The 144,179-nt window shown below is 29.1% G+C and overlaps 3 protein-coding genes across 5 annotated transcripts; 2 read left to right on the top strand and 1 right to left on the bottom strand.

Annotated features, from left to right (window-relative positions):
* Window positions 1-47,574: 47,574 nt before the first annotated feature.
* Window positions 47,575-61,726, top strand: LOC142329992 (uncharacterized). The gene is made up of 7 exons (XM_075374991.1): window positions 47,575-47,671; window positions 55,695-55,785; window positions 56,658-56,846; window positions 57,934-58,209; window positions 59,043-59,183; window positions 59,867-60,121; window positions 61,085-61,726. Exons 1-7 carry the CDS (start codon window positions 47,642-47,644, stop codon window positions 61,471-61,473), a joined length of 1,371 nt encoding a protein of 456 aa, XP_075231106.1. The 5' UTR covers window positions 47,575-47,641; the 3' UTR covers window positions 61,474-61,726.
* A 12,999-nt stretch (window positions 61,727-74,725) lies between these two features.
* On the bottom strand, window positions 74,726-91,687 carry Syngr (synaptogyrin). Of its 2 annotated transcripts, none has more exons than XM_075375005.1 (6): window positions 91,450-91,687; window positions 89,233-89,470; window positions 86,841-86,980; window positions 83,363-83,480; window positions 77,104-77,163; window positions 74,726-75,185 (listed from the first exon to the last, which is right to left on the bottom strand). In XM_075375005.1, exons 1-6 carry the CDS (start codon window positions 91,549-91,551, stop codon window positions 75,154-75,156), a joined length of 690 nt encoding a protein of 229 aa, XP_075231120.1. In that variant the 5' UTR covers window positions 91,552-91,687; the 3' UTR covers window positions 74,726-75,153. The 2 variants fall into 2 exon arrangements, with proteins under 2 accessions (XP_075231120.1, XP_075231121.1); XM_075375006.1 differs by having other exon boundaries at window positions 77,104-77,160.
* Window positions 91,688-91,978: 291 nt separating this feature from the next.
* Window positions 91,979-136,894, top strand: LOC142329980 (transmembrane protein 104 homolog). Of its 2 annotated transcripts, none has more exons than XM_075374970.1 (11): window positions 91,979-92,133; window positions 95,946-96,067; window positions 108,239-108,305; window positions 112,160-112,232; window positions 115,805-115,869; window positions 120,648-120,778; window positions 122,288-122,381; window positions 123,692-123,785; window positions 129,202-129,617; window positions 131,905-132,015; window positions 136,539-136,894. In XM_075374970.1, the coding sequence occupies exons 1-11, from the start codon at window positions 92,110-92,112 to the stop codon at window positions 136,770-136,772; spliced, it is 1,431 nt and encodes a 476-aa protein (XP_075231085.1). In that variant the 5' UTR covers window positions 91,979-92,109; the 3' UTR covers window positions 136,773-136,894. The 2 variants fall into 2 exon arrangements, with proteins under 2 accessions (XP_075231085.1, XP_075231084.1); XM_075374969.1 differs by having other exon boundaries at window positions 108,239-108,347.
* Window positions 136,895-144,179: the final 7,285 nt, after the last annotated feature.

Below are 144,179 nucleotides of genomic sequence, written 5' to 3'. Positions count from 1 at the left end.
TATCAGTACAAATACACATAATAATTTGACATAATAATTTTTACAAAAAGATTTCGTAATTACTTTCACTAAATGTATGTGTGAAAGAATTATTTTCAAATAAGTTTTCAATTTTTTATATTAGTAGATAATTAATTGAATGCAATTTTAGTTTCTAACTGAAGATTCATTAACACCTATCATGAATATCTGTCTTTAGGAAAAGATTTACCTAAACACAATTATGCGGAAGTATTTAAATAAGCTTTTATTTTTTATTTTTTCTATTAAGATAAAATTTCAACGAAATTATTAATATTATTATTATTAATCATAATTGTGGGTGGCCACACACGTATAGTCATCGATAGCAAATGTTTCATAAATCAATGTCAAATATAAGAAAAGACAACTCAAATTGTTTGAAATGTTCGCGAAGAAAGTTAATACATAATTGAAGAAGACGAGTCTGCGTCTAGTCGTCCAATCAATACATTATTTATACACATACATACACACATAACACACCCAGAGAAATAAAAGCTAGAGAAATTTCACTTGGTGTCACACGGTACGTGATACGTTTCTGTTTGTCAGATGTTGTAATAAATAGTGTTTACTGAACTTAAGATGTTAGTCATCACAATATTATCTAAAATTTACATTCATAAATATAAACTATTCTTATTGAAATTTCTTTTTATTTCCGAAATAAGAATGAAATGTAGCCTATATAAACTGAATTATTCAATAAAGTAATAACTTTGTTCATTTAATGCAAAATGTTTTTCTCACAAAGAATTCATAAAAATCTCTCTCATTGTAAAGACCTAAGGATTATAAAGTTTACTACACTGAAACAATTTGTTGAACATAATTTTATGCGTTTTATAGAATCCAATTTTTTTATATTAAAAAAGTGCACTTATTTCATGGGATAATAAAATTTTACTTTCCTGATTTACAAAACAATTTTTTTTTAGGATGTATAGCTTTATAATTTGTTTTTACTTTTTTATTTCTTTTCTAAATTCTTTGACTAGCATAAATTAGAAACTTAATGATTTGTTTCCTTTGAGATCGTAGGAATGATGAAATAGGAAAAATTAGTCATGGAATTTATGATGTAACGTGTAGGCCTATTTCTGTTTATAATTTTGGAAAACAACGCAAGTAATCATCATCATTAGAAAACATAAAGCTTACACATAAAGCCTCACAATTATATTTACTCTAACATAATAGAAGTTGTACAAAAGTGTGTCGTGTAAACAGTTTACTAATTATTTATTTTCCTAATGTGTACGAATCAATCTGTTCAACTAGTGAACAATAAGCAACCCCCCTCGTGATCCAATGGATGAGAATGATATGTATGACGTGTAATAAGATGTAATCTTGTACAGACTCAGGCCTACCACTCCTGAGAAATGTGGTTAACTGAACCCCAACCATGTGACAACGTTGATGAAAACTCATGTGTATACTGCGGGTATTGTGATGACGTAGAACACGCGGTCATTTATTGCCCGAGATGGGAGATACAAAGGAATACCTTACACCACCTGGGTGCATTAACACCAGATAATGTCATGCCGATGATGCTGCGGGACGAGAGGACCTGCGACTCAATTTCCACCGTAGTCTACAGCATTATTCGTACCAAGGAAGCTGAAGCGAGGATTGTAGAAAGACCATGTGAAGACCTAGATATCAAGAACTGTCGCCTCTAACCTAGGTAAAGAGCAGACCGGCGAGCGAGGAGGGGATGGACAGCCCGCTGCGGAGCTCTGGTTTGTCTGCTCTTGTGCGGATAGACCACGGTGATGATGCACGGGGGACTCCTGATCCCCTGAGCTCAACGGCATCCCCCGGGACTGAGTAAGCTTAATTGCGGGTCCAGCCCCGGGGAGGAGAATCGTGAGATGGAGGTTTAGTCGTTAAGGCGCAGGCACACATACGCACACTTATAATATCTTTCGAAACCTGTTGCGAGCCCGACACCAGTGAGTAAATTGCATTCCTCAACTCACGTTAATAATAAAAAAAACCATCAAAGTAAACCGGTAACTAACTAACCTTTACTAGGATTTGAATCTCAGAATCCTTGATTCCAAAAGTCATCTGTCAAACAATTGATTTGCGACGATGAGTTAACCACTAGACCAGCCCGGTAGACTGCAGTGCAATAATTGCATTTTTTCAACTTAGGAATATAAAGTTCTACTAACAGATATTTTCTAAATATTAACCTTTCCCAGACAAGTTAAATATATAACTTGTCCTAACTTACTAAAGGGCATTTGTATGTGTGTCCATCCCCCTTAGCTTAACACCGGATTGTATCGATCACTAGCGGAAAATCCCGATTCGTAAGTACACGTCTCGTGGTGGTCAGATGTATACTTGTTATATTTTTATTTATTGATATGCATGCGAAATATATATTAATAATATATTTTGTTATTTATATGATGGTTTTTCTTCATAAAATAATGAACTAAAACTAAAAAGTAGACACCGGAATATACCGATCGCTAGCGGAAAATCCCGATTCGTTAGTATCAATTTCTAGAGTTAAATTTCTAATTTAACTTTCGTTATATCAATTTAAAAAAAATATATATTTTTATACAAGAGGTAATCAATTTTTAACTCCTAATTATCCCATCCGAGACCCCTCCCACCATGGCAACCCACCCGGAGGATCGTAGGCCGTGCCTACGGCACGCCTCCGCAGCTAGTATACATATGTAAAACTTTTCTATGAAATTTAATTTTTTTGTCAGTTATCAGTTTTTATTTATTTTGAACAAGTCGTCGGTTAGTGGCAAAAGTATCATAATATCTTTCTTTATCAATCCAGTGACTGTTTGTCTGTCACATCATCAATAAATTTCGTTAGGATGGATTCTACTTCCTACAGTACGTCACAACTTGTTACCAAATCAATTACACTCTTTTTTTGTAGTTTTTTTTTTCCAATAAATATATTACCTTTATTTTGACCACGAGAGAGCTATTTTTCCTCTTAGAATTTTTATCTAGAGTCAGTATCGTCTACTCTTGTCAATTCTACTAAGTTATACTCTGATATTTTTTCAGTCTAATTTATATTCCGACATATAAATTAATTCTCACGTAGTTGGTTTCCCTCAAAAAAACATATTTTTAGAAATAAATGGCGTTATTTTATTAGATATTATGTTAATAAACTAACATTTACATTTATTTTTAATTTATATCAAGAAGTTAGTTACAACTTCGCCGGTAAGAGTCCGCAGAACTGGACGGCACGGCAAAGTCGACAAACTATGTTTACAGTTCTAAACATGACCTAACCTAAAAGTGAAATGACAATGAGAAAAAAGTAAAAAAATAGACACAAAAACATTATATTTCAGTTCAATTAGATTTGTAATAAAGAATACTTTTAAAAAATACCTCGAATTTTGTTTGACAACGTTTTTTCTTCCATTTGATGAATCGCGGGACTCGAATAAGTCACTTTTCTTCAAAAAGGTGGGTTTACGAATCGCGCCGCTAGGTAGCAGTACTTAACGACGCCTTTGAATTTACAAATGATCTCGTACAGAAACTTGATAATGTACTTGAAGTAATACAAGTTAAAAGAAAATATAGTACAGCTTGTTTTAATAGTAAATGTTCTTATGTAAATGAAACTACTGAAGATGAAACAATTTTTTTAATTCCCATCACTTCACTAAAAGAAAATAAAAGTATTAGTTTACAAGAGATTATAGCTGATAATAAAACACAAAATCACGAACATCAGGAAGTGTCGCAAATGTGGCAACAAAGATTTGTTACATAATATATAAAATAAATTCGATCGGTAAAATTTTTATTATACAATTAGAACTATTTGAACTAATTGATGGAGAATTAAAAAAAAAGTTCATTTAATAATAATAATATAAAAAGTGTGTCGAAGAATACGATAAAAATCTAGGGTTACACTTACAAAGTAATAATTGCAATATTACATCACTGATCTTCGATTCGTGAAAGTCTAGTTTTATTAAAAAAGATAAAAATATGTATGAAGTGACTGATATGACTATCAACAACAAAAAAATTGCCGAGAAATTAAAAAAATGTGTATTTGTTCGTTCTAGAAAGGCAATAAATTTTAATAATAAAACCGTAGTATAATAATCGGTAATTCATAAAAGAATAATCTAACAAAAAAAAATTATAATGAAATTATAAAACCGTATGGTAAGAGTCTCGCAGATATCCTTTCTTCCCCCCAAGAAACAAAAATTTCTGTAGTGAGCATTCCACTACTGAGCAAACGCACAGACTTATTAACGTAATCAGCAGGAGCTTAGAGAAGAAGTGTTACTGTTCGGCAGCCTTCTTCGATGTCCAGCAGGCCTTTCACAAGGTTTGGTTGCTTGGGCTTTTATATAAGTTGAAAAAGAGCCTTCCTCAAACTGATTGCCTTGTTCTTCGTAACTAACTGGATGAGTGTCTCTCCCAAATAAAATGTAATCAAGCAATATCTGCGTTTTTCGATACTAAGCCTCAGTTTTGGGATTTGTCTTATACTATATCTTCACCACCGATTTTCCGGTTGAGAATGAAGTCACTATTGCTACTTTTGCCGATGACGTGTCTTTTTTGGTTGTTGATGACGACCCAATTGTGGCCTCAACTAATCTATAATGTGATGTAATCAGCAGGTACATGTAAGATCAAGAATTAATCTCCGCCGATCTCCGTGGCGGAGTGGTAGCATCTTGGCCTTTCAACCGGAGGTCCCGGTCAGGCATGGAATTTTTCATACGCTAAAAAATTCCATTTCCATATATCACGCACAAGCTTCAAACTTATGTCGCGGTATCATCATCAAGCCAAAAAAAAATCAAAGTAAGTCAAACCACGTGACAATCGCAGTGTGGATAGAAAACATCCCACGGGTCCACCTTGATGGCATTTTAATCCCACATAATGAAAGTGTAAGACACCTGGGTCTTCCACAGGATCGTCGTTTGACGTGGAAGATTCATGTGAGGGAGAAGAGAAAGCAACTTAACATGAAGTTCAAGGAAATTGATTGGTTGCTGGGCAGAAGGTCTGAGTTATCTTTGTCGAATAAGCTACTTTATACTCAGCTATTTTGAAACCGATATGGACATATTGCCTCCAGCTATGGAAATAATACAGCGATTTCAAAACTATTCATCAGAATAATACAGCAGTTTAGAATATGATAACTTTAGCTAAATCACCACGTTAACCACTTTGCCGTAAACCTTCTGGACAACGGTTTAGGATGTTAGAAGACCTAAGCGGCTACACGTTCTGAAACTAATTCTACAGTAAAATTACGACCGCTGAATATTGTGAATTATTTTATCAGTCCTTTATTCTCTTCCTCTGTGTTTCTGTCTTCACATTCATTTTTAACTACTTTTTTCTATTTTGGTTTTAGTTTTTCTTTTCTAACTATTTCATATCTGCAATTTTTGTGATTATTATTATTACTTTCAACTATACCTGTAAAAATACAGTTTTTTCAAAAATTCATTGTGTAATCTGTAACTTTTAATTAAAAATGTAATCACTAATTTTGTTAGGATTCTAAATGGGTATTCCTTTTTAATGTGATATAACTTACTTAGATTCCAACAAAGATGTAACCGATTGTATACTAAAATTTTAAGAAACGTTTTATTTTTTTTTTTACAAAAGAAATACTTTCTTTCAATCCCCTTGTTGTATTATACCGGGATATATAAAGAAGACTTTTTTGATGTAGTATAAACTCTTATTTTGAAACCTATCTTGAATGAAATGGGAAAAGTTTGGAATCAACCGGTATTTATAATTGTAAGAATTAAAAATTATATTCTGAAAACTAATTGCATATCGAATAATTTACAGATGTTAAAAATATAAACATTCTGTTTATATTTCCATTTTGGGAACCGTATTTCAATTATAAAATATCCTTTCTAAATTAAAGGAAAATTAATAGAATCAACTAAGAAATCATAAATTATAACTGAAATTTTTTTTTATATACTTTTTATCGTTTATAAATAACAGAATAATGTATTTCTTATAATTTTATTTGTTATTTAATGTTAATGGTTGATTATATAAAAAATAAAGGGTAATTTATTAGAAGATCCGTAATATAACATGTTATATTCATAGAATATAATAAAATATACTCGTGTTATAATAAATATTGAAGTACCATCCACTTTCGTGTATTTATATATTATGATTGTGAATACGCTGTTTATTATATAATATTTTATTTCATGTATATACTATTGAATTAATTTAACTTGTCAAATTTTTTTTACAAACAATAATTTTTAATATTTAAACATCTGCTGAACCTTGGAACAAGTGATATGATGTCAATTGAATGATAGCGTGTGGGAAGTGATTCTTTTAATAACGTAATTGGGAACAATAAACTTTATAGTTAATAACAAGTCACACACATGTTTAAATTAAAATGCAATAAGTACATTTTACGTGATTTGTCTATTGTAGACACACACACACACACACACACACACACACACACATACACAGCATTTGCGTGTATCTTCTGATACATCCTACGCGTGTAAAATTAAACGGGTATAATCCAATAGCATTTCAAGTACAAACCTTTCCTTGTCCTTCATTTATACTTTAATCAATTCCTTATTAATGGATAAGATTTTTTTTTATTGGAATTCCCTATTTATACACGAAAACTACTCCGTGTGATTTTCTTTGTTATTTTTATCTTTACTTATTTCATTATGTCATGAACATATTTAACATGAATTAAATAAATTATTTTAAATTCTTAAAAATTAACAGGATTTTATATCAGAAATTAATTATTAAAATTTTAAAGTAATAAACCAACTTAAACCTAATAAAAAAATTAACTTTTTTGCATTATAAGTCGACCACTAATTTACAAAATTTCAAAAAATAAATTTCATTAAAATTTTTCGAATGCTTTTGATATAATATTAGTATATTTATTTTTTGTATAGAATTATTCTTAAAAAAAAGCTGACAAAAAAGTTGTAATACTTTTCTGGCATTGGTTAATTATTCTTATATAGTGGAAAAATAAACCAAAAAAAGTTTTAAAAATGATCGGCATCCTCAACTCCAATTTTGCCCCCAAAGTATTTATTTATTTAATTCTTTTCGGTTCACTTTTACTAATACTATGCTCACGAAGATATAAAAAAACCGGTTAAAATATATATATTAAAGAAGATTTATTTCAATTTTTGGGTAAGGGGGAAATTTTTTAAAAAATTCTAAGATAAGCATGCACGCATGTACAGAGGTTAAAATTAAGTGAAGTTACGTTGGCAAATTTTGTAAAAATTGACCCCAAAAATAGTTTTTTGAGGTCTAATCCACCGGTGGAGATACCGACCCCAAAATTTTATCAGCAAATTTTACTCCATACACATGAGTCTCTGTACAGAATTTCATCAGAATCGGTTTATCCAATCAAATGTAATTAAGCTTTAAACATGCCAACCACGAATATACGTACATTCCTGCTAGCCCGTAACGTGCTAGTACCGAAAGGACTTCAGAGAACAGACTGAAGGGGAATGACGCCGGGAGAACAAGGCTCAAAAGCTCAGTCTCCCATGGTCAGACCCAATAAATAATATTCACGCTGGTCTATACGGATAGGAACGAAAATCACCAAATCCGTCCATAAATAAAACTTAAAATTAATAACAGACACTAAATAACACCCAATAACCCGACCCATAATAGAAAAATAGAGCAGCAAGGGACATTGTCCAGGCTATGCAGTCAGTAGGGTGAAATAATGAAACTCCCGCCATTCTTGCGTTCCATAAGTTTTTTTTGTGTTTTTATTCTTGTACGAAGTAAAGGAAGTATTGCGATCGTGAAATATTTCGGTTTTCAGATTTCAAGGTTTTATCCATTCTGACCATCCCTAAATCCATTTTGACTAGTTTCGGTATGACGTCTGTATGTATGTATGTACGTACATATGTATGTATCTCGCATAACTCAAAAACTATTAGCCGTAGAATGTTGAAATTTTTAATTTAGGACTGTTGTAACACCTAGTTGTGCACCTCCCTTTTTGATTGCAATCAATTGAACCAAAAGTATCCAAAATCTCAAAAAAATTGGATTTTGGACTTCTACAGTAATAAGCCCTCATAGAGACCTTTTCATCGATATATTGTAAGTGGTACTTATTTTCATTGGTTCCAGAGTTATAGCCAAATAAAATCTTACAAGGGAAGGTATATCGGTTCCGACTTCATTTTTTTTGTTTTTTTACTTTTTTTTTAATTTAAATATATTGATTTATTAATAATTATTAACCTCTGATTGTAAAAAAAAAAACTTTACAATAAATAATAATTCAATAATAACAATAAAGAAAAAAGTATGAAAAATATCAGAAGTTATTAATGAAACAAATTTTTATGCACTTATCATTTAAAAAAAAAAGTGTATATGTAATTTAATACGCATACAAAGAAGTTATGAGGTGTCCACATCAGATTTTTTAATTTTAAAACGCTGTAAATTAGGTTCTGCCATCTTAAAAATATTGGTTAATTATTTACCACTAAATTTTATTGAATGTGTAATCTTTTGTTAAAATGAATAGTTACTAATTCTAAAAAAAAATCAACCTCAATTTCTGTCAAACCAGACAATAAAATTGTTTTCATGTCGTAATTCAACATAATCCTTTGACTTATGTTGATTTTCTTATTATACTTATTATGCTAATTCGATGCTTCGACCTGATTATGCTTCCATTGCAATTTTTAATAAAAATTTTCCCACCAATTTACTTAAAATATAAGTAAAAATATTTTTCTTTTACAGAAATAATATTATCTGAAATAATATTATATTTCCGTTGAAATCTGAAATTTTTCGCGATCACAATACTTCCTTTACTTCGTACAAGGAAATAAAAAAAAAATAAATTCAAGTTAATTACAGAGTTGCAACTCGTTAAAAGAGGATGACGTCACTTTCTCTAATACATATTGATAACGACATGCAAGTTAATGTAGATCGCATTATCGATCGGTATGCTAAGTTGCGTGATCACCGTGATTAATTTATTTTGTAAATAAATTATTTTATTACTATTATTGTATGAAATAAAATATGTAAAATTTTCTATTGTAATGGATTAATTACAAATATTGAAATGAATGAACAAATAAGAAACAGCTTAATTTAAATCTTCATCTTATTATTTTTTATCCCATCTTATTATATAATTCTGATTGTTTGCATGGAAGTTTTGATTAAAGCTGTTAGGACTGTACATTTTGAGCTTAAATTTAACTTAGCTTCTGGAATCCTTATGAGGTTAACTTCGAATTAACTTACAGTTTAATTTTTATAAATCAAAATAAAGAATTTTTATAAATCGAAGTTGAGGAAACTTAAGCATTTTATTGGTTTTGGTAAAAACGGTCCTTTTTTGTCTCTTTTACAGTAATACTAATTATTGGTTAAACGATTTTTCGTGTTTAAAAAATAGTTCAGAATGTAGTATGTATCCAATAAAAGTGTAAAATATTATATATCCAACCCAATTACAACGGAGAAAGTTAACCCCTTACCGCCAATGGTCCTCCTTAATTTAGTTGCTGAATCCGCTCCTGTTGGTATCTGCCCTAAGAATTTTTTTAAACTCCAAGGAAAAATTGTGTTCAAAATAATAAATTAACGATGGTTGTATTTCAACTGAAGCTGTTCTCTACAGTGGGCGTCCCCCCTTTCTGTATTATAATTACCATAGATTATATGATTTAATAATCCTTTTCTCTATTTATTGATAATATTGTCCATAAAAGGTCAATTTTTTTTAACTTTCTGAATACAAATATTGATGAAGAAAGTAAAATTTGAATCAAATTCTTCTCACAGGTTTATTATTCAGATTCTACTTTCCTTAAAGTCCATCATCTGCAAATTGACTTGCCGTGACCTTTTTAACCGTACTTTCTTTTTTCATTTTCTTACATATTTCGGAACATTCGTATACAATAAATATCATTTAGATAAATTTTTATGAATATTTTACGTAAGATAATGTTTGTTTAGTTATTTGTATAATTTATCTCTAAAATATTAGGTTACCTTAATGACGATTGTTCACGATTTTAACATAATAGTCTATTAGTTTCGTAAGTATATATATATTATATACACACACACATACACACACACACACACACACACACACACACACACACAACCTAAATATTTTAAGCGTGTAAGGTTAATAATAATAGAACATAAAAAGTATTATTCTCTAATATATTACCGTTAATCAATCTATACATTTTGTTAATAAAGAAATACGACATATTTTATAATATCATCCCTTAAAGACATTTAAATTAATTTTTTGAAACAAAAGTAATATAGGAAGCCTTGGACAAAGTTTCATCGCATGTTTTTAACGTGAAAGGATATGCACGAATAACCTGATTTTATTGAATAGAGTCCTTGATATCTATTTGTATATATATATATATATATATGGGCTATAGATAAATTTGTATTTATGTGTAACTAAACTCATCATTGGCGGCACCTGTTGCATGCTTTACATCCTCGTAATTTTTATAACACATAAGTGCCGCTACATGACTTTTTTATCATAATTATATGAAAGAAACTGTAAATATTAAATTATATAATAGTTATAAATTATTATGACACTTCAAATATGAGTATGTTAATAACTTTATCGATAAATAAATCAAATAGGTTAAATCTCTTATAATTTTTTTAATATATACTGAAACATTATATAAAAAGCATTTTTAATCTTTATAGAACTAAACGTATAAATTATATACATCATTAATAATTTATTTTAATATATTTATTTAATGACATAAAGGAAAAAGAACATACCTACGAGGTACGGCTATTAAATAACGAGACTAATGCTGTAAAATAGTTTATTTTAAATTTATACATATTTAGTTATTATCCCCTTCAATATACAACCATCCTCTACCCCTACAACGCTCCATGCGAATTTTCCATTGTTTGAAACAGTGCTGGAAGTCTTCTTCTGTGAGCTCTTTCATGACGCGTGCCGCTTTTTCTTTTACAGATTCAACGGTCTGAAATCTTGTTCCTTCTAATGTAGATTTGACCTTGGGGAACAGATAAAAGTCACATGGTGCCAGTTCAGGCGAATAAGGTGGACGGTCTAACACAGGGATGTTACACTTTGTTAGAAACTTCTTGACAGACAATGCAGTGCGAGCCGTTGCGTTGTCCTGATGAAGAACCCATGACTTGTTCTTCCACGTTTTTTTCATATTTTTTCACGGAGTTCAGCAAGGACCTTGAATAAAAACAAGAATAGTTAACTGACGGTCAGATCGGATCAAATTGTCAATTTTTTCAATATTTTTATCCGTTTTTGACGTGGAAGGGCGACCCGGGCGAATATCATCTTCAACGTCTTCTCGGCCATCTTGGAAACGCTTAAACCAATCGAAAACCCGCGCACTTGATAAACATTCATTGCCATAACTTTTTTTAATAAAAGATAAATTTCAGGAGCGGTTTTTCCAAGTTTCATATGAAATTTCACGACAATTCTTTGCTCTATGATTTTTTTCGCAAAACAAAAAAACAGATGTTATCCAAATGAAAACCACGACCAGACATATGTTTACAGAAACTGGAGTAGTAACAATCGAGAGAGAAGGCTTCACGCTACACAGCTGTCGGTTGTATGAATTTAGCGCATGCGCAGTTCTTCTGTTATTTAATAGCCACACCTCGTACGCGGTTGCCTAAAAGTCAGGGGGTGGTGTGGCGAACGGCAACGTCACAAGGGGCGTGTCTTCCTCCTACGGGGTTGGGATGCCTAAAAGTCAGTTTTCTATGCATGCCGTTTTAAATTTTGTAACAATTGGGAAATATTGGTTTTGCAGTTGGTAAAAATTAATTGAAATAATTATTGTTTAGTTAAATTTTATATCTGTATTGAAAATAATAACGTTTAAGTACCGAAAGGAAGAAATTTTGTTAATATTTCAATGTTGTTGGGAAAATAATTAGTTTATTGCTGTCAACCATGAAGAATTCCATTCGATATTTCTTAATTCTACCACCTGTCAACATTTCCATAAACTGAGCGTAAAATTTTAAAATAGTTGAGGCCTTAGAGATGATCCACGATCAGTTCGTTTAATTTGGAATCACAATAAAAAAGGATGTTAGAACCTTATTTCTTCAACAGAACTTATGTCTTTTCGTTAATCAGACAATTCATATCTTAAAATACAATGAGATGTCGTTATCCCCGAGCAGTTAAATTCTCCTATGTTGGACGTTCACCGACCTTAATTTTAGGAGTAAGATGGGGCACTTTTTTATTATGCTTTTCAAAGTAGAGACTACCTCGATTAAACTGTTTCTGAACAGATATGATGCCGAGGAATTGTGATTTGACCTCTTGCAATTCTTCTTTCGTAAAATCGTGAAAGACATAGTACTTTTATGAAATTCATGTGACCTGAACTGCCTCAATTTTTCGATTGAAAATCCGCTGATTTTGTAAACCAAAACATAATTTATTAAAAAAATATATATATATAATTCAGTGATTAAACGCTGCTACTATTGCATAAGAACAGAAGAACAACACTTTGAATACTTTCACTAATATCTATTAAATATATAATTTATGTACTTGTATTTTTATGTACTTTGTATTTTTTACTTAACTTTTTTCTTATTAATAGTTGAGGAAATTGACTTTTAGTCTATCCAACATAAAGATGTTAAGCGACGTCAAGACCAGCCTTTAACCGACGTCAAGACGTTAACCGAAAACTGCAGGTTTCACAGTAACTTATAAAAAAAAACTGATGTAGACACTACATGACTTCCTTGTACGCCTATTAAATTACATATACACATTTTTTTTTAAATGAAAAGTGCATAAAATTTTATTTCATTAATAACTTCTGATATTTTTTCATATTTTTTGTGTTATTATCGAATTATTATTTATTGTAACTTTTTTTTAGAATCAGAGGTTAATAATTATTTATAAATTAATATATTTAAATTAAAAAGAAAAATTTATAAAAAAAAAGGAGATGAAGTCGGATTCGAACCTATGTTCCTTCGCCTTGTAAGATCCAAATATTTCATTAGTAAAACTTTTATTTGGCTATAACTCTGGACCTAATGAAAGTAAGAAAGTAAGTATGATATATCATTGAAAAGCTCTCAATAAGGGCTTATTTCTGCAGTTAATAAAATGTCTAAAGTCCAAAAAATTTGGATTTTGGGTTTTTTTTGACACTTTTGGTTCAGTCGATTCCAGTCAAATGGGAGGTACACAACTAGATGTTACAGCAGTCCTAAATTCAAAATTTCAACTTCCTTCGGCTTATCATTTTTGAGTTATGCGAGATACATACGAACGTACAGACGTCACACCGAAACTAATCAAAATGGATTCAGGGATGGTCAAAATGATATTTCCGTTGAAATTTGAAAACCGAAATTTTCGCGACCACAATACTTCCTTTTCTTCATACAAGGAAGCAAAAAAGATCTCAAAACACTTTAACAATATGAAATTTATTAACATAGTAGATTTGACAAAAAAAAAATACATCTTCAGTGACTGATACTGCTGTATTAACACTGACAATAGATAACTTTTTTCTCGGCGTTTTTTTATGTTTCTCGACGTTACATGACCCAAAAATCAAAATATGTGGTAATATTCGTACTATGTACTTAAGTACATACGTATGTACGTGTGTTGGCGTGTTTGAAGCTTAATAACTTTTCACTAGATTTTGAACCGATTTTTGATGATTTTTCTACCGATTTTGATGAAATGTGAGACATATATATGTGGAGCAATTTTTTGGTAAAATTATGGGGTCAATATCTCCAGAAGGTGGGTAGATAGTGTTTTGGGGTTAATTTTTTCAAAAATTTGCAAAAATAACCTCACTTTATATTAAGCTCACTATGTGCGTGCATGCTTATCTTACGATTAAAAAAATGTTTACTAAAATTCCTCTCTTCCCTAAAAATCGAAAAGAGCTATCTTTTTATTTATTGTATATTTTTTAGATTTAGATACACGAGTCCATATTTCTGTGCCTTTAGACACAACAAATTCTAAATAAAAGATTACCTAATTAAGCAAAAAAGCCAGCAATAATAGCACAAAACCAGAGCGAAAACAACACCACTTCACCGTGGGTGAATACAAAGACGATTGAATACGTTTAATAATAAAATTTCGTTCGGTCTATCAGAGAAAATTTTTATATTTTTAAATTAATATCATTCCGGTAATCATGAATAAAATTAAAAAAAAGAAATCTAATTATATAAATCATCAATTTTTGTTTATTTTTATTTATGTTCTTGAGTAAAACAAATCGACTATAGATGAACTTCCTATGAATTTTATAAATACTTAAGTAGGATAGAGTGTATAATAGTTGTATTGTATATTAGGATATACTGCACGGGAGAATGACCTGTAGACTTTGAGAAAACAGTTGTGATATCAATTCAGAAGAAAGCTGACACCAGAGAATGTACAGAACAATAAGTTTAATAGCCCATGCCGTGAGATATTTTTAAGCTGGAGGTTGGATAAAATAATTGAAGAGAATGCTGGAAAGGAATATTTTGGCTTCAGGAAAGAGAAATGAACTATTGGGCTACTACGGTTTTTTGTGAGAGAAATTTAGAAAGAGAAAAAGGAATGAGTCTGTGTTTCATAATTTTAAAGAAGGCGGAGTTCAAAGGAAGAAAATGATGGAAATTGTTAAAAGAAAAAAAGTAAAATGGAAAGACTGAAGATTAATTAAAGAACTATGCATGAGAAAACAGTAGCAATAAAAGCAAGTAAGAATACCCCTGACTGGGTGTGTCTAGGTCGAGGTATCAACCAAGGATCTTGTTTCTCATTGACATTGTTAAACATTTACATTGAAAATATGATGAGGAATATATTAAAAGAAAGAAAAGAAGGAATAAATATAGGAGGAAGAAAAATAAGAAGCATAGGATTTACTGATAATATAGTAGTCCTAGCTGATGACACAAGTTGTTCAAGGATTATTAATAACCATGGAGGATGGAAAGAAAATAAATATAGAAAAACTAAAGTAATGGAAGTAAATAACAAAGGGGATTTGGTAGACAACAAATGAAGGAAGAACAGAAAAAGTAAACATTTGTAGATATTTGGGGATTATGGTGGCAGAGGAGGGCAGGAAGACGTAATAGAAATAAAATTAAGGATAGAAACGGAAAGAGAATTATGTAGTAAAGGTCTGGACTCTTAGAATTAAGGAAGACATTAGCGAAGTGAAGCATGGACGATAAGGAAAAGGTAGAAAACTAGATTGAAGTTTTTGAGATACAGACACGATAAGATGGACCGATAAAGTGAGGAATGAGGAACAGGATTAAAGAAGAAAAAGGACTTATGCGGAATGTACATAAAATAAAAAACGAAACTGATTAATATATGTGGTTAGACGAAGTGGAATCTTGATAACAGAAATTGATGGATAAGGAGAGGGAGAAAAAAGCGAAATAAATATTAAAAAATACGACTGCCGAAAAAAAAACATTGCTGACAAACGTTGCCCTTTTTGTTCTAGTTTGGTTCTATCGTGTTTTTGTATTATTCTAGCAAATACCACGTTGAATTTTGAAAAGCGGAAGATTTTTTGCAGAGATAAGAGCACCAACGAAGATCAGCGCTATTATAAGATAAGAGGCGCTCCCAGATCAGCGCCTCAGGGGTACCCCGTTTGTTACCAGTTAATGGTGATGATTGGTCTAGCTTCGCACGAATTGGTCGCATCACATCACCATTCTAGCCTCACATACAGTCCCCACGGGAAGCCCCATTATTATTAAACAGAAATTTTTATTAGACAAAAATATTTTAAATCTATTTAATATTATTTTATTTATTATTTTCGTAATATAATTTTATCGATTAATTCAAATCATTCAATTCAACCCTAGTTCACAAAGTGATAGAAGCTCACAGTTCATTTATTCAATTCATTAAAGTTTATGCTTCAACCTGAAAATCTCCCTCCTCTACTATATATATACATACATACATATTTATATAGCCTATGACAGTTCCGGTAACGTATGGATTCCAACGCGAGGTCATACATCTAAATCGGTTCGGCCGTTGAACTGTTACGGTAGAACAAGCATACATACATCCTAAATACATTACGCTACTTTTTGAGCAGTCGTGTAAAAAGAAGAATAATAAAATTAATAGATGAGGTGAAGTTTGGAAACTATAACAGGACGAAAGTAAGGCTTGGGACAAAAATGGATGGAGACAACAGTGGCGTGCCCTCACGCCACTGTTACCTCACGCCACCTGCCGTAAGGCAGAATACCAGATTATGATGATGAGTAAACATTTTAATTTGGTTTGATTTGATAATTGTATTTAATTAATTAATTTTCTTTTTTATTTAAAAATAAATAAGGAAAGAATAAAATTATGTAATGATAATCTTACGTGCTTCTACACGTGGTAAGACTTCTTAGGAACTTTTTATGTATTTAAAATAAAATAGTATTGTAAATTATTTATACTTTTGTTTAAAAAAAAAACTTATTGAGAAAAAAGTATTTAAATATTGTAGTTTTTTGTATGTAATTTTTGACTGAATAACAAATGAAGTGACACGTAATCGTCTGCATCAGTAAAGAATACATAATGAGAATTTTGTAACAACTGTAATAAAATTTTATTTTGTACATTATAGTACAATACATAAAATAAATGCATATTGTAATTTATTACGCATAAAAGATAAATATATGTAATGGTGAATAACTTTATTTTATGATCTTCTCAACCCTATTTCGTGATATTATTATTATTTATTTTTTAATAATATTAATAACCAACACAAATTATTAAAAAAAATTCTTATTTACCGCAATAGCTATTGGTTTCATTTTCTCAATTTTAAGATGACGTATTTACATTATGTTACTCATAAATAATATTTAATCTAATTTTAAAAGTTTATATTGTAACGAAAGACGAACTAAATTATTGCTAATAAGTTATTATTATTATTATTATCATAATATTACTAAAACCTTTAATTTTTTTCTTAAATTTAGTCTAAAATTAAAATATAAAAAAAAAAGGTTAATATAACTTTAATGACTATAATTATTTTAACCTTTCAGTGTACATAACAATTTAATATTAGTGTAATTTAATGATATAAAAAAAAATTATATATATATATATGAAAATTTTGAAATAAAAAGATTTCTTAATTTTTGTTTGGGTCATTTTGTTTTTATTTAAATCCATTATCCGTAGCATAGATTGTACAACAAATTATTTAATTTGACAATATCTCCGTGGCGGAATGGTATCTTTATCCTGAGGTCCCGGGTTCGAATCCCGGTCAAGTATGGCATTTACATACGCTACAAAATTCATCTATCATAAAAAAAAAGACTCAAATTAAGCATAAAACGTTGTTGGTTTGAAATAAATTAATATCTTTTTGAAGTGAATTTAATTAATTATTTATCGTTCAATTATGGACAGGATAGGTGTGTCTCCAGTGGTAGTTGGGATAAACAATTGAATCGTATGTACACCAGCAATGTAGTATTATTCATTTAGATGAATTAGATTAGGTCTACTCTTGTTCCTCTATGTACAATTAATCTCAATGTACATATCTTATAACACTTGTTGTTTTTTAACGAATTTTCGAAGAAAAGTACGGTATTACTTTCGGTCGGCACGGTGGGATTGGGGAGTGAAATTGAATTTTCGTTACAATTTGAGGTGTGTGAGTACGAGTAAAATGTAATTTCCTTATAATAGGCCTACAAGTATAATTCTGTGGCTCAAAAATCTCCAAAACTACTAAATCAATTCACTGAAATTTAGATACGTTGTAGTAATGAACCTCTTCATATACACAATCTTTCACGGTACATAACAATAATAGTATTTAGGAACCTATGTTTTAGGAACGGGTATGTCAGTTGTGTACAGGTATGTGTGTATGTTGTGTGGAACTTGCGAAGAGGCAGGGAGGCCGAGGTATTTGGGATGCGGTTTCGGGCCGGTTCTGTACCGGAGCGGATCGGTGATCTCAATGCACCGGTTCTAAATTTCGAATAGTTGCCCATCTCCCGCCTACTGAGGAGGCTTTACAGCCTCGCGATGGAAGCATGGCAGCAAGAATGGTACGCCACGACTAAGGGAAGGTCCTTGTATAGATTTATGTAGGATCTGGGGGATGATATGCCTCTCCTTAGTTATTAAGGGCAACGGGAGCCCGAGTGCTCTCAACCATGTAAATTTAAACTAATATCTGTTTCGGTCTGACCTGGCAGCTGATGAGCTGTGCGTCTGCGGGGAGGTCCAGTCGAACATCCTGGAACTTAGAGCTCAAGGGGAAAATTGGCCATTCACAAGCGGCGAGTCAATGTGGCGAGAGCTACATTGTCGGACCGTGTGGGAGTTCCTTGATGCGGTTGCTTTGTTCAACCGATCAGTAGTTTACCTAAGGGAAAAGACTCCTACCGCGCTGCTATAGGAAGCTAACCGAGAGATATGGTTGGCTACCAACCAGATTAAAGCTCCAAGCGTTTTAATGGTGAACAGGTACTTGCCTGTTCACCATTAAAACGTTTCAGCTGCCTAGGCGTGGTACCGAATTGCTGTCTTTGACGAAATAAATTTAATTATTGATAGACATATATATTTTAGTAGTTGACGAGGTGCGCATACCCATTTTAATGATAAGTGACAAGTGGGTGATGGGACATGCAAGCGAGTGGTGTACGGTACCACGCTTATTCCTTTATTCGTGGTGTTCGGTTCACGCTTTTAGGTTAGCTCTAGGAGCTAGTTAAGACACTGTTCGCCAAACTGTTTCTTGCACAGTAGCCGTTTGTGGCACAAACATTCGATCTTATGCTTTAGGGCGACCGAATGGAATGGTGGCGGGAGAGATGCCAAGCAAACCGATGTCAGTTGTGCATATGAAAATGTAATGAAGATTGGTTGAGTCGTTCCTGAGTTACGCTCAATTTAAGGACGAAAACAGATAATATAACCTCAATTTAAGGTTATGTTTACTTTGGATTAGTGTATTACTTACTTCCTTGTACGAAATACAAGAAACTATTGTAATCGCGAAAAGTTTCGGTTTTCAAATTTCAACGGAAATATCCATTTTGACCGTCCCTCAATTCATTTTGACTAGTTTCGGCTTGATTTCACTATGTATATATCTCGCATAACTTAAAAACGATTTGCCATAGTATGTTAAAATTATGGATTTAGGACTTTTGTAACATCTAGTTGTACCTTCTGATTGCAATCGAATGAACCAAAAGTGTCCAAAAAAAGAAAAAATCAAAAACAATTTGGATTTTTGACTTTTTCTTTACTGCAATAATAAGCCCTCATTAAAAGCTATTCAACGATGTATCATAAGTGGTACTTATTTTCATTGGTTCCACAGTTATAGACAAATGAAATTTTAATTAAATATTTGGATCTTGTAAAGGGAAGGCACATCGATTCGAATCAGACTTTTTTTAACTTTTTTTTAATTTAAATAAATTGATTTATTAATAATTATTAACCTCTGATTGTAAAAATATTATTACGATTAATAATAACAAAAAAATATCAGAAGTTATTAATTAAACTTTTATGTACTTTTCATTTAAAAAAAATTGTATATGTAATTTAATAGGCGTTCAAGGAAGTCATGTGGTGTCCACATCAGATTTTTATGTGTTAAACTTAGGAATTATATATATATATATATATTTAAAATCTGGAAGAAGTGACCTAAGGAAAGGAAATCTATTAGTTTTTCTCAAACCTCTCATCACTCCTTCCCTCTCACTCATTCTTCCTCTCTTCCCCTATTCTTTTTGAGAATCGCATAAGACATACAACGAGCTTGAATTTCTAAAAATAAAAGAAAAAGATGGCAAATGAATAAGTGTATTATGTTTCTTATAAATAAATTATTAGTTATAATTTCGTGTAATAATTAAGAAACAATACACAAAATATAGTTGTCTAATGATTAGGAAACGAACATTTTGCATAATTATTATATCTATAATAAATGATTTTCTGTAAGTAAAACTAATAAAAATTGTAATAACTACTAAGTAATTAAATTAAGAATAGTTTGAATAGGGATGCCGACATCGGAAAGCTGAATTTTTTTTTTTTTTTTTTTTTAGCAACCATTTTTCCCCACTTACTTCTTACAAATAAAAACAATAAAACAAACCTATAGCACATATTTCTCCATTTAAGACGTAAAATACTGAAAATATTCAATAATATTTACTCCACGTTTAGTGCTTAAAATCACTCAAAAAGAGGATTAAACGGGATTAAATTATACTTTCATAATCGTTGTAAATCTCCTGAACCTTTTCTTTTATAAGCTTAAATATCAGAAAAAAAATTCATTTAAATAATTATTTTTAAGAAAGATTTTATAATTCATCTTTATTTTTATATAAAGTTGATATAAAAGCTAAAATAACCGAAATTAATGAACTAACACTTTATATTAAAGAAAGAAGGAAAATTGCGTCTATTTCTCTTTGAACTCTTTTCCCAGTAAGCTCATCTTGATTATTAATACCTATGCATGCATAATTACTACTGAACTACCTTCTCATCCACTCCCATAGTCCAGTATTATCGTTAATGTATTTTATTCCAAATTCATCAAATACTTTTCAACTTTTAGAACGCTCAGACGATGCGCAGAATGAGGATAAATGTTGGATAGGCAACCGGATTCTTGCTATTTATCTGTCGCAGTACATTATTTCCTCCACTGTATTATTAACAATGCTGCCACTACTTCAAACACCCCAAGTAGAACTGTTGTCTATTTAAATGTTTATGCTTTCTAAACTTTGACGATTAATTTTCCTAAGAACAAATTAACTCTGAAAAATTACTTGTAATAGAATAAATAGGAAGAATATATAGAAAGGGAATAAGTAAATAGGTGGGCAACATTATGACGTTGGCAGCATCATCATCGGAAAAATAATAATACGGACAAATGGTAGGTATGAACGGTCTTAACAGTTCATTGGGTATAGGTTCTTTAATATCCGCTCTCTAAAATATGAATTTGAACATAATTCCAACAATATCTGAAAAAAGAATGGGGGGTTTCCTATGATAATGAACCAGAATAAAAATTAATTCCTTAATTTATGTAAATGTTTTTAACAAATTATGTAGAAACTAGAAATTCGAGAAAGATTTAAAAATTGGGTATTTGCTCGTCCGAAAAGCATGAGCTTTGGAATAAGTAAAAATTAATTTGAAATAAGTAAAATAAAGAAAATTGTATGTATCCTCTAGAAAAAGAATGTCATATTTTTCTTTTAACTCAAAATACATCTAACTCGTGTGCACTTAAAACAATGTAATTCTTTCATACGTGATCACACATAATGTTATAGATTGGAGATGTAATAGCCAATGATTAGTCACGTATTGAGTTTTTTTTGTCCATCCATCTACTAAACATAGATGATCGCAGGGAGAGGGAAGAACACCTTATCGCGGTCAGCTGATTATGATTGGTTAGATAAAGAAACTAGAGAAGACTTTCAGTTTCTTCTCATTTGACCTTCACTTACTTTAAAGTTAGACAACAAACTGTAACATTACTATCTCTACAGACGCTTTTCAGTTTCAAACTGGTAATCCATATTACCCATATCTTCCATAATTTTATCTTCCTTATCCTTAAGACACTTGCGTTCGCGCGCGCGCGCTTGTGTGTGTGTTTTCAAAGTAACAATTACATTTTAGAATATTAAGTATGTAATTTTTTATCTATTTTTTAATTTAAGAACGTATCTTACGTAATTATTTGAATTATGAACCTAGGAATTATGGTTTGGAACTGAGTGTTATAAATTTTTTGAAAAAGCAATAAAAAAGATTTTTTTTTATTGTATACTAAATACAATTGCCCTCTACAATTTTACACGGTTAGTTACTGCAATTATTGAACCTTTCTTCTGTTCTTTTCAATATATTTTTTATTAACAATATATGTAAACAAAAAACATTGTTTATATTTACAGAAAAACACTTTAATTATTAATTTTAATCTGATATTATTTTTTTTTAATCTGATGTTTTCAATAATCTCAATTAAACAAACTTACAAAGTTATTTAATTAACATTAATGTGTCCTTACTTATCTTTACCCTATAAATTAAAAAAAGTCTTATAAATTAATTTGAAATGAAAGCATTTTTAAAGAAAAACGTATATATTCTTCCCTATGCTGGTATTAAAACGAATTTCCTAAAATAATAAACCAGTTTTACAACAGAAATCGCAACAAAATCGCAAAAACAGAAATTGCAACAGAAATCGCAGAAACAGAAAAAAATGCAAAATCGCAGTTTTACAGCAGAAATCGCATAATAATTGTAAAATTAGATTATTTTTTACTTTCTTGTCTAGATAGCGATATAGCAGTGCTATAGCTCTACAAGAGAAAATATAGTAATCAGTCTAATTTGGGCATATGCGGTTTTCACCGGATGTTGACGTCTAAGGAATCCAAAAAGCCAAATGGAATTTTTCCGGGTATTAATGTTCGTATGTACGTGTGAATGTTCGATGTTGGCCTATAAATCACCTTATATCTCCAGAACTACTGGACCGATTTTAACCAAACTTGGTCAGATTACTTCGACATATAAGGCATTGATGCCATTAAATTTTCAATTTAATGGCATCAATGGGTGAGGCTGTAGACAAAGGTCACACTCAGTATCTCGAGATTTCGCCTTATTAAGGTTATGCTTTTCTTAGGCACTTTGTTAACAGTTAAAAAATAACAATATTTGCAAAATAAATGTTTTTGCAAAATCACATCCCTACCCCAAAAAATCCTCTAAACTTTGACGCTTTGTTGTGATCGCTATGGTGGTTGATTTTCATTGCAGTTTTTCAATTGTCGTCTAATTACGCATGTAAATTAATGTTTACTAAACTGGGAGCGCCAAATCTCACCAAGCGGCCGGACCCAACTAAAAGAATTGCAAGAATCATACTTGCAATTGTTATTTTTACTCACATTTCCTATATTTTACTCTAAATTTTCTAATTTTATTCTCAACCTTCTTGATGTTTTATTTATACCTACAAATAACTACTTCTTTATTTGTTATTTTTTCATCATGATTTTTACATAGTAAAATAGGCGCAAGCTAGAAATCTCGATCCATTTTCCTAATCTTCCTTGACATCAAGATTTAAATGAAAACTTACTTTTTTTAAAGGTCATCAGTTATTAATTTGACCTTATCTTGGTTTGAAATTAACTTTTTTTTTTTACTATGACACAATGTATTCATTTCCTTTGGAATGCACTTTCTAAAATTTATGGCTTAAAACCTTCCCTGGGATAACACGAATGAAAATTTGAAAATAATCGGTCTGTTGGTTCTCAAATGATGCTGTTGCAAACATACCCACAAACTTTCGTTTGTGGGTCTTTTCGTGGTTTTTTTGTTTTTTGTGGTGGTTTTTTGTGGTTTCTTTTTTTTAGAAAAAAGGAAGTATTAATTTAGTATATAATGTTTTTTTCATTTTTTTCTACAAATATCACATCTTTTTTTCTTTAGTCAAACTACTTGTGTATATAATATTCAGTTTGCTAACTAGAAGTAAATCACATGTATTTTATCAGTTATTTTAAAATATTTATGAATTTTTTTTTAAATTAGTCTCGTATATCTACCTATAAAATTACATATATATATATATATATTTTAAATACAGTGTTCAAAAAGTGACACAACCTTATGGAAGAATGTTTCCTTCTTCTGTTGCAGGTTTAATTGAAGAAAAATGGATTACACAATACAGCAGAGAATATTCATTGTATTACAACATATTAAATGTGCCAGTTACTCCCAGATCCAGAATACCTTCACAGATAAATATAGTGTGAATCCATCAAACAAGTCTTCCATCAGGCGGCTGTACAACAATTTCAAGAGACAGGGAATGTGGCAGATGCAGCCAAAAGTGGTCGACAGAAAGTGCTAACAGAAAACGTAAGCTTCAGAAGGCTTTTGGCAATGAGAATATGTCAAAAGCTCAAGTTTCTCTTTGACATAAAATGTTTCGTGAAGACAGAAGGAATGTTGAAGACGAAGACCACAGTGGATGACCTCAACCTCACAGACAGACGTTAACACGGCCAGGGTGCGTGTAATCGTACGATCTGATCGAAGATTATTTGTGAAAATGATTGCAGAACAAGTGAATGTAATCGGGAAACCGTTCGCCAAATAATAACAGACAATCTGGGCTTGCGAAAATGGTCTCAAAAAATTTCACAAAGCAACAACGAGATGTACGGAAAAATGTGGCAGCACATTTAATTTGTACTTGTTCCAACAGATCACTGTAAAACAGTAACCAGTTAAACACTTGTTCCAAAAGATCACTGTTAGAACAATTACAAATCAACCCATTGTTATTGAACCGTGTTATCACTGGTGATAAGAGTTGATTCATCCAATACGATCCAGAGACAAAACGTCAAATTTCGCAATCGTGTTCAAAGGGAGACCAAAAAAAGCTCAAATCTCGAAATCAAAAGTGAAATGCCTGCTTGTGTGATTTTTCGATTCCAAACGCATTGTTCATAAAGATTGGGTGCCTCCTGGAAAAACAGTTAATCAATATTTCTACAAAGAAATTTTACAAAGACTTTGAACACGAATTCTCCGTGTCGTTCAAGGATTGGTACGAGTTGGATTTTTCATCACATAATGGATCATCTCATGCTGCATTGTCTGTACAGCAGTCTATAACCTCAAAACGCATTTCAGTACTACTACAGCCACCTTATTCCCCAGATCTCGCTCCGAGTGACTTTTTTTATTCCCAAGAGTCAAATTGGTGGTCAAAGGACACCATTTTCAAACAACAGAAGATGTCCAAAATGCTGTAACAAGGGTCATAGACAACATTCCAGAAGATAAATTTCAGAAATATTACCAGTAGTGGCAGAAGCGTTGGAGTAAGTGTGTGCAAGCAGAAGGGAATTACTTTAAAGGAGATTATACGACAGCTGATTAAAAACGTAAGTAAAAATTTTTATTACATCAGTCTCATTACTTTATTGTTGCACCTCGTATACCTTCCTCATTGAAATCTTCACTACTTTGACATAAACAGCCAAAATGTTTTTCAGTCATTGGATAAACGTCTTAATAGTATCGAAGCTGTTATAAAAAAATTGTTCTTAAAACTGTTTTTTTTTTTAATAGATTTCACATGTCAACAATGGAGTATTCTTGTGCCAAGATAAACAGCCAACGAAAGAAAAATGAGCTTGTACCTAGCCGTAAAATCAGGTTACGTTCTATCTTCTCAACTGTGATTGCTTGCCTGTCGTCAAATTAAACCACCTCCTGGTAGCACAAAGCTGACGAATCATCTTGTTAAGTAATTACCAATCAAACATGGCCACGATGAACTTACTATTATAATTAACTGGCAGACCCGGCAATGCTTCGCTATTGCTAAATTTAAGTATATATATATATATATATATATATATATATATATATATATATATATAGAACACAATTGAAAGGTTGACAAAACATTAGAAAAATGAACATTACGGAACTTTACAAAACTGAACCTTTCACGTTATAAAAGTCAGAATGTAAATAAATCCACTTGGCAAAACAACATCACTACCTATCGGATTTAATTCAAACCACTCTCAAAACACAGTAGTTGGTGAAAAATAACTTTTTAATGAAAAGAGATATGGCTGCAAAATCGTCACAATTAATACTGAACATTAAGAAACTTACAAAACATTACGGAACTTCACAAAATTTAACCTTTCTCGTTATAAAAGTCAGAATATAAATAAAATCCAATTATCAAAACTATCGGATTTAATTCAAACTACTCCCTTAACCCAGAAGTCGGTTCAAAATAGCGGATTTCAATAGATTTAAACCTTCTTCGGACAACGTGGTCAATTGTTCAAAACCCGCGCGTAAATCGGTCCAGTAGTTTTTTAGTTTATAGCGGACACACATACGTACATTGCCTTTTATATATATATAGAAGAAAATCTGTTTGTTTGTTCGTTCGTTCGTTCGTTCGTTCGTTCGTTCGTTCGTTCGTTCGTTCGTTCGTTCGTTCGTTCGTTCGTTCGTTCGTTCGTTCGTTCGTTCGTTCGTTCGTTCGTTCGTTCGTTCGTTCGTTCGTTCGTTCGTTCGTTCGTTCGTTCGTTCGTTCGTTCGTTCGTTCGTTCGTTCGTTCGTTCGTTCGTTCGTTCGTTCGTTCGTTCGTTCGTTCGTTCGTTCGTTCGTTCGTTCGTTCGTTCGTTCGTTCGTTCGTTCGTTCGTTCGTTCGTTCGTTCGTTCGTTCGTTCGTTCGTTCGTTCGTTCGTTCGTTCGTTCGTTCGTTCGTTCGTTCGTTCGTTCGTTCGTTCGTTCGTTCGTTCGTTCGTTCGTTCGTTCGTTCGTTCGTTCGTTCGTTCGTTCGTTCGTTCGTTCGTTCGTTCGTTCGTTCGTTCGTTCGTTCGTTCGTTCGTTCGTTCGTTCGTTCGTTCGTTCGTTCGTTCGTTCGTTCGTTCGTTCGTTCGTTCGTTCGTTCGTTCGTTCGTTCGTTCGTTCGTTCGTTCGTTCGTTCGTTCGTTCGTTCGTTCGTTCGTTCGTTCGTTCGTTCGTTCGTTCGTTCGTTCGTTCGTTCGTTCGTTCGTTCGTTCGTTCGTTCGTTCGTTCGTTCGTTCGTTCGTTCGTTCGTTCGTTCGTTCGTTCGTTCGTTCGTTCGTTCGTTCGTTCGTTCGTTCGTTCGTTCGTTCGTTCGTTCGTTCGTTCGTTCGTTCGTTCGTTCGTTCGTTCGTTCGTTCGTTCGTTCGTTCGTTCGTTCGTTCGTTCGTTCGTTCGTTCGTTCGTTCGTTCGTTCGTTCGTTCGTTCGTTTGTTTGTTTGTTTGTTTGTTTGTTTGTTTGTTTGTTTTTTTCGTTAATATCTCGACACCGGCGCCACCTAGCAGATATAATTTTTGCAAAAAGTTTTCTTTTCACGTTAATAATGTATATTCTGAATATGAGCGAAATCGGACCGTAAATGCAATTTTTCCAAATATTTCAACCCCAACGCCACCTAGCGGGTCCATTTTTTGTAAAAATATTTCTTTTCACCTAACTAATATATATTATGAATGCGAGTGAAATCGGACCATAAATGGAATTTTACCAAATATCTCAACCCCAGCGCTATCTAGCGAGTCCATATTTTCAGAGGAATTTCATTCCATGTAAGTAATACATATTCTAAATATGAGCCAAATTGGACCAAAAATACAATTTTTCAAAATATCTCGATCCCAGCGCTACCTAGCGGGTCCAAACTAATTCACACACAACTCACAAAGTTTCATAGCAATCGTATGATTGGTACAGGAACGCATACGGGACAAAAAATAAACAAACATTCATTTTTATATAAACAGAAGATAATAAATACTATTTAAATAATGTAATTCTAAATAAGCAATTAACAAGTATACACTCAGCAAGCACATCCTGTGGATATGTATCAATTCTCTCGCTTCCAATAGGATTTTGCCGAGGACAACGAATTTTTTTTTTCGGAGGCAGAAAGAAGTACGAATAAGAAATAAATCAGGTGATTTTGTCTGTTTAACCAAAAAATATATGCTCGTATTTATACCTCAAGAATTCTTTTCTTTTTTTTGTAAATACTCAGTATGATTTTAAAATGATTGAAAATTCCTTTAATTTCTCCCAATACAACAAAAAATACTACATTTTTGTTTAATTTTATTTATCATAAATTTTCTTTTGTTATAAAAGATCGAGCATCAATTGCTATGGTCATTAGCCCAGTCGAATCCGAAAAGGGCTGGCTGAAAAAGATTTTCTTAATTGTTTTGTTTAATATCAAAAAATGGTTTCCTACTGACCTAACTAAATACTTTCAAAATACAAATCTATTTACGTAGACCTAACTTAAATTTTGGTCTTTTTAAGAACAGATATTTTTTTAATGTTCCAAGAAGGATAATTAATTCATTTTTAAGATTTTCCTTAAATTTTCAAATACAATTAATGTTAAGGTAGCCGTATAATTTATATTATAAAAATAGAAGTTAGAAAAGAAATAAAAAAATGAAATTCAATGAATTTCCGATCCTCGCTAGTTAGTTGCATCACTAGGTTACAACTACATTTAATTTTATATGAAGAAATTTCAATATAATTGAAATGTAATTAAAATTCTTGGAATAAATTCTCTGATATTTATAAGTTATTTTATTATTCAATTTCTGTCATTATTATTAATTTTTTTTTTCTATTAATATTTTTTTTAATTATTTCATGTTGTAATGGATAAAATTTATTTTTACCATAGACGTACAATTAATTAAACCTAAGATTTTTTTAATAAATTAATATATATCACAATGGATTTTCATAATTATGGTTCGTTCTTTTCTGTGTATTAAAATTAGATTATTTTAAATAAGTTTTATCTATTAAACAATATTTACAAACTAAGAAAAAGTAATTAATTAGTTCATGATTATTAAAAATATCAGTTTTTTTTATATAAAATATTGGATTATTTTACTATTTACAAACTAAGAAAAAGTAATTAATTAGTTCATGATTATTAAAAATATCAGTTTTTTTTATATAAAATATTGGATTATTTTACTGTACTTTAAATTAAAGACTATTTAATATTAGGGAATTATTAAGCCTGAATTCTGAGCAGCACCTAACATTTTAAAATTAATTAGCAATTAATAGAGCACTAGCGCTCTCTTTTTCTCTTAAGAAAGCTAATCACATCATCATTTTTTAATTGTATGTTATTACCAGCTTTGTTTATTGCACACAGAATAATGAAAAATCAAGAGAGGAAGTTTTAATAACTTTATTCGTATTCAGAATAACTTATATATATTATAACGAAAACCAAAAAAAGTGCAACCCAACAAACAATAAAAATTAAAATTATTTGGTGCAAAAAAATAATGAGATCAAATTTTGTTATAACAAATGTTGAAAGTATCCACTATTTTCATCAATGAAAGCCTTTACCGTCTTTTTCATACTCCGTGCAACTTTTCGAAGTGTACTTCTTCCAATTTCTCGTAATTCTCGAGTTATGTAGACTTTCAATGATGTGTGGATTATTTCTGAATACGCAACCTTTTAGATATTCCAGAGAAAAAAAATCTGCAAAGAAAAAAGATTAGGTGACCTAGCTGGCCATAAGCCAGTCCATAATACTCTTCAACCAATGAAATTTCTCAAAAGATCCATTTTTGCTCTTACCGTGTGACATGTGGCCCGTATTGAAACCACGAATCTCTCTCATTTAATTCGACATCTTTAAAAAATTGTAACGCAATTTCTTGATAAAGGTCTGCGTTAAGAGTGTTTCAAAGAATATGGGGTTAATTATTCATCGCCTGGAAATTGCACACCACACATCAGTTTTCTGTGGGTGTAGAGGTCGTGAATGGATGAACGGAACGATCATCCGACTACTAACGAAACCACTCAAATGAAGCCAAGCCTTATCTGTAAAAGAAACATTATCCAACACTTTAATGCTTTCCAGAACAAACCGATTAAACCATTGACAGTAGTGGAGTCAGTAGCATAATCAATCGGATGTAATTCATGTGATACATGAATTAAGCTAAGCAGCCGGGTAGCTTTAAAGACAATATACAGAGATATTCCTTTTTGTTTCGCATATTTTCATAAAGATTTGTTACGTAAGATTTTGTTAGGTGAAATTTATCTTCCAGTGTTTCGTCATTAAATACTGAACGTTTCCGGCTACATCTCTGACTGCAAACAGAACCAGTCCTTCTGTATTTCTTTATCAAACGATGAATTGAAAATTTATTAGGTAAATTCTTACCCGGGAACTGCAATTGGAAAGCTTCTTGGCCCAAAACAAAATATTTAGTTGTTAAATAACTTTCCACAATACAAATCCTTTCTTCCGTGTTCAAAATCATTTCTTCTTAATAAAAAACACAGATAACCAAAAATGAGTAACTGTTAACAAAAAAGAAGAAGAAAATTATATGATCTGATTATAAAACAGCAACAATAGATAAGCTGCCAACCTCTTCACCCGAAATCATTGTATTAAATTTTTTAAAAGTATTTTGCTTGGATTGGATTTTAAAACAAATATCCAGTGTGTGTGTGTGTGTGTGTGTGTGTGTGTGTTTATATATATATATATATAGAAAGAAAGAAATTGATTAGAAAAAAATTATAATAATACTTCCAAGACTGCATGTTTATTTATAAGGATCTGTCTTATTTTCTATATTACATTGGAACAACAGATATCTCTTCGCTTTAATCCCCAATTATGAAAAGGAGACTTATTCGTTCATTCCTACATCTAACAATAAATCATGCTCATATTGTTATTTTCTTTCTTAAATATTATATTTATTTATTATTGCTCATATTTGTTATTATTTCATATCTTTTTTTCGAGTTTGGCCGACTGAGAACCACCTGAAACAAATTTTTTTATTAATTTCTCTTTCTTTTGTTTTGTTTGCTGATCTTCCAATAATTCATTGTTTATCTTAATGTTTGCCTTCTTTCTTCTGACGAGATGTTGATTTATTTTTTCCTTTCTCTTAAAAATTCTTGAAATCATGTACCAGTTGTTGTATCCTGTATTATTTCTTCAAATAATTTAATCTTTTAGGTGTTTTTGAAACTCTGAAATCCGTTGATTGTTTTTGTTTTGCTTTAAATGTGGTTGAAGATTTTTTTTTATGAATCTGAAATCATTCATTCTTATAAGATGGGTGAAAAAATTTGTCTCATCTTTTTCTAATGGAATCTGACAATTTTTCAGTTTCTATTGTATTTGTAAAGATCTTTATAATTTCTAAATGTTTTTTTCGTTTTCATCTAGTTTTATATCGGGCCTGGATTTTTCTCAAGATTTTTTTTCTACTGGATTTATTTTACCTGATTTTAAACTAAAGAAACATTCTAATGCGTTCAGGTTTTCTTGGTTGATTATCATGTTGGAATGCTTGATTTTGGCTTTTATTGAGATGTTCTTTTTTTGTTGTATATACCTTTTGTTTATTGGTACGCCAATTCCAGTTTTCTCGTTTATATTACATTTCATTTCAAACTTCTATTATTTTATTTAAAAATATAGTCTTAAATCTTTTCCCTATTATTTTCTTTATTGATTTTATACAGTATCAAACAAGAAGTTGATCTATCTTCTTTATGTTCTGTTGGCGAAAACAATTATTCACCAAAAAAAGCTGACAATATAGTTGCAGGACTTTATTAATTGAACTTTACTTGATATATTTTAGGTTACTAATTAATTGATTTATTAGTTATTTGGTTGACTTTATTAGCTGAAATTTCTACAACTGTGGATTGTTTTTGATGCACGGCATTAACTAAACTAATATAATTTCACAACTTACGTGGAACAAATTTCGCTTGTACGGTCGGAAGATTGTTGTAGTCGTGAGGCTTAACGGACCAGGTACTGAGACAACCGGGCGTTTGAGTTCGAAACCCAGCCAGACCGGTTACTTATTTACACTTTAAATATTATCCATTTATTTAATTCTACCGCTCACCTGTGACGTCACAACATAGCAGGTGACTACAACAGCATTTTTTTGTTGTAGGGGTACGATTTTGCGAAAACTTTCCCTTGATAAATATTTTTATTTGTTAATTGTTAGCAACTGTGCCTAAGAAAAATATGCCCTTAATTAGGCGAAATCTCGAGAGACTAAGAGTGTCCTTGCTCTAAAGCCTCACCCTCTTCACCTTTTTAAGTTGAAGATTTAATATAGAAGTAATCTGTCCAAGTTTTGTCAAAATCGGTCCAGTAGTTCTGGACCGATTTAATGGGGTTAATTAACCCCAACAAACAATAAAAACCCAACAAACAACAAGACTCACTTATTATAAGGTGTTATACGTATTATAAGGTGTACTCACGTATTATAAGGTGTATACTCACTTATTATAAGGTGTTTTAGAGGCCAATACCGAACTTACATACGAACTTACATACGAACATTAACATCCGGAAAATTTCCATCCGATTTTTTGGATTCCTTAGGTATCAAAACGTCAAAATCCATTAAAAACCGCGTATGCCCAAATTTGACCGATTTATTTGACCAATACTTTTCCTTCTATAGCTATAGCTTTGCTATAACGCTAGACGGGAAAGTAAAAATACTGATTAAGTCTTCAGTAGTAAATATGGCGATATATTAAAAATCAATTGAAAATATTTAATTTGAATTACAATTGAACCGACCTATTTCAAAGAAAAATTTCCCAACACAATGTCTGCCAAACTCTTGCAAAAATATTGCAGTGATTCAACAAAATTATGTAAACAAACGGAAGTTTAGAATTGTTTTATATTCGAAGTGCGTATTTTAAGTTTGTTTTATCCATTAAAACAGTATTGTAGCATTTGTTAGAAAGTTTTTTTAACGAAAAAAATACATGAATAGATATAATATTCTTAATTCGAAACATATTTCGACAATATGTTTTGATAAGTAGTACTTTAACCTCTAAAAATTTAATATATTCTTTATTTATATAACATCAACAAAAAAAAAAATATGTTACTTTCTATTCAACTAATAATAATGTATTATAAAAATTAAGAACATTTTAAAAATGTTAATCATTTTATTACCACATAAAATTGTCGTAATATATAATTATAGGTTATTATGAGAACATATAATTATGTGGTTTTTGTTTTTCTTTATTAAAAAGAAATACAATAAAAATAAATAAAAAAAGTAAATTATCTAATTCATTAAAACTAGGCAGCATAATATGAAAAGTTAATAAAATGGGCTTTTATTATTCGTATTATATAATTAAACTAATTTTTTTAAATTAATTAATTATAACTTTTATTAGAAACATTCACAGAGTAGAATATTAAATTCCAGTTTTCTTTAATTTTCAATTAGAAGATATTAAATAGATTATGCATTCATAATACAAAAATAATTAATTTTTTTTTGTAAAATTTTCAATTATCTGATTTTACAAAACCTTTTAACTTACTTATCTGTAAGCATTAAAAATAACCATACGTTATTACTAATTCATACTCTATTTTCTATAACATTTGCCTTTTAACACGATTGCCAAGAAAGGAGTGCAATGTATTTAGGGTGTTTGTATGAATGTTTGTTCCCGTGTAGCAGCTCAACGGCTGAACCTATTTAGATATATGACCCCGCGTTGGAATCCTTTTTTATTTTTTTTTAAGCTCCGGGACCATCATTAGGTATTGCTTCACAGGATGAGATGAATGACAAGTAGCGAGTGAAAATGGCATGCCTGACCAGGTTTCAAACCCGGGACCTCCGGATAAAAGGCCGAGACGCTACCACTCACGCCATGGAGGCCGGCCCTGGAATCTTTACGTTACCGGAAGTATCATAAGCTATATAAATATGTTGTTTATTTGTAACTAAAAAGCCACAAAAAATCATATATTCGATTCTAAATCCACTCGATAGTATTTTCAGTATCGAATTATTTGTATTGAAAATAGTTGTGTTTTAAGATCTACGATATTGAAAAAAAGAATTACGGTAGTAAATTTTATTAATTTATCTCCGTGGCAGTGTATATGTTTGTGTGTGTATATATATATATATATATATATATATATATATATATATATATATATATATATGTTTAAATAGATTTAAAAAGGTTGAAAAAAAATTATATTATACACAAAATTGTCACTCGCACGCTCTTTAATTATCCTATATTAGTAATTACTCTATATTAAAGAGCAATGTTTGTCAGCGATATTTTTTTGCCAGTTATATTTTTTAATTTTTAATATTTTATCTCTTGTTTACCGACTTTTCGAAGAAAATACGGTACCACTTCGGTAGCATGGTGTAAATGAGGGGGATTGAAAATGAATCTTCTTTTCATTTTGAGATATGAGGAATACGAAAGTGCAATTCACTTAAATTGAGGTTTCCTTATTCCTATATATACATATATATACAGAGTGTTTCTAAAATGGTGGGCTGGCTACACTTTTTCGGATCCTACATATAAAGCTAAACCAAAAATATCTTAGGAAAAATGGCAATTTCTCCGTTTTCTCCCTGTCCGCCATTTTGTTATTTTTATATAAGAATGTATGTCTCAAGTTCGGATAGACGAATCACATTAATATTTGGTAAGCGTCTTGGTAATAAAGTTATAAAACTAGCAAAAAATCAGAACTTAAATACCTTTGCAAATTACAAAATGGCGGCCATTTTTTATTTTTCAATCCGGTAATCTCCATTAATATAAGTTTTATCAAAATTTATGTTATTTGCTAAAATATTAAGCATTTTATTTTGAACAAAATGACATTTTACTTTTTAAAACCGGTTAACAAATAGCCGAGTTGTGGAAGAAAATTGATGTTGTAATTTTATGTTACAATTAATTAGGTCTATTATTGTGAGAAAATTATTACTTAATTTGATACTAATTTACAGTACTAGAATTAACAATAAATAAAAACAATTAATATTTAATCGAACGTAAAGTGGAGGACATGAAAACAGACACAAATTTGCGAAGATATTAAGTCCTGATTTTTTTTATAACCAAGTCGCTTACGAAATATTAATGTGATTCGTCCGTCTATCCGAATTTGAGATATAAATGTTTATATAAAAATAATAAAATTGGCGGGCAGGGGAAAACGAAGGGTAAATTGCCATTTTTCCTTAGAATATTTTTTGTTTAGTTTTACAAATAGAATCCAAAAAAGTATAGCCAGCTCACCATACACTCTTTTTTCTATATATATATATATATATATATATATATATATATACATATAAAATATTTTGGCTCGAAAATCTCCAAAACTACTTGATCAATTTCATTGAAATTTAGTTATGCTCTAGTAGTTTATCTTTAGTTGTGCATGTGAAAATTTTATGAATATTGGTGGTAGAATCGTTCTTGAGTTACGCTTAATTTAAGGCTCACACATTGTGACTCGAAAATCTCTCCAAAACTATTAAATCAATTTTATTGAAATATAGATTTGCTGTATTAGTTATCTAAAGTTGTGCATATGAAAATTTGATGAAAATTGTTTGAGTCGTTCTTGAGTTACGCTCAATTTAAGGTCGAAAATATTTGAGCGAGGGAAGTTAGAAGCGTGGTTTGTTATGCATGATTCTGCAAGTTTTAACGTTGATGTTTATTTATCTGCGGTATTTATTGTTAACAATACTAAAACAAAGTTAAAAAATTAGAATAATAAAACCAAATTAACGAAAAGTCGGTCTTCTTGCGCATAACTGCGCGAGAGTTTATAATGGCGATTTATTATTACCAACTCTTACGTCCGGGTTTAAAGAATCTTTGTTAAATCAGATCGAAATAAAACCTTCATAATATGGTATTTTATTCGTTATTGCTGTTTATATTGTAATTTTTTATTTGTATATTTTACAATTATTCCAAGTGGATATTAAAATAGAATATCAAAGAGAAAGCTCTTAAAAAATAACTCCTTAAAAAATAATAATAAATAACTGTATGCACTTGTCGATTATAAAACAGTCATCATCAGTAGATTTAAAAAATAAAACATAATAAAAAAAGTACTAAAATAAAATCATAAAATTAAAAACAGTAATTAACAAATTTATCAAAGTACATTAAAAAAAAAATAATAAGTTTTTTGGATGAGCTATTCAAACTAGTGTAATTTGTTTATTCTTACATTTATTTTTGTTTAGTTGTTTCAATCTACTTTTCTTATTACTCGTATAATTCTCATATTTCATTCACTCTCATGAACGGATTCTTTTCATAAACCACAGTTTTTTGTCTTCTACAGGCATTATAAATAAAAATCAAATTACAAAAGAAAATGTGTAATAAAATAATTAAAATGAAACCAATTTTTTTTTTAACTTCCCTATATCGTATAAAAGCATGTTTTTTACATTTCGATGTTTAGAAGTCGGTGCCAGAGTAAAACAAAATTACAATTCATTAATTTTTAATTTAGCATCGACTTCAAAAAGTTAAATTTTAAACAATTGAAAAATAATCGATGGATGAAGCTGTTACTTGATAAAAATCTATTTGGACAAAAGAAAATCAAATAACATATTTTGTTAAAAATTGAAAAATTATCATTCTTTTACTTTATACGACGTCGGTTTTATCTATTTATGTGACTATTTGTAATTATTTTTAAAATATATAAATATTTCAGTATGTATTTTTAGAAAAATTATTTTTCTCTTTATGTTGATATAACTTTTTTTATATTTAACTTAAATATACAAGAAAAAAAATTAAAAACTAAAGAAAATGCTGTCATTTTCTTTGGGAGAAAATATGCTTTGTATTTATTTTTAAATGTCGTACAATCTTCAACAAGAAGAGCAGACATATGTTGATATATCTATAAATATTTAACGCTTTTCCTACAATAATTTATGTAACTTAAGTATTTTCTCCAAAAAATTTAAGATTAACAGAAAAATTGTGCGTAGAGAGAACTTGATTGTACTTCAAAATTTTCATAAAATATTTCTCGTAATAATAAAATAATTATTCCGCTGGAATATACATAATGTATTATAAAATATGATAGAGAAATATGTATATTAAGTGTTAATTAAATACCCTTAAATAATTTTTCAGCTGTTAAACATAAAAAAAAATTAATGTATTTTCTGGTATGAGACCACCACATTCTCCAAGTCCCAAGGTAGTCAACTCCAAAATTTTAAATAGACAGAGTGTCGTGGAGATGCATAATTTTAAACACCACTGACAAAGCCAGAGGGGCGAAACGCGGAACCGTGCAGGGCCAGGGAGATAGTCTTTTTGCTGAGGACGTCCTGGCCCGGTTACACGCAAGAGTGACTGGATCAAGACGCTCTGATGACGCACTAAGGACCCTCGAGATTTGAGGGTTAGGCGCGCGAGGGTCGGGGGGGTCATGGGGAGCATACTCGGACCCCGACTAGGTCTAGGGATGGGAAGAGTAGCCCTAATGGGGAGAGGCATCACGACATCCAGAAAGGAGGTCGTGTTGTTTCGGTGAACCGGTAGGGACCCCGACGGGAAGTCCGATGGGAAGGACAAGATACTGGGCGGATGGCTAAGCGCCGCCACGTCACTTAGGGCTAGTCGAGACAACGACTTTTAGGCGGTTACCGGCTGCCCCTGCGTGGTTAAAAAAAGGTACGAAAAAAGAAATACCATTGACAAACAAACATTTTGATGTAAGAAACTTTTTCAAGGCTGCAGCAATCCTAATAAAATGGTGTCCATTTAATAATATTTTCAACATCTACTCATAGTTTCAAAAATAGCTAACTATATACTCCAGCAAGTGATCTCGTGCCAAAAAATAGATCTTTATGAGTTACGAACATTTACTAAATTTTATTTTTCTTGTAATTCACTGTTGAGCAGTTATTTAAGAAGTGCTGTAGACCATTTTTGACACTACCTGTGAAAAAATTAAATTGTCTTCATTTTGATTAGCGTTTTCATCGCCTGACGTTTTCAATGCCCTTTAAAATGATTTGTCACAACCTTACCTTTACTATTTAAAATTATTGAATTCCCCATGGGAATCCCTTGGGAGTTTGGGGTTCTGAATAGGGTAATTAAAGAAAAAAATCAGATCGTTTATAGATATAAGCATTTGCTAAATTTCAATTTTTTTCATTTTTCTAAGTTTAATGATTTAGAGTCTTTAAGGATTGCCATATTTTTTATGAACACTATACCGTATAACTGAAAAGTAACTTATACCCTCTCTAACGTTTTTTTTTTTAAATGAGATAACTGAATGCGGTTTGCAGCATTCTTCCTTCTACTGAGAGGCTACTTCAAAGAACGTATATTTCACTCTTTTGATCTTTGGGCAGCGGGAGGTAGGTAATTCAAAGATTTCTATCAGGACCAATGATCTTTCGATATATCATTTTAAAGAGTTTGATGCGACGAGAAAAGTGATACAATTAAAACTGAATTCTGATTGCCCAGTCCAAAATGGTGGCCAACGATGTGTTTATTTCAGATAGCTAGAACTACGGTGTATTTTCATCTTTAATTTTGTTGTTAATTGAGGTATTCCTATTCTCTCTTTGGAAATCTTCTCCGATAAGAGATGCTAATTCAGTAAACCCCTATTTATAGTATTTGGCTTTCAGAGGAGGCGGAGAGCAGGGGCGGTTACAAAATTTTAATGGGACCTACGGTCATTTGATATCTTCTTTTAAAGGTCTTTGCGAGACAAGCAAAACTGAATCAAAAATTAAATTCTGACCATTTATTAAACCAAAATAGCGACCACAAATGTCATTATGTTAATTAAGATTTGAAAAAATGAATTATTAAGATTTTTTCAAATGCTTCATTTAATTAAACTTACAATCTTAAAGAATTTTATTTAATTTAAGTAAATAACAGTTTTCAATTTATTTACTTTTTCATGAATAATTAATTATAACTTTTATTTAAAAAAATGTTGTATAATCTTACGAATTAAAAGTACCGCCTAGTAAAATTATTTGTTAAAAGATTTTATTGCTTCTCACCTCATTTTAAATTTTCAAACTGCCCTCCCTGTTCCTCCATGCAGTAATACAGACGCTGCTCAAAATCACCCGAAACCCTCTCTCACACTGTGAAATGTTTCTGTTGAAATCGTCCGGTATTCTATCACAATGCATTCCCTTAATTCTTCGAGGGAACTTGGCTGTTTGCTATTAATGGTTGACTTTAAATGCTCCCAAAGCAAAAAATCAAGGGGATTCAGGTCAGGTGACCTGGTTGCGCATTGAAAATTATCACGTAGACGTATCCAACGATTTGGAAACAACTGGTAAAATTTGGAAAAATTATGACGATATTAGCAGAAAATGTATATGTATAAATAATAAACGTATTGTTGCCGCCATTTTGGATTGGGCGATTAGAATTTAGTTTTAATTGTATAATTTTTCTCGTCTTATTTTTTTGGGCGGTGGGGGCGGCCTCCCGCCACCCTAAAATCAAAAAGAGTGAAATATACGTTTATTGAAGTAGACCCTTAGTGAAAGGAAGAATGCTGCAAACCGCATCCAATTATCTCATTTTTAAAAAAACGTTAGAGGGGGTGTAAATTACTTTGCAGAGGCTGTGTAATGCTTAATTGCCGGTCCGGCACCGGGAGGGAAGCTGGTAAGATAGAAGGTTTAGTCGGTAGAGCGCAGGCACACATACGCACTTTTACAACATCTTGCATAACCTGTTAGCGAGTCCGATACTTTGACCGTAAATGGGGTTCCTTCGACTTACCAATAAGAAAAAAAAAATTAATTTAGTTTTATATTAATTTTAAATTTATTAAATGATTTCAAATTTATTTTTAATTTCTGATCATTTTTCTTATTATTTTGATTAAAATATTACACCTATTTTGTTCCATAATTAATATGTACACGTATGGTTGTTATGGTACCATACAATATGCTATTTATTTTTTATAAATAAAAATGCATTCTTACCACCGATTAACAGGCAAATATGAGAAGTTACTATCGATTATATAGGCGTTCGTTCATTCTTTAAGAATGTTTGTCTGCATGCCAAATAGTTTGTCAATCAGTCTCTCTGACCCTAATCAGATGTACTTCACGTATGAACAGTAAATATAATTTATATGAAACTTGTTGAAATTGTTAACAGAATATTTTAAACAAAAAAAACTTCGGCAGAGTTCTTTGTTTAAAAAATATGATGCTGCTTCCTTACCTATTTTGGAGAAAGCCAGGTTTATATACGTAAATGTCGCATCTTTTACATATATATTTTATAAAGGAAAATTTACTATTGTTCATCACTTTCAAAGCATCTTTAACCGTAATTATTAGTGACCTATGTTCTGATGTTAAATTAAAATACAATTATTATAATAGACTGAACATGAATTGATTACAACTTATGTAATTTATGAAATTATTCCTTTTTTTAATTAAGTTAAAACTTGTTTTAAAATACAATTAATTTATTTCCTAATAAAATTGAATTCTGTAATATTGAAAAATCCTGATATACATCTAATTCCTCTTTTATAATCCTCTAAAATAAAGGAAGCATGGAAACATAAAGAGATGGGTGTAAATGGCGGGAATGACTATTTTTACTTTGCTGATGAGCAGATTATTTCGGTTCAGGATGAGAAAGGTTTAATAGCTATATGGTGAATAAACTGAAATAAAAGTAGATGCAGGTTTAAATATGGACCTCAGAAGTATGAATATGTGGATTTACGAACAACAGTAATTATTAACTAAAAAGAAGAAATAATACAAGAAGTGAATAAAGTAAAGTATCTAAAAGTTTTATTTAATAAAGAGAGGAACTGTTATCATGAGATTGTAAATAGGGTAAATAAGGGTTTAGCGGTTTTTAAAACTTAATTCGGTGGGATGGAAAGGTGTCAAAGGAGATGAAGAAAAAATTTTTTAAAATCTCTTTTGGCATGCCGGAAGGCGGAAGTAGATTTCACCAGTGCTAAGTAGGGGATAAAAAAGAATTCTACCTTAAAGATAAGAAAATCTTCAAATTTACTCAATACGATAATGGTTGCATCTGAAAAAAAGTTTCACATGTTTAGCATACGACAAGCCTCATCTACTTAGAATTTCAGCAATATTTTGGTCATCCCCTGCCAAATGGGTTGGTCATATCAAAAATTGTTTCAGACAAAGGTTTTAGGTAATGTTTAGAGGACTAACTACCACTTTAAACCGATTCAATACTGTCTCTATTAAAGGAGGTATGATTGTTTTTGTCTTCGAAACCCCATTTTTTCCACCCACTGAGCCAATGGTTGGTGATATCAAAAGACTTTACTTAAATAAATTTTAGGACCTTATTCAAAGAAGAGTATGAATTTTAAACGAATTCGATATTTTACTTAATAAGAAAGTTATAACAATATTTATTTTCGAAAAAGCCCCCATTTCCACCCCCGTGGTCCGATTTTGCCCATTAACAAACTCAACCGAGATTTTGGGTCGTTATATTCTATGTATCAATTTGAAAGTGATTGGCGCAAAATTACGGCAGTTATCGTGTCCACAAGAAAGTGAAATATATATATGTATTTATAAACTTTTGAACTGACGGTGGTTTTGGAATCTGGGGGATGTGAAACGCGAAGATATGTCGAAATTTTCGAGAAGTCGAATCATGGTACCCATTACAATAAGCAGCTTTCTTATGAAAACTACCTAAAAACCATGAAGCTAAGCGTGATGTAATATGGGGTTGAGGGTCGGGATGAGAATGAAGAAATAAATCTAAAAGTTTTAGCGTTGGTGAAGTGTGTCCTCCTAAAACAGAATATGAGACCTGGACTAGACTGAATAAGGAGTAGTTATACAGAGTGATTCACGAAGAACGTAACGAACTTTCAGCATACGTTCTACTGGTAAAAATAAAAAAGAAAGTTCATATAAACATTCGGAAAAGCTTCGTTAGAAAATCTCGGCTGGCAAAAGATTTCGAGCTAATTTCTGAGCCTTCAGTAAAATTAAGCCAGATTGTAATTCTTGGGACCCAAATTAAGGATTAAATTTAGTGGGTTTATGTAAATCTGTTCTAAAAATTTGAAAAAATAGGTTTCATACTATATTTTTAATAGTTCTCTAGAAAATATAAAATACTTTTAAGATAATAAAACTTATCTTGAAAGAAGAGGTCTACTATCACCCTTTGTTTATCAATTCTGACCATGCGTTCTGTTTGTGGCACAATTTATTTTTTAACAAGCTAATTCTTGAAAATGTAGAAATTTTTCTCATTACTGCCTAAAAATAATTGTTTTTTTTTTTCATTTTCCTTAAATTTATTCTGAGCATAATAGTTAATATTATAATGTATAAAGTGTAATATTTAAATCAAGACGAGTGCTGAAAAAACAGTACTCGTCTTGATTTAAATGCGAGTGTCTTGATGTAAATGCGATTTTAACATGCTCTTGAAATGAATAAACTTTCTTTCTTTCTTTTTCCTATTTAGCCTCCGGTAATTACCGTTCAGATAATACTTCAGAGGATGAATGAAGATGATATGTATGAATGTAAATGAAGTGTAGTCTTGTACAGTCTCAGTTCGACCATTACTGAGATGTGTGGTTAATTGAAACCCAACCACCAAAGAACACCGGTATCCACGATCTAGTATTCAAATCCGTGTAAAAATAACTCACTTTACTAGGACTTGAACGCTGGAACTCTCGACTTCCAAATCAGCTGATTTGGGAAAACGCGTTCATCACTAGACCGATCCGGCGGGTTTGAAATGAATAAACTAAATTGTTACAATTGTACGGAACTAAATTGTTCCTACATTGGACAATCAGGACGCAACTTCAAAAAAAAAAGGTACAATAAAATTTTAAAGCACTTCCATTATAACGCAATATAGAAGAACATAAAACTACTATATGCCTGTCATCTTATAAAAGCAAATAACAGAACCAAAAGTATTAATGAAAACCTTAATCAGATTTATATACAAAATGGAACACTCCTTCGTTATAAGTCACTCCTTGAAATGGCATAGCCATTTCGAAGAATTACAAGAATTTAATTCCATACTTACGTAAGCAACAGTGAGGAGTGAAGTGGTATCCGGTTACCTTCTTCATTGAGCCGAATGTAGTTATATCAATATTGAAGACTCCAAATTCAGATTATATTGAACCCTACAAATGTCATATTCATTATGTTGAGCTAAGGAACTGATTTTATAATGAACATCATTACTCTAAGAAAAATCAACTCTGACTAATTCATCCTTACCTGAAATTCCTGTACGTGCATTATGTCCATAAGAAATAGTGGGATATTTACTCGTATTTAAATCAATAAATTAATATTTATTTTTCTGTTGTAAAAAAATGCGTTCGTTATATGTGTTATATAGAACGTCAATAAAGCATGGGAATCCTTAAATAACTTTTCAACAGCAAATCATAGAAAAATTATTTTAACAAATTCCCCTACAACGAAACGATATATCATTTGGTACAGACCAATTCACTCCCAGCTCCAACCCCCTGGGGGAAAATTCAGTCATTTAATGTCCTCCATTTTGATTAGGTTTGTTATAACCCGAAGTTTTTACTTCAAAAGTTTTGGTTTTTAATGCTATTTAAAGTCATGTCCTTTCTGTTTAATGCTTGAGTTGTTCTCGATAGGAAATTAAAAAATAAATCGTTTTGAAGTAGAAGCAATTGCTAAATTTTATCTTATTTTATTTAGTTTTATTACGGAAGATGAAGGGCAAAAAATGAAGGGAAAAATGCTAAAGAATATGTATCGTACTTTTATACATTACTATTATTTGAGTAAGTTGTTTAATAATGCTGAGAGTGTGAATAATATTTACATGAGCGAATTAAATATATTAATAATGAAGAATTATATAATATAAGCAATAAAAAAGACTTTATTACAGAAAATAGCAGTAAATACAGCGATGTAAGTAACTATATACGATTCATTAATCATACTGGACTTGTAATAGAAGAAAAATTAGAAATAATATTGCAAAGTGGTAATAATAATAATAATAATAACTGGCGCAGTAAAATTAGTATAATAAATAGCTTAGGTTCAATTATAAAAATGATTACTGGTGGTAACATTGATGCTAGTTACGAATTAATATTAAATGAAATAAAATATAAGTAAAATAATATAATTGATCAAATAAATAACCAGTATATAGTAAATATATATATTATTAGTGAATTTAATAAAACGATAAAGATAATTGAAGATAATTTTAACGAATTGAAAAAGAAATTATTAATAATGAATAGAAATGTAAATGATTTTATATAATTAGAAAAGACAAGAAATTTGTTGAGTCAATTCAGTATATTGTACTAACATTATATTAATCCTTGTACACGATGTAGATCCTTGTAGAGATGTAGAGAGTAGTTTTAACATTTTATATGCTAGGAACACTACATCCAAGCATTATATCCACAAAGGAATTGTTTAATGAAATATTGAAAATATCCAAATATTAATAATAGATTACCATTAGTACCTAAACTAAATAACATAAGAGAATTTGAAAACATAATAAGAATTAATAGTAAGATTTGTAAAAATAATATTATGTACTTTCTTGAATTACCAATTGTAGAAGAAACAAATTATAATTTACACAAATTGGTACAGTACTACTAGAAAAGACTTAGACTATGTAACTACTATACCAAAAGTAAAATACTTGTTAAAATCAGATGAATCAAAATTCATAGGGTTAAGTGATAAGTGTAATAGTAATAGCAGATTAAATATTAATTGTAAAATATTAATATATTCCCCTATAAATATTAATTGAAAAAAGGATAACAGAAAATATTAATTGTGAAAAGGATATTGTATTAAATAATAAAATAAATAATTGTAAACATATAATGTTAGATTTAAAAGAAAGTATTATAAAATGGATACCAGTTACATTATTTTTTTGTAATAATACCACATAAAGAAAGAATAACGATTGTAAATGATAATGAAACTATACTAAAATGGTACAAGGGATATATTTAATAAATTCAAATAATAGTAAAATATTGTATAAGGACACCCCATTGCAATATATGAGTAAGAGTTACGGGCATCGTAAATTTATTGATTTAAATGAATTGAATAGACGATGAGTGCATCGAACGAGTTCTGTCTAATTGAACTTTACTATATGAAAGTCTGAATGGAACTTCAATAGGACGATCGAATCAAACGGGTCCAGGAGAAAGACTTCTTTATCCCATGAGAGTCTCATGGAATAATAATTCCATAGAATAAAAAATAATAATAATTATTCTGTAGACCTGGTACAAGATGCAAACAGAATGCACCTGCATTGCATTCCATCACACGGTGAATTTCTTAGTATTTTTTTTTCTCGATGAGTCGGAGGAACCCCATTTACGAGCGAAATGACGGACTCGTTAACAGGTTTCGCAAGATATTATGAGTGCGTATATGTGCCTACGCCTTACCGACTAAACCTCCTACCTCACCGAACCTCCCCTCCCGGGGCCAGACCCGCGAATAAGCATTACACAGCCCCGGGAGGTGCTTGTGCTTGAGGTATCCCAGAGTCCCCTTGCTTCATCACCATCGCCCATCCACGCAAGCGCTGATGAAAGGCGGCTCCGCAGGAGGCTGTCCATCACCCCTTCGCTCTCCGGTTCTTCTCTTAAACCTCAGTTAAGGGTTTTTCTACGGTCTTTTTGATTTCTTAGTATTAATGATAGGATTTCTTAGTATTAACTGATATGAAGTAGACGTAGCCTATGGAATGCAATGCGACAGGATTTTACTGTAACATAACTTTATATATAATTGTTAATTTAACTATATATATTTAAACGTTGAGATCTAAACTTTAATAAGTAAAAACAGATATTCGCCTGGAATTTTATAACACTGACTTTACGAACATTTCTGCCTTCAAATTAAATGTGAACGAATTCAGAAAAAGGAAATATCAGAATATAATTTTTTTTTTAGTTTAGAATATACTCTTGAAATATAAATTATTAGAAAAGCTTACAAATATCACAATTAATGAAGAAAATTGGAGTTTTTTCAGTAAACTAAAATAACAGAAATCGTAGATGATATAATTATTTTATCATGATGGATTCTGAAAGATTTAAGTTCCATTAATTGCATACAGAGTCCTGAACAAGACAGTACTACAGCCCCCATATGCAACTCCCTCCGCAACAGGAGTAAATTGAACCCTCCACATGAACTAGGGCCCAAACAGGTTCATACCTGCTAGATCGAAAGGTGATAGCACTAAAAGGCCTTCATTGAAAGGGAATCGCGTCGTGACATGGATGCAAATATTTTGCTAATTTTCCAAGAAATAACCCTAGTAATATATTATCACACTCACGATTTAAAACATATCTTAATATAATCCAGAACTCTATCCATATTAAAAACAAATTGACAATAAATATATAATCGCCAAATATAGAAAAACCCTACAGGAAGGAACTGTTGTCCAGACTCTGTAATAAAATAGGGGAATAAAAGATCCCTCGACATCGTTGCAGTCCGTTCTGTTCCAAGCTTCCGTTCTATTTCAATATCTGGTAGGAAAGCTGTTTATGGATCCCTTTCATTTCAAAATTTTCTGTTGTTATTAGTTCGCCAAATTCATGAACGTTATTTAATTACAGTTGGCTAAAACATTTAACCAAATCATGTTTAATGAAACATAAACCATGTAACATTTTCGCGATGGATCATAGGCCCGCCTTTTTCTTAGTATAGTATTAATTACTATTATACTAAGAAATGTATTTCTTATTGTATTATGTAATCAAAATAAAACATATTTAGTTTAAAAAAATTTTAAGTATAAAAATTTTCGTACAATATTTTATATTTTTTGAATAGGATAAAATTCGTTACTCGTTTTTTATTTTTGTTAAAAAAATAAAAAGTTTTCGGTGTAAAAAATCTTAGTAAATATTATTAAAAAAAAAAAAATAGCTTAAATATTTCGTTTTTCCATTATTATTATTCTTCAAAATATTGAAAGTATAATTGGACACATTCAAGTATTTATTTTATTATTATTATTATTATTATTATTATCATTATTTTATAAAGGAATAATGTAAATATAGGTTACGATGCTTATATATTCTAGGTTATGCTTAAGATGCTATTATTTAATAGTTTTAATAAGAAAAAAATAAATAGAAATATTTAGGAAAGTGAATTAAAAAGATAATGGGGTTAGGACCGCAGTTTGTCCTTGAGATTTCAAGACTATTAGCCTTTGTAACTGTCATATTATAAACAGAACTATAAACTCATTTATACCATATTCTGCACGTAATCTACGCACCATCAGGCCGTGCAAGTTTTTTCTTTTATTTTTCTTCACTAATGAGAACATTCACTCATCATTGAATGGAATACTGAAGTTTCTCCCTCTTCTATTCAGCAAGTTCGGCAGCGGGTATTCTTTCTCCACCATATTTATGGTATCGTCTCCTTCGTTATGTATTATCTTCTTTTTCTTTTCATTTATTATTTTTATTTTAAAACGTATCGTTATTCACCACCTCCACTGTTATCTTAGATGGGAACGTGATGTCACTGCGTGCTATCTCCTTTCCCTGTCCCTGGATCATCACCCCCCAGATTCTTCCTCTTAGTATATAAAACGATCGCAGTTCAACTACAATTGCACATTACCACGTGTTTCCTTCTTAGTAACTGTTCTTTTATTTTAAATTATTTATATAGGAGTTAATATACATCTATATAATGACTCCTACAACTTTACCTAGAAAATTAGTAAGTAATCAATTTATTTAATTAATTAATCATTAATTTTTTTTTTAAATATACTGGTAATTATTTTTTTTTAAATAATGCTCAAAAAATTTATCACAATATATATTTTTTAAAAGTTCAAAAATTGTTATTAGTATTTTTTTTTTTTAACAACACATTTGTGATTTCTGATTATTATTATTTTTTTTTTTTATTATCAGTAAAATAAAAATACTGAAATTTAAAAAAAAACACGTTTTTACACTTCAATTTTCATTTGTAAAAACAAATTTTAAGGGCACAATGTTATCAATAGACGTAAGACAAACTTTTCATTAAAACTTTAATTATTTAATAACTAATTTTTTACACTTTCTAATTTATTAATTTTAAAATTTTCATTGGATCATCAAAAAAAACGAAAATTAATATAATAAATGTTCTATTATTATTTTCAATAAACAATGTAATTTTGTTTTCTATGACGTATGTAAAAATAAACATATACTAGCATCCCACCGTCGTGGCTTCGCCCGCGCTATATGGTTACTTGGGTTTCCCATCGCGGTCAATTTTTTCTTTAACTTTATCCTTTTTTAGTCAAGTAACATGTGACCGAAGGCAGATGCAGCAGCCAATCGCGTTGCACAAACAGTAACAGTGGCAATGGCTATGTAGGTTGAGATACCGCTCCTCAACCGGGTTCTCATTACCGTGTACACCGTCGCACCCCCTTACAAAATCAAAATTAAAAAAAACAACCGAAAATAGTTTTTATATATTTATCTGGAGAGTGTTTGCAAGCCCTAATCTAATGAATATCTTGTTTAGTATAATCGCAAATGAGGGAAATTTGCAATCATTGTTCATATATTTTTTACCTTTTTTCCACCTTTCAAGGTCAAAAATCTAAAAATTATTGTTAGATATTTACATGAAAATTACATCAAAAATCAAGCTGATATCTTCATTTTTTACTGAGAAATTCTAAAAAAAAATAGCTGGGTTTTAATAAAAATTCAAAATTTATTTTAATTCTTTAAACCGGGAATTTTAAAAAATCTAGAAATTTGTTTCTAGATATTTAAATGAAGATTACACGCATCAAAAATCGAGTTAATACCTATATTTTTAACCGAAAAATTAAAAAAAAAAATAGTAAATTTCATTGTTACTCCATTTTAACCATTTAAACAATTTAATAAAAAAAAATTAGAGCGTGCACTTAAACTGTAAGAAGAACTAGTATACAAATTTTCATCAATCTATCTTTAATAGTTTTTTCTGGGCCTTGATGAATCAGTCAGTCAGGACAAGTTTCTTTATAGATACAGAAGATATACATAATTATTTTGAATAATTATTATATGTAAAACTTCATATTTTTAAGAATAAAAAAACAAAAAAAAAAAACTTAAAATTGTTAACTAAAATTTGTTAAAAACCTTAATATTTTATTTTTATTAGTATTATTATTAAAAATGCTATATTTAAAAAAAATTACTACTTAAAAAATTAATAAAACTTTCTTTATACGTTTATAAAAATGTAGTGTGATATTTTTAAACATTCGTTTCTTAAAAGATAAAATTAATTAAATGCAGATTTTTAAATGTAAATTAACTTCATGCCTCATAAATAATCTAACTAATTAATTAATTAAAAAATTTAATTTATTAAATCAGTAACAAGTAAAATTTCTTCTTAAGTAATTAATGAAAAATAATAATAATAATAAAGAGCAAATAAACCAGTAATTAAACGTTATTTTTACTCCAAGTTAAGATTCAAGATAATTATCTAGTTTAATTATATATTAATTTATGATCCAGTATTGCAGAAATGAAAAATCATAATTTAACTCAATAATTTAAAAAATTATTGAGTTATTTTATTATACTCAATAAACTAATACTATTTTCTAAAGTTTATCATATCGTGAATAGATGTTATATTTTTCAAGTAATTTTATTAATTAAAATTTTAATAATATTATTTCGTTTATATTACAAAATATCTTGTATTGTTGTTAAATCGGTTGTAAAAATGTAATATTTATTAAAATTAAAACATAAATTCTATAGAATAATTAAAATTATACTCGTAAATCAGATTTTTGCTTAAATTACGTACTTTTCAATATTTATTAAATTCGTTTATAGCATATAATTTTTTTTTTAATTTAATTTAAAAATTTTAATTATTAGAAATAATTTTTTTTTAAATAAAACTTTAAAATCATATATGAATATGATTTTAAAGTTGTATAATACAGTATAAAGTTGTTTGTAGTGTTAGTAAGAGTATTTTAATGATTCTTTTAGGAAGTAGAAAGTAAATTTTCTCGTTGTTATTTAAAGAAATACACAGTTTTATATAAATATATATATTTTTTTTTAAATCTTTTTTTGGTGGAGAGAGAGAGAGAGAGATAGAGAGAAACAGAAAAGATATATCATTCAGATTGTATCATTGCGCTTGAAGGCTATGTTCAACAATGCTATAATTGTTTGGAGCTTCCTTACATTTTGATTACATTCCCGTATCTACTGGAATTTTACTGATAAAACAGGGTTATTTTGCATAATATTTTTGTATTTCAATCTCTTTTCTTATACTTATTAATATACCAAATAAACTATATATATATATATATATTATACAAGTTGACCATGATTATATTAATTATTTATATATTTAAAAAGGTTTTATCACAACAAACTTCATAAAATCAACAAAAATAATATGAATATTCCTGATAAATACCGTTTATTTTGTGAAATACAATAATTTCAACAGAATAAAACTCAGTACTGTTTGCCAAATGGCCTTTTAACAGTCCTGATAACAGTACAGATTTATGATAATCGATAACATTAAGCCGTATCGTAAAAAAATAAAAATAAAAGTTTATTTAAAATTGTAATATTTTCTTTTGGAAAAAATCATTCAAAATAACTTCTCAACTTAAAAAAAGTAATTATTTTTCTTTATTTTCTTTTTTAGCTTCACATAATTTTTTGTAAAAATTCGATTTTTTTCTTATCAAAATTTGAAATCTTGTTTTCATCTACCTAATCGCTAATACGGCAATATAGAGAAAATGTAATATTTTTACTTTCCTGACATCAGAACTCTAGATGCAAGGAAAGTATGATAATCAATCAAAAAATGAGGTATGGGTTTTTTTAATATTTCTCAACGTTTATGACCGAGGGACCCCCCAAAAAAAAAGTAAATAAATATGGGGGATAATATTCATACGTACGTACGTGTGTTGGCGTGTTCGAAGTTTAATAACTTTTCACTGGATAAACTGATTTTAATAAATTTTGTACAGATTCACGTATGTAGGGTAATTCGTTGGTAAAAATTTAGTCAATATCTACAAGGGATGGCGTAGATAGTTTTTTTGAGTCAATTTCTTCAAAATTTTGTTAACATAACCCTAATTTATATTAAGCTCAGTACATCGTACATGCTTACCTTACATTTAAAAAAAATTTGCCCCCAATTGTTCTCCTTCCCAAAAGTCAAAAAAGCTATGTTTTTATTTACTGCATATGTTTTAACCGATTTTTACTTCCTTATACAAAGTAATAGAAATATTATGATCGCGAAAAAATTCGCTTTTCAGACTTCAATAAATATCCATTTTGACCATTCCTGAATTTATTTCGACTAGTTTCGGCATGACGTCTGTACGTACATTTATCTCGCATAACTCAAAAACGATTAGACGGTTGTAACATCTAGTTGTTCACTTCCCCTTTTTATTGCAATCGACTGAACCAAAAGTGTCCAAAAAAGCCAAAACTCAAAAAAAAATGGATTTTGTACTTTTTATTAACTGCAGTAATAAGCCCTCATTGAGAGCTTTTCAACAAAAAACCGTAAGTGGTAATTATTTTCATTGGTTCCAGATTTATAGCCAAAGAAAATTTTATTTAATGAAATATTTGGATCTTACAAGGGGAAGACACATCGGTTAGAATCAGACTTCATCTCCTTTTTTTAACTTTTTTTTGAAATTTAAGTATATTGATTTATTAATAATTATTAACCTCTGATTGTAAAAAGAAGTTTACGATGAATAATAATTCAATAATAACAAACAAAAAAAATATGAGAAGTTATTAATGAAATAAAATTTTATGTACTTTTCATTTTAGAAAATGTGTATATGTAATTTAAGAGGCGTACATGGAAATCATGTGGTGTCCACAACAGAGTTTTTTTACCTCTTCTTTAGTATAGCATTAGTGCAAGTACCCCCAAAAAAAATATTTTGGGGGTGAAGGAGCCGATAAAAGTTTAAAAATATTGAATTTTTTAAAACCTTTTTTAATTTATTTAAACTTTTAATAATAATACTACTACAAAAAAAATTCGTCATAATTTACCCCCAATCCCAAAAAAGGAATCTAAGGTAACTTTTTATCGGTTACAAACTTTTTAATGGAATTTTTTTTCAGTTTATTTCATTTAACATAGTAAACGTATACAATCAAAAAAATTTCTTGGCAGGTGATTTTGAGGGTGGGGGAGCAAAAAAAGTGAAAAAATATTGATTTTATTTTTAACTTTTTTCATGTATTGTTGATTAAAATACCAGTGCCAGAAAAGCATGAAAACTTTGTTGTAAATTTTTTTTAATTGGAAATTTAATAAAGTATGATCATAACATTTGACATTATCATCGTTCAGGTTTTTAATTATTATTAGATAATCAATCCTCTCAACGAACCGTATTTTTTTAAACCTAATAATTACAGTACAATATAGAATTAAGATAAACTTTCAAAATTTATTTATTAAATCATAAAATAGTTTTACTGATCAATGATGCGTAAATCTCTAAAAAATAATAATAATAATTACTTCATATTGATGAATGTTGCTTTATTTTAAATTTCGTTGTAAAAAAAATTCTAGCACTGTTCTGCGCAAGAACATCAACTTATTATACACATTATTTTATTTTGTTTTATTTTGAAAAAATATCTACTCATTCTTATCAAAAATTCAAAAAAAAAAAAATAACGCCCGAACATTGTTGCTAATAATAGAGAAACACGTAAAGAAACATCAACGTTCCAACTTGCAGTATCACATCTAACCACGCTTCTAACTTGCCCCCCCCCCCCCACTCAAATCTTTACAACCTTAAATTGAGTGTAACTTACGAACGACTCAACCAATCTTCATAAAATTTTCACATGCACAACTTCAAATACAAAAAACTACAGGATATCTAAATTTCAATGAAATTGATTTCGTAGTGTTGGAGATTTTTGAACCACAAAATTTTATACATAGAATTATAAATATATATAATTATATAGGATTATTATTATTATTATTATATATACAAGGAAGGCGCAATTTAAGTGAATGTTATTTTCATACTCCTCATATCTCAAAACGTAAAGAAAATTCATTTTCATTTCCCCACTCACACCATGAGGCCGAAAGTAATAACGTAATTTTCTTCGAAAGCTCGGTAAAAAAAATAAATAAATATTTATCCTAAATATACACTATATTATATAATTATAAAAAAAGTTAATTTATATAACCGCGAAAGCGCTTCTCGATTATTAAATGTTTTCCAGCTTTGGAGTATTGTTAATAAAGAATTATTTGTGGTATTACTTAGTTTTTAAATAAATTGATTTTTTTTTCATTTTCAAACAAAAATTTTATATAATAAACCATATTAAATGTAACATAATAATTTTAATTTTTTTTTTATTAAAGATTATGATTTTATTGTCTTTATAATTTACGAAAAGTCATGTCTGTTTTTGTTTTTATTTGTTTTGTAAAACATATAGATGATGTTATTTATTTACTTATTTTTTAATAGTACAATTACGAAAGTAATGTGAAAGTAAGACTGTCGTACACATATTGTTTGTTTCTTTCAATTGTCTTCAATATAGGTCGTTAAAAATAGTAAAATACACATTTATTATGCTTTTTATGTAATTTTATGGGAGTTTCTATTTATCACAAATGCTTTAAATAAATTGTTAAGTTTTATTACATTAATGGATTTTTTTTATTAGATAATCTTTATTTTGTCATTATGTTTAAAATATCAGTATTTTTCTTAATAATTGTAAACTTCTTCCTATTGGTTGAAGACAATTTATACAACGTATTATTTCCGCTTGGAAAGTACTTGTTATTTTTAGTAATGACTGAGTGTTAAATAAAGTTTTAAAAAATAATAATATAACGAAAATATCTACATCAATTTTCTGCTTTAGGCTATCACAATTTTTATTGTGGATGTGACAGTCATTCTATACATTTACGTTCTGTGAGAGTAATGATGTTCAATATACAGCTAGTTTGTATATCAATTGCATTTTATTGGGCTTTCCATGCTAATTGGGACAGTATATTCGGCTGTATGAAAAAGCAATGAGAAACCGTATCACTCCTTATTTTGCCTACTAAGATATGCATGTTGTGCTCGTTATTCTTAGTAATGAGACATTGTTGAATAAATTGTAAAAGAAAATTATTTGAAAGACTAAATTTCGGTATAAAATATAAAAGATTTTTTTTTAACTTCAGTCTTATCACATAAGAAATTAAAAAAAAAAACTATCGAAATTAAAATAAAAAATTCATAGTACTTATCAAAGTTATTAATGGTTTCAACATAAGTTCTTTATATATATATATATATTTCTTTATATAAAATATAAATATTTTTCATCGTTATTAATGATTATTTTTACTAATTCTAAGTGTTATATTTAAATTATAATACTATTTCAAAAAATTCGAATGAATTTTCAACTTTCAAAAGTTAGCTATAAAATCCTTGTTTACCACTTGCTAAATATAAATAAAAAAGATCGATATACAGTATAATAAACTGAAAATTCCAACTTTTCCGTACTTGTACAGAAATAAGAAAAGTATGGTTACAATCAAAAAATGTGTTATGTTTTTTTCATTTCTCAACGTTTCATTAACTCCAGGAACTCCAAAAAACAAATAAAAAGAAGGGGCAATATTTGTAAGTATGTACTTGTGTTTGCGTGTTTGAAGCTTAATAACTTTTGACTGGCTGAACCGATTTTGATGAAATTTTGTTCAGATACTCGTGTATGTGAGGCAGTTTGTAGGTAAAATTTTGAGACTAATACCTCCATTGGGTGGGGTGGGGTATATAGTTTTTGGGGTCAATTTTCTCAAAATTGTTTACATAACCTCACTTTGGATTAAGCTTATTACATGCGGGCATGATTATCTTAAGATTTTTTTTTTAAAATGTCTCCTTCCGTAAGAAAGGAGAAATATTGCATATTTTTTAACTGATCATTTTTTTATCTTCCTAGACATAGTAGTATTGCAAATGATACAAAAAAAATACTTTGGGAGCAATATTGGAATGGAGAACTGGTAAAAGTTTAAAGATATTGATTTTTAGAAATTGATTTTTGGAATTAAAAGAAGTTTTTTTTTGGTTATTAAATTTTCACGTATCATTATTTATCCACAACATAAGAATAAATAACCAATGTCAGGGAAGCATTAAAACTTTGTCAGTTTTTTTTTTTTTTTAATTGCATATTAAAAAAATATATATGTATGTATATATATATATATATATATATATATATATATATATATATATATGGTATATATACATACCATTTCATGTCTACCAAACCAAATAACAGAACTACGAATATGTTCATGTAACTCAGCACAATATTTCAAGGTAAGAAAATATCTTATGCTCCCATTATCATTCTTAACAAATTACAGATCAATTTTAAGGATCAATTAACTTTAAATTAAACGATTTGATTTTCTTTCATAAAGTCAATATTACACTATTGAAAAGTGTTACACTAATTAAACAAACATGAATTTTCTGATCCCTGGTTTAACATGTAATGAACAGTTAATATGTAATCAAATAACTTTTTCCAAACATTTTTTATACTTTATTTTTTATTAGCATATTTTTATTATTTTAATTATACTTAAATTATTATTGGTCTGTTTTATTTAGAAATGTCTAACAATAGTTGCATTACTATCAACTCTAGTGGAACATACTTATGGTGAAAAAGCAGTTACAAGACAAAAGAGAGGTCGATTAGGTAAGTAAGCAAAAATATTGAACCCAGGTTTTTTATGCTGAGTACTGTACAGATGTGTTTATTTTGTAAATTTAAAATGAATCATTATATTTACATGCTATTTTTAATTATGATAACATTTTAAGAGACTTTACATATATTTTATTTTATAACAGGAATTTTTAATTAATATCATTTAAGTTTGGCACCACTGCTCTGGTAGCTAAATGCAGCTGATTAAAACTCAAAACTCTTTCACAATTTTTCATGTAGTTTTTGTAGCTATTGTTCCAAATATCAGAAGTAGCATTTTGTTGTTAAGGAAAAGCAAAATTATAAATTATTAGCTCATTAAATGTTTTCTAAAAATCTAATTTATAAAACATTTCAAAGAAAATGTTCTAATATTTGGTTATGTTTAGGTATGGTTCTTACGAGGTATATTTCAAATACTTTGTTTTTTCTTGTGTTTCATGAATGCATTTGATGCAAAATATATAGCTGAAATTCTGGTTATAGAATACAGTATATTATTTTATTTATATTTCAAAATTCTGCGATTTGAAAAATTGAATTCAATCTTTTAGCTGTAATGTAATAAAATAAGTAACAAATGCAGTACTGAGATGTCATTTTCTTGAAATAATGTTTGCATGACAAAGTGTAATTAATAGACCTAAAATCTATCAGTTGAACTGATGAGTCTTATTTAGAATTCATTATAACAATCTAAATGTTTAATTCTGATATGCTATCCTTTTATTCTTTTGATTAAAAAATATACTGATCTTTAATTTTAGTATAATAAATACAATTAAGATGTTACAATATTAAGTGTGTAATGTTATTAACAATAATTATTAAAAAAGTATTTTTATTTAATAAATTTATAGATGGATTAGAGGGAGGACGTTACCTACCTCCTGGTGCTGGAGGTTCAGGTTCCGGAGGTTATTCATCTGGTGGTCCAGGTAGTGGATTTGGTGGAGGTAATGGAGGATATGCAAGTGGTGGACAAGGAGGTTCCTTAGGAGGTGGTGCTGGAGGCTACTCCAGTGGTGGACCAGGAGGTTTTGGTGGAGGTACTTTAATATTACTGTTTACTAATTTAGTAATTAGCGATTAAGTTTTAAGTGTGAAGGCTCATTACTGATAAATGCTGTTATCAGCTTTAAAAAGTATAATAAAACCTTATTGAATAGTCCCATCCTTAAATAGACAAATGCATTATTTGATATTTTTTATTCCACTGGATATCAAAGTTTACTTTTATTTTTTTACGATTGTAAAGCTTCAGAATAAATGTAAATACATGTTAAGTTAAATATTTAATTAGTATCAGTTTCAAATCCAGTAGTATTGAAATAGGATTATTAATTAAATTTCAATGACTATATACTTTGGTAAGTTTTATTAAGTTTGAGATTGTACTGTTTTACACCAGGTTGCTGTCCCAATGATTCAGCATTTGATCTCATCCAAACTTATGTTGATCCTTCCTAAAACACTGTTTTTAATTGAACCCCAGTTGCCAAAATACACCATAAGATATATTATCCAAATCCAATTAAAAGAAACTACTACTTATTATTGGACTTTAAAATACATCCTGCAGCATCAAAGAACAATTAAACAGCAATAATTTTAACCAATCACCTATGAGTTATATATTTGTTCACCACATGCTGATTTTGATAATTATCCAAATTATAAAAACAGGTAATGTTAACCATAGTATTGCGAGCATTTTATTATGAAGTTTCATTTTTAATGACTGTAATTCAAATGTACCTGCTTTGTCAGTTAAGAAAAGGTATTCAGTTTTATTAAGTATTATCAAGAAAATAAATTGCATTATCTTATAATTAATATTCGCGTAATGCAATGGTTAACTTATAATTCCACTTATATTTAAAAGTAATTTTTAAAATATTCCTGAAGATTGATTTTCATTTTTCTGAATGAAAAAATAATTGATTTTTCTACTTGAAAACTTTAAGAATAATAATTATAGAAGCACACAAAATGTTAATATTATATTTTTATGCAAAGTATTTCTTATAATTCTGTTTTAATTTATAAGATAAAAATTACTTACTTAATATAAATAGACTTATTAAAAATTATATATGTATGTATTAATAACAGTGCATGTACAAAAACTTTCAGGTGGAGCTGGAGGATACTCCAGTGGAGGTCCAGGAGGTTTCGGTTCAGGTGGTAGTGGTCCAGGAAACAGTTACTTACCTCCAGGTTCTGGTGGTGGTTTCGGAGGATCTGGTGGACCTTCAAGTACTTACGGAGCACCTGGTGCTGGCGGATTTGGTGGTGGTGCTGGAGGAAGACCATCTAGTACATATGGTGCTCCAGGAGGATCTGGTAGTTTTGGAGGCAGTGGTGCTGGTGGTGCCCCAGGAAGTTCTTATCTTTCACCTGGTTCTGGTGGTATGTTATTTAATTTTATATATATATATATATATATATATATTTATGGAAAATTGTATATCCCTTTTAGTTTTTATTAAACCAGTTGTTTATTTATTACTAGAATATTTTAATACATTTAATGCCAGAGTCTTTTTTTTTTTATTAAATCAGTAAAATATTTTTGGTCTGCTTAAAATGAAATAAATATTTATTTTAAAATACATATGCCCACAGTTTTAATATATGTGTAACTGACCAAAGTATGGTACACAGTTCTACTTGGTTCATTAACTTTTTAACTGTTTGCTTATATAAGTTATGATAAATTAAGTGAATCCAAACCATTTTAATCAAAGTTTTTCAGGAATATTATCTAATTATTCATATTTTAAGAATAATAATTACAGTATGTAATTATTATATATTATTATAATTACAGTATGTATGTATGTATATTATTAAAAAAGGATTATTGTACTACCAGGAATATTATTTTAAAAAATCTCTGTATGGTTATTTGATTACCCCCTCCCTCATTTGATTACGGTTTTAACAATTTACAAGATTCTTCTAAGTAATTGAACAAGTATTTTGAATTTTCTCTAAAACAAAGTAAATTGTAATCTGTCTTACCTAATATAGAGCTGATCATCCTGAGACAGTGCTACTGATTGAATCAAAACAGCCGAAGTACATTGGTAACAAGAATTAGTTCAAATTAAATGTAGCTTTTGATGTATTTGAATTTTGTCCCTACCCAGGTTCAAGTTTAAATATGTAATTACACAGACATTAAAGAAAACATTATGTATAAATTATATAAAAATTTTAACTACTTATTTTTTGACTAGGATTTGGAGGAGTTAATGGTGGAAGACCATCTGGTACTTATGGAGCTCCAGGAGCTGGTGGTTTTGGAGGTAGCGCAGGATTTGGTGGTTCTTCTGGTGGATTTGGTTCTGGAGGTCCATCTTCAACTTACGGAGCTCCAGGTGACTTATAGGAATTTAGTAAATACCTGTAATTTACATATAGACTTAACTTATTACACTTCAGTAATTTATTTATATATTTTACATAAGATCTTTATGTAGATCAGATTTGTTTCAAAGTAAATTAAGCTCTTTTAAAATTTATATTTAGCTTATTGTACTACCATATAAAACTGGATATTAGTAACAGTTGTATTCCTCTCAAAGCTGTTATTAAAATAAAAACACATTGTCCTACTATATACATCATTTTACTTTTTTCTAATATTTTAAAAATATTTCATAGTTAGAATTTTATATTTTTAATAAGAGAATTATAAGATTTCAATCTAGTCTGCAATATTTAGACATCATTTTTCTTATTTTGGAACTTAAATTAAAATTCTGTTCGACCAAAACTTCGTATTTAATTTTTTTTTTTTTGTAATTTTATTATAGATTTTTTTTATTACTTGTATTATTTAATTTGTAGGCATTATTTTTACTTTGAATTTAGAGCTCTGTATATTTTTACTTTTTGATCATTATTCATTAGTTATAATAAATGAAAAGTTAATAAATTCAGTAATGTTTTAGCTAGACTAATTGTCAACTTCTCATATTTATTAATTACATATTTAAATTAAAAGCCTTATATAGATTAAAAAAACTAAAATTAATAAAAATCATTTTATTTATTTAAGGTGCTGGAGGTTTTGGAGGCGGAGCTGGAGGTGCCCCTGGTAGCTCTTATCTTCCACCTGGTGCTGGTGGTGCAGGAAATGGTTTTGGTGGTTCAGGAGGTCGTCCATCAAGTTCATATGGTGCACCAGGTGCAGGTGGTTTTGGTAGTGGGGCTGGCGGTCGTCCTTCTTCAACATATGGTGCTCCTGGAGGTGGTGCTGGGGGATTTGGTGGTGGTGCTCCTGGTGGTTCTTACCTTCCACCTGGTGCAGGAGGTAATTTCTTACCCATTAAATATTATGTGAATCAAAAGCAATTTTTAATTATCAGCTACCACTCTTGCTAGCTATGTATGATAGTTGTATCATTTTTAGATCCATAATATGTTGTTTTTTTTATTTTATTATTCTTAGAATATTTTTCATAATTCATGAAATACTAGGTTATTCGATAGTAAAAAGATAAAGAGTTTGCATTACATTAATTACAAACTACTGCCAGTAAAGCAAATCTCTTTCTAATTCAACAATTAAAAAAGTAACATTAAAAACATGAAAACAGCTTTGGCACTATCATTTTTTTATCTATGAACAAATAAATTCAACATTCACAAGATGGCTGTACAGAATAATTTCCAGCTGCTCCCACAAGATCTGATATTGAAATAGAAGAATATAGTAATTTTAGAAATGTTATTAAAAATTAAAGACCTGTTAAATTTGAAGAAATAATTATGAATTGCAAGAAATCTTTCAAAAATTACATTATCTTAATTCAAAAAATAAATAAATATATTTCAATTCTTTTGAGATAATCATTTTAGAATAAGTTTTAGTCCTGTTCAGGATCAGCAGTTGGTTGCACAGTCTCAGATTAATTGATTAAAAGATAGTGCTGTTAACTGAACCCTTTGGCCAAGCTATACTAATAATATGGGCAATCATATTGTGTGAAAAGTAATTATACGTTAAACTAGGTTTGAATATGAATTTTCTGGCCACCTGTCTTAAAGCTGAATGACAAAGTTGATACCTGCTTACCTATTTAGTTCATTGATATCTCATAATTGGAAAAAGAATATTAAAGGATGAACACAAATATTAAAGGATTAAGAAGTATTATTTCCCATATAGAATTGAACACAGACTAGTTGAATGAGGAATCATGTAGACAGCATTTAATACACATATTTTTTAAGTTTGTTACACATTTAAATTTTATCCACATTTCATCCACAGGTAACGGATTTGGAAATGGAGGAGCAGGTGGACGTCCTTCTGGATCATATGGAGCTCCAGGTGCTGGTGGATTTGGAGGTGGTGCAGGAGGAGCCCCAGGAGGTTCATATCTTGCACCTGGTGCTGGTGGAGCAGGAAGTGGATTTGGAGGTGGTGCTGGAGGTCGTCCATCTAGTTCTTATGGTGCTCCAGGTGCTGGTGGTTTTGGAGGAGGTGCAGGAGGTTATTCTGGAGGCAGACCAGGAGGTTCAAACGGAGGTGGAGCTGGAGGATACTCAAGTGGAGGCTCAGGTGGATTTGGTGGTGGCAGACCCTCATCATCATATGGTGCCCCAAGTTCTGGTGGAGGAGGTCAAGCGACAGCAGCTGATGGAAGTTATATCTACTAAATTCAGTGACTTTAGGAACAAATTTGAAAAATTCTCCATCACACAAATTTTTATAATTTGTTATTTAATTTTTCAATCTTCAAAACATTACTCATTGTCTGACCAACATGCGCTTCTTAATTTGTTGTTGTTACCAATCCATGACCATAAAATTTGAATGAATCATAAGCTTTAATTAATTTAATTTTTATAATTAATTTTATTTGTATAAATGTAAAATGTTATTTATAATATAATTAATATTTATTTTCTATTAATTTTTGTATATTTATTATACCAATTAACCTTTTTTTAAACACCTAATGAACAAGATTTCTTGGAATCCTAATTATCTAGAATATTTTCCTACATATATTCTAGAATTTAAAGCAAAAGTAGTAGTAATATACCAGTTCTTTGGAAAAAGATAGGCAAGACTCCAAGTATTTGAACAAGAAAAAGATACTTGGTTTGAATCTGATATAGAATTTTGTGCAGTGTTGATCAACATACATATGCATGAATTTCTGTATGTGAATTTAGCTACATAATTTGGAAACATGTGTTTCGTAATATTCCATCCATCAACAAAGTAGAAGGGGGCCATCATTAAAAAATACAACATGGAAGTTGATAATGTAGATCCAAAACTACTTTTAACAAGGAAGCTTCAGGCAATTAAATGGTAACGAATAATTTCTACCTTAAGGTCTTATCATAATGTTATATATTGGCCAATTGTTCACTATGCTCAATTTTGTATAATTTTTTTATCAAATTCTAAAATATTAGTATCTATAAGAGGTTATAAGAAGCTACCTTTTACTAGGTATTACTAAGAAGTTAGAAAGGTGTTACTAGCTATCCATTTGTGTCTAGAAAAATCTATCCTTCTGGAATTAATATATCAAATGGATCTCAGTGTACTAGCCCTTATTCAACTGTTGGCTTAACATACATGTTATTGAAATTGTCCCTTAACATACAGGTTTTTCAGAAGCAGTCCAATAAATCTGAAATAGATTGAAAAATTTTAAACCATTGCAAAATTTTTAAACATTTCCATTGCATAAAATCATTAAATTTCCAAAAAATATTTTTAATCAGGTAACTATAAAAAATTTTATTGGCTCTTATAGATTCTCAAATGTTAAAATTCCAGTCCAACACTTCACTTTTTGCTTGGTTATATTCAACATGGCCTTTTAGCCATGATTTTTGAAGATAGATTCATGTAATTTAACAAATTTTATGTAAGTTTATAAGTTGTAAATAAATGAACACGACTCATATGTGGCATCGTTAAAAACATATGATTCTAGTTAATTATTTGGAAACAGAAGTTTTATTCTGAATGTATGCCATTTTATTTATGTTTCAAAAAAATTATGATATGAAATAGTTTTGTGACTCATTAAGGTATAATTGAAAAATTTCATCCAAATTGATCAATAAGTGAAATATAGCCAATGTAAGATATAAACCAGGTCTGGTTATAAAATATGTGGTCAGCAGGTCCCATCTCTCCGACTGCTCAAGACAGACAACCAGGCCTGTTTGCACTCAGCAGGAGAAGTCCTTACTCCAGCCTTTCGACCACAGACTGCTTCACTATTTCCAGGAACTAGGCCTGTCTTTTCCCAGGATTCTTGGAAAGTAAATCAGATGTGGTGTTCCCTGGCTGCACACATCTCTAAAGATTGAATATTTACAGTGTGGAAGGTGTAAACGTGATCCACATTACCAATCTGCTAGGGACCAATTTAGCAAGATGACTAAGAAGTACAACAGTTACACACCAGACAGATGGACAGATGGCTCTGTCTTAGCCGACAGGTGTGACTTTTCAATAATACTTCCTGCTAACAAAATAATATACAAGCTTAGTGCCTTATCCTCTGCGCTCTTTTGCAAGGCCTGTGCAATTTACTCTGTCTTGAGAGTTATTAAGGCCTGTAGTGATGACAGCTAATACTAACTGACTCTATGGGTGTATTTGAGAGCTTGAGTTGCAGATGATTTGAACCCATCATTCAAATTATCTATGACACCCTCTCAAAAGTAAACAAGATACTGAACATGCTGATGAGGCTGCCAATAGAGCAGTAACAAATGGCCTCCAATTAGAATTAATATCTGAGAGTGACTTCATGAAGACAGTCTGTGTCAAACTGTATGAGTATACAGTTTGTGAATAAGTATTCACAAAGAATAAGTATATACTTATTCAGTTTGAATAAGTATTCAATGCAATAAGTTCTGTCTTCTGAGTCCTCCCATGACCTTACATGGCATCCGGGAGAACAACTGAACAGACCAAGTCATCCTTACTCGGCTGAGGATTAGTCATACAAAGTTAACCCATGCTCATCTATTTGGCTCTCCTCAGCAGAACTGTGAGGCATGCAATGTAAAATGGTGCATGAACTACTTGCTCATAGACTGCTCAAAGTTCAGGTATATTTGTTGACAATTAAACTTGGGTTCAGCTGTGAAGGGTTTACTCAACCAGAAGAAATACATCAAAAGACTTTGCAGTTTCTATATGATAGTGGGATGAAGAACTTAATTTAGCGGTTTTGCTTACATGAGATTCCTTAAGGAATACTGTGTGCAAAGTGAAAGTAGTCTAGGGTAGTGTTCCAATATTTGTTACCCATCTGTTATTTATGCTCCAGTTTGTTATCCAATTTTTGATGTTTATTTTCTAATTATTTTTGATCACTTAGTTTTACTTAAGTTGCTAATGGCTGTTATCAATGATGCGACAATAAACAAACAATGGGAAAAAAGAAAAAGAGAAAACCTTTTTTTAGACGTCTGTATAAAATAAGGTAAACTTAAAAATTATAAACAAAAATCGAGTAAAGAGTTTATATAAAACCAGGTAGATATATTGTTATCTTAAGTTTCTTAAATAAATATTTTTAGAACATAAATTAAAAATTCATACACATATTTATTTATTTTTTTTTATTATTTCTTTTTAACATTTTTCACAACTTAACTTTCTGTACATATATCTTAAATAGAGTAATTAGTAATTATTTATTTATAAATTTTTACAACAAAATTTTAACAATTTCAAATAATAAGTATATTAAGTATACTAACAGGTGTTTTATTTATTTTTTGTTTTTTAATAATTATTACTGAACTGCTGAAAAATATACAAAAATATCACATGAAATCCATGGTATTTAAAAGAAATACGAGGATTTGTTTTATTTTGTAAAATATTTTTATCTCTTTCAATGGTTGCTTAATTTAAAACATAGATTTTTGTAAGATCATCGTATCAAAGAATAGATTTATTAATTACAACAGGAATTATATATTTTTACTGACCCTGAATATCTGCCTCTGTTTATTTGTTGAATGTTAATGTACACTCATTGTAAATGAATAATTTAGAAACTGCAATTAAACTGTACTACATTCAACATAAGAACTATTTTGTTTTAAACTTTCACAGTATAGTATAAGCTACCTTGAATTTTATACATCATTATTTGAAATTGATGAATTTTAAGTAACATAAAAAATAATATAAAATTATATATGTACTTTTTGTTATTAAAAAAGTTGCCATTAACAATGGCAACTATACACTGCCACAGTGACAGTGACCTTTCAGCATTTCTCATAACTATAAGCATTACAGCTCTTATGCTGAACATAATATAATCAACAATTAGTTTTTTCTTTATTATAAAGTTTTCTGATACAGTTTTTCTAAAATGTAAAATTTATTATTTCTGAATAAAATCAGCCTCCTAACTTATAATAAGATAAAATAATTTATGTTGAAATCATTTTTCTTTTATTACTTATTTTTATTTAAACAGTATCATCAGTCTGGCAATTGAAAATGTATATAAAAAAAATTATAAAAAATATTGGGATCTTTCTCTTTATTTCACAACCAGTGTAATTTATTTATATTTAACATATCCTGTGACATAATTAGGAATACTCTGTTTTGGCTTTAGGTAATTGTTAACAATTTTATTCTAATTATTATTTCCACCACTATAATTAAAAATATTTTTCTTTTTTATAAAATTATTTTATAACACGAGTCCAAGGTAAAAGAATAAATTGGTTTAACAATTTGATAGTTCTGTTACATCTGCAATTTTTAGAGTAACATCCTGAAAATTGGAAAATTTGTTATAAGAATAAAATTTCAATGGCTAAACCACTTTTAATGTGCTTAAAGGATGCACATCCAAGGTTAAAGGAATGCTCAAAGTTAAAAGATGCTGGGTATTGTTGGGTATATTGTTGACATTTTTTAATGGTTTATGACTTAAAGATATTACAAAATCATGGTTGAATATAGAACTCATATTGAAACATTTGTTTGTGGGTAATTGTAAAGTATTGTATCCTAAGATGATGAGATTGATACAAAAAATGCAAAAGCTCCCTGGTATATCTGTTATAAATATATTTACTGATTAGAATGATGAAATGTGATTAAAGATTTTACAAAAAGAATTTAAAACAATTCTTTTTCTAAATATTTCTAATAGTAATATCTGATTTTCTTTCACAGCCTCCTTATTTTTCTCCCTCCAGTACTAAGTTAGCTTGTCCCATAAGTTTACAACAAAATTACAGGTACCTGTTGCTGGATGCTTATTTAGCTAAAAAAATATTGAAAACTTTCCATTTATTTGATTTAAAATAGAATCACTGATTCAAGAAAAAACAAAATTGCTTATTCTTATATAAATTCATGACTGAAAGTAATAAGGATAGACATGATACCATGAGCTACCTATCTATGTTACTGTATAACTTCACAAACATGTTCAAGATTATCTTGCCCAGTAATATTACTTTAAACATTTTCTTAACAAATTGGAATTTCTTATTCAGCATCCCAAAGGAGATTAAGCATTTGAAGTTATAAATTAACTAAGTTCAAATAGTGCTAGAAATACCTGCTGGATTCAGAAAAGCAGATTACTTAAACGGTTTAGAAAATTCACTCTCCTAAATTGGTTTAATAAGATTTTATTTAGCGATTAAGCATTGATTTTATTAACAGATATTCTAATAGCCACTCAATCATGTTAATAAAACAATCTCATAAGGACCGCTTCTAATCTTATGCATAATATAAGGTTCTATTTCAGTCAGTAGAGGTTAAAGTGTGGTGAATGATGTCCAACTGATAAATTGTGGAACCAATTTTTCTTACATTTTTTCTTTCATTTGCATATGAAGAAATCATACATCAAACATATGTTAGTAGCTGTACCTGAAGCTTAAAAATATTGTTGTTGATTCCAACAGGACACCATGCCATACTTCCAGTGAAGTAACTAATTTCAAAAAAATCATTGACCACCTTAATCTTCAGGCTCATCTGCTACAGTTTTTTTTTTGTTTTTTTTAATTAACTTATCTGAAGGAAATTGATATTATTATAACAATACTTAAACGCTGTGAAGGCTTTAGTGCCACAATAACACTAAAATTGGAGAGATGTACTACTAGTCAGTGTACAAAAATGAATAATTATTAATGTATGTTGCTGGGTAGATTTGTATATTTTACAAAATTAAGCATAATATACCTTTTATAGAAATTAGTAAAATTTAGAAATTATTAAACTTATTTACATGGTTTATAAATAAATTTCTTTATGGTAGAAATAATATTTACATAATATATATGTTTAAAACATAAAATTGTCTTTTTAACTGTTATCTTTACTGTAAGTAGAAAAGTAATAATAATAGTATTTTTTTACACCAGTTAATATAAAAAGTCATTGTATTTTATACATTATTGACATTATTTTAATTTTTCCTCAAAATATATATATTTAAAGCAAATTTGTTTTTTTTTTTAATAATATATTTTGTTTATTACCTAATTATAAATTAATTATGAATAGTTAGGTATAAATACAGGATCAAATATAATTAATTAATCTTCTTCATTATAGTAATAGATAATGCACACATCTATATTTATAAATATAACATTGAACATGGATATAATATAGAATACAACATTTTCTCAATATTTCATTAATTTTTAATAATTATTATTATTTTGCTATAACTAGGCCTTATTTTCTACATAATTAATATTATTAATAATATAGTTATAATTACTTATTGTTCTTGTATTACTTACAGTTTCTTTGGCATAATATACCAAATAAAAATGATTATTATACATAATTATATACTTACACTTAGGCAGTTATTGTATTTAATTACACAATTAAAGTAATAAATGGTTTTAAATTCATACTCAATATATAAGTTAAGAAAAATCCTGTTGATTAAAACAAATCAATTTTCTTTACTTTATTAATTTATGAAGCCCCTTGAAAAAAGAAAATGTAATTAGTTTTAAAATTTAACTTTTAGTTCAGCTTTACATGATTAGAACACATTATAAAAGGAGGAAAAGATATGTCACAACCCAATAATTGAGCCTTTATGCAAAGTTAGTTAAGAAATAGCATTCAGTTTTCTTAGACAAAGTCAGTAATCCACCTTGGAAAAATCTTCTTCACCAGGTAAATCTCAGAAATTTGCTGATAATTGAGTGTGTAAAAGAAGATCCAATCTATGTTACTACCTATTCAGGAAAGGAAGTGATGTAAGAAATGATTAATCTACAGAGGGAACTCTCTCAAGAGATTTATAGAGTTTAGTTACATTCTAAGGGCTCAGCTTCACACGATTATCAGTTCTTTCTACATAAATTAAGTGATACTTTTCATAGTAATATTGAAGAATAACAGTAGATGACATTCAGCAGCCTTATGAAAACGACTGAAAGTTCAGTTTAATGACTATATCTTGATTTAGTTCAGAATATCTATCCAGTCATGAGTTATGTTAGTGATATTCAAACATTATGCATAGAGTTATGATTATGTGATTTTGTGATATGTCCAAATTCCCTTGTAATTCTAGGTAAATATTTTTTCCTGAAAACTCTCATTTCTACAATTTGTCATCCACAATTTTTACTCTTTTCCATTATATCTTCTTTGCAGTTCCTTCTCCTCCTTTCATAATAAGTCAATCAGCTGGTGTTCCTTTATCTAACTGTTCTGATTCAATCACCCTCCTCATTTATCAATTCTTCATTCCTTTGCCCTGGTTGACTATAATAAAAATATTTTATTTATAATGTACCTTACATATTAACCAGAAAATCTAGACATTGAGTAATTGTAAAAATTTAATTAAAAAAAAAAATTTACATAACATATAAATATATATATTTAAATGTGATAATTTTTTTATGTTCATGCAAGTAGATTGTTTGAAATCTTTGAAATATCTTTCTGTAATGGTGATTGCTGAAAAATAAATACTAATAATTTTTAATTACAAAAACTGATGGAAATTTACTTTATATAATTTTCAAATTATTTTGTAACACTTAATTACTTGTGACCACCATGGCCAGATGTTATTTTTTTTAATATTACATTAAAATATTAAGTCTAGTTCAATTTATTATCAGTTTGTTATAAAAAATGAATAGTTTTATAATATAATATTTTAATATTATCTGCTGTAAAATTGAAATTTTACAGCAGGTTACATCTTTTTAGTTGTAACTGTTGAATATTTGTTCATTTACTTGCTGTCCTTTAAAGCAACAATATCAGTGTTTTATAAGCACTGATAGGTCAACAAATCAGAAAAATTATTTAAAGTATTTAGAAGTAAATAATTTATGAAGAGATATTTTAAGTGAGAGATCCTTTGTACATCATATTGAAATTGTATATTGTTAAAGAGAATTTTTTTACTTTTATTACTATAACCTTTTAATAGTCAACTTTAATTTTAGTATTAAATAACTGTCCAAGAATCCAATCACCACTTTTCTCATTAATGTTACCTGATATGGAAAAGCTATACAACCCTAGAAAAGTAAAACAAATAACAGCTGTCATTAATTGTTCTAAAATCCATTCTAGGTTGATCAATATTCCTCATGTTCTTCATATGTATAATCTGCAATTTTACTATTATAAGAAAAAATAGTTATTTTTATTTCATTCAGTAATTCATTATAATATAAGAGCTGTCTTTTAAGTAAGTTCCAATTGACTGTAGCTATGTAAATTTTGCATGACTGTCAAAATGCGCATGCACACCGTCTCCCAGCATACCTTGCACAAATGCAGACTCCATTTGCAGTGGTAGTCCCAATGTGTATGGTTTATATTGTGAAGTTGAAACGTTTCAAATAATTGAGCAGCGGTCTGTGATTTGATTTTTGACCGCAAAGAACTTGTCAGCAGCAAACATTCATCATCAGGTATATGAGGTTTACAAGCCTAATTCAATGAGTGATAGCAAAGTGCATAAATGGGTAAGACCAAGGATGAGAGGGACAATGTCCATGATGAACCACAATCGGGCCAACCTCCTGTAATCAGAGATGATTTGGTGCTCGAAGTAGACACAAAAGTTTGTGAAGACCAGCGATTCATAATTTCCACTTTGTCTCTGATATTCCCATAAGTTTCAATGTCTGTGCTATACAAAATTGTTTCTGAAATCTTGCAGTTCAAAAAACTGTGCCTCCAATGGGTTCCCAGGCTGCTTTCTGAAGAATACAAAAAAAGTAGGATGGCTAGTACTTCAACATTTTTGACTCTATAGAGTGAGGAAAGTCCTTGTGCCGAGCATATACCACCTATTCCGCTACCTGAAGGAGTTTCTCGGCGGTCAGCAGTTTGACATCGATGAAGAAGTGAAAACGACGGTTGAAAACTAGTTAGTAATACACTACTGGGAATGTTGCATGTGGCATTTACATCGGTGGCATCCTGGCTGAAGCTTGACTGAAAGATATCATTGCTGAGGTACTGAAGATGACCTCATGTAAAGCCCATAAGGGCTAGGCACAGAGGGGGTAAACCATGGCGACCAAAACTGTCACAAGAGAGTGTCTTCCCCTGTGGTCATGATGGTTGTGTTCACAGGCGGCCGATTTCTATGACTTGGGGATAAACAATTTTGTACAAATGCTATCATAAATGTTTAAACAATCAAAGTAACTATGTAGAAAAGTAGCATAAAGTGTAGAGTGAAATAAAAAAAATGTTTTTGACAATATATTTACTAGTTTTGTTTGTATTACAAAACGGACCTTACTTAAAAAATAGCCTTTGCATATAAAAGATAATAATAACTAGACATGAGTTTAACTAAGTTCTATAAAAAAGAAATTATTATTAATTAATTAATACAAATGATTATTTTATTCTACATTTAATAAAATTAAAAAAAATCAATTTATTGAGGTCAACTGAAAAACATTATGAAAACATTAAATTGAATCTAGTATAAAATTAACATTAATAATGAGATCTATTTTTTTATTTTTGTGTTCTTACCCATGACAGTCGGCAATGACATTAATTAGAAATTTAATTTTGTTTTATGATACACCAATCCAATTTTATAATAAATTTTTTTTAACATATTGATTTACTTCAAAATATATTTCTTAAAACATTTTATTATACAATTTGGTTAGATGTGTTGTTATAAGTCAATTTTTTTTTTAAATCTATTTTGGCCTCTTTCACATTAAAATTCATTGTGAAATATTTGATTAAGCAAATACAGCTTTTGGGCATGGTTTTTGAGATAAAAAGTAAGATGAAGGTGAAATAGAAGTTCAATTGACTGTTCTGAAGAACGCATCTAAGCCAGTACTACAAAAAAGAAGATTTAGAAAATGAATAAAATGAAAACTGATATCTTTAACAACACAATTCTGTTTAAGGAAATAAAAATGATTGGTTTTATAACAATATTAAAAGTAATTATCATAAATGTTAATTAAAATATTGCAAAATATATTACCAAATTTAATACACTAATGGTTCAAATGAACAAACATGATGCATCAACAGAGTTAATTAATACTAGTGGTTAAAAAAAAGTACTTCAAAAAAACTGTATTGTTTGCAAGTATTACTTTTAATTATTTTTGTTTAGAATTTCATTAAATGATTACAATGTTTTCTCTGATAAATTATTTAATTATTATGATTTAAATATGATAATTATTTAATTTTCAGTTAATTACAATAAATTAATTAAGATACTAAAGGCCTAACAATGTTATTATTGTCTTAAAAATGATTATTAATTGCAATTTACCATACTTTAATATATCATTAAAATATTTTAAGATTGGGAAGATGTGTTTCATTCCTCAAATATACATAAACATTAAGAAATTATCTTTTAGCACCATACTAAAACTCTTAAATTTTTAAAATGTTGAAGTTGAATAGAAATGAAGGAACATTCTTTGTGAAAATCTACATTCATGCCCTTGACTATACTAAAGGTTGCATTATAAAAATTTCAATACACTCTGATTTTAATTTTACACTGTATAATTTAACTACATAAAAGTTATTGTTATTTTCAATGTACATTTTTATTATGTACATCCTTCCAGACGATCAGGTACCCATACAGCTTTCAATCCCATTTGATTTCAATAAACAAGAGTTACTGATATATCTTTAAAATAGAGATATATTTTTATTTTCATTGTAGTTGCCATTTACTATATTTTGTTTACTAAGAAAAAATACCTTTAAATAAGACATTTTAGAAAGGATGTACCAAAATAAAGCCTTTCAATTAATAAATCTTTGATTTATAAATTAAGTAATATATTAATTTATAAATACTACTCAAGAATTTTTATTATATATATATATATATTTTTTTTGTTTATAAAACTACACATCAAGAAATTGTCAAAAATACTTAAATTTTTTAAAGTACCAGTTTTACTTATCTCTTTTTCAAAACTAAAAACAAAAATACATAGTCATAAAATTCTACCTCTAAACAGTCACTAACAGTTATAAGAATAAGAGCTATTCTTAAATGTAACTATATTTATATACAATAACACATTATGATTTATTAATTAACATAACAAATATTTATTTATAAACAAGACTATTTAATTAATACTGTGTATTTTTTGCATTTATAGTTTATTTGTATTATTTTAACTTATTACATTGTTGTTTTTAACATTACTTGAATATACAAGAATATAACAAAAATAAACGATTATGCAGATATTTTTTTATCCATAACACATCTGTTGAATAATAAAATTACTCATACCCTCATGAGTAATCAATCTATGATAATAATTCTTGATTTTAAAACAATTTAATGAATAATTCAATCATTCCTTCAAAACTTATACATGCATATATAGTAAGCAGATTTACAAATTTCACATGGTGTATGGATAATAGAGCAGAATGTGTAATTTTATTTGGACATAGACTCGTACTGTTTCACATGCTACAGCCAAATATAGATTATTATAATTACTGTAATCTATTCATTATTTTATATATAACTAAAATAATAATATAGAATTTCATTGAGAGTGAATTCTATCTTACTTTTTTAAACTATATCAATGAAAAGTGATACAAGTAAATAAAATCAACCAAAAAGTTACCCTTTTTTATAGAAAACAATTATTTATTGAATAATTTTTTAGAATTACAGAAAGACCAGGACTTTTCATACTAAAATATGAAAATTATAGTTATTTAAACCCTTATCCTAGTTATTGTAACCCTGCTAATACAGTGAAAATGCATCCCAGATAACACAGATTTTCAAAAGTGCTCAATAAATTTAGACTAGATAAGAAATTCATGTATCTCTTTCCTATACTTGTTATACAATTTTTTTTTTATTTACAAAGGATATATAAAAGTCTTGTTATAATGTGTGTGAAAAGAGAGACTAAACAGTTGATTTTTTTTCATCCAGAGCAAGATAAGTGTCGTTTTGCAAAGAGGGTTTTAGTCATATAGGCATTAAGTTCTTGCCATATAACTTTAGCTTTACCAGATTAATTATTCTTTAAAATGTTTATTTATTTATTCACATCTCCAAAAACAGGTTAATCTGGTTTTGTAAATAATTTCAGTCATTCTTCTTTTTTTGATGAAAGATAAATTTTGTAGCATTTGATAAATACTAAGCCGATTGGGATTTGAACCCAGAATCTTCCAGATGAAAGGTGGTGAATCAACACCTATAACCTGACAATTTTAATTTATACAGTTTACCTTATGAACAAATTGTCAATAACCACTTGTTTTACAAATACAGCAAGCAAAAACCCAGCAGCAGTAAGTAATCTTTTTGTTTTTTTTCTGAAATTTACATAGCTCATTAAAGAACTTTCACAGTTAATATAATATTCTGGTTGGCAGCATACTAGATGTTTTACTGAGCAAAGGAAATGTATTATTGCTCAGAAAATAATGTCATTGTTCTTTATACCATATTTTTAACTTAAAAAGAACACTTCTCATACCGTTACAGAATAAACTTAATTCTAAAAACATTTATTTTGTTCACAAAAATTTTAAACTAACTATCACTATTGTGCCAACACAAATAAGCCTTCATATATTCAATCATGAAAATAGCTATTGCTAGTAACATGGAATTAGTTATGGAAAAAGTACATCACTTATTTTTTTATTTGATGATTCTTATATAATCATTTACATGTATGTAAATAGAAAAAAAAGAGTTTTAAAGATATCCTAAAACTATGCTGAGATTTGAATCCAGGTCTTTGGTTTAAGTTTAGTATATCAATCGATAGTTCTGCTAACAGAGCAAAGACTTTACAGAAATAGTTCTTAATGTTTTTTCTATCTAAAAATCATCTAATTTTTTAATTTTACTGGAAAATATATTTTAGCTTACTTTATGAGCAATACATTAATTCTACACCATAAATGTTTCCTTTTTTTGTTCATTTTGTTTTTTAATGGAATTTACTTACATACTTCCTTACTCCTACTCATGGAGATAGACAGTAAATGGATTACCTATATTACCAGAAAAATAAGTGAATGAATGAATAATTTGTTTAAATTTTGTTAGTTTTAGACTTGAGAGGAAAATAAAATAAATTAAAATTCTCTGCTCAACTGACACACCAGGTAAAATTTGATAATCTATACAATATAAATTGAATTTCCCTGCAATGATAATAATGACTAGATCATAACTTTCTGTCGGTTTGTTTCATTAATCCTAATTATCTCCTTAAATACTTCATTTTTTGTTAGAAAATTCTACTTAAATGCTTCATCCATTTATTTATTATATTAATAGAAAAATAAATGTATATCTGTATATACAGGAAAACTATCTGTTAATTAAAGAAATATTGTGTGTGTGTGTTTCATTATCATAAAAATAAAAATAATTTTAATTATAAAACAATGCACATTTAATTTTAAAATAAATTTATTATGTTTAGCTGAAATAATATTGATAATAAAATACTTTGTACTAAAAATTTAACTATACATTACAATATATATTAATTAATTACAGTGTTAACAACCATAGTACGTACATATTTATTTATTAATCGTTTTGATGATATTGATATACACCATGAAATGATGGTAACAATAAAATAATGATGATTGTAAACTTTATAATATTATAACCATGATAATTTATAATTATCACTATTATAATTATATACATTACTAATATTATTATAATGTATATGACATGTTTGCTGGGTTTCACAAAAGCACTGAAGATACAACTACTTCACTGTAGTAGTATTATTTTTATTAACATCTTTTTCTTAGTATGCTGGAGCCTGGTAATCAACATTACCTGAAATATTAAATTAGTAAATTAAGTTAATTTTCTCTTGTTAATTAAGCTATGAGATAATAAAAAATAATGTAAAATAAGTTTAATCGTTTCTTTTCATCTCCCTATTCTTATGTGACAACCCACTGTAACATTTCACAAAACTTTATTAGTGTAATACAATACACAAGACACTATGACATATTTCTTCCCTTAGAGATTTATTGCTCTGGAATCTGTTATTCAAAACACCTTCCTAGTTTGCCAACGCCTGGTTGCAGGACTTTTTGATATGCAAAAGGCATACTACACGGCTTGGAGGAATCCTAACTGCATGAATGGAGTATACAAGGAAATATCCTTGTGTTTATCAGGGGTTTCCTCAGCACTCGATCCTTTTGAGTTCAAGTTGGAACGATATCCAAAGTTTCAAACTAGAAAACAGAGCAGCTAACAGGAAAGGGTCCTAAGAGTTACTTTATTTGCCATAGCTATAAATAGTATAACAAACTGCGTGCAAAAACCCATTATGTGTTCTTTATTTGTTGATGATTTCTCAATTTACATAACATCTAGAACTTTAGCTTCTAACAAGAGGCTGCTCCAAAATACAACCCATTTAAAATTGTGGTGAAAAATTTAAAATTTGTGGATTCATGTTTTCTCTGGAGAAAACAAAATACATATCCTTTTTACACTTTAGGGAAGGCACTGACCCTCAAGTGAAGTTTTTACATGGTGAACCATTTGAAGCATGTACATGGGTTAGATTTTAAGGAATGTGGTCTGACCAACAACTAACGTGGGTAACATATTTAAAGGAGCTGAAGGTAAAATGTTTAAAAATATTTGAGATGCTGAGAGTTTTATCTAATACTCAATGGAGAGCTAATCGAGTGTGCATGTTGTGTTTCTACCGAGCTCTAGTCTGTTCCCACTTAGAATATGGCTGTGCTGCTTATTCGTCCATTTAGTCCATTACTCTTAGAATGCTAGACGCAGTCCATCATTCATTCATCCATCTTGCTACAATTCATTCAAGCCCTATGGTAAGTGTATTAGTGGAGAGTGGTGACCCATCCCTTTAAAACAGACGGAATCAAATGATATGCACTTACGTAGCTCATATGAAAGCACAACGAAATCATCCAACCTTTGATGCAATGTTCTCTAAATAGCATGAATCCTGATGCTGCAGTTGATACAGATGCCTCTAAAAATGTTAACTCTATTGGCTATGCTTTTGTGACTGGCAATAGAACATACATGTTTGGCCTCCCCAGCATCGCTAGTGTTTTCATCGCCATGCTCTTTGCTATTGCGGAACTGTATGCTAATAATAAGGCCTTAAATGTAATTAGCCCAACATTTCGACATGAACTTGTTTGCTCTGATTCCATTAGTGCCTTACAGGCAATTAGTGATGTGTACTCCAAACACCCTGTTGTCTGTGATATTCAGTGTGTTATTTCACAAATGAACATAATGCAACAAATGAACATAATGCAACTGTGAGCTTCTGCTGTTCCCAGCCATATTGGGATTTCAAGCAATGAGCACGCTGATAGTATAGCAAAGGAGATTTGTTTCCAGCCTCCTTTCATCAATCGCATCACTTTGAACGATCTTGTCTGTTTACTGGAGAGAGTGGTTCATGGTGAGTGGCAATATGAATGGAATTCTACCATGAACAATAAAGTTTAAGTTTATTTGTTCTGGAAAAAGGGAAAGTGAACAATTTTTTGACCTGCGTTTATATGAATGTTTTTCTTATTTTTGACTTTAGAATCATCTCCTGAGAGATTGCCATGCAATTTGAAATCACTATGCATATATATATATATATATATATATATATATATATATATATGTATGTATGCATGTTTGTGTGTGTGTGTGTTCATGCACACACATGTGTGTAATGAATAATACAGCTTACCTCGTGGCTGATTTCCTGAAAATGGAGCTTCTTGATAACCTGCATCTGTGTCGGGACCTCCTAGAACAAATTTTCTTCCTGTAATTACTGTTATATTAAAGTAGATTTTTAATCAATCATTTTATTAGATTTTACTACTGAAGGAAATTTATGTTAATGTCCAGTTAACTAGACATAAATAAATATGAATACAGATGAATAAATACCCAGGTTTTAAAACCTGTTGTTTTCCAGCCCTCCATAAATTTTTATACTGCCTTTTTTCATATTAAATGATTTAAAATCCAGCTCAGTAACATATATCTAAAGAAGAATAAAATTGTTATAATTGACCTGGGTTGAAATTTTACCACTTTGGAATTAATTCAATAATATATTAAAAAAATAATTTTTAACATTTACTACCTTAAATTTTTTTCTTAATTAAAAAAAATGTAATTTCACTCTCCACTAAACAGATTCATTGTTCTAATATATTATTGAATTTTGAAATTAAATAAATAGGTGCAATGAAACAGATGTAACTTACTATTCAATAAGAAGTATGTAATAGATATAAGATAATTATTTTTACCATTCTAATTAAAATTAACTATATCATGAAAAATATATAAGTGTTGAACAGAAAGGATGGGGATAATTTTTTTAACTTTAATAAAGTTAGAAAATCTGATATGGAAATCATATGAATTCCTTGTTCGCCTATTAAATTATAGTTGCCCCAGCGAATCTATTAGCTTGTGAGTCACATGCTGACATCTCATTATATTATTATTTTCCAAAACATCATTTTTGTCCATAATTATTATTTTTATTTCATTTTCAACATACAAATAATACTGGCACTCAAACAATACATTTATGTACTTGTGTGTTCAATTATTTCCACTTGAGTTGATTACATGTATAAAAGTGCTTAATGACTCAATCTTGTAAACAATAACAATTCCTTAACTAATGACTAATGCTCTGATTGATATGATGTACAGGCCTATAAAAATTTATACATGCAGTTAGAAATGATGTCTTTCATCATGATTATATTTAGATCCATCATTTGTAGCACACAATGTGTGTATAAAGAAATAAACTTTAGTCCAGCTTATATTGTGTTCAGTGAAGGTGTTAGCATTTTTGTGTGGTCATGTTATTTTATAATTACTCATTGTTTTTCACAATTTTTTTGTAATATATTATTTTTTGTTTTATTTTTGTTCATGTGTTATTAGTGAGGTTTGTTATGGCAGAATTTAAATCCATAGTTAACAAAAAAAACTTTGGAGTCAAGCACAAGCCAGTCTTCATGGCATGAGTAGTAGAGTCCTGGCCTTTCATCCGGAGGTCTCGGGTTCAAATCCCGGTCAAACATGGCATTTTTACACACTAAAAATCATCCATCTCATTCTCTGAAGAAATACCTAATGGTGGTCCCGGAAGTTAAACAAAAAAAAAGGAGAGATTCAAGCACGTGAAATTATCAACAATGTTTATGATTTTATGAAAAAAGAAACTCTTTTTAGAGCTTCTTTTTTCATAAGCTAACTGACGTAGGTAAATTAACTGACGACAAACATATAATTGGTGTTCAGAAATGCAAAGAAAGAACTGCTGCTGCTTGTTAGATAGCAAGAAAAATATTGTTCGATGTCAGCAAATATTGTTTCATATCAAGAAATATTATTGGATATCACCAAGTTTAAAAATGCAGAAGAGAAAAAAAAGACATGATTCTTCAATCAACATCCCAATCGTGTTCTTTCAGCATACCGAAAAAATATAAACAACGCTCAGAACCTATCAGAGGACTGGACAGTTTTGATTTAGGTGTAGTTAAAAGAACAGTTAATGAATTCACAGAAAAATGAATTACCTACTTTAAAAAAATAAGGCAAGAACTTGTCATCTATTGATTTTAAAGACAATGAATCAACTTTACCTGTTATTTTAAAAGAGTTAGGTTTCAAATGGCGTAAAACTGAAAATAACAGAAAACTTTTAATTGAGAAATCCATTATTAGGTGGAAGAGAATTGAATATTTGCAGGCAATAAGTACAGACAAAGCAATGCTACAATTGTTTATTTGAAACATATATTTTAAGTTCACATTATTCAACAAAGTCATGTGGCCTGATCATATTGTTGAGGGACTTCATGTGCCGATTAATAAAGGTGACCTTTATGAAGTCCTGGTAAGATGATCATTTAACAGTAATTCATGCTGGAGAAGAAATCAGTTTTATTTTGAATGCATTATTAACTTGAAAAGGCAGTTTGAAAAGTGGTGACTACCATGACAGCATGAATGCAGACAATTTCATGAAATGGACACATGAAAAATTGATTACAAATCTTCCACCAATGTCAGTAGTAGTTGTTGATAACACCCCTCATCACAATACAGATATTGATAAAATGCCAAATTCTAACTCCAGAAAAAAATATATGACTGATTGACTGGAAAAACCCCCATATTCTGTATAGTTCAAAAATGCTGAAACCATAGTTTTATGAATTAGTAAAGTTACATAAAACTAAAGTACAAAAATATCACTTGTATGAATTTTTGAAAAAACATGGGCACTGTGTTCTTAGATTCCCACTGTACCATCCTGATATGTATCCGATTAAGATGGTACAGTCAGCCGTAAAAAGACATTTGACGAACCATAACACATTTTCTTTCACAAATGTTGAAAAATTAACTATGGAGAAAATTAATTTCTTGAATGAAAATGACTGAAAAACCCTGTTGTGAAAAGTAAAAAATATTGAAAAAGAGTATGAAAAACTGGAACCACTGATAGGTGAAATGTCAGAACGTTATATTATACGTGTAGATTCTGATAGTGAAACTGACAATGATAGTGATTCATTTAGCGAGGATGATGAACTTGCTAGAAGTTTGAATTAGATGCATGAAGAAAATTCAAGTAAGCTTTTGTTTACTATTAAAAAATAATTTAGTACAAATAAAGGTTATAAAAAAGAATTAATTACGTATTTACATTTACTAATTATAAACTATTGTTTATAAATGTAAATATGACAGTTATTACCACATACAATAGGGTAATAAGTAATACTTCAATTTGATACGTGGAGTCGATGTTTTCAGGCCGAGTAGTAATACGCAGTCTGCTCGTGACGACAAGCTTGTACATTGGCTGGGCCTAGTATACATATACACATTTTTTGCTGCACTTCATTTAAACTTATTTCCTTTGAAAGTGAGATACTATCCTGCAATTCTTTAATAAAGTGGACATTTATGCAATTGTTAAAATATTGCCGGCCTCCGTAGCATGAGTGGTAGCATCTTGGCCTTTCATCCAGAGGTCCCAGGTTCGAATCCCGGTCAGGCATGGCTTTTTCAGACGCTACAAAAATTGTCATTTATTTCATCCTCTGAAGCAATACCTAACAATAGTCCTGGAGTTAAAAAAAAAAAAAAAAATTGCTGAAATATTAGTTTTTATTAACATCAAATATTTATACAATTATTAATTCAACAATGAAATATTAGGATAGAGTAAAAGTCCCTTTATTACTCATATTACTACATCAGTATTACTTGTATCTTCATGAGTTGCTGATTAACAAAAGTTTCATTTTTCTGGTGTGTCATACAAATAAAAGTTAATAATAATTAAACTATTCCGTTTAGTGAACTCCTGCATACAGGTTATAAATGTTAATTTCGACCTTACGGCGTAAAATATTCAGTTTTTATTATTGGATTATTTGGTGAATAATCAAAAATAAAAAATAAACAATCACACAGGAAAAAAAAGATAACATAAAGAAATATATCTAAAAAAATACAACAAAAAGATGAAAATGAAGAGGAAGAAAATGTTAAGAACAAGGGAAGAATAAAAAATAAAGAGATGATAAATATAAAGAGGAAGAAAATGTTAAAATCAAAGAAGGTAAAAAAGGAAGAAAATGTTGCAAACAAAAAAAAATAAACAGGAAGAAAATGTTGCGAACAAAGAAAGAATGAAAACATTAAAAGATGATAAATATAAAGAGGAAGAAAGCGTTAAGACCAAGGAAAGAATGAGAAGATTAATCTAATCCTCACTCTTAATATGTGAGGATCTATTTTTCAGTCAATCTGTAGTCAACATTAATGTTGATAAAATTAAACAGAAATTTCAGAATAATTAAATTTAAATTAAACAGAAATTAAACTAGAAAATCCAAAAATAATATGATTCTAAATTATAATTTTCAGTTAATATTAAATAATCAGATGTTTCATCAAATCTATTACATATACTCATATGTAATAATGCCTACTTAATTACATATAGATATTTTCAAAAGGACATAAAATTTTATTTTACTAATAATTTCTAATTTTTATATATATATATATATATATATTTTTATTGTCATTATTATAGAGATTTTTTATTGTTATTATTTTTATTGTAGAGAAGGTTGACAGTTTTTGTTATTTGGGAAGACCATCACTAGCAATAATAAATGTGCCACAGAACTAAAAAGAAGAATAGTACTGGCAAAACAAGCTTTCCAGGATAAAAAGAATATACTGACTGATAATCATATGAGTATGCAAATAAGGAAACAGTTCGCTAAAACTTATGTCTGGAGTGTTCTAACGTATGAGTGTGAAACATGGATGCTTAGGAAAGCAGAAAGAAGAAGACTGGAAGCAATGAAAATGTGGATTTGGAGGAGAATAACAAGAACAAGCTGAGTGGATAGGAAAAAAATGATTTAGTGTTAGCAGAAGTGAGTGAGAGGGGTTCTTGCTAAATGTTATACGAAGAAGAAGAGCGAAATTGACAGGACATGTACTACGTCATGACCAGTTCTTGACAAATATATTTGAGGGCAATAAAAAACCTAGAGGTAGATCGAGACCAACCATCATCAATAATATTAAAGAAACAATAGGCCTTGGTTCATATAATGACTTGAAGAGAGAAGCAGAGATGAGAGTGATGTGGTAAGTCAACAAGGTATAGCCTTTAGTGAATGATATTGATGATGATGATTGTTATTATTGAATATTACTTATTGTAAAAATTTTTTTACAATCACAAGTTAATAATTATTAATAAAATCAATATATTTAAATTAGAAAAAAAGTTAAAAAAAAAGGAGACAAAGTCTGATTCGAACTGATGTGCCTTTCCTCTTATAGATCCAAATATTTCATTAATTAAAATTTCATTTGGCTATAACTCTGGAACCAATGAAAATAAATACCACTTATTATATATCATTGAAAAGCTCTCAGTGAGAGCTTATTACTGCAGTTAAAAAAGTAAAAAATTCAAATTTTTTTGGATTTTGAGCTTCTTTAGATACTTTTGTTTCAGTCAATTGCAATCAAAAGGGGAGGTGTACAGCTAGATGTTACAGCAGTCCTAACTTCAAAATTTCAACATACTACGGCTAATCATTTTTGAGTTATGCAAGACACGTGCATACATACATATATACATACAGATGTCACGCCTAAACGAGTCAAAATGGATTCAGGGATGGTCAAAATGTATATTTCCATTGAAATCTGAAAACTGAAATCTTTCATGATCACAATACTTCCTTTACTTTGTACAATGAACTTAAAACAAACTTAATAAAAGGTAATTGATTTATTGAAGATTTGTTCACCAACTTGTTAAATACTTTAAACCCACCCACACCCTAATAGAAGAACTCTTTTAAAATAAAGTTAAATTATGTTATAGACAGATATCTCTTAACTACCATTGTCAATAACTACCCTTACTGGTTAGTTCCTTAATCATTTTTATTTAATACAAACTCCTGCAAAGTTGTTTACGCAGGACTATAACTTTTCTACTCGTATTTGATATTACTCTCCACTTCTAAAACTAAAACATCTCAATAAAGGATTGTTTAAATGAATAAACTTTAAAGTTAAATTTTCAACAAACCAGCATAAAGAGGATTAACTTACTTTAGTGGCTGTTAAGGGTGGCATTGGAGACATACTTACTTATACAGTACCACTACTTAACCATACTACTACTTGTCAGTAGTATTAAATCAACTTCTAGATTCAGCTAGTCTCAGATTCAATTTTTTTTTTCACTTCTGATTTTCTTTATTAAAATGATTATTTTACTGTACATAATACAATTGGGACTTTTTCCCAGGTGTAATTGGTCAAATTCTATTTATTTTATTTTTTCAAAAAATTCAAAATCACCGATAATATTTACAAGGTTAACAGTGTGCAAAAAAATTATTTACCAGGATAGGAAGTATATGCAGCTCCAGGCAAAGAACTTGGATCAGCTTCATAAGTTGGAGCAAATGCAGAATCGGCACCCTGTCGAAATCGTTGATAAGCAAACCAAGCACAACCAGCCTTCATCAAACAGAAGATTTTATTTTTTATAGAAATTAATAGTTAGAAAATGTAAATAATGCAAGCAGTTTATAAATGTTACTTTCAAAATGACTGTAATTCCAATTTAATTACTAGTAAGTAAACCTTGACTGACTGTATCAGACAGACAACACAAATTGTTTATAGAAAAATAATTATTTTAGAATTGTATAAAATAATTATAATAATAATAATTATAATTATAAAATAATATTAATATACAAGATATATGGCTGGAACATTAATTTTTAAAAAGGAAAAAATGAAAATCTGATATCAACTTCTATGGTTTTCATAAATGTAGATCAAAAAAGAGTATGCATAATAAATTTTACTAATGAAATGATCATTGTTACATCAGATTTTACTTATTTTCATCTTTCTGGACCAATAAATTAATAGAATTATCACTAGTGGGCATTTGCCCACCAGTTTTTTAAGAGAATGGGCAAGCAGTTTCGATAAATTTAGTCACAAGTTACCTGAAAATGTTGTAAAAAATTCCTTGCACCAGATAAACTTTGGCATGAAATTAATTTAGCAACTGTCTGGCATGTAAAGAAAATATTAGTGAATGCAGTATAAGAAGTGATTCCAAGGCACGTTATTTTAAGAAATGCTAATCTCTCCAGGCCTTTAGCTCCCAAGATCTGTCAAAATGTGACTCTTTTATTTGGGGCTATATTTATTTGAAAGTCTATAACAGAAGGCCAAACCATACTGATACTGTTTGAAATGAAGAAGCAGCAATATTAAACGATATGGTATGGAGAGGAAGTTAAACTTTGAAGTATGTAGCAAAATGGTGATATTCATTTGTTGAACATAATTTTTTTAAAAAATTAAACATTAGAAAATATTAATGAAAACAGCAAGTAATTCTGCTCCAAATCTGTTTAATAAAGTACCTTACTGTTATATATCTCTGATTTGCTTTATTTAGCCATCAAATAATAAGATGCACTTAAGGGACTAAAAATAAAATTGTCGGGTAGAGCATGGCTGAGGGGTCTGATGCTGTTATAGATGTATAGATAAGATGCGGGGATCATGCTTCTGTGAACTGGTTAATTTGATAGTTGAGGATTGTAAATTATGGTTGGAAGAGTCCATACAAAGCCAATAGTAGATTGTGTAAATACACTGATAGAAATGTCTGCAGAAACATTTGCATCTGTGGCATCCTGACAGAGATCAAACTGATGACTGTGTTGTGTTTTCAAGTTTAGAGGGTCTAAAAGACTACCTCTGGTAAAGCCAATTAGGGCTAGGAATGGAGGGGTGGTGTGGCAACTGGGATCGTCACAAGGCAGGTGTCTTCCCCTATGGGAGTCAGGATGTAAGGAACTGTTCATTACAAGAAGAATTTTGCAAATCATTTGAGAAAGGCTGTAATAAATTTGTTCATTATGTGCACATTCAGATATATTTTATGATGATGTTTGTTGAATTAAACCAATTGTAAAAATGTGTGATCCAGACTTTTACTTTTATTTACATAAGACCAACATCATTTTGATGGCTTAAAAAAGTAATTTTTTACTTTTTAGTATACCTTAAATAAAAATATTTATATTTTCTGCATTTTTAGTTCTATATAATATAGATCATATTGAATTTGATATACATATTAAAGACTGACAGCTGATGCTAAACAAACCTATGCTAGTTGATGACTTTCCGTTCATCCTGTTTCACTACTACATTGTTGTTCATCCTGTTTCACTACTACATTGTTGTCCACAAGGTTGGATTCAAATCAATTTAAACCTTGTTTATGAACATTTTCATGAGCTGTATACTTATCATACTCAATTGAGAGTGCCTTGTTTAGGCAAATCATATATACAATACTAGCAGGCCCGGCAATGCTTCACTACTAATAGATTTGAGTAATATAGATTAAATGAACACAATTGAAAGTTTGATAAAACATTAAAAAACTGAACATTTTGGAACTTTACAAAATGAAACCTTTCACTTTATAAAAGTCAAAAGTAAATAAATCCAATTGTCAAAACAACACTACCTATCAGACTTAACTCAGACTACTCTCTAAACACAGTAGTTAGTTCAAAATACCCTTATCTTTCTTTCTACTGGTCAGATCAAGGATTTCAATAGCTTTCAACCTTCTCCGGAAAATGTGTACAATTTTTCAAAAGCCTGCACGTAAATCAATCGTCGTTTTTTAGTCTATAGAGGACACACATACAAACATTGCCTTTTATTTATACAGAAGAAGAAGATCTGTTTGTATATTTGTTTGTAAACAACTCAACACCGGCGCCACCTAGCAGGTTCAGTTTTTGTAAAAATCTTTCTTTTCGTGTAACTAATATATATTGTGAATATGAGCCAAATCAGACCATAAATGCAATTTTTCCAAATATCTCAACCCCAGCACCATCTAGCAGTTCCATTTTTGCAGGGGTATTTCCATGTAACACATATTCTGAATATGATCTAAATTGGACCATAAATACAATTTTTCAAAATATCTCGACCCCAGCGCCACCAGTGGGTCCAAACTAATTCAGGAACCTTCGCAGATGTGCGCACAACTCACTAACGTTTCATCACAATCAGATGAGTGCATACGGAACAAACAAATATTCATTTTTATATATATAAATGTAAACAAAACATGTACGAGAATATTGAATAAACAAACATACAATTTTATGACAAAATACTTCCACTATTGAAAATATGATTTTTTTCTTTTACTGTATCCACCATTTTAAAATGTATTTTATTATAACTAACTAATTATAAAGAAATTTTCATTTTGTTCTTATTGATTGTGCCAGCATTTTATTTAAATAACTAATTGTACTATTATCATTGTCATATAGTACTGTCATTTTATCATCAAATGAATTTATACACAAAATTCCTTGGTTAATTGGAAGTGGGTAAAAAATTGGTTCCATGATTTTGATCCTGAAGTCAGACTGAAGAAATAAATAAAATTAATAAATTAAATAGATTTCCGAATACACTACATTTGATTAAAAAAATAAATAAAAAAACACTATAATAATCAAACTTTGCCACAATTTCTTAATAATTTTTAGACAAATGCCATTTATATCAACATTATCATCTTAACTACTGATAAATGAACTTTATTATCACTCTAAAAAGATCTTGAAATTTATTCCCATGTAGTTAAAATCGTTTAGTTATCTAACTAAGGATCCATAATCTACAATGTGTATTTTCAATAATTTCCTCAATTCTGAAAAACAAAACATTATTAGTGCCTTTGGTTTGATTTGTTTACAACTAAGAACTGTAATCAGAGCGGTTTAAAAACTTCAATTATTTACTTACCCATGTGAAAACAGAAAAAAATGAGAAGCAGATTGCAGCCTGAACATTTCCAACTCCGATATGACCTGGAGGTACTTGCGCATTACTCCACTGATTTGCCAAGTAACAAAAACTAATGAAGTATAAGAATGCCCAAAAACCTAAAAATATAAATGAATATTTTATTTACTATTTACATGTAAAAAAAAAATATTTTTGTATAATAAATTTTAGGTTCAAATATATTTGAACCTAAATATATATTAATTTTAGGTTCAGTAGTATATTTTACCAACTATGTATAATGTTTATATTTTAACAATCTACAGTATCTTCATTGACATCTTACTTTTTAAGCATACCGTTATTTTCTACTGTATTTACAGCCTCTTTTTCTTTTATATAGGTTATGCACAATTTGCTTCATTTTAAATATCTCAATATACCCAAAATAAGGTTAAATAACCCTTACATAGTCCATCAAACCAATAATGGTGAATACATGGATGCACACATGTGGGATATTGTGTAATTGTTTACTAACTATGAACTTAGTATTTTCATTTAAGTTTTAAGTATGAAACTAGTATTCCCCATCAGCACAATGTCTTTCTTTTATTCCTTGGAATTATTTTGTGTGTGTGAATGTGCATCAGGGAATGGCTCCCTGATTTCACTTTTCTTCTTTACTGTAGTTCTGGTCAAGATGAGATAAACTGATAGCTTTCTTTTCTATTTCACTGCAACCACTCTTATCTGGTTCTTTTCATATTAATTGTTTGCTGTAGTTATCTATTACTTTAAAATCTATTCACATACTGCATCTTATTCTTTGGTTTTGGTTTACTTTCAGTTTTACCTTTTTCTAGTGGAAAATAGTATGTAGACTGAATTGCTGATTCCCCACCTGATTAGAGAGTTGGGATAGAGGCATGAGTACTGTGAGGTTGTTCTGCCAAGACATATACTCAGATGTTCAAAAATGTGCCATCAATTTACATCTATCCTAACCAGTCAGCACATTGGTATACGTGAGCTTTGAGCCATTGATTTCTCAATCAAATTAAATAAATGAAATTTTCTGAGGTAAGAAAGACATAGTTTAGTTCCTGGGGTGTATTCAGCCATTTTTCCACCTGTATCTTAACACATGAACATTCAGTACTTGAGAGGATACCCTTCTTAAGTTAATTTTCAACCTTTACCTTAGGATTAACCTGTAATGAACTTGGTTTCTTCTCAGAAACTACAAAGATTTGTAGTTTCAGTTAGATCAGTTTCTAATAATCAAATGATCTTGTTATAAAAAAGTTAGTTATCTTAATTTTTTCCAATTCAGAAGGTTCTGCTTTATCTGCTGATATTACTCACGCAAATCTTATTTCACAGATGAAACCAAGAAACAGTTAGAAGCAGTAAGTATCAACCAAAAGATCTTTGGGACGAGAGGAAAATAGTCACAAAAAGACAATTGCTACTGAAAGGAAGGAGTAGGACTCTACTCTCAGTAGGCAACAAACAGAAAAACGTAATCAGTCTGATAGTAATAAGCCATCCATTTTGGTAAAGAAAAGACCCAAAGATGATAATGACACCAAGAGGACCAGTTCTTTATTTCAAGAAAAAATAGTTACAGGAAGGATTTGTGATATGAGCATAGTCCAAGAAAAATATTCAAAGGAACAATTCATGAAGAATTGGAGATTCTCCAAGAGGATTTTGTTACTACCTTTACTGTAAACAACAGTGGGCTCACCCAAACTTCTCCAACATTCATCAAGAAGGCGTACTCTTACCCTATCCAGCATGAATCCTAAAATCAAAGCATGGCTGGATCAAGTTGTTTTCAAACTCAAGCCTAAAACTATAAGGATAAAGGTGAAATTTTTTACAAAATTTAAAAATGTAACTTTTGTTCTAACAAGAATACTCTAGTCTACCGATAAAAGAATCCCAGGAATTATCAATCATTGCACTGCAGTGAATGCTCTACTTCAGAATACCATCAGATTCTGTTTCCTGGTTTGCTCAGGAAGCTTTTAGGCCTCCTTTTTCTACAACTGAATCTCTGAATTACAACTTTAGTAACAGTTATCAAACTGTTTCAACTGTCACTGGAAAGTTGTTATATATTTCAGAACACAATATATCATGACAATATTTAAAAGTGAGATGGCCATTATGTTTCTTTGTTAATAATATTGATAACTATATTACAGTACCTGAAAAGCTAAAGTGGTATAAAACTAACTACGATGATGAAAAAGTTTCATATACTTTTATGAAAAGTAGATTACATATAGTGAAGATAATAGTTTTATAAATTCTCTTTATGTTATCATAATATAACAAAACAAAATGAAATTTTATTTTAAATTTAATATTTTCAATAAATTTTCATTTAATTTTATACCTGAGTATCCAAGATCAAGTAATACATAATGTTTGCGTGTTTTCACAGAAGACATTTGCTCAAAGAGATATTCTCCACCAAGAAAACCTATAGATGCAAGGAATGCTAATATTGCTACACCTTCACCATAGTGACATGCACTAGCATCTCTATTAAATAAACAAACTTCTGTTTTTTCTGTCTCATCGTACATCCATCCTTGTGAGCTTATGCAGGCAAATACAATTATTGCGAACAGCTAAAACATATATAAAAATATATTATTATTATTACTTTCTTCTTTTTTTAATTATTTTAAGTAGCAATACTACTATAGTCATTACATAACATCATTTGACTTTAGTGATCTACAGGAACCAGTTCATTAAACATGGCTTAGAAATTTGGCATTTAATTCACTTCAGTTTTCAGGATGGTACTCTCTGGTACATTCCAAGTATTATAAAACCATCATGATGAATAATGATATTAACTTTTCTTTTTTTTAATTATACGTGCATCCATAAAACAAATGATGTAAACTTTTCAGAAAAAATATATATTAGCATAAAATTAAAATAGAAACATTAGTGTTGATCCATGGATTTCTATAGAATTGAGAATTGGAAGAAAAATATTATTTAAAAATATATAAATACAACAGTTAAACAGTGTAATTGTTATATAAGGTATAAGAATAGTTCAACTAATGAGATTATAAGTAGGAAAGAGCATTACTTTAATTTACAAAAAATAGCACAAGGAAGTTCTGTATAAAAGAATTATGATATTAAATAGAAACGCTGATAACAACAAATATTGGAAAATTAAGAATATATACTATTTTTTTAAAGAGATAAGATTTAATTTTTTTAAATTAAGTTTGCATAAGATTTAACTAATCAACTTGAAAATTAATGTTGAATCAAAACATGTTGTAGCAATTTAATATTTGCAAAGGAGATTTAATTACAACAAAAAATCAATATACCTTTTACTTTTCTATATGAGTTCTTGAAGAAAAATAATTAATAATGAAGTAATTATTAAAATGCTTCTGATTTTGATGAAATAAGAAATAATGACACAATTAATAAAACTAATATACTTTATTTATAATTTATGGTCGTATATGGTTAAATTTAATTTTAAAATATATATATATATTATCAATGTAAAAACTGGTTTTATTCTTAATGATGCAGTTATCTAATAACAATGTACAAATCAAAGGATGCACTGGCAAGATGTACTAGGTCAAAAAATATGATTAGTATGATCAGTTTTTTCACTCTAAGAACCACAGACACAGATGGTCAATATTGATAAATTATGTAGTCAAAAATTTATATCATAAAACAATCATTACTTCATTTACTACTTCCAAATACCTCTTTTTTGATAGCCACTTGATGGATTTGATGCTATTATCCATTCCTTTCTATTCTGGACTAAACACTTAAAAATATATTTGCTGTTTTATTTTTTACAATCTCTCTTTTCCTCTACATATTTTCTACAATTATTAATTAATCAATAATATTGTTTAACAACTATTTTTACGATGAAAAAATTCAAGCTTTACAAATCTAGCCTAGTTTTTACCAGTATCTTAAAAATAATTTTTACTTTGATAATATCAATGCTATTTATATTGTATTTGTACAATTAATACATTTTCCTTATGTGACTTGGATTACACAATTTTGTAATAAAATTAATGAAAAGAAAATAATGAATTTATCTTATGTTACTTAACAATTTCATTAAATGAAAGCAAGATAGATGTAAAAAGAAAAATACTGATTAATATTTTTTTAAAGAAACATATTTTATTTAAATATAATGACACATAAAATACAAATTAAAATCTCAATCATAAGTTTTTCTTTTCAACTATTATTTTATACACTAATTAATTAAAATTTGTGTAGGTTATTTTTAAATTCATATCTTTTAGTAAATCTAATTTGTCAAATTTATCTTATTTTTTATCAGAATTTTATAAGTTTTATTTTGCCTTCTACAAATAAGTTGCTGTAATTTTTAGTTTCTGTTATTTGATGTATATTTTTGAAAGATTATTTAAATTTGATATCTTTTATACATGTGATTATCAACGTATAAAAATCAATAACATCATTAACCCTTTTCAAAATATAGGTCAGAGCTAAAATAAGAATATATTTTTAGGTTTTATAGCTTTAATTATATAACATTTCACAAATATTTTCTTACCAAACATACTGCTCGCAAAATAACTTGTGGTCTTTGTACAAATGTAAAAGGATCAAAAGGTGCTCCTGCTTTTCCACCCCCGTAGGCGCCACCGCTGTCCATTTTTAATAATTTCTATTAATTAATAAATTCCAAAATATACTTTTATTATTGTACGAAAATTCACTAACACAATTTAACTAAACGAAATTTAATTTGCTGTGTTTTGAATCATTTAGATCAAAATCTTTAATTTTTATCCGAGGGTCCTTTATGAATACGATGTATTAAAATATTGAACATCCAGTAATACCAACGTATGTTATCGGTAGATAGGAATAGCCATTCGTAGAAATGATCTATTTTTAACGTAAGTTTATCGGTAAGTAAGCAAAAATTAATTCTTTTTCGTTGGAATAAATGTTCTTTATTAAAATAATATATATTTGATTTGTAAGTAATAAAATTAAAGTTGACTGTTGTCACACCTTTTTCACAGCTGATAGTTGTAACAGTACTTCAATCACTCATTGTTGTGTTCTCGCGGCGCTTGTTTGTGATGAATGTCCTAACGCCTACTTGAGTGTTATGATTACACTACAGTGTTGTGAGCTGGTTTTTACGTACGATGATACGTAAATTGAGCTTCTAGAATTATTATTATTACCTGAAGAAATTGCAATGGATGAAACTTATTCAATATGGGTGAGTGGATTTTTAAACTATGAATTGTTAGTAATTAATATTATTTTGTAATCTTTGAAGTATCGCCAGCTTTAAAATTAAATAAGCACAGTTTTGCTGTTAGTTTGTATTAAATTTACTTTCTGTATTTATAAGTTTGGAATCAAAAGAAAACAAAAATTCTTTTAATTACCTCATATGAATCCTGAAAAAGCGTTCGAAGGACTACGATTGGGTTACAAGTGCTTGCAGGTTGAGAACGTTTTAAAGTGAATTAACAGTGCAACTTAAGTTTGAGTATCCAAATAAAAGAATAATCAACAAAATGTTATGGAACTTTTTAAAATTGTTTTTCTGCTTATTTTTTTCTTTCTGTTTGTGTTTTTAATTTATAGTTTGACTACACATTTATACACCACTTGTAATTTCCTTCTTATATATTGTTTAAGCAGTCTGAAAACATAATTTAACTTCAGAATTACACCAAATACCTCTTCATAAATGTCCAAATCATTAAATTGTTTTGTGCATGCTGTCTTTCAGTGCATTAAGTTTATTGTTTGTGCTATTTCCAAAGATAGCTTTGTTTTCCAACAAAGTACAGAATTTGTCACCCAATGCCCAATTTGAGATTATGTTATTGGTATCTGTATTTATATCATAATATAAAGTATCTACATAAATTTTCCAGAGTACATTTATTTTACAAAAAATGTGTAAATAAAAAATTTTTACATTACGTTTATATACAGTACTTTCTTGAATAGCTACACACATTTGCAAAAAAATCATGATGTTTTTAGAAATATTCCTGGAACCATTTCCAGAAAGCTCCATCTTCTGCATCATTACATTTATAATGACACCATCAGCATTCATATATTACTGTCTGTTCAAGTAAGGAAACATGAAAATCAGTTGATCACTGCAATACAATGATTGTTCCAGAGATGTTGTTTCTGTTGTGCAAGATAGTTGATCAGGAAGTAAAACAAGTACCACTTATAAACTTATGTTATTTTTACTTAATTTCTCAAGCACTCTTCATGCCTCTGATTGTGATTTTTATAGCAAAATTATTAATTAGATAATAATACAGAAGAACAATTACTTGATAACCAAATTTTTTCATATTGCTATATGATAACAGTAGAAAAAGTGAAGATCAACAGAAATACAAATTAACCTAACATTCTTCAGTCAGACTTGTGTCAGCCATTGAAGGATGATGTTCGTAAGATGATTTTCTATTGTGCACATAACTAGTAGCATGGAATGTGTCGTGTAGTTTCTCTCTGTATAGTGACTATATCTACATTTAAATATAAATTTGGCCAAGTATCCTACGAGATGGTTTAGTCCCATAACTTGGTACTTTACCCCTAAGCTCTCACCACAGAATGGACTAACATCTTAACAGGCCACCATAACTCACAAAACTAATTGCTAATTGACTGGAGTTCTGTTAATGTGTGTAGACTTCGACCTTACTGCAGTTATCCGTTATCCAAATTTGTTTACTGACGGTTAGATCTTCTAATCATGGTCCTAAACATATCTACTATGATATATAGTATGAAATACTATATAAAGTATGAAAAGAATTGAATTTGACCAAGTAATTGCTTAGGGTTACCAATTTGGCATTTGTATGCTGTTCAATAATATTAAACTGCAAAAATGTCACAGCCATTATTGAAAATGTGACAAGAATGTAGTAAGTATCCTTGAATTTTTTTGTCTTTTATAACAGTAGTTTCCTTGTTAAACTTAATATAAATGAAAAATATTAATTCCAGGAACCTTTTGAAGCTACTTTAGTAGTGCATTTTATATATCAACAATCTTATATATACAACAATATAATCATATAACAATCCTTATATATTCTCAACAGGACTAGATTTGATTCGGATTAATCATGAAGTGTTGTACAGACAGTCTATTAACATAAGTTTGAAATTTAAACAGACACATATTTGAAATTAACTTTAATGTGTACATTAACAGTGAATTTAAACTTTATGAGAAGATGAATTTAGAAGAAAGTAAGCCTATATACTATTGTATGTATTCGCTCACATTTCTTTAAAAGGAGATTTACACTTACTTGTAAATATACCTATCAACAGATGACGACAGTTTATAATCTCTAATTGTAATTGAGTGTATTTATAATCTGTAATTTGTTAAGTAAATATTAAAAGTTTAAACTTTTAAAATTAATAATTTAGATTGATTTTATTATGGGTCTTTCATAACACTGTACCATTGTGAAATTGAAACAGCTGGCAAAGTATTGCATAACTTTCTTAGCTACACCAAGTCATATAATACCTTGTACAGCTTTTTTACTGCAAAATCTTTCCAGCAAAGCCGATAAGTTGTAGCAATTCAATCATTACAAATCTTATTTCTATTTTCATAATAAATGTTTAAATATAAGTAACAAAAATTGTTTGAACTTTTTAAATTTTGGGCCTTATCCATCAATCAATGAGGCTTTTTATTGATCATAATAATTACCAAAATAAGAATTAAGCATTAAAATTTTCAAATCTCAAATAAAAAATTTTGACTCCCATTGGAGAGTTCCTTACTCTGCGGGGACAATTTAGTATAATTTTTTTTTTTATAAAGAAGTGATCCTTAACAAAAAACTAATAAATTTTAAAAATATTGAAGAAATAAATTGCTTCTTATTTTGGGTTTTGGGTATATTAGAGGTCAAACTACTTAAATTTTAATTGCCCTTAAAATTACAAAAAGAATTGTCATAAAAATATATATATTTTGCTTAAATAAAGTTTTCTCTGAATCTTAACACCTCGTTCAATAAAGACTAAAACAAGAATGTAAAATTCTTCAAAAAAACTTTTCTTGTCTACAATCCAGGGTTCGCAATTTTGAAAAATTATAAATATTATTTGATGATAGCCCTATATAGGATGTATAAAGTACCAAAAAAAAAAATTAAATATTAATACTGAACAAGAGATAAAGCAAAAAAAAGGGTGTTTCAGTTTGAAGATTTTTTTGAAAAAAACATTTTGAATTATTTACTTATTCAATTTAGGCAACAGATTTTCCAAAGTAAACCTTTTTCTAAAGTGCATCTGAAGAAAATTGAAATTAGTTTTCCCACAATTTTCCCCACCCCCTGAATGAATTTTGAAAAAAATAATATGATCAATGCCCCATGTATAGAAATATTTCAGCCAAATTTGAAGAAAGTTGGTTCAGTCAATCCTGAGATAATAGTAGTGTGACACATATACACATACATAAATACATTGATTTTTTTTGCTCTAGATGAACTAGTTTGACCCTAAAATATAATTTTTGCAAAATCACTATATTTTATCTTTAATATTGTAAATTGTAGTATATTATTACATATTCCCCTTTTATGTTCTAGTTATATTAACGAGGAAAGTAAAAATCAACACAAATTATATTAAATTAGGCTTTAAGGTTGTGTGAGTTATTATGGTAAGCTATTATGTGTTTAAAATAACCTGATTTCAAATCAATCAAATGTCTAGATAAGAGTTTTATACTGTGCATCTGGTAATAACAAAGTTTAGGAAGTTCACTTTTTGCAGCTCAATTAGTTGACTAACTCATCAAATATCATAGGTTATTTCTCCCTTGGCTTTATGTTATCTTTCAATCTGCTACAAATTTATCTCATTACATATGCAAAAGTAAAATATAAATTTACAGGATTTATTATCTGTAATATTTTTTTTTTTTTATTATTGTACTAGAAAAAAAAATGTTATCTATTATCTAAATAATTTCTGTAATATGTTTTCTTTCATTTCTTGCAGACTGGATTGGTGTATGTATTTAATCTTATTGTAGGAACTGGTGCTTTAACATTACCAGTTTCATTTTCACAATCCGGTTGGTTAATAGGTGCCATTCTAATCACATTATTGGCTTTGATAAGGTAAGTAATTTTTAGTTAAATTTTTGTAAGATATGTAATTGCTTTTTTTTATACAGAGTGAATCACGAAGTTCTCCCGAGAGTTTCAAGTTTCATAACCTGTACTTCTGAAAATAATGGATAAAGTTCATATAAATATATGTCCTAAAATGCTTCACTTGTGAGTTAAGGCTAGTGAAAAATTTCACTCAGATTTCAGCTACCCTGTTGAAATGAGGTCGGTCATTACTGAAATTTTTAAGACGGTGGGTTGTATTAAGGAGCAGAATTAGTGATTTTTTTGATTTTCGACCCGAAAAATTTAATAAAATGGTCGCAGAACCTGTCTGCAGTAGTTTTAGCAAAATCTGGGTTGAAAACAATAAATTGGGATAAAAACCCCTGTTTTTTATGTTTGACGTACAATAACTGTTAAATGTGTAATGATCACATAAAACTTGTAGTGAATTTAATTCTGAACAAAATGATGTAAAATGAGGTGAATAAAACAAAGAAAAGTTAAAAAGATTGAATATTATTTAGAAACAGTACATTAGTACATTTGTCAGAAAAATACCATTTGCAGGAAAAACCTTTCCCTGCAGATAGTACTTGGGTTTTTGGGATTCTCATAATGTGGTACATGTAGGCAACTTGGAAAAGGGCAGGACTCCTTACCATGGAGTATGCTTCATTAGTGGACCAGTTGAAGGGTACTATTCAACTAAATGCTCGTTTCTGGCCAAAAAGAGAGTGCTCTTTCACCATGATAATGCAGCTGCATGCACATCTTGGGTTGTTGCTATAAAACGTTCATGACGTGTTCCTCAAAATGTTTCCACATCTCCATTTTTTTATGGATTTGGCTCCTAGCGATTAGTCCCTCCTCCCAGTCATGAAGAAACTGGCTTACTTCGCAAAGATTCTTTCCAGATTTGCAAAACAAGCTGTTGACAAATCATGCTATATTGATCCTATTAAAAAGTTTTAAAATTGCTGGTCTAAATATATCAAATTGGTAATTAGGTAGAAAACTTTTTAAAGAAACTTTCAGCATAATCTTGTGTTTTCTTTGTTTGTCCAAGAATTTTCCGAACCCCCCTCATATGTACGTATAAATTTAACATTAAATATAACTATTTATGTGAAGATATTAAATCTTATTTTAATTTTACATGTATTGGTGCTTTTTTGTTTTATCTCACCCAAAAATTCTTGCCAAAATCATCTCAAAATCACTCAAAAATAATTTGTTGGGAAAAACAATTTTTAGTCAAGAAAAAGGTAAAAAACTTTTTTCAATTTTTGAAAACCTTTTTCGGCCAATTTTTTTTTACAAACGGTATGAGTATTAAATAATAAATTAAGTAATTATTGCAATTTTTTCCCTTTTTTTTACCTCCAATACCACCGTTATGTATAACTTAAGAGGATGGACAATTTGTAGCGTGTGTGAAAATGCCATGCCTGACTGGGATTCGAACCCGGGACCCCCGGATGAAAGGCCGAGACGCCTACCTTTCGCGCAACGGAGGCCGGCGCAATTATTTATTTAAGTAATCAAAACATGTTAATTAGTCGAGGTTAACTAGCGAAACGAGCGTAGGTTAAGTTTTGCTAATTTATATCTATAATTATAAGCAATAATGGTTATTGTATTTTTTGTCCAAAAAAAATTTTTTACTGTTTTTCTCGTTCACAAGTTGTTTTTTTTTTTCAACGTAATTATTTTTGAATGAATTTGAGTTGCTTTGGACAAGAACTTTTGGGTGGCATAAAACGAAAAAGTACCCATGTATTTTATTTTCACATGTATCTTTTTTTAATTTAACTGTTACATGAAATTAAAAGGAAACAAAACTGTTTGTACATAGATTACTTAAAAATTAGAAACTTTTGCATCACATTTATTAGGTTTGAAGAAGTCGAGATCGACATTGAGCCAAGCCGTAAAAAGTTATTTTTTTATTTAATAGCAGTTAACCTTGGAATATTTTTCTATTAAAATAGTGTGTTTTTACATAAATTACATTAATAAATCTATAAAAATTAGAAACGTTTACTTAAAAATGTTAAATTCAGATTTACTACGTCTGAAGAAGTCGTGATCGGCATCCGAGATCCACATTTAGCGAAACAATAAAAATGTTATATTTTTTAAAAATCGTTAAATTTCAACTTTTTTCTTCCAAAATAATGTGTTTTTACTTAAATTATTTAATCAATCTAATAAATAGGAACCTTTATATCACAATTCGTATATTTGATCTGAAGCAGTCGAGATCGGCATGGAGCGAAACCGTAGAGAATGTTGTATTTTTCAGAAGTAATCGTTAAACGTGAGGATTTTTCTATTATAATGTTTTGTTTTTTGTTTTTTTTACATAGATTGTATTAATCAATCGATAATATTTAGAAACATTTCAATCACGTTTTCAAATTAACATTTATTAGGTCTGAAGAAGTCGAGATCAACATTGAGCGAAACCATAAAGGATATTTTCAAAATAATCGTTAAACATTTTTCGGTTTATATAGGGTTATTCAAAAAGAAGGAGCAGATTATTTATTTCTAATACGGCAGTAGATAAGACACATATGGTACGTCACTGAATAGAAGAAACTTCAAAGTTTTATGCGTTCAAATCATCACCATTTGTTCTACGACAAACTTCGAATCAGTAGTAAATTTCTTGCTACCCACGAATTAACTTGTTTCTGGTTATTGAATTCACTGCTGTAGCAATTCGATTTAAAACGTAGCAGGGATAGGTGGTGGTACATATACGCTTTCTTTCTTTTTCCTGTTTAGCCTCCGGTAATTACCTTTCAGATAATACTTCAGTTGATGAATGAGGATGATATACTTGTATGAGTGTAAATGAAGTGTAGTCTTGTACAGTCTCAGTTCGACCTTTCCTGAGATGGGTGGTTAATTGAAACTCAACACCAAAGAACACGGCATCCATAATCCAGTATTCAAATCCGTGTAAAAATAACTGACTTTACTAGGACTTGAATGCTAGAACTCTCGACTTCCAAATCAGCTGATTTGGAAGTCGATTTACCACGTTCACCACTAGACCAACCCGGTAGGTTGATACATATAGACTGTCTAATACATATCCCCACAGATAAAAATCGCATGGGTAAGATCTGGTGACCTTGGAGCACACTTAAGATGAACAACATCATGTTGCCCACCACTTCCAATCCATCGTCTTGCAGTGCCTGAAGTAACTACAACTTGTACGACTTCAGACGCAGGCGTTTTTTAAAGCACACCCCATTCCTTTGGTTGCGGAATTTCAAGTTCTCTGCTTCCTCTACTTGTGGATTTTCTATGGCTACGTTCGAAAACGGTTAGGATACGCTCAGTGCAAAGCCGCGACCAGTGCTTTTCCCTTTGCATATGCAACCATCTTATACGAATTTCTTGTACCAATTTTAAATCTGTTTATGACTAGGCGGTTCTTTGTTGAACTTGGCAATGAAACGCAAGCTGGACTGAAACAGTAGATTCACTCTTTGCATACTGTAGCACACAAAACGACTTTTCCTGTGGCGTCACCATTTTCTCGTAAACAAACCACACACCTGTGGCACACAGTGCTGCTTCTTTAGCCATTGAATGGAACTAATATTTAAAACTTTGGACTTCCCTCTATTCAGTGATGTATCATATGTGTCTCTATCTATTGTCGTTCATTAGAAATATTTGAAATCTACACCTTTTTGAATAACCCGATATAATTTTTTTTTTTACATAATTACGTTAATCAATCGATAGCAATTAGAAACTTTACATCACATTTTAAAATTCATATTTATTAGGTCTGAAGAAGTCCAGATCGATTTCCTGATCGACATCGAACGAAATCATAAAGATCTTGTATTTAAAAAAAAAATCGTTAATTTCAACATTTTTCTATTAATGTGTTTTTACGTAGCTTATATTAATCAGTCGATAATATTTAGTTTATCACTTCAGTTTAAAATATTTAAAACCGTTTGAAACAAAAAAAAACATTGATTACAAATAGCTGAGCGTTCAGACAATGTTATATTTTACAAGGTTATCCATGTCAGAGATGGCGTTATGTTTGTTAACAAAAAAACTACAATCAAGCAAAAACAAAACAAAAGATGAAAAAAATTAGTGTCTTTGAATAAAGTTGGAAAGGTCATTCTGATAATTTAATTAAAATTAAATAAAATGGAGAAAGGATTAAGTTTAATAAGGTAATTTATGACAAAATTTTAAGAATTATTAAATAAACATCTAATTCACGTCGGTACATATTTATATTTATCATGTTAAAAATAGGGTGTTACTTCACAGATAAAATTATTCTTATCCAGCGCTTTCTGAAAAACTGTGAGACTATAATTAATAAATAAAAAATCTGATGTGGACACCACATGACTTCCTTGTATGCCTATTAAATTACATACACATATTTTTAAAAATTAAAAGTACATAAAATTTTATTTCATTAATAACTTCTGATATTTTTTCATGTTTTGGTTGTTATTATTGAGTATTATTTATCGTAAAATTTTTAAAAGTAAAAGAAGTATTTAGATCGCGAAAAATTTCGGTTTCCAGATTTCAACGAAAACATCCATTTCGACCATCCCTAAATCCATTTTGACTAGTTTCAGCCTGACGTCTGTACGTACGTATGTGTATTTAATTATATACAGTATATAATTATAATATGTATGTTATAATTACAGGTATATTAAAAAAAAAATGGTTGTAAACAGATTAAGAAGTATATTGTAACTGAAACCCCATTATTTCGTCACAGACGGAATGGTATTTGAAATGAAAATATTATTGAATTATAAACATTACCACGAGTGATATACCCAGTAAGATTCGTGTGCAATGACTCACTGGTGCCTTGTTTTCAGAGTAACAGTTCAGAATAGCACTTACGTATTTTTATGTGATCGTTACAGTACTTTCTTCTCCACAGCAGTTAATATTGCAATACATATTTTTAAAAAAAAATTATGTTAAATAATTATTTGTAATTATTATACGCCTTGTTTATTCATACTATTAAAATCAATCCGAATTTCCTAATCTAATTCTAAACTATATATGTTTTACTTTAATATAAACATTTTTTAACAGTTTTTCATAATTTACTATTTTTTTCTGTGATGATGTGTCATCTATTTGTAGCATAAATGCAGTGTAACTGTGGTTTACGAAGGAATGTATGTTTGTATGTTTACGGTATTAAGAAAGTAATCGTGTTTCAAATACAAAACAATTATTACTTCATGTAAAAAGAAAAGGAAGTATTGTGATCGCGAAAAATGTCTGTTTTCAGATTTCAACAGAAATATCCATTTTGACCATCCCTGAATCCATTTTGACTAGTTTCGGTGTGACGTCTGTACGTACATATGTATCTCGTATAACTCAAAAACTATCAGCCGTAGTATGTTGAAATTTTGGATTTAGGACCGTTGTATCTAGTTGTGCATCTCCCCATTGGATTGCAGTCGACTGAACCAAAAGTATCCAAATAAGCCCAAAATCCAAACTTCTTTTCCCTGTTTCTTAACTGCGGTAGTAAACCCTCATTTAGAGCTTTTCAACGATGTATCATAAATGGTACTTATTTTCATTGGTTCTAGAGGTATAGCCAAATTAGATTTAAATTAATGAAATATTTGAATCTATAAGGGAAGGCACATCGGTTCGAATCAGACTTCATCTCACTTTTTTATTATTAATAATTATTAACCCGTGATTGTAAAAAAATCTTTGACAGTAAATAATTGAATAATAAAAATTTAAAAATATATATATATTAAAAGAATCAGAAGTTATTACTGAAATAAAATTTTATGTACTTTGAAAAAGTGTAATGTTATTTAATATTAATTGAAAATGATGATTTAGAATCTTATTATTTTTGAATTTTCTAGTTTAATTTTATTTAATTATTCTGGAATTTGTTTAATTATCTACATTAAATTAAATTACAGAGTGACTGAAAAATAGACCCTCACAAGAACATATACACTGAGGCATACATGCCCGATCTTTAATAAATTGCAAAAAATTCTTATCTTGTAGTTCATTACTGCTCTGATATTGTCGGAGAATATTCTCCTAAGTCGGATTTGATCATAATTTCGTTTATTTGTTTCTTGTTACCAATCATTTAATCGCTGTTTGGTTTGATATAATTCTTCTGATCTTAATTTGTGTTCATGTTCTCTAGTTTTCAAATTTTCTCTCTTTATATTCATCATCTTCTCTTAATCTTTTTATTCTTTCCTTGGTCTTAACGTTTTCTTCTTATTTATATTTATCACCTTCTCTTAATATTTTTATCCTTTCTTTGGTTTTAACATTTTCTTCCTCTTTATATTTATCATCTCTTAATTTTTTATTCTTTCGTAAAAAAGTTTTAACATAAATCAGAATTCAATAAGTTATTAATGAAATAAAATTTTATGTACTTTTAATTTTTTTAAATGTGTATATGTTATTTAATAGTCGTATAGGAAGTCAGGTGGTGTCCACATCAGATTTTTTTTAAGTTTCCTATAGTAACATTTAAAATAGCTGGAAGGACGCCAAGAACCACGCTCCTCCAAAAAAAAGAAATAAATACTTTATTATTCTTAATGAAGCTACGTACAATGAAAATGTAAATGTTAAAAATAATTTTTAGTAGGAAAACCATACATGCCATTTAAACCAAACCATACCATTAAACGTATTCTGTAATACAAGTCTAAGTAAGTTAAAGACAACGATTTAACGAATAAAACAGTGTGTCGTCGAATGCCTTAGCTACTATCAGCATTTCCAACGACTCTTAATGTCTTGGACCAGGCTTTAAATCGGTCTTTAAAAAAAATGTAAGACGATGTTAAAATAGTAATAGAAAAAAAAATTAATTATCAGTTTACATGATGTAATAAATATATCAAAAACGTGTACTAGTAAAGCAAAAAAAATTCTTTTCTTTACGAAGAGTTCACCACTAGACCAACCCTGTGGGGCACAGTACGCAAGGGGAAGGCACATCGGTTCGAGTCCTATTTCATTTCCTTTTTTTTTTAATTTAAATATTTGCTAAAAAGAATATTGATATATTAATAAATTTTAACCTGTGATTTTAAAAATATTTTTATTAATTTATCTTAAATTTTTATTGCACCAGTCTGGAAGAAATATGAAATTTAGTACTTTTAATTGTATTGCTGCTGCCTCAAATTTACTACCACTACTGCAAAGCCGCACTTTGTACCTTAGAATCGGTCCAAGTAATCGAAATTTGTTAAAGTGCTTTTTAAATAAGTGGCTGTAACTTATATATGTTTCAGCAGCCTCTTGATGTTCAGTCCATCGTGTTGGAGATAACTTCTTCAATTTTTAACACTTGGGCTTAAGCGGCTTGCTTCTTTCTTCATCTTCAGTCACCTCTTCATCAACTGCAGCCCCATCTTCGGCTTCTATTTATTTCAACAGGGCAGTTTGTTATTTTGGGGTTTTAAAAAACACTAAACTGTTTCTAGAGCATTCCGAATGTACGCAATTTCAGAAGCAATTGAGACTGCTTAAGTTTAGGAAATATATTGTTTTTTTTGTTTTTTATTTTCTGAACTTACGCATGAACACAATACAATCACAATTATCGATCAAATACTCGAGTTTGATGATTTTTTTTCTGAAAATTTCGGAAGCGTGTCTGCAAGACTACGTCCAGTACAGTCAGTCATTTCAACAAAACCTAAGAAATCTTCGCCAATCACGTTTAGGTCTTTATCATAGTAACGAATGACTACTGACTGACAACTGTTCTTTCTCAGAGATATCAGCCATCTCATCTCCTAGAATCGAAAATGCCTTGAATTTATTAATACGCTCCACAATTCTCCGTGTTATTACTTTATTACTCGCTTCAGTAATTTGATTTTGAATTTTATTGTTAATGTATTTAGCATACTTTGGATCATTCTTCAAATGAGAATTCAGTTTTGGCGCGAAATAGCAGTAGGGATAAAAAATTATCATTTATAAACTAGTTTCTCTTCAGTAAAATCTCCATAATATTCACTTCCTCGCAACGCCAGGCCTAATCTTCTACACTATAATATTGTTTCTACTACGGGTCGTAATTTCTTCGTTATTCCCTTCAATTATGTTCTTGTTGTGGGATCTACTTGAATTTCACCGATAACACTTCCTGAATGAACCCTTTATCTGGCTTCTGATGCGATTTTATTTCTCATGTGGTACCGTTTCGTTTGATGTCCACGAAACTTTTCTGACGCTTTTATCCAGTCAACATATTGCTCACTTACCGAAGCACCAAATTTTTGGTTGCACATATCGCTAACTTTTGACTGCGAAAAAAATACAGTATTTACAAAATGTCCCAACCACTTTTGAAAAATAAACAAGCCAAGCGTATTTAAATTGTAAAGTTGTTTGTTAATCGGAAACTAGAAATTAGGTATTTGCATCGAAAGTTATAGAGCTATCACATGAACTTACTCTACCGTCATTTTGTGCATTTTCATTTTCTTTTTGTTCATTTCGTCGGTTTTTCATTTACTCCACGTACCTCTTGTGGATTTTGGCCCATCTGCAGCGACGCTTTGCTTCTTAAAATACGAGTTTGTAATAATATTTTGATTTGTTCGTCTGTTCATATTCATTCACCAGCAGGAAAAAACTAAAACGAAGAAACAACTTGGATGTGTGCAAAACATTTTTTTGGTTGATTTAAACATCTCACGCACACGGCCGCTTTTCTATATATAGAGAATCCGTACAACTTTACACCTCTGTAAATAAATTCACGATTCATTAATTAAATAACCACAAATACACAAGCATTTATTCCAAGCAAAAAACTGCGAACAAAGTTCCGTAATTCGAGCGAAACAATGAAAACAATAATCTCTGTAAAAATTAAAACACAGTAACGAAATAAAAAGAGTAAACACAAATTTCTGGATTCAAGTTTCAAAACCACACGTACATTATTCGCACAAATACCATAAGATACTATAAGTAAACGTTGATTTATGGGTAGACCCCCTATCCTCTGTCGATAATTCGATAAAGTCATCAACGAAAAACAACGCATCTTTATTGAATGTACGTACTTTATTTAGGAATGATTTATGTCAGAGTAGTGCATTGTGGCGCCCGTGAGGCGCTGGGTCGGGGTACTACGGTCATACTCATAGTGCAAGTATGACTCATCGTCACTCGTCCGCAATACTGTGTTCGGCACGGCGTGACGCAACGAAGTATATGTTAGATCTTGTTTTTGGACCTTCTTTCTTTCTCTTTCAACTATACTGTATTCAGTTTTCTTGTGTGAAGAATAAACAAATGTTGCCTTTGTTTGAGTGAAATCGTGTCATGATTCTGCTGATTCACGTCCCTTGCATCAGTGCCGATTCACAACGCGGTCGTATCTGTATATAACACTATAATCATTAGTCATCTACAGTCATCGTATAATTAATTGTCATATTCGTAGTGAATGTAATCAAAAGTTTATATAACTTTATGTCTTCTCAGTTGTATAAAACCCTTGATTTTTTTATATGATCATTCTTTTTTCCTCGTGTTCAATTATTGTGTTTCTGTTACTTATTTACTTTAATGTTATTTAAAGTTAATATCCAGTTTGTTAAGTTTATTGGAATGTGAGTTTAGTGTATTCCTAGATTTGTGTCTGTACGATTTGAGTTAAATATTATTTTGACACCCAGTCTTATACCAATTTAGATGATAATAGTGCAAAAGTATTGATATCCCCTCTGATAAAAGGCCACAAGAAAAGCCCTTACGTTCTGTGGAAAAACAAATCATTTTAATGCTTACAAAAGCAGATTACAGAGTAATCCAACGGCTGATTTGATTTTAGATGTTGTTAACCTTCTCCCATCGCAATGATCCGCGAAAATATGTTTGTATCTGATTGCCTCCCTTCATAGTCATCTGAAAAAATTACAGTATATTAAAGAGATTTAACAGTTTCTGACAAAAAAACGTTACGATTGCATATTTTTTATGCCTGTAACAACAAAAAAATTGAAACAGTACAAAAATTAAATAATTTTTTTGCGCATTTCTACCGCGTTTTTTATTAGCAAATTTTTTTTGCTTTGTGTTTATGAAACATAGTTTGCTGATATTAAAAATAATACTTTCAAGCAAATCGGTTGAAAATTGGGCAAAATTGATGAAAAACCCGTGTCATAAATCACAGATTAGTAATATATGTTATAAAGTGAAAGTAGATTCAGAAAACTACGTTTTATAAAAATCCCCACCACTGAAACGACTATTCAGATTGACAAAAAACCGTTTTTACTGTATACTGTTATTCATTACGAATCGTTATGTGTTGCATGTTACCGATATCATTTGTCAGAAAATATATTTATAGACCTCAAGTAAAAGTGACGTATTTATGACCACAAATTCCTTTTTTTTCTGTGTACCGTATATCATAATTTATGTGTTTCAATACATCGATATGTTGCTACTAAGATAAGCTATTTTTGTAAATAATAAATAAATCCGTAATCGTCATAGCAATTATAATTCACAAGTTACACACACACAAGCACATTTCGGAGAAAAAAATGGTCATATTCTTTCTAGTCTAAATAAAACATTTTACATCGTATAAACGTCGTTCAAATAGTGTAATGAAACTGATTCCTTTGTGAATATAAAACAAAATAACTGACTTAGATGCCATATAAAATGATTTTGTAACAGCGTTTTAAAACTGACGCCGTACGTAACCAGTTCCAAAACTAAATCTGAAAAGATTAAAACTCCTAACATAAGTGGAAGTTGTGCTGCTTCAGTGTACTATGTGATTCACAATTATAAATTTATTTATGAATTACGTTCTCCTAAGAAAACAAAATCCCGCAAGTCAATTGTAGAAAAAGTTGATGATTTTGATAAAAACGCGATTCGTAAAAAAGTAACACAAATTCTATTTTCGAAATGAATTGCCTACAATATACAAAGTGTTACAGAGTTGTAAATGACGATAATGATCTACCAGATTTCCGAAGAACAACTTTTTATAAATTGTTATAACTTTTAAACAATATAAATTTTAAGAACTGAAAATGGGGCCAGGAGAGTGTTTTCATTGATAGGCATGATATCATTATATGGCAAAGACATTTCATTCACTGAAATAAAGAGAATGAGGTAAGAAAACTGTAGAATATATTATATAGATGAAACTTGGATCAATGAAAGCCTTACAAAAAGTTTCGTTTGCAAAGATAAACCTGTGAATTTTTCAAAAGAAGCCTTTCTGTAAAACTTATCAACCAGTAAGAAGGCTCCATTGGGTAAAGATAGGTGTCTCATAATTACGCATATCAGCAGTGATACCAGGTTGTTCTATGGATTTTTTTAATCTAACTACAGCAGACTATCATAACAAGTTGAACGGTCTTTTGAGAAAAGGTTTAGCAATATGTTATATCCTCTGGAAGATAATTCAGTTATTGTCTTAGACAACGCCCCTTAGTTCAAAAGAGGTCGTTTTTGAAGAGGATGAACTTAAGGTCTGATTATTGTTAAGGGTTTCGCGTATTAAAAGTAATTTTGTGTATAATATTGATGAGTTAAAGAGATCCAGTTGCAAAACCGTGCTTCAATGTTTACCTCCCTATCATTGTGTACTCAGCTCAATTGAGTTAAAAATCTGGGGATAAATCAAAAGTTACATAGCATGTTAAAAATCTATGCTTAAAAGCCATCAATAAACAGGTCAGCAGGAATGGAAAAAACTGATAAAACTTGTAACTGATAATGTTGAACCAAATTATTGGGAATTTCCCAAAAATTTGGGAAGAAACAAAATTGAGCTTCCTGTTGTATCTCTTAATAAGGCTCTCTTAATTAATCTATTTCTAATTAAGGCTGTGGACAAGAGTTTTAAAAATTAGTTCCGTTAAAACACATATTTTTTAGAAATGTTTTGGTTAATTATTTATTTGTATTGCCCAGATTGTAATTGGTAGAGAAAAGATGGCAAAGGTTTACAATATTAATGTATTACCAAAAAAATTAGAATATATCTTAACAACATCTTTTTTATATTCCAATGAAATTATGATATTAAACTGGTGTTTTTTTTTTTTTTTTCAGCTACATTACAGCAACATTTGTTGTCGAAGCAATAGCAACATCAAATGCAATAAAACAATGGAAACAAGTAAATGAATTGAAGAGAGTTACTAATAGATTATTATGCATGGTAATTTTTGTAGGGTATTAGAGTTTATTATATTTCCTCCGATTATGTTTATTAATATATGGTGGAAATTATTAGTTTTATTTAATACATCAGAAGTTTTACATAACTCTGGCAGTTATTTAAGAAAAGAATACTGTCTAGCATTCCATTTCATTTTAGTTTTTGCCAATTGATTTACTTTTGGTTTTTCTACATTGAGGGAGAAAAAAATAGGAATGCAAACTTATTTTTCTTTGAGGCAGTTATTAATTGTTAGAAAATGAATTAAAATTGTATGAGCCACACAGGTTTTTACGTAGACAGTACATAGTTTCAACATTCCTGTCAATAAATATTATTCATATTCATTAATGACTAATATAAAATCTAAATTAGTTTATATACGAGTAAAAATTAATCTGTTTTTATATGATTTTAGTTCTGTTATTGATTGTTAGAAATAACAGTAGAAAAAAATACTTATCAAACGGTTTGTATTTCCTTAAAGAGAAACAGACGAGCAATCTATTGTTTCAAAATCCTTCACATTTGAAGAAAAGTTTTACACCTGTGGCATTTATTTATTGTCTAATTATTATAAACCCCCATTTCATTGAGTTTTATTATTTTGGATACATAGTCCATCTATACTAGTCCAGAAAGATTTGAAACTGATCATTAAATAAGAAGATTTTACTAATTAGTAAAGTTTTACACGTTTGTATTATGTACATAATTGCTGACTGAAGACTGGTTTGAACCTCCCTATACTACTGTTGCATAAAATCTGGGTACTAACGTAAAGCATATCAGGTGAGGGAATACCAGTATGGTGTATACCCTACTTCCTATAACTTCAGCTGTACAATGAAAATGGATTTTACAGTCCTTCCTTTTTTCTCTGATAACGTGTAAAAACTAAAAAAAAATAAATTTGAAAAACTTAAAAGTAAAATTAAATGGACTGGTATGCAATATTGTGTTACTTTTTTAACTGTATCATAATTAATCTAACCTGAGATATTTACTAGGGTTATGGTAAAATAATGGTATATCAAGTAATCATAAATGTCCATTCTATCTCTCAAATAACTCTTCAAAATAATCATTACCTTCAATAATAATATTGAAATGATTTTCTCACTTAAATAATAATTCTACATTATTTTAAAAATATTTATTGGCTAAAAAATAATGATAATTAGTAATAATGATTCTGATTTGTAAAATCATGCTGTCTAATAATTAAAAATAAATAATTTTTTTTTTTTAATCTTTATTAATCATAATTGTAGTGAACCGTACAATAAAAGGATTGATAATTTAACACTAAAAAAGATAATTGGTTAACTTTGTTAACAAAAAATAAAATTATAAACAATTGTGATGGATGGTAAAATAATCACAATTTTTAATGAGTAATTAATGACATTGAATTTTTTTTTAATCATGTTTGAATTAAAGATTATTTTCATTACAATTAAGAAATATTCATATTTGTTAGAAATATTTTGATTTTTTAATTAAAATATGTTCCTTCTCTCCTAACTGGAAATTTTGTAATAGAATTATATTTTAATTCATATCTTTAACTTCCTTCCTTTCTCATTTACATATTGATGTCAGTTGCTTTTTGCCAATTTTCCTTGTGCTATTCTAGTCTTTATTTCCTCTGCATACAATCCATTACTTTTTGTAATAATTCAACTTCATAACTTTTGTTGTTTAACTTCTGTACCTCTTTTACTACACTTATCATAGAATTTGAATATATTAAAAATTTTAAATGTAGAAAATGTGATTTCAGTTGATTTATCCATCAAGTAGTTGGTTTTAGTAATTAATGATACAAGGTTCAGTGAAATATAAACAGTACTTAATGTAAAACATAAACAGGACTTTTTGTTTTTAACTAACTTCAAAAAAGGAGGTTATGTATTCAATCCATATATTTTATGTTATGTTTGTTCGCACATAACCTTTCTCCTATTCAATCAAATGAAATAAATCTTTTTGCAATTAACGCAGCTACTTTTCGTGCCATGATGCTGAAAAAGATTTTCAGACACAAAAAAATCTGTGAAAATTGACAAAAATAAGTTATTGGCATTCAGCAGGTAGTTAGGGACAGTCAGAATCATGATGTTCTATTTGTATGCATCTCATTAGATTATGTTATATGGTCTTCTGTAGGGCAGGTAATGTGACTTTCTGCGCAAGATATATTAGCACCATTAACAAAATCATCAAAAATGAAGATATCTCATCTCAAACCTTTTAGACCCATTAACCATTATAAATTATAAAATTCGATCAGTAGGGACAGTGAAAATCTTATAATTCTATATAGATGGCCATCACATTAATATAGTCTTGATGTCAGTTCCATTTTTTTCTAAATAGTTAGTTAAAATTTATTAGTACAGAATAAAAATAAAAAACCATATTTATTGCTTTCCTAATTAGTGTCCCTGAATTTCTACACATTTTCCTCAATGTGTGTTGAGTTTGCAGGATCTCTTCTTCATATAAAGTTTAAGGATGTGTCATGAACCAATAGTGCACATTCCTCTGCATCATTGTCGCTCTGGAATCAATATTCTCCCAGTGCCTCCTTTAAGGCCCAACATAAAGAAATTGAAGGGAATAAATCTGGGATGTATGCGGGATGTTCTAAGGTTTTCCAGTAAATTTGGGCCTGTTAAATGCTGGCCAAGTGCTAATGGCTGTGTGAAACCTGCTTTTATGAAGGAGAATCCCATCTCTGAAAAGGCTGACTGAGCGTCTTTTGTTCCTGTAAGGCAGCTTTCACTCATCCAAGAGTTGGCAGTAGTACATAACAGTCACAACTTGACTCATGGATAAAATCAATGAGCATATGTCTTTCCAGTCTTAAAAAATGGTTGCAAAGACTTTCCAACTGATTGATGCATTTTCAATTTTACAGGGCAAGCCTTTCCATTCCTACACCACTCCTTACTTGTCAATTTTAATTTGGGAATGTAGTGTCGGATCCATGTCATCATATGTGACTCTCATGCAAAATAATTACCTTCCTTTTGCCAAAAGCAATTTAGGAGCCTTTGGCAAATTCCTGTCAGGCCTGTTTATTGATTTTGAGTTAGAAAGTCTTGGAACCCTCCTTATGCATACTTTTCAGGGTGAAGTTCCAACATTCACCCTGCAAAAGATGAATCTTTGGTCCTTAAAAAATATTGGGTGCTTTGTAATAATGGGATTGGCACTTCCATGACTGATACCCACTTTCGTAGTAATTTCATCAATTGTAAAATGTTGATTGTCTTCAGTGGAGTCACAGATGGATCAAACACCTATTATTATGACTCAATTTCTACAGCTTCACACCCTCTAAATTTGCACAAAATTAAGGTATAGACATTGTCTGTAACTTAAATTTATCACCAAACTGTGCTGCACACGTAATGTAGTCAAAATCTAGTTGTCTGCTAGAGAGCTTGACATTCTCTTTGTAAGAACCTTCACAATAATAATGTTGTGTAACTGACGATGTAATCTTTGGCTGACATGCTACTGACCAGAGAGAGGCCTGAATACAAAGATTTTATTTATGTCTTCATACCTCCACCATTAGTATCTCTTCAATGGGATAGCCAACTCATGTTTGTATGCAAGCCATGAGACAAAAGTTTGGTTTTTATTTGACTGATCCTATTTAATATTTACTAATTACATTTATTGGTTTAAATTTTATTTAATTTTTTTTTTTCACAAAAATAAGAAATTTTTATGCTGTCTAATCTTTTTGTTTTAAGATATTTTTTTTAATTATACTGTTTTTTTTTTCATTCTAGCCGTACATCCAAGCAGCTGATTCCGAAGATGAAGATGCTCATACATCAGAAGATACACCTCTATGTAGACCAGGTTAAAATCTTAATATTACTATTTCCAGACAAATGATCATTTATTTTCTATATATAATTGTTACGTACACTTCAGTATTTTTTGAAACTTTATATTTAATTGACATTACTCAGGATAAAGGTGTGCGATATTTCCTTAAAAGCAATCAATGTTTTTTTTTTTTTTAGATTTCACTTTAACTAATCTAGGCAGTTTTTTAGAAAAATATGTATTTCAGAGATGTGCATTCTTGAGGGTATTGGACAAACTTTCACTCCAAATTGAAGTATTTAAAAAAATATTTTTCTATTCCCAGATGAATAATACATACTGAAAGACCACTTCTGATTGTAGATACATTTATTGCTACATGTAAGATAAATTTTGTAATTTATCTTGTTAAATAATGATAACTAAGGAAATAAATGTAATATTATTAATCATTGTTTGAATAATGCTGATATTAGAAAAAAATTATAAAAAAGTTTAGCAAATAATGTACTGTAATAATTCAATAGTTGATTCATGTCATAGATATAATTCTATTGTGTACTATAAATTTTCATTGACTATTGTTATTTACTTTAATTCAATAGAATAATGGCTTTATCTTAAAAAATTTGATTTATCTCAGTTTTTTCATTGTTCATATGTGTACACTGAAACGTGTGTTAAACATAAGATCGTTAGTTAAATTTAAAAAAAAATTTGTTATCCCTTATTTTTAGAAGTCATACTAAATATAAATGAAGAACTATGGTAAATAATTGTTGAAATAAATTGAAAACAACATTAAACTCAAAAACGATTATAAAATTTTTATTGAAAATGTAAACATGACAATTTCTTTTGTTAAACAATTATCAGTAGACATTGGTGAAATAAATATATTAAAAAATAAGTAAATAAATTAAAAAAAGGAAAATGTGAAATTGCAATAAAATTAAAAAATACAAACAAATAGTTGAAGAAGTTGATTAGAACAAATTCATTAAAATATTATCAGAAAATAGAAATCAGTCAAGTCACTAATGACCAAAATATACTATTAGTATATTTTATAGTATACTATACTATGTTATACTGTAATCCATACTCTAAAATTATAAATATTAGCTTGATGTTAATAAAATATTCCATGGAGAAATTTGAACAGTTTCTTATAAGATTTTAAAATTTAACCCAACTCAAAATTACCTATTGTTATCAAACATTTACCATTGCTTTCTCCCACCAGTTGAATTGGTTGAGCTAAAGTATATGTGTGATTGGGCCGAATATACTTAATTGGATGTCCGGCCCAGGGATGTAGGGGGGAAAAAAAAGTATATGTGTGATAAATAGTTTGTAAGAAAACATCAACTCTATGTTCTCCTAATTTCCAATAAACATAGTAGACAACAAATGGTAATCAATCCTAGTAGTTAACATGTCTATACTGCTGTAGGTAAAAGAAAATTTATTTTGGTAAAAATAATATTAACCGAATCTACTCAAAATGACAGTACAGTAATCTTGATTTAAAACAAGGGTTCTTATTTTTTCTCTGTGCTATAACCTTGTCTATTGTATCAGTTTCACAAACTATATTGTATTGTTCATATTTCACAAAGAGATTTTTATAGAATGGAGAGGTAATAAAGTCATAGCTTTAATATTTCTCTCTTATGCACAAAATGTTTAAAACGTTTAACCTTATTAAGAGACGTGACTTATAATTAATGTGCTATCAGACTATTATAATATTGATATATAACATTAGTTGTTGAAGGTAAATTTTATTTCATAAACATTATTTACATGTTTTGTTATATTAATTTACATATTTTGTTATTTCAATTCATTTTATACTATTTGATTTATAATTTTCCAAAATAAAACACCAGAATTTTTTTTATTTATAAACACTTCAATTGCTTGTTTTAGTGAATTTACAGGTCTTTGTCTAGTATTTATGTAAAAATCAAATTTTTAACCAAAAAAGTAATAGTAGCTATAAATTTTTGGGTGGTCCTTACATCATATTCTTCAATTTCAGTTCTAAAAGAATGTTACATTGTCTTTTTTTACAGGGCTTTATCACATTTTTATATAATTATTTTACGTAGTTGTTACAAAAGTAAACATAAAAATTACAAATAAAGAATCCAATCCCAAAGTTGTAGTTCTCCTTGAGATATGTAAAAATAACAGCTAATTCTCTTTATGTGTTACTCACATTTGCAAGTTTTTTTTTTATGATTACAATATATTTTACTGTATAAGAAGTCTTCAGATTCTGAAGATTTAGAATCTTTGGTAGCCATTTAATTATCTTTGTCAATTTTTTGAAATTAATTATTTTTTGCAAATTTTTTTTTCCATACTTGTTACACATCTATATATAAAATGAATGTTTGTTTGTCCTGTACATGTTTCCTATACCATTCATCTGATTGTGATGAAACTTTGGTGAGTTGTGCACATGCTTGTGACGGTTTCTGAATTATTTTGGATTAGTTAGGTGGCGCCGGGGTCAGTATATTTTGAAAAATTGTATTTATGGTCTGATTTGGCTCATATTCAGAATATGTGTTACTTACATGGAAAGAAATACCTCTGCAAAAAATTGACCTGCTAGATGGCACTGGGGTTGAGATATTTGCAAAAATTGCATTTATCGTCTGATTTGGATCATTCAGAATATATATTAGTTATGTCAAAAGAAATAATTTTGCAAAAACTATACCTGCTAGGTGGCACCAGTGTCAGAGATATTTACAAAACAGACTTTCTTCTTCTATATATATATATATATATATATATATATATATATATATATATAGAAGGCAATGTTCATATGTTGTTCACTATAGACTAAAAAACTACTGGACAGATTTACACGCAGGTTTTTGCAAAATGGTCCACGTTGTCCAGAAAAGGTTTAAAGCTATTGAAATCATCAATCTGACCAGTAGAAAGAAAGTTAGGGGTATTTTATACTGACTGCTGTGTTTATTGAGTAGTGTGTATTAAATCTGATAGATAGTGCTTTTTTGAGAATGGATTTGCATTTGACTTTTATAAAGTGAAAGGTTAAATTTTGGGAAGTTCTCTAATGTTCAGTTTTTTAATGTTTTATCAAACTTTCAGTTGTTTTCATTTAATTTACATATTTGTATATATGTATATATATATACTCATATTTAGCAGTAGCAAAGCATTGTCGGATCTGCTAGTTTGTTATAATTAAATTTGAACTAATTTTTTTTTTTTTTTACATCAGTTTTATTCCAAAGCGTATACATTAGACAAAGTGATATCACTGTAAAATAAGCACTTAACATGTAAATCAGTCTGAAACACAAAATGGAATGGTTCCTATACCATTCCATCTGAATGCAATGAAACTTTGGTGAGTTTTGCGCACACCCACAAAAGTTTCTGAATTAATTTTGACTAGGTGGCGCTGGGGTCAAGATAGTTAAAAAAATGCTTGCATTCTGGAATATAATTTAACTAAAAAATAATGATTGTAATAAAAATAGATGGTATTATGTATTTATAAGACACCTCATGTGAAGTACAATACTTAATAATTTTTACTTTTACAGAGCATCTTCAAAATTTTCCTACCACTCCAGTTTCATATTTTACCCTTGATGAAAAACTAGAAATGGTGAGTAATATATTTCTTCTTTCTTATCTTATATTATGTATATGTATGTATAAAAATGAATGTTTGTTCATTCGTTTGTTCTATATGCGTTCCTATACTATTCATCCAATTGCGATGAAACTTTGGTGAGCTGTTGTGTGCATGTTTGCAAAGGTTTCTGAATTAGTTTGGATCCACTAGGTGGTGCTGGAGTCTAGATATTTGGAAAATTTTATTTATGGTCTGATTTGGCTCATATTCAGAATATGTGTTGCATGGAAAAAAATACCTCTGCAAAAAATGGACTCTCTAGATGGCATTGGGGTTGAGATATTTGGAAAAATTGCATTTATGGTTCAATTTGGCTCATATTCAGAATATATATTAGTTACATGAAAAGAAATATTTTTGCAAAATACCGAAATAGGGAGGGAGAAGGGAAAAAGAAGAGAATGGAAATGGGAAAGATTAAATTTTGTGAATTTCTGTAATGTTTAGTTTTTTAATGTTTTATCAAACTTTCATTTGTGTTCATTTAATCTACAATATATATATATATATATACATATTCAAATCTAGCAATGACAAAGCATTCCCAGGTCATCTAGTTTTTAATAACTATTGTTTTAAGGGTTTCATTGGAATATCATAATAAATGGAATGTGTGTGACTGTCTTTACCTGTCTTTTAACCCAAATTCTTAGCCTTGAAGTTTGAAATTTGGTTTGCGCCTATAAAAGGACCAATGATTTAGGTCCTTTATGCATATAAAAGACAAGTGATAACCTCAACAAGGAACAGTAACAATATAGACTGTGCAATGAAATTATCAGTTAAAAAGTGACAACAGCCTACATTAATTAATTAGTTGCCCTTTTTGGTTCTGGCTATTCCTCACTGTAGCTTTAATGTCTAGAAAGAATTCATTGCCACTAAAATTAGGGATTTTTTTGGAAAGGTAGGATGACATCTACATTAGTAACATACTGCATTAACAAATAGTTCTTATACCTAAAAATATATGCAATTTTTTTATTATTTACATGGTTTATTTATTTAAGTGTAAATAGATAACATTTGTAAGATATGTAACTTGCATATTCTGATATATATAAATTCATTGGTGGGCATGAATTCTATAATACTATTTATTATTTTATCAAAAAATTCAATAATTATTGAATTTTCATCATGTAAATTCAACCAAATTGGAATTATCTTTCATTGCATGCATCTAATTTTCCTTCATTACATATAATTTCATTTCAAAGATGTGACTGAAGAGTGAGAGTGAAAACACAATTTACAACAGAAATAACAGTTATATGATTGAACAGGCACATTACTCATTTTATGTTGTAATCTCATTATTAAATAAAGAGGAAACGTTTGTTTGTATGTTAGCAAAATCTCAAGACCGCTAAATTAATCGCTACTAAATTTTATCAGTAGCTTCATGTTATCCAGAGTGTCTTAGGCTATATTAAGATGAAAAATGATTTATTAAAATGTGTAATAATAAACAATCCATTACGGTGCTGCACTTCTCATTCGGATTGTGTATTTAATAATTAGTTATTGTATATATGATGCAAAACGAGTTAAGCTGTGTTCATACTTTTATGATAAATTATAAGTGAATTAATTTATGTCAACATAACCAAATATGAGGTGTATTTACGTTTTCTCATGCTGCTAAGTTTTTAATATTTATTTATTGTTCAATTGCATTACTATTTATTTGTTTTTTTATAAGAATTCTTGATTATATCTAGAATACTTCATTGATCTCTATCAAAGAGCAAAATAATTTCTTTCAGGATAATTATCAATCAATCATAGATTATACAGACAGCTAAATATGGATTTATCCATATGCTCAGCTCTTAATGCTACAAAAACAAATGTATACTTACATACATGAAAATATAATTATCTATTCAGTAAATAAATATAAATTTATTATATTGTTTTACTTTATAGGCAGTAGAATAGTAAAGAAATTTTTAATGCTTTTTCAGTTCTGCAATGTGCATAGAGTCAGTTGCCTGAGCACAACCATAATTTAAATAATTATCATTGCACAATATTGACTTTTTATCAATCAATCCAATGAACTTAAATGGCTCACTTTGTTCTTTCACAAATTTATCAATTTTTCACAAGAATGTAATTGACAAAAAAACAATTACATCGCTTGACTGAACATTAAAAATCAAAACCTCAATTATTATTATTATTTTTAGTAAAACAAGGTTTTTAAACTTAAATAAAGATACCAGATGCATGCTTTGAATTCGAAATTAAGCTGATGTTCTGCAATCTCTTATACCTCTTTTATACTGCTGAGAACATGCCATGTCCAACATATCATATGCATGTTCAAATATGACGCTTTTACAGCAAATATTATGTAAGGAGACCAAATTATAAGGAGCACGTACTCAAGTTTTATAAATTGCTCATGTTTGTACACTTCATACACACATGTAAATAGTTGTAACTATGTTTCGTTGGGTTGGAATTTGTAGGGAGGATCTTGAAATACTCATTTTTTATATTTTGTACTTTGTTGGTTCTTTGAGCTAAAGGATTGAGAATCACTGCTTTACATTTTTGTTTGATTTAATCAGTTTGCTTTCAATATATTGTTGTCTGGTTGGCTGGAATATTAACCAACAGGCATATTGGCCATATCATGTAATACCATGATATGAACACATAATCTTTTAAAGAGTAATCATGATAAAAATTGTTTTTATTATGAATATTTTTGTACTCATTTTTGCTTATTACTTACAATATAGACAAAAAGTACTAGAATCCGTATTACTATTAGGAAAATGTCAAATACTTTTATAAAGTACACCAATCTCCATGACAAAGTGGTAGCCACTCTGGCCTGTCATCCGGAGGTCCCCCAGGTTCAAATCCCAGTCAGGAATGGCATTTTTTTATATGCTACAAAATTTAATTTCCATACCTCATGCACAAGGTTCAAGCTTATTTAGTGATATTATCAAGCAAAACTAATGTTCAAGCTTAATATTATAAATTTGTCTATTTTATTATTTTTTTTATTTTTTTTTTTTTTTTACTTTCTCTTCAAATAGTTGAATTTCTTAATATAATATACAATTATGTTAATGTAAGTTATATTATTATCAATTAATTTAAATTATTGTACCCGATGATTCAGGAGGAAAGAGAAATAATTTGGGTGCTGGTTTTAGAGCTTGAAATAAGAAAAAGGTTCATACATACATATATCCAAAAATACTTTGTTATCGAGTTATGGCTAGTGAAATATTTCGCTTTGATTTCAGTTAACCTTCTCCCATTACAATGATCTGTGCTTGATTAGCGCTCCGCGAAAATATGTGTTGGTATCTGATTGCATCCCTTCATGTCTTATGCTTTGTGAAAAAAATTTCAAAACATTACAGTATATTAAAGAGATTTAACAGATTCAGACAAAAAAAAACCATTACGATTGGATATTTTTTATGCCTGTAGCAAAAAAAATTGAAACAGTACAAAAATTATGATAATTTAATTGCAGAATTTTTTGTTCGCATTTCTACCACTTTTTTAATTAGCGATTTTTTTTTTTTTTTTTTTTTTTTTTTTTTTTTGCTTTGTGTTTATGAAACATTGTTTGCTGATTTTAAAAATAATAATTTCAACCAAATCGGTTGAAAGTAGATTCAGAAAAGTACGTTTTAGAAAAATCCCCACCACTGAAAAAGATATTCAGATTGACAAAAAACCATTTTTACTGTATAGTGTTTTTCATTACAAATTGTTGTGTTACATGTTTACCGATATCATATGTCAGAAAAGATATTCATAGACCTCAAGTAAAAGTGACGTATTTATGACCACAAATTCCTTTTTTTTTGTGTGTGCCATATATCATAATTTATTATGTGTTTCAATACATCGATATGTTGCTAGTAAGATAAGCTATTTTTATAAATAATAAATAACTCCATAATCATCATAGCAATTATAATACACAAGTCACACACACAAGCACATTTCTGAGAAAAAAATGGTCATATTCTTTCTAGTCTAAATAAAACATTTTACATTGTATAAATGTCATTCAAATTGTGTAATAAAACTGATTCCTTTTTGAATATAAAACAAAATAACTGATTAGATGCCATATAAATGATTTTGTAACAGCGTTTTAAAACTGACGCCGTACATAACCAGTTCCAAGACTAAATGATCTGAAAAGGTTAAATAAAAACACCCATTTTTAATTTTTACACATCCATAACATTTTTCTGTTTTGTTTTTAATAATAAAAGCTGATATTTTTTTTTTGTTTTTCATAAAATTTATATATATTAATTTTCTCAGAATTAAATTCTCTGCAAGTTTTGGTAATAAAATTTACACATTTTATTAGCCATTTAACAAATTTATTCTACTTCAGACCTAAAAACTGGGTTTTTGACACAAATTTGTTTTATTTTACATTGGATATGATGAAACTATGGCAGATACAGTTCTGGAATCTGTTTTATTCAATTTTTCAGGTCAAGAAACATAAGAAACCATGAAGTATACTACCTGCATAACACCTTTAAAATTCAGCATGACCTTATTTCACCATGGGGAACTGAAATCCTGGCGAATGTTTCACTAACCATAACAGTTAGTTTTCAGACATACATTTGTTTGGACTTTTTCCTTATTTCAAGCTCTAGAATTAGTTCCCAAATTATTATTTCCCTTTCCTCCTGAATCACTATATTATAATATTATATATTACAAATTATTTTCAGGGGGAGATGGCCAATTTACTATTTTCAAAAGTAGGACAACTACTTTTCTACTTGTGTTTATGTTCATATTTATTTGGAGATCTTGCTATTTATTCTGCAGCTGTTAGTGATTCTCTTGTTGATGTTATATGGTAAGTATAATTTTTAAGTTTGCTAAAGTAATTAGTTTTATAAGAGTACTGAAATAGTAATTATGCAAAGAAAATATATGTATAAAATATAAATAAATATATATATATATATATATTTTCATTTACGTGTAAGTGGTGGCTGATAGTACACAGTTGCACGAACAGAAGAACAGAACATAATACAGTATACCACTTGCTAACATTATGTTGCTTCAATTCCTCCACTTCATATATGCCAAGTCTCATTGAATTCCATTCACTTGTTTGTCAATCCCATTGCCATCAGGTGTACCTGATTATTAATGGGTTTAAAACAAGTGCAGTGACTGAATTTTAACAGCCTTAAAAGCATTCCCTATTGATATTCATCATTTATGAGCCATATATGATGAGAAGACCAAAGATCAAATTATTGTGAATATCTCTGTAATAGAAAATTCAGAACAAATCCACTAAAAACACTTCTTGTGATAGTATTCTGGGATATCAAACATTTGTTTTGGACAGAACTTCAGGAATACTGTGATCAACACAATACATAGAGACATTAAAACATTTGAGAGAAGGCATACGTATTATGTTAAAAAAAATTTACCGAGATGATAATCTTGCTGGATAATAATACACAGCCCTTCACATGTTGTGCTATCATCTAAAGCTCTTTTTAAGTTTAAATTCAAACTTATTTTACACTCTACATACACACCCGGTTTGGCACCTTAAATTTTTATTTCTCTAGTTTAAAAGAGGGACTTAAGGGATTCATTTCACCATAAATGAGATGGAGACAGTGAGTGATGGATCAAGGATTATTTCCATAAGTATCAGACCTTACTTCAAATCCGAATTATTTTATCATTGTTGTTTGTGAAAAGTAGACTATGATGAGGCATGTAACTTAAAGCATGATGCATTTTATAACTTTGCTTTCATGTAGTGATATGAGTTGCTGCCTAAATCGTATTCTGTAAAAGGAGTATAAGATTTTTGAGTGAAATTTCAGAGATAAGACAAATCTTTTGGAATTTGATTTATTAAAGACAGGCTATATTTGGATAGCAAGCCCTATTTTATATAAAATCAAATTTTTAGACCTTCAAAGATTTATTTTTTATGTTAGCATGTTTCTTGATTAAAGCACTTGACTTTCTTTTATTTGTAAGTAAAAGAATTTATATATGTATATTCTTTTACAAATAATAACTTACCACCAAATTTAATATCAAAATCTATTAATTTCAAGATGTGTTAAAAGAAATTTTTTCTAAAGGATTTATTTTCTTCAAGTAAGTCATGCTACTGCATTTAAAGACATATGCCATTAAAAGACATTATCGTACAGTAATATATTTTAATAATTAATGTGGTATATAATATCAAGTTTTAAAAAAGGCTCTACTTGCTTACAAACAAATCTGATAAGAAAAAAAATGAAACATACTGCTTTCACAACAAAATATTTATTTAATTAATTGTACCTGTTTTAATGTTTTTAAATTATTTTTCCAGTACTAATTGTGAAAATGTTAGTACAAATTGTAGTGATATACCCTGTTGGTCGAATTCAAGTATGACAGAAAAACAAGCTTATAGATTATTTCTAGTAAGTTAATCATTATTTATTTTTGTATTTTTAAAAATAATTTAAGATTAATATTGTCTAATTATATGATTGAAAGTGTTCTCTGTAGTATAATTAAGTATTTTACAGTTAAATTTTTATTTTGAATTTTTTTATGTGTTTAAGAATATATTCAAACCAGATTAATAATTTTAATAACATTTAAAAATTAAAGAGGTATGGTATTAGATATGTTAAATTTCTTAAGAGTGATTCAGTATATAGTGCTTCTAGAAGAATTAAAACATCGTAGATAGGTTATTAAAAATCACACAAAATCTTTTCAGTTGATGATTCCTCTCTTATGGTGCATGTTGTATAGGTTTTATTTGTTACTCAATGGATCTTTGGCAATGATTTTTTGAGACCTGATAGAGCTACTGCATCTATGGTATTAGTGTGTGTTTTTTTAGTAGGGAGGGTAATATTGCCTATAAACAACTGAAGAGTCATTTCTTATCTAATTGCTGTAGAAAAGCCTGTTCTGAGACTAAGGTCATTCTTGTTTAAAACAAAAAATAATTTAGTTAGTATTTAAGTGAAATAACAGAAGTTTGTTACAACAGAATTCTGCATCCCAAAGAACGTAAAATTTTAATTCATGAAATTAATCTTAGTACAATCTAGTTTCGGCAAAATGGTGATGCTGCACTTAATGAGGTAACAGTCTCTATGATGGAAAGTTCTCAGACCATATTTTGTCTTGCTGTTTCATGATTCGTTCAGATTTAACTGTAACTATTTATTCTAGGATTATTTGGAGAGTTAATTTTCATTGTAAAGAATCCCTTTTGAATTAATGCAGAGGGTTAATGAGATTATTCCTTCATATTTGTTACAGTTATGAAATAGGAATCTTCAGGCAAAAAGGTTGCATAGCAATGTGTATGTAGTGTAGTGTTTCTAGTGTATGTAGGCTTTAAAGTGTTAAGCATACATTTCTAGGACCTAATCTCAAAAAAAAAAAAAAAAAAATTATATATATGTTTTATATATTTGTTTTCTTGTAAACAAAAATTTATTTGCATTCAAGCAGATAAAATTATTTTTAATAGCATTAAATTAATTATTTAGAACTCATTATTAATACTTTTATTGAATTGATTCAGTTAAAATTGAATAAATTTTATATTGAACATTAATTTCAATTTATGATTTGTTTTTTATATTAATATTAAATTTATTTAGTTTACATATAAATCGCACCTATTTGAATTTCTTATTATATAATTTTTGTCATGTTAATGTTTTTATCATTGTTAAAATTAATAATAAAGGATTTTTTTTTCTAGTGTGCCTTCTTAGTTGTATTTGGACCTTTTGCTTACTTTAATGTTCAAAAAACAAAGTATCTTCAAATGCTTACATCTGTTACCAGATGGCTAGGTTTGTATTTATATTTCAATTAAAACTAATTTTATTGTTGAATCGCAATTATCCAGATTATTTTTGGCCAAAAAATGACAATTTTTTACCAAAAAAGAAGAGTTTATCTACTATTTTTTAATGTAATAAAGAATTTTAATTATATATATTCAAGTATACTCTATTGCATTTTTTTATCTACATATTTGAAAAAATAATAGGTTAATATAATAATATTATTAAATTCATTACATTTTTATGGTTTGTGTAATACTTGATAATTTTATCTATTTACTTTTTATACAGAAATTTGTTATATTAATGTAAATTTTAAAATAAGGATAAAATTGATATGTTGACCCATTTCTGACAATCCGAATATTTTTGCTATCTGTAATCATAAGTTCAAATTAACAGGATTTTATTCTGATATTTTTTTTTTAAATTCTGTTTATTAATTTTTAATCATTTAAAACAAGAGTATAGGTAGAGTAAGACACTGGAGTATAATTAAAAATTGTTAAAAGTGTTGTCTTTTTTATTTTTATTATTGAAAAATTGAATTTCATGCAAAAAAATGTAGGTTATCACCCCTGCCCCTTATTTAACTACTTATATGTTTATCTTTTTTATTTTACTTTTTTTCAGTAAAATGTTAAGAGTTATTTATGAGGAAGATCTTGCAAATATGATTCATTTTGGAATTTAAATGTTTGTAAACTCTGTGATCATTGAAATCAATAAGATTCTTGTTTACATTTCCTTTATCAATTATTTTTAAAGCCCGTAAAAGAATTAATTGAAAAATTAGTTATGAATAATCCGCTGAATTGATCGATCTTTAAAAAGTAAGTTCATTAAAAAAAAACTAGTTATATAGCATATTATTCCTTTTTACTTGTACAAAATAAAGGAAGTATTGTAATTGCAAAAAATTTCGGTTTTCAGATTTCATCAGAAATATCCATTTTGACTAGCTTTGCCGTGATGCCTGTACATACATACGTATGTACATATGCATAACTCAAAAATGAATAGCTGTAGAAGATTGAAATTTTGGATTTAAGATTGTTGTAACATCTAGTTGTTAGTTGTGCACCTCTTCTTTTGATTGCAATCAACTGGACCAAAAGTGTCTAAAAAAGCCCAAAATCTGAATTTTGGACATTTTCTTAATTGCAATAATAAGCCCTCATTGAGAGCTTTTCAACAATATATCATAAGTTGTGCTTTTTTTATTGGTTCCAGAATTAGAGCCAAATAAAATTTTAATTAATGAAATATTTGGATCTTAAGAGGAGAAGGCTTCAAATTGGTTCAAATTCGACTTTATTTCTTTCCTTTTTTTTTTAATTTAAATATATTGATTTATTAATAATTATTAACCTCTGATTGAAAAAAATCAGAAGTTATTAGTGAAATAAAATTTTATTTACTTTTCATTGTAATTAAAAAATTTTTACAGAGGTTAATAATTATTAATAAATCAATATATTTAAATTAAAAAAATAAATATATATACATGAAGTTGGATTTGAACTGATATGTGCATGGTTACGGATCCGACACGTTCTCTCTTAAAAATTAATATGTAAACTAATATAAAATGCTGATATGGACACCACAAAAAATTTAATGCAATGTGTGGTGTCCACCACATTGCAATTGTGTAACTGTCCACTTTATTAAAGAATTGGTGGATCATATCACTTTTAAATGAAATAAGTTTAAATGAAGTGCAGCAAAAAATGTGTATACATAATTACACAGGCATACAAGGAAGTCATGTGATATCCATAATTTTTTTTTTTCAGCATTTAAGATTATGAAATCATAATTAGTACAGTCAATGACCAATTATATCAAGGAAAACTGCATTTACAGCCCACAGACTTTTCCTCTTCTTTTTTTTGTAATTGTCCACTGATCAGTTTATAAGTACAATCTTTATAAATTAATTTGCTGTTGAAACATTTTCAGTTAGGTAGAGTAGAACAAAGTTATCTTGGTGCATCCACCATGCAGCATGGTCATGGAATGCTAGATGGGTGAGAGTAGAATTTGGTCTATGGTGTTAATACGAACGCCTGAACTTGTATGTATTGTACGCATTCAATTGATGTACTCAATACATATAGGTGATGGAATGGCAACTAGGCACGCTGTTGTTTTTTCACTAATTTTTTTTTTATTCTTTTATTTTTAAAATGTTTTTTTTTAAATTCTCAAGTTTATTTTTCAGAAAGGAAAAATATGATAGTATTGATTGGGTCGATTATATTAAATGATGATACTGTATTATTTTGATTTTAATGAACCCTGTTTTCTTTTAGTCAGACAAGTGGCTCAATGCCATCCATACCATCATCAATTACATTATCCGTATCATCGCTACCTGATATTTCACTCATCAGCACTACTATCACAATCATTAGTCACTATAATAAAATTTTCTCATTTTGCATATCCGTTTCTGAATACACTTTTTCAAATTTTGAAGCATGATCGCAAAATAATTTCATCTTCAGCTGTTAATTTTTTTCTGCAATTTGCTTAACTTCAATATTTTCCAATATATATTCAATATTTTTCCAAGCTTATATTACAATATTTTTCAAGCATTCTCTTCAGCTATCTGATTCTTTACTCTTGCCCAAATCAGCTCAATCAGGTTAAGTTCAGGATGGTATGGTGGCAGTCTTAAAACACTGTGACTAATATTCCAATATTTTGTCAAAATAGAATTGTTCATAGCACTATTTATTTAACTTTACCAATTGATAAAGTTGGACTTTTAAAATCTGTGATGAGCATGAAATATTTCTAGTTTGCATCATTCTAATAGCATTTGCTTTCTACAATTTGAATTCAGAACCTGGTGTATTTTTTTATTATGGTAGATGCATTTTTGAAAACTAAAACTGAACGACGTGAAAGATTTGGAATTAATTTTGTTTTCAGCCATTTTTCATAGTTATCAGCATTCATGTCGTCATGGCAAGCACCTTGTTTCTGAGTCGATTTAAATATTAAAAGAGCATTAGGGACTTCTCCGGTTTCACCTTTGGCATGCACCATTATCAATCTCTGTCCTTTCGATGTAGGCTTCTTGTAACCATGAACAGCGACTTCAGTCCAACCAAAACTTTTTGTGCGAGTTGAATAAATGTAGGACTCATCAGAAAAAATAATTACTCGGCCATCGTTTCTACACCTCTGTAAATTTTTGAAATACTTTACATGTTTTAAACGAATGTCGTGTTTTTTCCCTAACAACTTTGTGTTATTAGCAGTCCTTTTCCACCTAAAAACCCAAATTCTGTAAAAATTTTCTCAACATAAATTTGAAACCAAATCTTTAATCAAAACTGCTTACAAATTATTTAATGTCTGTAATTTTTTATGGTATATATGAAAATTATATACGATGTTCCTCAATGGACATCTTTGAAAAGCATCGATACTAACTTTTTTCTTTATTCTTTTTCGAGATTTTCCTGTGTAGTGAAACTTTCATTTTCATCAAGTTTATTTTTTTCAGTTACATTTAATCGAACCATGTGAACTGATATGCCATATAAATCAGCAACGCGAGCTTGTGTTTTTGAATGCAACATATTGGGATTTTTTTGTAGATTTTTTTGTTTTAACAAAAGACAATACTATTTTATTACAATCAAACGAAGCATTAGACAGGAATGCTACCGATGGTCGCCTTCCCCCTTCACAAACACACAAGTTGTTCTACTGTGCATCCTTGTGTTCACGCTAAGATAACTGTGATGACTTCTAAGTTTACATTGCACTTAAACTAATTTGATTTAAAGTACTTACCCATACTTGTAAAGATTTTTGCGATAAATTTACGAATTAAAGAGTGATAATTGTACAATAACTGATTTCTCTAGATACTTGGAACTGTCTGATAATTTACAATTAAGGTTGCTTCAGTTAAAGACTTTAATGATGACTAACATAGATCTATTAATTTTAAAGTTATCCTGATAACTGGACCTGGAGTTTAGATTTATTTAATTGTATATTTAACAAATTATGTATGTGATATAATTATTATTAATCAAAATCTCAGAGTTGATCATGAAAATTATCAATGTTATCTAACAACAATAATGCATTACCATAATATAACTGATGAATCCATGGATTTGAAAAGCTTCTTATTTAAATCTTAACTTTTTATATTAAGTTCACCTATTTTGGTGTTTATATGTGTTTTCTGTTAATTATTATTAATTAAATGCAGGACAGCAATGTTTAATAAAATTGTATCTGTAACTACTAAAACATACAATTAACACAATTAAATATCATATATTACTCCTTTAGTTGTTAGTTTTGAATAAATGGGAAATACTCTGCTGGATTTTTGAGAAAAAATTAATTTTTCTAATTAAAAATTTTTAAATTAAATTAGTTAATTGCTGTATTATTTATTTTATTTTTTGTTTGTTTTGCTAATAATACAGCAACCTTGAAAATCATCTGACTCATTGATATTTTGTTGTAATAGAGGATCTGTTATTGTATAGTCAGGATTATCATCCTCATGATAACTAAAATTGCCACTTTACAAAATACGAAGCATGATTTCTTAATTCAAAGGCAAGCAACGTGAACTAGAGTTCAGCCATTTATTATTGGCAACTGGACATAGCTGTGTTAATCGTAAAATTATATTTTGTAATATATACTTAAATAACAATAATAATTTTGATTCTTAGATTGGTAATACTGCTTCACACTAATAAACAACAATTGATACCTTCATACTGACATAACGTTAACTTTATCTTACCTTTTGACAATCAATTGTTATTTTTGCATTTTTATAAAATTCATTTTAGTATAATTAATGATATGTGAAGTAAGTAATTACAATGTATAACACATCACTGTTCCTGAGGATGGATTAATAATCTGAAAGCGCTCAAACATTACTATTAAAGATTGTTAGTAAGTGGAAACTATTACAAAAATAATTTATATATTAATACCAACAGGCCATGCTTAATAAAATTCATTTAAGAGTTAAGTATTGTATGTGTTTTAATTTATGTTATGCATTTCAATTAAAATTTTACAGTTAGTTTTTGTTTTTACCCAATTAAATCCCAGTTCTTGCAAAATTTTATTAAGACTAGTTATCCCTTCCTGAAAATTAATAGATTCTCCTAAAATTGGTAACAGAATTTTTAAAGTGGGTTTAATCTTTTGTTCAACGTAAAAAATATGTACTGTAAAACAATTCTGCCTGTTTTTACTTCTATTCCTTGCCAGTTAATTGAAAGTGCTTGTGTATTTTTGGTATAAAATTAAAGAAAGGAGTTATGCACACCAGTAAATATGATATTTTTCTTCTACATTTTATTTTATTAATGTGCTTTCTAATCTTTATTTTATTTTGTTCTGTTAACAGCTTTTATTGTGATGATAGGCCTTGCTATTCGTAGACTACTTTCTCCTAATGAAAAGCATGGATCACCTGCTACTGCACAATTATCTGGCATTCCAGTATTATTTGGTTCCTGTATATATTCCTTTATGTGCCATCATTCTCTTCCTGGACTTATTTCACCAATTACGAATAAATCAAACCTCAATAAAGCACTTGCTGCAGATTATTTCCTTGTACTTAGTTTTTATTTAACACTTGCATTAACTAGTGTTTTTGCATTTCCGGAACTTCATGAACTATATACACTTAATTTTACTCCTAAGCCTAATGATCCTTTTATATTAAGAGGTATCGATTACTTCCTTACATTGTTCCCTGTGTTTACTTTATCGACTAATTTTCCTGTTGTTGCAGTAACTCTAAGGAGCAATTTACAGGTATTATTTTTTCTTTAGCGTAATAGGTGATAGTGTGTTAGTGTATGCTCTTATATCATTTTTTTTTCTATGGTATAAGATCCCTTGTATGTGCTTTAAATTGTTTTAAATAGATGTTAAAACAAGCATTTGATGAAGATACTGGTAAACCAAAAGAGTGTAGTTATAAATCTTGATTTATGCTCTACACTTCCTGGATCATCTTTTTTCTTAACTTGTGGTGGTGGTGACTTCTTCCTTGTGCTTTTATCATTTCAAACTTGGGCTCCCACCAAAGAGCCTAGGACCAGTCCTAGGCTGGCCCAAATCATGTCTCTGATGTTAATTGTTCTCAGTAGTCAGTCTTAATTTTGTTAGGTAGCTATAATCAAATCTATAACAATTTTTGGCCTCCAGAAACATGTGGTTGACTCCATTCCCTGGATTTAGATAAATTTGAAATTTATGTTCCAGGAAGGAAGATGTAAAAGTATGATTATGATCAATTGTTATCATATTAGGCACTATACATAATTTCTGTAACTTCTAGATTACATAACTTAATTGGGAGAAGCACTGGTATCAGTATTTTGATTACCAAGAGGACTAATTTGAAGTTAATAAGATGTCAATGAATGGAACTTTGGCAGGACTAATCCTTTTTATAGAATTTTTTAGGAACTTTCTGGTAGAACCTTTGTGTAACATTTAACTTTATAATTAATTCAGTTGTTTTATTTATCATTCATATTTTCAATTAATTCATTTTTTTTTTACTACATTATCAACATATTTTTTCCTTTAAGAAGTATATTCTTCCAATTTTTATAACACTTCACGTCCCCAATAGTTAACGGAAAAACAATTTCAAACAAATAATTTTCTGTGTATTACGTGTAGACTTCTTGTAATCTAAATACACTACATGATATTCAGGACTTTCATTTATCCAGACCACATCTATAATACTGTGTAGTCCAGATGAGCATGGTTGCATTAAATATATTGTATTATATATTAAAAAATAGTAAATGAAATGAATTATTGTTTATAGTGTAATTTCCATAATACTTTTTGTAATATAATTCTAATTATAACAGAAAGTAATCGCCAAGTAGACATTGTTTCACCTGGAATTATCTCAGAAAATATCTTGCGTAATCATGTTCAATGTGCCAAAAGAGTATCATTTATGCAGACGTCACAGCAGCAATGATTGTGTTTACATTGTGGACTGTATCTCCCAAGATGTAGTGTTGTAAAGTGCAATGTATTAGCTTTTACAGCATGGATACAAATAGGTTTGTCTTAATTATTGGTGTACAAAAATCCTTATTTCATATGAGATTTATTTATATCCTATAGTCATTTCATTTTTTATTTGGCGGAATTAAGTAAAATGTAATTATATCATTTTATCTAATAACATATTAGTTGTATCTATAGAATGATTTTAAAACACACAGTAATAAAAGTATCTAAATCAAAAATAAATACATAATTAATCTTAGTTATTACTACACAATGAATAATTAAATTATATGACTGAGTAGTATTGAAAGACATCATACACAAAAAAATTTGTGGTGGTCTATTTAGCACAATTAGTTTTTGTATTAGTATTGTCATATTTACATAAGTCAAATTTCTAGTAAGGATTTTTTTTTTTTTGTTATCACCTACTATTGTTTTGCTATAAATTGGTGATGGATGTTGGTAAAGGTAGATTTGTAGTTCCAACTAGAAAAAGATTAATTAAGTAGGATAGTTTTTTTACTGTCATCTTTTACACTCAGTTTATTGATTATTTTTATTATAATTAGACATAACACATTGTATGTGTAATTTTACTGTATGATATCTTTCTAGAGAACTTCTTGTATGTGAGTGCTACCTTTTGCGTTTCTCCATATTTTACTACAGTTGCTTTAAGGCAAAGATTGCATTCACTATACCTCTGTCTGTTAGCAGCCAAACTGCTGTTCTGCTGATATTTCCTCACTTAACTATCTTCCAACTATTCTCCTCTACTTCTTTATTGTGTATGATGACCCAATTATTGTTGCATTAGGTATGTCATGTTTTTCTTTATAAATCTTTCCTATCCTTTATTCTTTTATTAAAAATTTGAAATAAATTAAAATATGTAATATATTGTAAGTAAAATTAATGAATTTATTAATGTTACTTAATTTTTTTAGTTGGAGAGTGAGCCTAATTGTTATTTTAATATGATTCTGTATTAAAACTATTTTTTTTTAGTGTATTATATTTAATTTGGTGTCTAATTATAGTTTGTTTTTCATAGAGCATTATATCTCCTCAGCGGTCGTGGTTTGTTAGAAGAATATTAGTTCCTACATTTGCTGTGACTGCTCCAGTGTTATTGGCAATGGTAGTCCCTGATGTCGAAAGTTTGGTGAGTTTGAATGGTTTTTTTCTAGATATAAATATTCAGTAGAACTTCTTTTTCTATAGATTCGCTGGATATGACAGTTTTGAACCATAATTGAAATATTGCATGCGTGTTCAGAACCATTCAATTGCCAAGATGTTTTATAGATTTTCATATGTGTAATTTCAGTTAGCAGTTAACTGCAGCCCCCAAAAAAAACCATTAAAGAAAATATTAACAGATTTTAATACATGACAAGTCCTGATAATCTGCAAGAAAATAATTCAATTTGAAACAAAATTAATAGATTTCCTTTAAAGATGTTTTATGCTCACAAAATATCATTGAGAGAAACATGGGCATGAAATCTCTACAAATGTTGAGAGAGTAATAAAATGCACTTACAAACCCTAGAGTAATTCTAACATCTTGAATATTGGCTAAATGAACTGGCCTCCACTACCTATCCACAAAAAGAGGTAGCTAGGATACACAGTATATCTAAACAACCCACACCCTTAAATACAGCATTTACTCCAAACCATAAAACATCATCAGAGAAGAGAAATCAATGAAAAGGAAAAAAAGGTATTTAGCAATGAAAAGACACCCTACCCATAAAAAGACCACAACTAAAACAAAAACCCTATCAAAAAGGAGAGCTTCAAGGTTCTCTTCAGTCAGTGGACATCCATCCCACCCACAGTTCATCAAGAGGTTGGATTATCTTTCACAGAATGGGATTTGAGTATTACTGATTAACTATATTATGTCACTGAATTCAAGCACATGCTGCAACAACTTTTTCTGTAGATTCTATGTAGCATTTGAAAAAATTCAAGCTTCCTTGAAAAAACCCCTCGTCCATTCCCAGTGGCATCCAACTAAACTATTAACTGTTTAATTAGACTTCACTTGAAAAATTTAAAAGTCTCGAAAAATCTCTTAAACTTGAGCAATATTTATATGCAACAAGTAATTTTCAGATAACCTTTATTTTCATTGTTGTCAGCTAATAAGTGTTTCAATTATTTCTAAGTATTGCAATAAGAAAAAATAAAAGTAATAAATCTTAAAATTATTATGTCGTATATATTAATTACTAAAACTTCACCAATGGGTTTTTTGTTGTAATTTTTATCACTTAGTTCATCCTTTTGTTCAGTACATCCTTTCTGTTCTTTCTATCCTGCGGTTTTCAATATTGAAAGTATCACAGAATACTGCAAACATAAAAATCTTGAATATATCCTTTAATCACATTATTTTAGACATAAAATATATGTGCAATTCTAGCTAGAAACATTATCTAGTACTACCTTTGATTTCGAGAATAGTAAAAAAGAAAGTTAAAAATAAAGAAATTTGGAAATTATAATCTGAATTGTAGCTTTTAACTGCAAGAAAAATCAATACAATTGAAATAGTTTCCCTCAAAGAAATTGTTTTTAATTTCATATTGTTTATGATTAAACCTAAAAACTTATTTTTTTTAATTGAAATTGGTTTTGTATATATTTAATATTATAATTAACTATGTTATTATTTTATTTCTCTTACTTCTGTAATAGTTCGTAATTATAGTAATAACCTTCTAGCTAACCAAAGACAACGAGCAACTTCTTTTACAGAACAAACACAATTTCATTGAACTTTAGAACAACTTAAACACAGGTGTTTAAACCATTATAATTGTTTAACTAATGTAAAAAAAAATCAAAATTGTAGATTTTTGTGTTATTTTATTAACAGTTGACTACAATGCTGATTCACAAAATGTGTAGTTTGTTCCACAAGTAATTGAAATTTCACCATGTATTTTTTTGTTTTTATTATTTAAACTAAGAATAAATTAAATAGAAATAATATTAGTTGGAAAGAAATAAAAATTATGTTATGGATTAAATTTTAGTTTGCTGTAAAATAGTCCAGAAAAGATGAATATAATGACCATAAATAGGTTTCTAATAGTTTTTTTTTAATTAGAATTGGTCATTTCTAGTAAATGAGTGTTCTTCATAAGTAGGCTTAGGTAGAACATCATAGTAAATTATTAACCAAAGAATTAAATTTCTGACTAGCATTTTCCTTTTTCTTATTGACCATTTTCCATTTTTAAAGATTGTAACATTATTTTAATTTCTGTGAAAAAACAATTCTGTAAATGATATTACTGGAGCTGAAAGAATTCTTTTTTCTAAAGCCTCTTGTTGCTGAAAAAATGACCAAAATAATCTGAAATCTTTACTTTCCCAGCTATTGCTGTTATACAGGAGCTTTAGCTGTAGCTGAAAAGGGAAAGTAGATCAATCCAAAAAACATTAAAAAACCAAAGAAATTTTCAAAATGTATGTAAGTACATGTGTAAGTCTGTATTCTGATTAACATCTCTGGACTGGCTCAATGTAAATTATTATGGATCAAAAAGTTTCTATATTTGGGTCATTGATGGCATTACATTTTGAAAAAAATTAAAAAAGGGGAAGGCAGTTTTCACCATTTTGAATTTTTGTATAGTGGTTACAGAAAGTTGAGTTCAGTATTATGAAAGTTCTTATTAAATTATTTAGAATTAACAAAACTTAAAGTCAGTCAGATTAGGGCTGGAAGGATTTCAACATTATTTCTTAATAGTTTTCACCTCATAACTCAAAAACCTGTTAATTAAAAAAGTTAATTTGGCCGAAATATTTGATTTAGGCATAATATTTTGGCCTGATTTTCGACCCCATCATACAAGGAGGGAACTTTGTACCCATATTTTTTTTTTTTACTTTTTCTTCAACAGGGATCTCCTGGGAGACGTTTTCATACTTTCTGAGCATAAAAATAATAAAATCCTTGTTTATGTGTGGATTAATTTGTCCTATTTTCCCTCTGGTCACCATTTTATGTTTTTTTAACAAAAATTTATATTTTTTATTAGCACTATCAAATTTTATCATTACAAGTATGTTGAAGTAAAATGGTGAAAAGAGTTAAAAGTTACATTATTTTAACATAATACAAAATGCATTGTTTAAATTAACAACAGATTCTCTCAACTAAATTTGTAAAACATTTTTTAAATAAGCATTTCTAGCTGATTTGTTTCATTTATGATAAGTAAGAACTATCAGTTGATATAGCCATTTAATTTATCAATAATACAACACTGTTAATAGCACATATTATAGTTATTATGAATGTAAAATGCAATAAAATTGTTCATGCAGCACGGTTTACCTCGTTTTATTGTTAACATGATTTTTCCATCATTGCAACTTTGATTGCTTATATCTCTATAATGAAGGCATTAACAGAAAAACAGATTTCACCATATTTTTCTTGTAAAATTTTTAATTGAAATCATGTGTCATGCATCCACATTCCTACTTAAAAAAATTAAGTTTGATTCAATGTTGGACAAAAATTAAAAACCCACCATAACGCAGATTTTTTTTAACTATGTAGAACCTACTTCTTTCTGCTTCCAAATACCTCTCAGATATTTCAGTATAAAGCTGTTTCCATACTTAAATATCAGCCATTGAATATGTACCTGACGTTTACAAAATAAGTTAGCAACCCGTACAAAGTAATAGTTTGAAAATTTTATGTTTAAAAATTATAAAATTGTGGCCATATAGATTTTTAATCATTATCATTAATAGCTCAGTAAATATTATTTTTATCAAATAATGTTTTATTGATTAAATCTTTAAGCTGTGAACAAAGACACCTCATTTATTCAAATTGTTAAAATGTAATGCAAAGGTTATGCATGAAAAAGGACTTAAAATTGTCAAACTGCATAATTTACAGTCTCTAGCCCTACAGACAAGCAGGTAAGGTGGTAACCAATTTAACATTTATTAGTTTTTCTAATTTCATTAAATAGATTTTATATTAGCACACAAGATTTAATTAAAACATTTCCTTATAGGGGAACTATATAATAGGTGATTAATTTTTATTTTAGGTAACATTGTTACATTCAATATCAGCAAGTGAAGTATCACCAGAGCCTCTAAGAACACAGTAGGAACTGATTTCCAAAATTGTTCACAAAATTTGTTAAAATCATTTTCTATTTGTATTTCATAATTTATTTGATGAATTTTAAGTAAAAAAAAAAATCTTTAATATGTAAAAAAACCCAATGGTGTGTTTGAGATAAAGGGTCTGTAAAGGCCAAACCCAAAAAAGTTTGCAACCCTTGACCGGCTTCTTTTACAATGATTTTAACTGTTCTGTATTTTAATTTAAGTTATGTTAAATTAAAGCAAAATTATGTTAAAGGTATAAAGCTCAGAAATTGCATTTTTAAGAAAAAGGGGTTTTCTGATAAATTGCATTCTAGGAAAAAGGGAATATAAACCTTGTTTTCTACCATTCTCTGTTGAATGTAAATGTTATGTTTCTTGTTGTTTGAACTACTGTAGACTAATTATTTTTGCCAAAAATTATAATGCTCAAAATCTGGTGCTTTCTTTTGTTAGCCAGACTATAAATTTGAATTATTGTCAGGTAATTTACTAGTACTATTGTTTCTCTTTATTTTTCAGGTAAAATTCACAGGATCATATGCAGGTACTGGTATTCAGTATGTAATACCAGCATTTCTTGTAATAAAAGCTAGATCTTCCATACCAGAAGAAATGAGGCATATGCCAAATAAGTATGTTTCACCGTTTTCATCTAATTATTGGCCAGTTCTCATTATTATTTGGTCTGTTATATGTTCAATATTTGTTACATATAATATTGCTAGTTCATTTCTGTTTAATTATTCAGAGTAGTATATTACAGGTAAGCATATGTACTTAATCTGACTGTGTATTAGTTACCATCTCTCATTGTAAGACAACAAAATGTGCCAATATTATGATATTGCCACATTTTGTTGTCTTACAATGACATGTAATTGCAATGGTAATAATAATAATTGATGCATTTTATTTTATATAAGTTTTGTAATAAAAGCTAGATCTTCCATACCAGAAGAAATGAGGCATATGCCAAATAAGTATGTTTCACCGTTTTCATCTAATTATTGGCCAGTCCTCATTATTATTTGGTCTGTTATATGTTCAATATTTGTTACATATAATATTGCTAGTTCATTTCTGTTTAATTATTCAGAGTAGTATATTACAGGTAAGCATATGTACTTAATCTGACTGTGTATTAGTTACCATCTCTCATTGTAAGACAACAAAATGTGGCAATATTATGATATTGCCACATTTTGTTGTCTTACAATGACATGTAATTGCAATGGTAATAATAATAATTGATGCATTTTATTTTATATAAGTTTAGTAAAGTTATTATAGTACAATTAATTTACTTTAATTGAAAGATGTTAATTATATGTCTAGTCTGACTAAAGAACTGACATACCAGAATGTTTTTTTTTTAATGCTACTTCAATGCTACACATCAAATTGAAGCCTTTTCTGTTTTGCATTTTATTAAGAACTTGTTTTAACAATAAAAAATTGTCTTTTATATTAAAAGAAGAATATAGGATAACAGTTTATATGCCCTTTTTAGCTACATGAAATACTAAAGCTAAATACTAAACCTTTCACAAGTTTATAAAATATGGGCTTTGTCTCTACCAAATGAAACTTCTGGTCGTTTTAAGAATTATTTTAGTAATAGTGGACTTTATAAAAATTGTGACATTACTTCTGTCTCATTAGCATTCAAAATGACTTATTAAGATTTGTATGCAGTTTTATAAGATATTCAAAAATACAATAGAATTACACATTAATAGTTTCATTTCCTGTAATGTGCAGCCTTTTCTTTTATCCATCTTAGTTAATCTTCTAGTCTTTGTTATATTATTATTTTTATAAAATAGATAACATATTTCATGTAGTTCTTTCTTTACTGAAAATATATAATGAATAGTTATAAAAAACAGTGTGTATTCGAATATAATTACTAACAGAACATAAACACAACCAGAAGCGGATTAAGACCAGTTGAGGTCTCAAGTGCAGAAGAAAATATTGGGCCCCTTAATAAAAAGAGAGAATCAAGAGAATAAAAATACATATTGACCATATTTTTAAATAAATAAAATATATTATTTACTATTATATTTTATTCCAAAAATATATTATTTTAACAACATAAATTTGTAGAATTCTGTTTGACATTAAAATAAGCTAGAAAATATTTAAATAATTTTTTTCTAGCTTTTTTAGGTTTGTAAACTTACTTGTATCTTTTCACAATCAATACTTTTAAGTAAATCACTCCCTGTGTATAAAATAGCCATGTTATTATTTAATCTTTCCTCTGACATTGAATTTCTAAGGTAGTTTTTTCACTCTTTTCATATAAGAAAATGAGCAGGCCTCCGATGCATTTGAAATTAGCATGGTTATAAAATTTTCAAAATAATTTCCACGTTTGGAAAAGTTGCTTTCATATCTAATGCATTTTTGTACATATTGTTAATTGATTGCTTGTCTTCATCTAAAATGTTTAAAAACTGTTTCAACTCATCTTTAAAACAGTTTGAATCAACGTCATCTTTTATACATTTCTATTAAGTTATTGATGCATCTTTTCCTTTCTTCTGCAAACAATGTAAATAAAAAAAAAACCATGAAAATTACTTAACATTTTCAGCATATGTTCAATTCTGCTATTAAATGATCGCATGATACATAGAGTACATTGTGTAAAAAAAATTCCTTTGGGTGTTCCAAACATGTTCTCTTGTGATCATCTTCAAATGTTTTATCTGTTAGTTCATTAACTTCTGATTTGATTTTGTTGAAATTATACCTGATGTTTTCATTTATAAAAATGTCTAGACTTTTTAATAATGACACACCTTTAACAATTTTGCAGTCAATAGATTGTAAAGATCTACTTGTTGCATGATTCTTTGCAAAATTTTATTCCTTAAAATAATTTTAGAATTTTTACTCTTAACATTTACAGTGACGCATTTTGGAGACCTCCATTCATAAAGCTACTTGTAACATTCTTCAAAATACTGTGATAAAACTTATTCTTTCTCTCTTAGTGGATCTCTATTTTCATTCAATACAAAATATTTCAATAGAGAAAGAATGTTTAATAAATACGAGTACATATAAAAAAGAGTACCCTTTGAGGCTGGAGAACAAACCCATCAAATAGATTATCATACAGTAAACTAGAAGATAAATTTCTGTATGTGTTTCAACTGTGGGCATGTGTTTTTTCTATCATAATAATTAATTTTCACAAATAATCAATGTAAACTTATAAGGTTTTCTGAAGTAGAAATTGCAAAAAAAATTCCAGTATTGAGAAGATCCATACAAGTGCTTAGCAGCAATCATGTTGTTATTATTATAATAGTGATTAGTGTATATCAGGATATTTGAAAAGGAAGCTATTATAATTATAAACCTTGCATACTAAGTTTCTGTTAAAAAAAAAAAATGAAAAAATAATCCTAGGATGTATATCAAATGTTAGTTTTAATCACTGCCCACTTCCTATCTAGGAGGTGTATATATTGTAATGAATGTATATATACACACACACTCACACACACAAAATACTATGTTTTACATATATTCAAATGCACAAATAATATTGTAATGAAAATATATTAAATTTAAATACAAAATTACTTAAGAAACAAATATTTAAATTACTAATGGGTTGCATATAAAAACTAAATTCTTTAGGAAGAATTAGGATCATCCAGCTTGAAAGCACTGGACCACCTGCACAGAGTAGCTATGCTTTTATAATGTAGGGACCAGTTAGCTAAACATTTTATTTTCTTATTTTCAAAAACCTGTCCATATTAATGAGACATTTTGGATTTTTGTTAAAAAAAACTCTTTACAACTTTAAAAAAAATAATTTTTACCCTAGACATGGGGATATTTTTAAGGACTATTAATGAAAAAACTGAAATTTTCTGAAGGTAAAGATAAAAGTCCATATTTTAATATATTTAATTTTATATTTTACAAAACTTGTTTTGTGAAGATTATAGGGCTTAGAAATTATATATACCAATATGTCTTTTTCTTTGAATATTAACTATTCATTTTTTCCTGTGTGAACAAATTCTTAATAAAATAACAAAACAACTTTAATTTGCAGATATGTTAGTTTTTTACCTCATTCATCATATGGTTGATTATCTGCCCTGAAACAGTTCCCTTACATCATGTTCATCTCCATTCTCTTTTATTACCAGTTAAAACATCCAATAATTCTCATTCCCTTTTGTATCATTTGTCTTTGTTACTCTTTTCCTCCCTTCAATTGTTTCTTTGCGTCTTCAAGTGTTTCTTCTCGCTCTTGTTTTAATTATTCCTTCTATTCTCATTTATTCCTCATTATTTCATTTTTCACTCATATCTTTCCATTTTATATCAGATTCCTTCATGTTCAAATTTCAAATGCTTCCAGTCAGACTTTCTTTTTCTCATTGTCTGTTTCACATTAATACAGATCTCTCATCATTTAAGAGTATATTTTACATTATAAACTTCTCAAGATGTTTCAACTCCAATTCCATCATACTATGTAAATGTTTCATTTTCACTTCATAATTTTCTGTTGAAGTTGTGCCCAGGTACCAGTACTGGATTACTTACTCAGTTTAATTTTTTGTGTTCAGATTTATTTGTTTATTGTTACCTGTCATCATTACTTTTGTTTTCTTTGTTTATTTTCATTGCCTATTCTGTCACAATGTCTTTTAATTCTGTGATTATTATCATTTGCTTCATCTTCTAAAACCCTATACTATAATGCAAGCCGTAAACAATTTATGTTCTTTACTCCTACACAGATCCTTCCTCCTTCTTTAAGTGTATGTTTTTATCATATCTTCAACATACATATTAAACAAAGTTGTGGATAACAAATACACTTGCCTTATTCCATTTTTTAATAACTTCCGAATCACTTAATTCATTTTTTTTGACCTTCTGAACACGTAGCTTTTTGATTTTTAATATTTTTCTTTGACACAATCAGATTCTTTTTTCATATCTATAAGCTCAAAGTCAATTGTCTTTGTTTGTTAGCCTGACTATAATTTACTTATTTTACCCCTTTGTTTCTCCCTTGTGTGTGCGCACACGCTTATGAATTCATTATTCACTGTAGTTATGCATTTATATATTTTATGTTATTTATATATTAATTAATTATGTTTTAAGTAAATGCTAAAATGAAGACTATATCATGTTAAACCATTGAAGTTATGTTTAACATAATTCAGGTAAATTTGTGTCCTTTTTTATTTTTATAGATTTTTGTTCACTACCATACATCATTACATAATATTATATTACTAATTGATTACCTCATTTATGAATTTCAATTCACTACTGTATTGTTACCGTAAATTTATTAATTACAATATCTAATAATGTCAAGCAGAAAAACCAATTTTTCAATGTAAACAAACACCTGTTCTTCTTCCAGCTTCATAAAACTAGCGTGGAGTCAGAATCTCCTCAAATAATGGAACATACCAAAAATATCACAGAAAAGAATATTAGAAATACTACTAATATTAAGATAACTTGTTATGGAACAGTTTTAAAAAAAATAATAATATGAAGTATACTAATTATAAACAAAGAATTTTGCAGATGGAACAGAATCTGACTTCTAAACTTTCATATTGTTGATGTACATTAAAAAAATATTTACTCTTACATTCTATTCTTGGGATCCATAGCTCTAGTTCAGAGATATTTGTGTCATTGTGCTATCATTTTATATACACTTTTAATGAAGAATAATGTAAAAATTTTTTTTTTTGTTTTAAAATGAAACGGCTGCGATAAAATATAATAATGGCTGCGATAGAATGTAGCATCAGCCCAATTGTTAGTGGTATAATTACAACATTAGAGAATTTGCTCCTTTCTTTTGCATGATTATCTGAATGATTTGATAATTTTATAGATGGTTATCCAATTTTATTTTAAGTGTGTTATATATACATTTTTAAATTTCTCAAAAACAACAACTTACCACCAAACACAGTAAGAAAACCCTAAAAAAAAAACTTATACAAATTGTCGACTTTTGTGGGATCCCACATCATCAATCTGTACATAATTCTATAGTTACATCAACAAATATCAAAACAGAAATAAAAACTTAAAAATTTAGAAAACATAAATCTTAACAACCACAAAAATATTTTGGGATTAGTTTGATAGAATTCTTAAATCAATTATTTTACTCATTTATAATCTCATACTTTTTCTTTCTTTTTTTGTAAGTTGATGAATCAACTGATGTCAGTAGGAAAATATAGTCTCCATCATTAGTTAAATCATATCAACCATCATTAGTTAAATCACTAAACAAAATATTCAGTGAGTGTACTGATTATATCATATTGCTACTCAGAAATGTTACCTATGTGTGACTTCTACCTTCTTAATCTTAGGTTATGTCCTTTTTGAAACACCAATTGCCTTCCTTACTGGAGTCATATCGTGTCAAAATAATACCATACATCATATGATTAACAAATTTTTACATCATATTTATGCACAAGTGATGTTTTTATGCACCATATTGTATTTATGCACCATATTGTTTTGTTTTTATTATTGAGGCGATCGATTTTATTTTTACATTTAACTGTTTAGCTAAAGTACAACTCCCTGTTTTGAATCCTGGTCAGGCATACCATCTTTTCATACACTACCAATTTCCACCAGATTAATGAACATAGCTGTTGATGGCAGCTCTTTCATAACCAAAAACGTACAGCAAAAATTTCTTGTTGATAACCTTCTATTTATTCTTTTACATTTCCACATAGATAACATTCTTGACACTCCATGGGAACAATTAGAGCTTCCAGTACTTTATTCCAGCAGATTATAATTTGTGAAATTTTCAACAGAAATTCTTCATATTTTGAAAAATTATTTATAATCTTGTTTTAAATGTATATATCTTAACTTAAATCACTGACTTACTCTTTAACATTATTACTATTTTATTTATTCTTTTTTTTTGTAATTAATATAGTGAAATACCATTTATGTAGCCCCCACACAAGTGGGGCAGTGTCAGACTCACACGGGTTCAGCTGGATCTTGCTAAGTGCGTACGTGTGCCTGCACCCTGCCAACTAAAACTCCTACTTCACTGTTCCTCTCCACCCAAGGCCGGTTTTGCATTTAAGTATAGCACAACTCCAGGAGTGTCAGAGCAGGGAGGCTTAGGAGCCCCACAGCTTCATCACCACATCAAGAAAAGTAATACAGACTTTTTCTACTAGTATTCTAATTCTGCGGCAGATTATCAGGCCCTGGACTCTTTCTCAACTTCATCCTTTTCTCGACCAGTATTAGTTCCTGCTCTGTGAACAATCGTTTATCTTCTGCCGCTATTTCTTCTCTGGCCAGGTCTTCTCTTACTGGAAATAACAATGCCATTTGCTTTCGTTCTGTGTCATCATCAATCACTGGTAAACGCCATTCCAGTTTCTCTGTAACTAATTTATAACCTTTTCCCAGGGGTCATTATCTATGTCATAACAGACCTCATTTCAGCATTTAGTTTTTGCTTTCTTAATTGCCGCAGTATGTCATCCTGGCCACACATAATCTTGTTTAGTAGTATCTGCACTTATTGAACAACTCCTTCTATTGACCCGTTGTAATCTCCTTCTTTTGCCGACCATGCTTTTTTCCTTAGGATCTCCAAGTCTGAGTCCCACCAGTATGCTTGACGTCTACCCAAGACCATTACCATTACTTTTTCCCTTACACAATCCAATCCTCTTTAACAAATTCTACTAACTCTTCAGGATCAGTGACATTTGCTAGCCTCTCCTCTACTGTTTCTGCAAACCTAACACACCCTCTTTTGGGGGTCACTATTTTTTCTAGTTTATTAAAGTATGATCTTGTCATTATTTCATAACCTATTAGAAAATGATCCAATAGAGTTTCCTCTTCCAGTGTACGCCAGTTATGAATCATTGCCAATTATTCTTCCAAAATAAACATCAGGTCTATAGCAGAACTCGCTTTTCTTTGCCAAAAAGTAGGCTCATTCATATTTACACAAATTAGTCCCCAGGCACTCACTTTATCAGCCAAATATTGGCCTCTTATATTTCTAACAGTCCTCGCAAATTCAGGTGATTTTGCATTAGTCACCCAAGAGAAGAATTTTCT

The sequence above is a fragment of the Lycorma delicatula genome, chromosome 9 (assembly GCF_047948215.1).
Source record: "Lycorma delicatula isolate Av1 chromosome 9, ASM4794821v1, whole genome shotgun sequence".
NCBI classification, from domain to species: domain Eukaryota; kingdom Metazoa; phylum Arthropoda; class Insecta; order Hemiptera; family Fulgoridae; genus Lycorma; species Lycorma delicatula.
This window is presented reverse-complemented; position numbering and strand designations above follow the sequence as displayed.

Bases quoted from the DNA above. Each gene is read 5' to 3' on its own strand.
- LOC142329992 (XM_075374991.1), top strand. From the start codon at position 47,642: ATGACTCCTACAACTTTACCTAGAAAATTA. The intron at 47,672-55,694 runs GTAAGTAATCAA...TGTTTTATTTAG, and splicing joins CAACTTTACCTAGAAAATTA to AAATGTCTAACAATAGTTGC. The intron at 59,184-59,866 runs GTGACTTATAGG...TATTTATTTAAG, and splicing joins TTCAACTTACGGAGCTCCAG to GTGCTGGAGGTTTTGGAGGC.
- Syngr (XM_075375005.1), bottom strand. From the start codon at position 91,551: ATGGACAGCGGTGGCGCCTACGGGGGTGGAAAAGCAGGAGCACCTTTT. The intron at 86,981-89,232 runs GTATAAAATTAA...TTATATTTTTAG, and splicing joins ACTTGATCTTGGATACTCAG to GTTTTTGGGCATTCTTATAC. The intron at 83,481-86,840 runs GTAAGTAAATAA...TGTTTGATGAAG, and splicing joins TTTTTTCTGTTTTCACATGG to GCTGGTTGTGCTTGGTTTGC.
- LOC142329980 (XM_075374969.1), top strand. From the start codon at position 92,110: ATGGATGAAACTTATTCAATATGG. The intron at 120,779-122,287 runs GTAAGTATAATT...TTATTTTTCCAG, and splicing joins TCTCTTGTTGATGTTATATG to TACTAATTGTGAAAATGTTA. The intron at 123,786-129,201 runs GTTTGTATTTAT...TTCTGTTAACAG, and splicing joins ATCTGTTACCAGATGGCTAG to CTTTTATTGTGATGATAGGC.